The sequence below is a fragment of the Brachionichthys hirsutus genome, chromosome 1 (genome assembly GCF_040956055.1).
Source record: "Brachionichthys hirsutus isolate HB-005 chromosome 1, CSIRO-AGI_Bhir_v1, whole genome shotgun sequence".
NCBI lineage: Eukaryota > Metazoa > Chordata > Actinopteri > Lophiiformes > Brachionichthyidae > Brachionichthys > Brachionichthys hirsutus.
The window spans coordinates 6,753,431-6,883,932 of NC_090897.1; the positions used below are offsets into that span (position 1 = coordinate 6,753,431).

At 42.7% G+C, this 130,502-nt stretch overlaps 7 protein-coding genes and 1 long non-coding RNA gene across 9 annotated transcripts; 4 read left to right on the top strand and 4 right to left on the bottom strand.

Annotated features, from left to right (window-relative positions):
* The first annotated feature begins 14,127 nt into the window (after positions 1 to 14,127).
* styx (serine/threonine/tyrosine interacting protein) lies at positions 14,128 to 18,529 on the top strand. The gene is made up of 11 exons (XM_068760417.1): positions 14,128 to 14,315; positions 14,952 to 14,984; positions 15,154 to 15,207; positions 15,307 to 15,404; positions 15,480 to 15,540; positions 15,640 to 15,676; positions 15,750 to 15,789; positions 15,972 to 16,022; positions 16,325 to 16,397; positions 16,998 to 17,091; positions 17,971 to 18,529. Exons 1-11 carry the CDS (start codon positions 14,256 to 14,258, stop codon positions 18,042 to 18,044), a joined length of 675 nt encoding a protein of 224 aa, XP_068616518.1. The 5' UTR covers positions 14,128 to 14,255; the 3' UTR covers positions 18,045 to 18,529.
* A 325-nt stretch (positions 18,530 to 18,854) lies between these two features.
* Positions 18,855 to 22,759, bottom strand: gnpnat1 (glucosamine-phosphate N-acetyltransferase 1). 2 transcript variants are annotated; one of them, XM_068741045.1, is made up of 6 exons: positions 22,660 to 22,759; positions 21,723 to 21,886; positions 21,505 to 21,567; positions 20,490 to 20,617; positions 20,281 to 20,342; positions 18,855 to 20,101 (listed from the first exon to the last, which is right to left on the bottom strand). In XM_068741045.1, the coding sequence occupies exons 2-6, from the start codon at positions 21,874 to 21,876 to the stop codon at positions 19,954 to 19,956; spliced, it is 555 nt and encodes a 184-aa protein (XP_068597146.1). In that variant the 5' UTR covers positions 21,877 to 21,886; positions 22,660 to 22,759; the 3' UTR covers positions 18,855 to 19,953. The 2 variants fall into 2 exon arrangements, with proteins under 2 accessions (XP_068597146.1, XP_068597154.1); XM_068741053.1 differs by lacking the exon at positions 22,660 to 22,759 and having other exon boundaries at positions 21,723 to 21,888.
* A 670-nt stretch (positions 22,760 to 23,429) lies between these two features.
* Positions 23,430 to 31,033, bottom strand: LOC137893579 (E3 ubiquitin-protein ligase AMFR-like). Its single transcript, XM_068738994.1, has 13 exons — positions 30,794 to 31,033; positions 30,612 to 30,704; positions 30,311 to 30,475; positions 28,942 to 29,094; positions 28,176 to 28,216; positions 27,769 to 27,901; positions 27,524 to 27,657; positions 27,026 to 27,136; positions 26,583 to 26,779; positions 26,379 to 26,482; positions 25,690 to 25,824; positions 25,356 to 25,546; positions 23,430 to 24,860 (listed from the first exon to the last, which is right to left on the bottom strand). Exons 1-13 carry the CDS (start codon positions 31,031 to 31,033, stop codon positions 24,686 to 24,688), a joined length of 1,872 nt encoding a protein of 623 aa, XP_068595095.1. The 3' UTR covers positions 23,430 to 24,685.
* Positions 31,034 to 33,638: 2,605 nt separating this feature from the next.
* si:dkey-148a17.6 (uncharacterized protein LOC108190685 homolog) lies at positions 33,639 to 34,940 on the top strand. The gene has a single exon (XM_068741893.1). The coding sequence runs from the start codon at positions 33,639 to 33,641 to the stop codon at positions 34,716 to 34,718; it is 1,080 nt and encodes a 359-aa protein (XP_068597994.1). The 3' UTR covers positions 34,719 to 34,940.
* A 2,968-nt stretch (positions 34,941 to 37,908) lies between these two features.
* Positions 37,909 to 54,243, top strand: esrp2 (epithelial splicing regulatory protein 2). Its single transcript, XM_068746189.1, has 15 exons — positions 37,909 to 38,276; positions 38,680 to 38,808; positions 43,412 to 43,525; positions 44,005 to 44,128; positions 44,401 to 44,481; positions 45,147 to 45,201; positions 45,611 to 45,721; positions 45,930 to 46,062; positions 46,422 to 46,464; positions 47,522 to 47,823; positions 48,550 to 48,783; positions 49,089 to 49,287; positions 50,302 to 50,506; positions 50,631 to 50,811; positions 52,813 to 54,243. The coding sequence occupies exons 1-15, from the start codon at positions 38,145 to 38,147 to the stop codon at positions 52,972 to 52,974; spliced, it is 2,205 nt and encodes a 734-aa protein (XP_068602290.1). The 5' UTR covers positions 37,909 to 38,144; the 3' UTR covers positions 52,975 to 54,243.
* Positions 54,244 to 54,809: 566 nt separating this feature from the next.
* nfatc3a (nuclear factor of activated T cells 3a) lies at positions 54,810 to 97,264 on the bottom strand. The gene is made up of 10 exons (XM_068742551.1): positions 96,749 to 97,264; positions 83,368 to 84,541; positions 79,807 to 79,969; positions 71,784 to 71,983; positions 71,162 to 71,334; positions 70,654 to 70,794; positions 67,607 to 67,662; positions 67,134 to 67,260; positions 64,435 to 65,493; positions 54,810 to 57,514 (listed from the first exon to the last, which is right to left on the bottom strand). Exons 1-10 carry the CDS (start codon positions 96,837 to 96,839, stop codon positions 57,438 to 57,440), a joined length of 3,261 nt encoding a protein of 1,086 aa, XP_068598652.1. The 5' UTR covers positions 96,840 to 97,264; the 3' UTR covers positions 54,810 to 57,437.
* A 5,469-nt stretch (positions 97,265 to 102,733) lies between these two features.
* ddx28 (DEAD (Asp-Glu-Ala-Asp) box polypeptide 28) lies at positions 102,734 to 104,404 on the top strand. Its single transcript, XM_068742360.1, has one exon. The coding sequence runs from the start codon at positions 102,734 to 102,736 to the stop codon at positions 104,402 to 104,404; it is 1,671 nt and encodes a 556-aa protein (XP_068598461.1).
* Positions 104,405 to 115,139: 10,735 nt separating this feature from the next.
* On the bottom strand, positions 115,140 to 116,596 carry LOC137912056 (uncharacterized). The gene is made up of 3 exons (XR_011106305.1): positions 116,477 to 116,596; positions 115,521 to 115,635; positions 115,140 to 115,208 (listed from the first exon to the last, which is right to left on the bottom strand). It is a non-coding gene; the product is annotated as an uncharacterized lncRNA (long non-coding RNA).
* Between the last annotated feature and the right edge of the window lie 13,906 nt (positions 116,597 to 130,502).

Consider the following 130,502-nt stretch of genomic DNA (forward strand, 5'->3'; position numbering starts at 1 on the left):
AGGCGGCAAACATCCTTTGTGTGAACCGCTACATCAGAGCCCTGCTGGAAGTGTCAAGAGTCCGGCCAGAATTATTTCTTCTCACGAGTGTAACGAAGATGAAAAAGTTGGTTTCCTCTCTTTGGGAAACACAGAAGAGCCGCTCGAAGGAGAAGCCTTCGATTGTTCAGCAGACCTTTTCAGTGACTCACTCATGATCGGCATCACAGAGACAATCGACACTCATGGTTTAACACTCAGGAGTGAAAAGACTGGTCTGCCACGTTCACCAACAGGAACACAGAAACTGAAAATTCAGAAATGTATTGAAAGACACAGTTTGATCCCACCAGACACTCAAGACGTTGACTTTGTCCCTCCGTCTCAGTCCACCCCCATCGTTAAACTTGCTGCTGCGCCAGGATGCCCTGCCTCCTCACAGAAAACATCCTGCAGACACGGCCAGCGACTTGCACCAAAAAGGAGGTTCTGGAAACCAAACGAGCATAAAAGCCACCCGATGACTCCGCAGCGCCTGAGGGTGCAGGCAGAGGCTCTAAACAGAGACTCAACGGGGGGCATTGAAAGCGACTCAAGGGAGGGTGATTATGAGAGCAGTGATGAAATTATTGTTCCTCCCACTCCAGCTGCTATCGCATGTCAGAGTGTGAGATTCAGAAGAAGAAATCAGACTGATTATTCAGGTCATTATTGTAAAGGACTGGGGGGCGATGGGGTTCCTTGTAAAAGAGCTCTGATGGATCAGATCCTCATGTCATCGCGGAGGCTGGCTCAGACAGGAAGACGTGATAGCGAGGCCGTTGATGAGCAGAGTCTCGATGGATCTAATCGTTGCCTCCTTGATGAGAACGAGGCAGGGGATTGGTCCAGAGATCTGTTCTCTGATTCTGTCTGAGAGGTAATGTTGCAGGAGGACTTAACAAATGTTCCAGAGGATTTATTTTTTTTGTATGTAAATCAGGCTGGAAGCTCAAACTAGGATAAGACGTAATTTAGCATTAAATAAGAAGTACTATTGCTTCTTCTGTTAACTCGGAGCTGAGCACAGAGAACTTGCCATGCTGGATATTAAACCCTCTAGATGGAAGAGAATCCGTGGAAAGCTTTGCCTCCCCAATGCTGTTATTTGTCTATTTAAGAATTAAAGTCCTGCTTTCCGATCAGCCATACAGTCTTCACTGACAATTGGCAGTAGCATGAGTTACAGAAGAAATGCATTAATGCAGAAAATCCAGCCAAAATCCAGTATAGAATCATATTGAGTTTGTGGGAAAACGCTTTACGTAGACTACAATGTCAAGATCAGCATGTTTAGCTCTGTGACAACTTTGGGGTTTGATTTTTACGTTTGCATGTCAGTTCATTCTGTCTCTCAACTGTGTGTTTATAGTTTAATACTTGTTATCTGTAAAATATATATTTTTTGAAATATTAACTGAGTGTGGTGCTTCCCCCCCCGAATCGCCTCAAGTCTGCATCTCATCCACATATTCTTGTTCAAGTTTATTAATATTAATTGGGCAAATGTAGACCGAAAGGAATAACACATGCAGTTTCTTAAACGTAGGAGTACTGAGCATAAATTACTGCAGTTTCATACTACAGAATTATACTTTGGTCAAGAAGCCAAGAAATGCAGATAGTGCGAAGATGGATATGTTTTACTACGGGGATGAAAGGCTGGTAAGAACAGAATATCTGATGGAAAGAGAAGCTCATTCAACATTCAGCATCTCTTGCGTGTTGTTTTCTTTCATTCTTCAAACATGATATATGTTTATTTTTATTCCTTCATTACAGATGTATACAATCAAATAAGGTTTTTATTGATTCTCAAATGTTCAATGACATCTTTTCATTTAATCTGTTTCCACATCTTTGAATTTAAATTGAACTTCCTGCACAGCTGATAATTGATATGGCATGATCACAACACCTCTGTAGGCCACTCGTGAGCCTCATCGGGTGCTCTGATGGGCAAAATAATGCTTGCTAGGCTAGAGGAGAGTTTTAAAAACTAACTATTCAACTCAGAAGCAGAAGAACTGCTTGAGCCTTGTGGACAATCTACTGAGGAGTGACTACTGGGGACAACGAAAGTGCTGCAGTCTCTTTGCCAATGGAGATTTCTTTATTCCTACACAGGGATTATCATCCTATCTGGCCAGCATTTGGATTCTCATACTGCCTTTCTTACGAGAGCAATTGATTAAGCTGACTGTATATATAAACTACAGGTTCCAGAAGGGATGTCAAACTCCCATAACCAGAAAAAGAATGTTTTACATTTACTGTGAAATTTCCAATGACATCTGTAACATTTATATTTATATAGTTAGTGTCCGAATGAAATAGTTATCTATCGGACAAACCAAGAAGGTGACAAACATCCATTGGTTATATTGCGTCAGCATGTTTGGTGAATGTTTAGTAGCATTTGGGTTTCACTCTCATCTCTCTCAGGACTCAACCCAGGCAGCGTTTGGCTTTTGTTTCGCATTAGAGCGATTCATTCTGCTTGCTGGCTTCTCAACAGTCTGCCTTTGACTCACAGGTTCGATTGTTCTGAGCATTACCACTTGTGTCTGCAGCGTTAAGGGGTATAAAGTAAGAGAGAAAAGCATGTAATCATCTTTATATCCCTTCAATCCCTGTCAGGCTTGTTTTTTATGGCTCCATCATGGATTTCCGCTCTCCAGCCACTCGTCTAGACGGCGATATTGAATCTCTTTGCCTGTAGCTTTATTAAGCAAAGATTCCACTACTTCGGAATATTGGTGGTAAAGAGAAAAATATATAAGAACAGGATGGTGCCGTTGGCCTGCTGGAGGCGGGGTAGTTCACTGGATAAGTCGCCAGGGCGGTAAATGCTAACCATTCTAATCAAGTGCTGATTGTGTAAAATGCTGTATTCCCGTGTTATGTCACCAGAGAAATGCTTTTGGTTCTGCTTTTGTTGCTGATTAATTTCAGATAACCCTTTAAAGTCATTTCTAATCAGCACAAGCGACCCAAGCAGATGTGCTAATAAACACAGCGGTGCATCTTAAAATGCCTCCAGTGTCAAAGTCTTTGAGATTGGAATCTTCGCACTCTCCACTAATTATACCCAAAATGTAAGAGGCTTCTTGCTGCATTGTTTAGTAGCATTTTTACACCATTAAGACAAATTGTCCTTTCACAGCAAACTGTCACTGGGAATGACTGTTTCCAAGTGCTTCTATTATTCTGTCAATGTGTGGGTTCAGATGATAACAGTAGGGGAGATAAGTCGGTGTGAGGTAGCGTTAGAAATGTGGCCAGTGAGTGGGCTGTTGGCACAATGTGAAAACACAAACACGAACTCCGCAACTCAGTCTCCATGTCACGAGTCTTGCAGTGCAATTATATCTGATGAGAACCACGAGATCACGCTGATGAGAGACCTGCGGAACAATGATCTGCAATCCCCGACTCACTGTGACGATGCCTTCACGAAGCCAGACACACACATGCATCATCAAGAAATGTAAGAATACACTAGAGGTATTTAAATGTGCACACCCTGTGCTGTTGATGCATTCTAAATAACCTGTATTTTTTTCCTTAATAGCTTTTAATATTTTTTTCCCCCACTTAGTCAGGAAAACCAAGACAATGAAAACGTAAGTTTTATACATGTCTGGGGTGAAGTGCATCGGTGATTCGCGTGCAGGTCTGTTGTGGTGGGTGCCAGTGGTCTCTGCTGCTGGAGCCGGGCCGAGTCCAGACCTGCTCCTGAAGTCCAGCTGTTGGGTATGCTGAACCTCCTTCTGGGTCGTTGCACACTGTGGAAAAGAGTGCAGGACATCGGAAGATCTTCCTCCCAGCAAGCCAGTGGCATGGCCCCGGTCATGTTGCCCCAGCTGTGGTATTCTTGTAGACGGTGTTTTCTCTCCTATCTTCATGCGCTTAAGAGAGGAGGGATGGCTGGAAAAGGGAGTGGCCATTTCAGATGAATTAAATAAAGGCATTGTTAATATTAAAAAGGATCATTTGAACAAGTCTCATAACACTTGGTATGTGTTTTTTCTTTTCCTTTGTGGGATCAACACTGTAAAGAAATTGAATAAATGGCCAGTTTTAAAGCGTACGTGTTTACGTGTAGCTGGTTGGGAAAGACCGGCCTCTTCCTTATTGTGTGGGACTTAACATTCCGAGGGCCTTGGAGGAATGTAGAGGCGACTAAGATGCTTATAACACAACGCCGGCCTAATAAAAGCCAGGAAGTAATTGCAGAACTAAATACCCTCCTCAATTTCTCATTCTCCTCTCCAATCTAGCTGTAATCACGCAAATCTCAGGTGGCAGTGGCCGAGTGGGCGTATGTAAATACGACACCCTCTTCTAATTAAGTCTTCAGGTTGCCTGACTTTATTGTGCAGCTCGGACTGTGCACTGCCAGCAGTAATAATTATAGCCAAGCTCTTCTCTAAAGATGTGTTTTATTCCCTCATTTAATTACCTTTATTAATCAAACAAGAAATTTAGAGAAAAAAGTAGTAGCCTGTCGTGCAGGCTACTTATTTGTTTTTAGCTTACAACTCCAGTGATTATTGCATTGTGCTTTTGGTAGCACATAACTGGATGTGATAATGATGAATTATGAGATAACATCCAACTGGTAAAACGCTGTGCATGCACTTATTCAGAGCAGGGGGATAAACCGTTTGTTAAAGCCGCTGGTGTTGGGAGCGGACTGCTGGAGTTTCTTGCGAGGGACTTCTCAGAGGCCCCTCGCCATCAATTATTTTTATTCCCCTTGTGAAAAGCACACAACAATGACAAGCAGCAAATCAACAATACCTGCAGAAGAAGAGATAACATAACAGTGGACTGTGTTTGAACCTGCAGCACAAAATAAGCAGAGAGGGTTACTGGGACATTAAGGGAGGGTGTGTTTGTGTTTGAAGCAGGCCTTCGGCTTTGTTTTTGTTTTTTTGTCGCTGTCCTTGTGAGACACACAATCACACGGCTCACATTCAACGAGTATCAAATCCTTTTGACCTTTTACAGGTTATTTTGTGCTGATCCAAAACATTCAGAGAATAACAACAGACTAAGACAGGAAAGAGAAGAAGCATGGCTGACCGTCACGCTCCTGTCAGTCGAGCACAATCAGCCTGTTGAATCCCATTAATTCTTTCTGACTTTGCAACTTCAGCATTATATTGATGATAGGAATTCTTATAAACAAGGACACATTAGGTCCTCCCTTTAATCATATGCAAATCAGCGAGTGCAACCACTATATGTTTAGATGTATTTCCAAAGCTAGTCACATGATCACTCACCAACCGCCACTCTCTTGATCCAGGTAGGCGGGGCTAAATCACAAATGACTGAAGCCGGACCTGAGTGAAAATAATGTGTGTGTTGAATGTGCTCCAAAGTTTAATTGGTCCTTGCTTGATCAATGCCACACCCTTTCACCAAGCTGCATTTGGACGGTAGCGTTAGCGCCATAATAATGCTAACAAAGGGTCAAACAAAAAAACAGATCATGTGAGCTAATCTGTACTTCAGCAATTACACATTCCCTCTGTTCATTGTTTCACAGTTAGCTTGTTTTCTCAAAAAGAGTGGAAAGGAGGAACAACCTCATTATTTCAGACTCCCAGCAGAGTCATCAGCCACCACCGCCGCCGGTGTCTTGATGCTAAGAGGGGGTTGTCTTGTTGCTGCTTGATGGTGCTGCATTCGTAAAACTATCCTCTGAACAATAAGGTTGAGGAGATAGCTGACAGCTCTGCAGGCAAGTGTCTGATAATAAGATAGGATTAACAAGCAGGCATGATGCACTACCCAATAGGTTTGGTCTTTAAAATGCCTCTGTGATAAACTTTCACTGTAATATGTGTTTCTCTCCCGAAATTCAGTCTGTTGTTTGGAATGGCATCCACCCGAAATTGTTCCTGCCCAAAGAATGCTGATTCACCAACCACTAACTCTTAGCTTTCGCCACACCAACTACAGCATAACTGCACATTTACCTATTTTCTACATGGCAGATTTTATTTATGCACTTGGATGGTGGATGCGTTCTTTTTCCAATGCATGCTTTTATTTATTAGGACTGTGAGTGACTCATATAAACCTTTAACTGTGACGTATCTTTCTCCCAATATTCAATCTCTTTCTGGAACACCATCCGCCTGAACCTTGGCCTGCCTAAAAGCAAGTTGAGTCAATATGATGCCTGCTAAACATTATGTAGGGTCATATGGAAGCGTGGTGCAGCGTAAAAGCACAGAAAATGTATGCAGGTTTTCACTGAGAGAGTGTCATGTCATGTGACTGGCAGGGAACTGGAAAACAGAACAGAAAAATGCAGGTATGCACTGAAACCAAGGGAAATTAGATGATGAAGGACGCCATTCAGAGTAGGGTACGATACTCCAAAACAACTCAATGATGGATATGATTTTTGATGTTAGTATCGGAAGAGCAAAGAACATTTATAATAGTGCCCTGTTAGGCTGGATCTAGTCATCTCACATTGCATCCAAAAGGAAGTTATGTGGTGCACAATACAAACTGGCATAGAGATTATAATATATCAAAGATTTATGTCATTTTAAGTAGCCATCCATGTTAAGTTGACCTGTATCAAAGAACATAATGGGTTCAGATCACCTTTGTTTAAAGTGAACAATACTTGGACTTGTTTTTTTCTTGAATGACCTACAAATACATAAAATCAAAACCAGCAGGGACAAAAAAAAGAGAGGCAAGAAGAAGGGGAAGGCGACAGCAGCCAAATGTAGCTGTCATTACAGCGTCCAGCGGGACTAGAAGGATGTTTGACAGAGACAGAGAGAGAATGGTTTCCCTGAAGAGGTGAAATACAGATTCAACATGAAGTACATGACGTGTGCAAACATGTAAGCCAGTGTGTGTGTTTATGTCTGTTTGTGTACACACACCCAGTGCATATTCTTGTGCATTTTCATATATTCAAATGTTCATATGTAGGTGCATACCTGTAATCATGTGTTTAGTATATGTCGTAGTTACGTTCGTGAACAATTTACAAGCAGAAGTCCCCATATTTCCCTGTTAAATCTTGAGACAGACCAGAATCAGGCCAAACCCAGGATGATCTGATGGCTTATTAATGCATGGGGACCTGGTATGTACCCGACACATTCAGATGGTGCATTTAGCTCTTTGCCCTATCTTGGGTAATATTAAGCCGAAGGGTTCAGGGCCCATTTCCAAAGAGCCTGCCTGTAATGAGAGATCAGAGGCGAGGTTTTATCACAGGCAATAAAACATGAGAAGTGTGTGTCTGTTAATAAGACCCCGAGAGGATTGGAGAGGGGGGAGAGAAAGGAGTGTAATCTAAGGATCAAAGAAATGTCTGCCAGGAGGAGAGGAGAGGAGAGGAGAGGAGAGGAGAGGAGAGGAGAGGATCTCTAGAACAATCACATGAAACTGACTGTGAAAAGAATCTCCTTCCCACATTAATGTATAATGTGTTTTATGAATGTTCTTAGTTCTGCTCAGTAAGTGTGATACGTCTGTCTCCATTATTGTCTGCTACTCTCGTATTGTTCAGGGATTTAAAGTTAGTCTTGATGTGACGCCTCCCCAGAACCCGGCTGTCTTTGTCAGATGATGGCAACATGCTGGCTCTGAGCAGTATGAACTGCACATACATGAAGATGTATAATTGACAATAAGAGCAGTGGTTTCTTATGAAACCCATATCACATTTAGGTTTCCACAATCAATTATCAAATGTTAGGCATAGATTACGTATTAGATTTCCACCTGATGGCGAGCGGTATGTTTTCATTCACTGCGGTAATGTTGTATTATAAGGGGATTTGGGGCGCTGGCAGTGCAGTGTGTAGTCCTTTATGAGCGCTTTATGTTTATAGCTGCTGTCATAATATGATTTACTTTTTTGGGATCTCCCATCCCAGTGTTTTTTGTTTGTTTGTTTGCTTTTGTTTTGTTTTGTTTTTTTTGCCACCAAACACTTTCCTGGTGTGGCTGTCCTGACAGTAAACCCTTTACTGCAGTCTGCATGTCCCCCCAGTATTTATTGATTGATTTTTTTTCATTCATTGTGTTTAGGGCCACTGCAGCCAATGCATGAATGAAAGCGGGGCTGCTGGCTTGGATTGTGAAGACTTCGATTGGTCGATCAGTTGAGAGTTCTGACCTGAACTTGCCTACAGGTCAACGGTTAGCTGTTGTAATTAAAACTGCAAATCTCTTTTTCTGTTTATCAAAAGTCAAACATGCTTCTACTCATGTTGGGAGATATCACAAATAGTTTCATCCTCCATCCAAAAGTAGAATAGTTCCCAAAAAAAGATCATTCTAGATCCTTCAGAATTTGTCCAATTAAGTCCAGTGAATATTGTTAGTACGAAGAGAAGTTCTGTAAGTATAGTTATTACAACTACATAGTACTCATCTCTTATCTCTGCCAAGGAGCCTATGCTTTCATCGACACTTGGAGAAGGATGGGGTGTTTATTGCAGAATTTCTTTTTTTTATTTATGCTGTGAGACATTTTCAACATGTCCCCAAGTTATGCAAAACTGCTGACCTGATTTCCACTAGATGTGGAGCATTGGCCTGAAAAGACAAGACATTTGGGCATTTTGTTTTGTGGCCTTGTTGGAGGCATGTGTTCTACTAAGTAGTTCATGACGGCATACAAGGTAAACAAGGTAGTAAGGTTAAATATTTGTCATTTGCATTCAGTCATTGTCTTCCTTTGTGCGTAAAAATACAAAAGATCCATCACTTGCAAAGTTCTGTTTTGTTTGTTTTTCATGATTGCTTCCCGGGATGCATCCCCTGTCAATTTGAAATGTATTAACAGGCCTGACACCTCTGCCCACGTCAAGCTGGAGGAAAGACTCTGTTCTTCTTCTGTCCTGTGTGTACTTAATGAAGCAGGATTGATAGCACGCCAGCGGAAACACAGCTCACATCATCAGCGCCCAGCGGGGGGGATGAACACGCTGCAATAAATAGTGCAGTAAGCACACAATTACGGGCCCACATATCACCGCGCCGTTATTACATCCTACCAATTAACCATCAAGGGGCAACCTCCTCATTTGTATCACTTTACGCCTGTAATCAGTGATTTAGTAATGATGTACTGAGTCTCACTGACCTGGGTGTATGTGTGTGTGTGGGGGGGGGGCAGTAAATGAAGGCAGTATTCTGCTGCCTTCACTTCTATTTTTTTTTTTTTCACACCATTTTCAGAACCATAAAAATATGCTCTTGCTCTGACTGTTTCTGAGGGTCCGTTCTAATCTGTGACAGATTTCACATTTATCATGGCTGTTAATAAAACTCTTGATTAAACAAAGTTAGCAGCAGAAGGCAAAAAGACATGATCAAATTAGCGGGACAGGTTAATTTGACCAGATTACAAAAACCTAGAATAATTTGGGAGATTAGCATCATTATCTTCTTTCTCAATTTAGAAGGTGCCTTTTAAATCTGTGAGGTTTTTCTGTTTGACGTCTCTCTTTGCATCATATATCACCGGAACGCATATCCTATGTCATTAAGCTTTGATGTTTTCCCATTTGTCATCATTAATTGCCACATTTAAAAGCCAACTTGAATAAAAACTTAAACATTTCAGTATTTCATTCTACTACCTCTGCATTCTGAACAGCCATGATCTAACAATACCTTTAACCGATGGTCTGCTATGTAGGCCAACCGGAGCCAACATGCTCATCTGTTCTGACACTCACTTTAATATTGATAATGTTTTGAGTTCAAGACTTTTTTTTTTTTCAAGACATTGAGGGCAGCCTAAAAGTGAAAGGAAGAAGAGGAGAGCGATCATTGATTCCATCTCCATCTGAAGTTTCCATGCGATGGATGCGGAGCACCCGCCGCAGTCAGCGGACCGTAATGACAAAGTCTGACTGCCATCTAGTGTGAGATATTTGCAAGTGGTTTAGAGATGCATGGGTTTATAAGATAAAAGTTTTCCTTTTTGAGAGGAACTTGCACTTTTGTAAGTAGAGTTCTAAATTTGAAATGACCTCACCCTTGTTCATAACAATTACATAAGGGATGGTCGGCGGAAATGCTCGATCTTATTTATTCAAAACTTTACAAACCTATAATTGAATGTATCTCAATCCTGGTTTACCAGACATGTTTTATTCCTCCATCACACCTCGTTCAAATGATTGTGTTTGTGAGTTTGTGTTTAAATGTTCGTAATAATTTGAAGGATCTTATATTTTGAGAAGATTTTCTTACTTCCTAAAATAAGTTTTCTATTTATCTTCAAGATTATCTACAAAATTCCCCATCACAATACTAACAATTGGCAGTTTCTCTATTTTAAATTGGACTTTATAGATATACTGTTTTTTTGGAGAGTTAGGCAATTCATGTTGGAATTTGTTTCTGTTTACCTGTTTGCTTATTCTCTCCTGAGATCTGGCAACATTGAGATATTTCAGTGCAGCTTGTCATTGTATTAAAATCCTGCAGATAAAACCTAAAAGCTAATAATCGAGCTACTCTACAGATATCAGTCCTGCTGAACACCTTTGTAACTAACTCTGCTGCAGCGTCCAAAGTAATACTAACGCAAACACCGGAAGCAGTTGCACTCATAAATGCATAATTCATTTTAGCACTGGGACCCTTACTTTCCTGCTCTAATTTCCAAGTATGTTGAGTTTTCTTTCTCCAGAGCTGATGGCGTTTAATCGTGGAAGATGTAGCAGTTTCTTTGAGCAGGGAGGAGACTTTTATTACTTTCTGGGGAGTTGAACTTTTCTCCCAGAGCGATATCATGGGCCATGAACATGACTTATGAAAAACAATGCCGTTCTGTACCAGCCCCCTTGGGCACAGTCTGGAAAGGGATCTGCAGATAATGAGGTTGTCCTCTACCTTACTCTCACCAAATTACTGTAATGCCTTCTTTGCCTCTGCTGGCTCTATTCATCATCCACAGAAGCTGCTGTATCACTGTCACCATTTTATTGACTGTAAAAGCATGATTCAGTAGATCTACCTTCATGTTTGCAAATTAGAGCAGTGGAATTACAGTTTTTACATGCATTAAAGGGAACATATTGTCAGAAAATGATTTGTTGTTTTTATAATATTTTATGCATTAATGAATATTCTCATTGAGTGTCAATATTAGTCTTAACATAGAGACTAATATGGATTATTTCCAATATGTTTCTTCTCAGAGGAAAAACAGTAAAATGTTTATGTAGCCTTCTGCTGTTTGATTAACATCTTATCCAAACTTGTTTGTTGTTTCAGAGAATCTGATCATATGGAAGCCTTAATTTCTACCAAAAGAAAACTGTGATTGGTTTATTTTCAAAATCGTGTAGTGTAAAATTCACTAATGTGCTACTGTGGCCATTTTTTTAAAACCTTTATTACATCTCAATTAGAATTAAATCCTGTGGACATAGTATCATAGTTTGATACTGAAAAACAACATTATTTATTCTCATTATCTCCCATTCAAGTTGTTGTATGTGAGACACATGAGGATAGAAGCAAGCATAGCAAATGTCTGTCATCCGGTACAAGAATGAACAATCTGACAAGAATTGAAACGTCTGTAAAGAACCTGAATGAGAGACGATCAACTAAACAGGTGAAACCCACATGAGACGTGCAGAAATAATACATCAGGGCGGCACGGTGGCGCAGTGGGTGGCGCTGTTGCCTCAAAGCAAGACGTGTGAGGACTTTGCTTGTTCATCCCATCTCTCCGGGGGAGTACTTTGACATTATCATGAATCTCTCAGTAAATAAGTTGTAAGTGTTATCAAGAACGAAACATTTAGTGCATGTGTTTGATTTATTGTAAGAGTTGATGGTGCCTGATGTGCTGTGACATCTTTTATGGCTTTGGATTAAAGAGTCTGAATTAATCAAGCTTATCTGCAGAGATGTCTCTGCCATTATTTAATTAGAATCATAAATCAAGAGGTAACTATGCTATTTGAAGAATTACTTACCAATATCATACAGCCAGAGTAAAGGTTGGGGGTTAAGGAGTCTCACGGCAACAATTTTCATCCATTCATTTTCATAACTGCTTAGCCAGTGTAGGATCATGGGGAGCCCGAGCATATCCCAGCTGACACCGGGTTGGAGGCGGGGCAAACCCCGGAGAAGCTGCCAGTTTATTGCAGGGTTATATGAAAGACAGCCAGTGGCACTCACATTCATGCCTGTGGGCACTTTTCTGTCAACAGTTGGCCTATATTTGCATGTTTTTGATGGTGGAAGTAGGACAGGAAGCTGGAGAACAGAGAGAGGGCCCATGCAGGACCCATGGGGAGAAGATGGAAACTTCACACAGAAAAGTGGATTTGAACCCAGGACCTTCTGGTGATAAGGCTACCAACAGTTCCACAGGGCTTTCAAGAACACATTTTCAATTTCCATGTTTTAAATGTATTTGTTATTTTATCTTGAGTGTGTAGATGTTGTGCTGCGGCGCCCAGAAAAAGCCCAGCTGGGGTCAAATCTGTTATTCTTCGGATCCCAACAGTGATTAATGTTACCATGCAACTGCAAAAATAAAATGTTATGCATATAAGAAGCCATGAAGATGTTCTCGCTGTATGTCCCTCAATTATTGATCGTCTTAATAATAATAGTAATTTAATGATTTGAAAAGGTATTTGATTAATAAATTAGTAATAGATAAATTTTTATATTTTACAAATGGATGTTATACCTTCTAAAGCTTTTCTGACATTGATAAGCAGAACACTGCTTATCAGTGTTTGAACAGGAGCAGTAGTGAAATTATTTGTGGCCACCCTAAAACGTTTAAGCTTTATTTACAACATTTTCACCACTTTTTCTCGCCGAGGTTGTGCTAACCAAAGGTAAACTGAAGTCATATAACAAGTTCAGCAAAAACAGATTGATCTGGGTTGAAACCGTTTTTAAAGTACACAAACATACAAGCCTTTGGTGAGCGTTTCTGCTGTAAGGTTGCATCTCCCTCTGATCCGTAGAATAAAGTGCCTGCTGCTTGTGAACTCAGATCACAAATGCTACACGATCACGAGAAAACATGCAGAGGAGACGTGTAAAATGTATTCCTGCTCACTGATTTAGTCGATGGAATTTTATTCTCTTATTATCCGTCATTGCTGAAGTGATGATAAATCAAAGACGGCTGATACAGAAGGATGGGGACTAAGAAAATGAAGTGGACTGGACAGAGATTCGAGGAATGAGAGACATGATGAGGAGGAGAAGATAAAAGCTGAAAGTATTCAGTATGTGAGCGTGCTGATTAAGAAGCTAATCAGCATTTAGATTATCAGACTTCATGCATATTTCAGGTCGAGCTGTGCTTTGTGCACAGCTGAGCACTGGAACGTACCAGAGCAGCACAACACACATTGTCTTCAAAGTGGGAAGTCTTTTAGCACATAGTTATACTGCACAAGTTAAACTCCTTGTGATATTTTGCCAAGTACAATCTAAAAGTATTGCTCAAACCATGCTTATTATATACTTTCAGCCAGTGATACAGTTTCACTAATGTACAATTCACAAAAAAATGACAATATCTGGAAAATTAGCATTTTATTTTATGTATGACAATACATAAAATTGCCTGATCACCTGATCTAGTTTTAGTTTATTTATTGATTTCTTTTTAAACAAGTTGTGTGAATGTAAAACCTCACTCTCAGGACTCTGCTTTGAATGCAATTGGTGCTGATAAACTCATAAACTCAATCATGTTTAGATATGATACCTTAGAGCATCCGCTACAAAATTGGCATTGTATAAATAAAAAAATATTAACCATAATAAGAAACCAACTAAATGACATCATATCAGCTAGATCAATAGTTAAAATTCCCCGAGCCAGCCTGGCTGTATCAATATTTTCATAGCAAGTAGTTTCCTCATTGTTCAAGTTGTATCGACGATAGCGGAGGTCTGTGCTCTGGGAGGCCACGTCATCGCCTCTTTCTACCGTGCACTGCACAACCCGACCGACAGAGGTCGCTGCCGCGGCAACCGTTTCCTTTATTTCACGAGTTCTGTTCGCCAGCTGTTGTGAAGTCACGTGACATATCTGTCAGGAGGCAGCATGGCGGACATGCATGCGGAGCCTCGAAACAAATCTCATCGGTTGTCCAGGTAACCCCAGTGCGTGAAACATCGACACCGCGCCCAGAGCAGCGGCCGGCGGTGCGCGAACCGACGGCAGCATGGACGAGGACAACAAACTTCAGTTCCCGTCACTGCCTGGGACTAAGGAGGACCTTCTGGTGAGTTAGCCGACGTGGCTAATCTGCGCTAGCCTCCACTCCTGTCTCGGTGTCTGGGAGCTCAAATGTGCTGCGCTCGTCCAGGGAGTGTGTTTTAATACTTCAGTGTCAGGAATCAGGATGTCTTTGTTTGCTTTTGCTAGCACTGACGAGCCAAATGCTCGCGTCTTTAGCCAGACATCATGTACAAAATTCAGACGCGGCTCTGTCTTTCCCATCAATAGCACGGGTTGTGTGTGTGTATGTGCACATAAAGCTAGGGTAGTTCTTGCCCTGTGAACGCTGCGATCCGTATTCTTGTTGCTTATTTATTTATTTATTTTACTTTATTAACAGAAAAAAAACAAATATAAGTAAAAAGGCAATTGTTGCTTATTAACGTCTATTTCATCACTTAACAGAAACAACCCCCCGAAACCGTCATCGTTATAAATTCCTCAGACAACACTGCAGGTTTTTGCACAATCGGTAATTAGTCGCCATCAACACTGATCAGAGGAGTAATCCTCCTCCTTATGGACTGGTGCATTCTAGAGGCGTCGTGCTGCAGGTTTTCAGCCCCTCTCCAGTGATGTTGGGAGGATCCCACCACGGTCCGAGCCCAGCACGACATAACATATTTTGTCTTTTTTACAGGACTGGGCTTATCCAATGAGACGAGATATGCAGGTGAGTAAAAATAAGTGAAAATAATTGTGTTAAATTAAAGGTTATAACTTATAATGCAGAATACATGCTGAATGGCAACAATGTGTTCACAAAGGCGCTTCGTATCCCGTCCCTCTTTACCTTAGTTTAATTCTACTGTTCTTATTTGTGATCTGCTCTTTATTTCCAGGAGATATTACCAGGACTGTTTTTAGGTCCCTACTCGGCGGCGATGAAGAGCAAGGTGACTTCTTTTTTTTTTTTTACAAAAATGTTAACTGTTGGCACTTGGAGACAGTTTCTCATGTAGATCATATCGCTTGCTGCATTTCTCGTCGTCTAGATGCCAGTGCTCGAGAGACAGGGCATTACGCACGTTGTGTGTGTCCGCCAAGACATTGAAGCTAATTTTATCAAACCGAATTTCCCTCATACGTTTAGGTAAGTAAGAACTCTTCTTTCTTCTCATTCGGTGTCTCGTTAAACCATGAACTAATCAGCGTTGTACCCTTGCAGATACCTTGTGTTGGATATTGCTGACAATCCAGTGGAAAACATAATCCGATTTTTCCCTACTGTGAGTTACAAATCACTCTGTAATCATTCCATTGATTGAATGATGATGGTGCATTTGCATTATGCCTGTTTGCCACTTAATACATTTTCTTCCCAACAGACTAAAGAATTTATCGATGGCTCCTTAGCCACAGGAGGTATGTTGTTTTTCATATTTAAAATTAGAAGAGCTAAAATTCCCGTTAAGCAGATCTTGTCTTGCTCTTTTAGGGAAGGTGCTGGTTCATGGTAACGCAGGAATATCAAGAAGGTAAATGTCGTCTCGTTTGATTATATCTGTTCTGAATTTCCATTTCATACAGGTTAAGGCTAAGTTTAATTTAGTATCTTTGGATATTGGATCTAATAATTTACTCGAATAGATTTTATTACAGAGCTGCAAAGTCTTCATTGCCGCTGAATGTAAAAGCTGGGCTTCCTTCATTGTTTCAGTGCTGCCTTAGTAATCGCATACCTAATGGAAACATTTGGGATGAAGTACAGGTGAGCTTTATTCATTTGCTCTGGAGGTTTTTTTTTCTGCATTCATATCAAATCACGGGTTGTATTTTACCCCGATAGAGTACAAGGTTGGGCAGATTTAATTAGCGTCGGTGTGAGTCGACCTTTATGTGCTGCCTTAAATCTATTTCACACGCTGTCTTTTTGAATCATGGAGAGAAGCTAAATGAACCCGCTGTGTGTGACGGTGTGCAGGCATGCTAAAGTTTCATCGCTCACTGTAGCCACTGAAGTACTGTGTAAAGCACATATTTTTTTGCAGCTGAATATTATTCATTCTGTAGGGAGGCCTTCAGCTACGTTCAAGAGAGGAGGTTCTGCATCAACCCCAATGTGGGCTTCGTGCATCAACTCCAGGTAAGTCTTCGTTAAAGACGCAGGATTCTCACCGGTCCACATGAGAACCCGACCAGCGAGTGCACGTTCCAAAATCATTCCACAAAGCTATTAATACATGCACTGCCTCTAGCGCTAGGCTAGCATATGTCTGCTCAGTGCTGCAAATGATTGAGCATCTAAACTTTCCATTGACTCTAAAAGGATAATCATGAAATACGGGATATGAGCGGTATTGTGTGCAAGCTCGCATTGTATTTGATTATGAAATGGGCTGAATCAGATGTTGTCTTGTACAAATAGTCATTATTCCTACTCTGGTTGTATCTGATTGGCTGCAGAGCTCACTTCAGGATGGCGTGTATTATTTATCCACTGACTGCAGTGTAATTAGGAATGTCCGTTCATGTCATATAAATTATTGCCAGCATGCGTTTGTGTACATAAGCGACACAAGTGTACACAAACAAAGAAGAATGAAATGTGACTAATGGTGTAAGGCGTGTTGGGTGTTCATGTACCGTAGTTTAGATTTGTCTGCTGTTCCAACAGCGGACTGAACGTCCTGTTGTTGCACATTACCTACAAAAAGAAGCCGTAATAACGAGTCTGCTTTGCTAGGAATACGAAGCGATCTACCTAGCCAGGCTGACCATTAAAATGATGACGCCGATGCAGTTGGGCCGGTCCTTCGCCTTACAAGCTGGGATGCCAGGTTGGTATATGAAGTCCCCCAGTCCTGCTTTGTCACACCACTTTTAGAACTTCTTGGTGACATGAAGAGGAGACTGTTTGTGCTTGGTGTTAAAACTAAGAAAACACCAAGTTGGGAAATGGAAGGTGAGACCTTTTTAGTGTCTAAAGCCAGAATTCAGTCCGGTGCTTTCGAGACTGGGTTGACTGCCATCAATTTGGTTGGAGCCGGATTAGCATTGGTTTTCAGTGTAGGCGAGCTGCACATTTGCACAACGCAGCTCCTCCCTTATTTATCATTGAGTCGGTGTCTAGCTTTACAGCAAATACCATTTATTGATCTTGGCTTTTCAAACATTTGATTACCTTTATAAACTTCATTTTGATCTTGCAGTGATGTACAAATTAGAGAATGCATCACAGGCAGTTTCTAAGCGGCATAAAAACATCACTAACATTTTACCATGTGAAAATGAAGATTTTCAGTTTTTTTAATGAACCTCTAAATGCGGTGTATGAATTCAGTCCATTTTTTTTATACGTTTGTGCAAATACAAGTGTGTTTACACTTTTTTCAAACATTTATTAACAGTTAAATTTTGACCGGAGGCCAGCAGGAATTGGAAGTATGGGTGTGATTCATTTGTAAAACTAAATGACACTACAGCAACCAATGCAAACCATCATCTCAACAAGCACTAAGACAAAATAGCCTTGTTATTTTGAGGACATTTTTGGTGGTGGCCAGAAAAACAGTTGGTTATATTTTCAATAAAGTTATCTTTCAAAGTAATGAATCTCTCAACATACTTTGAAAATAACCTATCCAACATTGGCCACAAAGGGGAACTCACATTTTCTTCTGTGCAACATGTCCAGTTATTCTGCGTTTCTTCATCAGGAAGCCGTAAACGCAGCCTGGAGGAGGAAGAGGACTTCGGAGCAATGCAAGTCACAGCAGCACAGAATAGATGAGCTTTGCCTTTATTTAGCTGTGTGGTGCATTTTTGCTTTTTTTTTTTTTACATTTCTAATGGGATTAAAAATGTAAATATTTGAACATTTTCTAAGGTAAGGGGTTCGAGTAGGTGGGGTCGCCCATGTCTGAGACATGGAGGACTAATTGGGATTGGGCAAATTTGATAACTTTTTTTTCCCTTGAACTGTATGCACTGATGGAAGATTTTTTGCAGTTTTATAGTATTTAAAGCATTTTGCATTTGCAGCGGGACAGTATTGCAATAATGCACTTTCGATACTTGAATTTGTGTAGAAGGCCAGACTAGGGCAGTCGGCAAAAGGGAAAATAGCCAGGCGGTCGCCTAGCGGAGGACGTGAGAAGAATAGCTAATGCCTTTAATTTGGCAGCATAGAATTAAGAACTAATATCAGGCTTAATGTGGAGTATTAAGGAATGGAAAAATGACTCGCTGCTTAATAAAAGAGGTCTGACTGTTGAAGCTGTGGTTTTTATCGTGATGCAATACTGTGCATCCCAACTTTACTTCTGGTATTGGGTTTATAAATATTAATATTCAGAGTTCAGTTCTCGACTCAAATTAGTTTAAATGTTTTTGTATTCATTAAACCCTTATTGCTGTGTCATTTAAATCACCTCCTGCAGGGCTGCAGATTCTTAGGCTTCATTACTCTACAAAGTACTTTTGAGTTCTTCAGGTACACGGAATACAAGCTGAAGTGATGCATTTGAATTGTGTGTAGAATTCGTTTTTGCAATACCTCAAAGAATGAAAACATGTTACACCATAGAATATTTAACGTAATTATATATCAGAATTATTCCATCAGACACCGCATATTTATGAAATGTAAATAAGATTTAATGTACAAGTCATTGCCATCCATTTTCTATCGCAATGTTTTCATTCCTTTCACAACTGTTGATCAAATTTCATCCATCACCCAAATACAAAAAACATTTAACATTAATGTTCCACCACAAAACATCTTGCCTGGCCCAAAAAAAAAAAAAGTTGCGTACTGCATTTGCTTGGCAACGTTTCGATAAGCTTCTGCAATGCCACAGTATTTATTGCTTTCATTTTTCACCAAGATCTTGTATTAATGGTATTCTGACCGCCGCACAAAGCCGCCTCCAGCACATCCGAAAGTTCCTCAACGAGGTTAAGACGTCTCCGCCCTGAACCTGAGTCTGATGAAACCCGGCATTGTCATCTTGGAATACGCCCGTACCACCAGGGAAGAAGAAAAGAATCCATCGATGGAATAAGATAGACATTCACTTTATTCAGGAAGTCAAATAAATTGTTCCCAGTTGAACGATAGGATCACCCATCTAGTAAATTATCTAATACGTTAAATTCACAAATCTTTAATAGAAATATTGATCATTCAAACAGTCTTGGCTTATTTATTGCATCATGTCAACTGATAATTATAGTTGTACACATTCACCAGCTATTTGGCAGGGATATCATACAAATGCAGACAAATTGGAAATAATCTATTTCAATAAACAACTGATGTTCTGAGGACTCGTTAATGCGTGAATCTTTGATCATGATAGAAAATGCATCCCTCTTTCATGTTTAATAGTGAGGGGATTATTGCCTGGAATAAATAGTAGAAATACTTTACTTTGGATTATTAACTTCCTTTGGTCCATCTTGATTTTCCCACATACCCATTTTAATAAGTCATTCGATTTACAGTAACATCCTTCCGGGGAGGAGGAGGATGATGATGATGGAGCTTAATCCCTGAAGGTATCCAGGGTTAGCCAAGGTGCACAGCATTTATGTTTACTGAAGTCAGAGCTCCCATTGCTGACGGTGTCCCCCTTTGATGTCAGTGGCTCTGTGGTCCGCGGCACCAGAAGGAAGGTCGGACGCTGCCGTCGTCCTCAATCGAAGAACCGACACTGCATGTAAGTTTCACTTGAGGGGTCGTAGCCACATTTTTGGTAGAAAGCCACGTTTTGCGGCGCACATTCCAGCGTGATTTTATAGCAGTTCAGTTTCTTACTAAGAAGAGTGAGAGTTGAAACTAACCTAGGAGGGGAAACAAAGGAAGACTGAAATGAGCACAAATCTCAAGAATAATGTTCATGTCTGTGGGAACGAGCCAAAACGAAGGCTGGCCGTCTTTACACGTGGGTCACACGACACGAGTCCGGGCATCAAGACCTGCCGTGTAAAGACAGCGAAAGGCTTGCAGAGGGTCCACTCACAGTTTGCCGAGCTGCTTCCCTCTGCACATGTCACTGACGACCACGTCCTCCACTCGACCTCTCTACGAGGAAGACGCCACGTCATTTCCGTGTCGATGCCAAATCAATCGGGTTTTTTTTAATCATTAACTAGAAACGCTAAGTGTATTTTTGGATTCAGAAAACACAGATTTTGCAGATTGCACATTGCATGCTGGGATGTCACTGACCTTGGCACAGGAGTGGATGAACTTGTGTTCCGTCATCAACGTGGCCGTGGCAACAATCTGTGCCAGATTTGTGTCCTCCACCACAACGACATAATAGTCCCCCGTCTTCTTCATGTGTTCAAACTTCTCTGCAATCAAACAGACGTTTATTTTTTGACTCCCAGGAGATATTTTATTACACGCTTTTGCACAATAAAGTAATTTTAAAAAGTAATTTAAATGTATTTGTCACACGTGACTAAAAACAGTTTCAGAACAGAAACGGGGGGAAGGGGGGGGGGGGGTGTATATGAGAGAATTCCACGGCTGGGGCAACATGACCGGGATCATGCCATTGGCATGCTGGAGGCGGTGGAGTCCGTCAGACAAATCGCCAAGGCAGTAAATGCTGTGTTGCCACAGAAACAGTGACAGACTGCCCACGCTCCACGCTCTTAGTAACCACCCAGAGTCCAAACCCAGACACTAAATGAACGACGCTCTACGAGTCAGGATGGACTTTACACCACAATCCGGTGAGCCCCACCTTAAACCTATAGAGACATGATATCTGATCCATTTTGGCGAGTGCAACAACAGGAACATCCTCCACGGTTCAACAACTCCCGAGGCCTGTTTCACAAATCTATCGGGGCTTGAGCAGCTCCATAAACCTGAATCCGAGCGCCAGACAGACTATTTCTATCCGGGTGCAGCATGCCATCTTTAAGCAGGCAGAGACCGGTCCTGGAAGCAAAGAGAATACTCGAGGTGTTGAGCTGATGAAGTGATATTTGAACTTAAACATATGGTAACTTGGATACGGAGAGGAAGTCTGACAGTAAAAGAACCACCAAATGATGCCTGAAACACAGCAGCTTCATGTGTCCCTCTTGTGATCTATATTTGTGTTTTGTTTTTTAATCCAATCCATGTCCAATTTTAAAAACTGAGTGTCATTTTCCTATAAAATGGTGTTAAAGATAAATCGATAGATAGATAGAAAACCAATAACTTTATTTTAAACCATGCTTACTAGTGAACTGTTCCGGTGTGACGTCGCCTGCCTTCGTGAGTTGAGATAAAACCTTGAAATATCCTGGAAAATAAAACAAACGAAAAAAGTGACATTGAAAAATCTGGGCTATTCCTAATCCAGGAACAAACGTTTGGCATAATCTACCAACCGCATCTGAATATTTGTCTTCGGAGACTACGAATGAGGAGCGGGTCTGTAACTGTAAACAGACTCACCCCTGTTGAAGTCTGCCATACAGAGCGGCCTGAGCACCAGGTCGTCCCCGGGGCTGGACGCAGAGATGGGGGGAGAGAAAGAGGCCGCGCTGCTGCTCCAGTCCAGCTCCTCCAGGAGGGAGGCCTCAAAAAGCGGCGTCTCGTCCAGCAGCATTCCGAAAGCTCTGTTTAAAAACACAAGCACAGAATCCGATATGTGCACGCCCACAATGTTTGTTTGCCAAAGACTAAAATCACAACAGTTAATAGAAAGGTGTACTCTAATGTATATCATATGCAGTACTTACTGGAAATACACTGTTTCTTATAAACACTTCATTTTGACAAATAGTATTTCACCTGGTAACACACCCAAACGACAGTTGGACCCTCCTACGCCGGCCGCACTTTGGGTCAATGCCGGATTTGAGCAATCACTAGGACCTCCTTTCTAGGATGCAGTCCAGGACGTGTAACGTGAGACGCGTACATCCCCATAGGAAGAGCGACGTGTAACCTGTGGTTCCCATGGCAACGAAACACGGAACACACCTATGGTTCCCAGGGCAGCAAAGCACGGAACACTTGTTATCTGTGTTTTTTTTTAATTGGACCATTGTGTCTGCAATAAAGATTTGATTGATTGACTTTTCCAATGTTCGCTTCCCGATCACCGAGCAGACAGGACGAACACAGTCTGGGTACATCAGGTATCGGGCTCACCTCCCGCAGCAGCGCGTTAGAGTCGAGTTCAGTTAAATCCGTTTCGCTCGGTTGGCTGGTGAAACTTTCGTAGAAATGATTGTTCCGGCGTAGCGAACTGGTGACACCGCCACGTCGGACACGTTTTCCTATCACAGTGAAACAGCCCAGCTAGCGTGCGAGCCGGGCTGCGCTAATGCTTTCAGGTAGCCCGCCATGCTACGCAGCTACTTAGCTACTTAGCTCATGTACTTACCGCTATTAAAACACACATTCAGGAGGTCGCCCGGCTAATGTCCGGCTAATGTTCACCGACCAGCTCGAATCTGGGTAGCCGGCAATGGTTGGCCCCTCCCACTGAACGCTGGCGCTTCCTCGCTCGAGTCTTGCTGTTCAGGCACAACTAGCACTGCTCTTTAGCGCCACCCACTGCTCTGGCTGTTCAACTCATCACGGCAATAGTTCATTTCTGTCTCTTCTCTTTGTTTCAGGGTGTTTTATGTTAAAGATGATAGATCTATGATCTTACCACCGAATTTCATCCAGATCAGATTCTGATTTCGGATAATGTTGCGATACAAATAAAGAAAAATCCCGATTTCCCCCTTTTACTTATAATGGAGACTTAAAAAAATAAAAAACATCTTGTAAATATGCATTAAATTCACTCACAAAAGAAATCAGTCACAAAGGGGTCCGATATGCATTATCGTTCAAAATGTCTTCTGGATCCGACCTAGAAAGGTTAGGAAAAAAAATAATGTGAACATTGAAAACCCCATTTACAGATTCAAAAATCAGTTTAAAATACACATCAACTCCAATCCACTTACTTTTCATGGTTGGCATCATGAAGTCAAGAAGTTCTGGTTACGTAGGGTAAGGCTTCATCATTGAAATGATTAACGTGGGCGGGGCTTGTCGTATGATTGGGACACACACACGGTTACCGTATTTTTAGTTATCTCTTTTTTCTTATTGACCAATGAACAGGTCTGTTTGACAAAGATTAAATGACTGTTTTGTTAAAAAGCTGTAGAAGCTGTTTTATTATTTTGTATTAACATACTTTACAAAAACTACATTTACAGAAATTACCCATAACTGAACCGTTCTTGATTTAGGCACAAAAATTACAGGAAAGCTCAGTTTAAAAATAGTTCAACTTTGATTAAATTAAGATTCATGAAAGATAACCAATGAATAGGAAGTATAACATGGACATCAAAGTGTGACCAGGGGAAAAAAAAAAACTAAAAACACACCAGTCTAATACATTTTGCATCCTGACTAAACTTAAAACACCCAGAGTTCAATGAAATAAAAACTCAGAAAGAAAACACTTCAGCATTTAGTGGAAGTTTGTGGTCTGCTCTTCGGGATATGGTAAATGACAAAAGCACTTGTTTAGACTCGTGCATATCTAATTGTAAACTGCCCCTATTTAAAACGATCGACAAATCACCAAATCCCAATCACAGTAATTAATGGAAAACATTTTCTTAGTAAACAGGAAAACTGCTCATGAATTAAAGTGAACCTAAGAAAGGAGACGCCCATTCCACACACACACAAAAAAACAATACACCCCTTTGTAGCCCGTCTGGCAAGGGAATGGAAAACAGTACAGGTGTATTTTGTTAAATAACAAAACACAAACTGTATGCAGTGGGTGACAGTACCCGTGTGGGTCAAAAACACTTCGTTTGCAGCATTTTTCTTTTTTCAGAAACATTCATATCTGACAGACAATACTAAAGTGACATTCTCTTACTGCAAGGTAAGAAATAAAAACTCTTTGCCAACACTAACTTCACAGTTGAAACTCAGAAAATAACATCAGGTGAGTTTCTTCATCCAGAATATCAGCTTCGAACACAACCGCAATAAAAAGTCGAATAAAAAGAAAGCAAGGCTATAAAGAGCTTTTTGCACGCTCTTGACCGACAGCCAGTCCCGATCATGGCAAGACACGGACTCCCTGCCCAAGCTGGTGGTACTGATGTGTGGCACGAATAGAGGATGATGCAAATGTGGATTTCTTGACTTGTACCCGTGAAGTTATAATATTTAGCAAATACTTTTCAATCAGTGAGGCGGAAGCCATTCATAATAGTCCCAAACTTACTCAGGCAGCCCAAAGGCCATGTATGCAATGCATTTTAATTACAATTTGAACAGGTGGTGACCACTGACGACAGCAACAGGAAGGGCGCTTTAAATAGCCGAGTCAGTGCCTTATAGGAGGATGATGATGATGATGATGAATAAAGCAATCTGTTTCAGGGTGCAGCGTCTTGTTGATTTTGCATGCGTCTCTCTGCAGCTGCTGCCATGGTTCTACGTCTCAGGGCAGCCAAGTTCACTTCTAGAACAGTGTCCTCCTCCAGTCCAAGCAAATCCTCATCCTCATCCTCATCCTCATCCTGATCCTCTGGGCTCTTAGTCAGATATTTCCTAATGGAACATAAAGGAGAAAAGGAGGCAATCACAAATGCTGTGCAACTGAATCTCAGCTCACAGACCGAGGCAAACTTGTCTCAAGGAGAAAAGACAAAATATTCTACACTCCCAAGTTGATACCAGAGATGCGAGCCTATTAAACGGCTTATAATTTGGATATGTTATTTATATTTTCATATGTAAAACAGCACTCAGGCACAATTGTTTTTGCCAGACACTGCTATGGAGTGTTATGGTGAGTGTAGGCTGAACCACTAAAGGACACGTTTAAACTTCAGACCAAAACAGTTTGCACTAAATGCTGTGTTTCTAGCCAAATGGTGCTGTAGAAACGTGCATAACCATTACTGGATATTTAATGAAAGGTGGGATTCTAAATATCTGGACATGTTTATCCATATACATTAAAAAAAAAAATATGTTGGAAAAACAAGTCAAGCATAACTTCCTATATGATTTAAAATAAATAAAGTTAGCTAGTGTACAAACCTGCGTGCCTGCTGGAGCATCTCTTCTTTCCTCTGCCTCAACATCTTCTGCCTTTCCTCAGATGACTTAGAGAAGCGACCTCCCCTCACCTCCATGCTTTCTGACTCACTGATGCCTTGCTCAGCTGCTCCGGTAGACCCTTCTTGTTCTTCTGGAGCTGGGTTGATTTGTGTAGGCCCACGCTCTATGGCCTGAAGAATAAAGACAGACAAAATAATTGCGGGCGAAACACTGACAGATTTGCTGGAGAAATCAGGAGTGTTCCGTTTTCTTAATGAATAAAAGTGAAATTATTGTTTTATCCATAATATAATTTAACTCCTATCTGGCTGACCTGCGTTGGGAAAGGCACCTGGATGCGTCCCTCCAAGATGTTGTCAGTGGTGACCTCCACAGAACGGGTCAAATGCAGGTCCTGCATCACCAGGTAAGAGGGCACCTGAGGAAACATCTCCTGGATCTGATGGGCCTAAGAACCAGAAAGGACATCAGAAGCAAGAGGAAAAGTGAGAAGAAGAGAAAGAAAGAACAGCAGTGAATGATCAATGGAAGAGTAAACTAGATATATCCTTAAATAGTTTATACTATTATAAATTAGAAATCAATTCATATTACAAAGAGTATTTTGCATAACATTCTTGGCATCTTTTAACAGATTGTCAACAAGCATTTACCAGGAAGTCAAAAGCACAACCTTGAAGATATTTTGAAAGAACGACTGCCTACTAATAAACAGCAAATTATTAAATAAAGCCAGCAGCAGCTTTACAAAGTATTAAACACTCAGAACGGCAAACAGGTCAGCTTCCTTTCATTAGTACCGAAACTAAAAAGTCACTACTTTCTGAGTAGACAAATATGAAAAACAAATACTCCTTGCCAATGGGGTTTAAATAAAATTAAAAAAACTTTCTGCAAATAGAGAAAAAATTAAGCATCAACTGCCGCCGTAAAATTGCTTTTCGTGTATAATTTGCTCATCAAACAATCAAGATTCTAATCCGGCTGTAAACACGAACTCACCATGGCCGTGAGCTGGGAGTTGTTGGCCTGAGTGATGCCCAAGATATTAGTGGTGTGCATGACCTCCACTGAGAAACTGGGCAGCCAGCTGGCAATCCGAGATCCTGCAAGAGAGTATAAGAGTTTCTGGTAAGAACAACTCAGATCTGATGGAAGGAAACTTCACAAGCAGATTCATCTCCGTTTCATTTCTGACAGACTCACCATCAAAGTGGAAGAAGTGATTGTGTTGGTTGATATGCGGTCTCGCATCGGCAGTTGGTCCTGCTGGTCCAACGTTGTCTTCCGAAGGCCCGCCCTGTGGCTGGCTCCTCGCTTGCTCACCTTCCCCACTGACATTTAAAGATGTCCGGCATGTTGGACAAGAAGTGTCCTGCTCAAGCCACGACCGTAAACAAGAGCTGGAGACACAAACAACTCACAAATGTTATGATGGTTTTGTCTAGAAAAGCGGTTCAGCATATTTTTGGGTTACTTAAAAAAACTATAAAGGTCTGTATGTCTTGCTGACTGCATTTTATTTATTTGATAAGCATAATAAATGTTTTCCAGGCAATGGAGCCAAATGTCAGTGTCACCATTAAACACTAAGATGGATCCCATCACACATAAACGCAAAATATACTGACTGGAAAAATCCAACATACTTGTGGAAGAGATGGCCGCACGGCAGTTTGCGCGCTGATAACATAGCATCCCAGCAGATGGCACAATCGTCATCATTAGCTGCCAGCTCCTCTGCAGTAGCAATTGCGAATCTACATAAAGTTCAGAATGCATACAAATAATGGTCAAATACGGAAAATACAAAACTTTGACAAGATATTATACCTTAATGGCAAATCTGTTGCATATTTGTCATCTTAAAAAGGGAAGTATTTTTGTTCACAAAAGCAATATCCAGAGCAAAAACTTTCCATTGGCCTTGTCCTGAAACAGTAATCAATTTGTCTGAATCCAGATATCTATCAAAACGTAATGGATTGTTTCTTGAACCACAAACTCTCAAAAAAAAAAAGAACAAAAAGAAGAAATCAGATAGCTGCTTTACTCAGAGAATTATTACCCAACAGGCAGACAAACCAAGCAAAATAATGAGTCAAAAATCAATAAGATTGAAAGGCTCAATCTTAATACACAATCACCTGGCCTCCATGTTGTTGATGACGCGAAGGTAGTTCTTGTGTCTGCGGACACGCCGCTGGACCTCGTGGAAGAGATACCGAAGCTGCATGAAGATAACCAGGCTTGCCATGGACAGCCAGATGTTCCCAAACAGCTGATGAGGAACAGATGGAAGCAAAAGATGAAAGATTAGAAAGATAACAGCACACTAAATTCTCGTTAGACCATAATGCCAACACCCCCCCCCCCCCACCTCCCGTCTTACGAGCATATGTATATGATGCAGAAGGTCCAGAAAGAGCATAGCCAGCTCCATGATAAAATCTGTGTAGTAAACATATGTTCCTTTGCTCTCCCAGGTTCCCGGATGCTTCAGGTCCCACAGGTGAATGGAATATCTGAGAAGAAGTTGTTTTTTCAGCATTGACAATTTTGAATTGTTACACATTGATTATGAAAGGAGAACTAGTTAACACAAACTACCTATAAATACAGGATTCATGAACACTGTGACTAGACTTTGTTTTTTCTATCCTAACCAACCTCCCTGGAACAAAGAGGCCTTTGACACGAGAGTAATGGAGCCGCGAGACAACAAATGGTGTCGCTACTATAACCCCTGGTTCTATATCAGCATGTACATGTGTAAAGAGACTTTAAAAACAGGCGTACCTTGTGATGACATGCCCTGTGCGCACAGTCACAAGCAGACACTGGGGAAAAAAAGGGATGCAGATAAACGACATGCAATAATTGTGTTCAATTTTCCATTAGGAAGTGTCCGATCGATGATTTTACAGTTCAGACCATCGCTACTTCCGAGAAGCGAGTTTGTGCATTCTGTGTTTACATGTTGGATAATAGCTACAACTGTACGTCTCCTGTGTTTAAAAAAAAAGCATTGCAGTGTCAAAAATATGCCAGAATAGGGAATTATCCTTGTTCTGGAATACTGTGGCTAAACTTCATAAAAGATTAAAGCTAATCAACAAATCGTGATCAGTATCTTCATGCACAGAGATCACATAACTTCATGCTACGGAAGCAGTTCTTCTCACATGAGCTGGTATTTCCTGTTTGTTATAATAAAGTATTATGCGTTGCAATCTGCATTCCCCCTTTAATCAGCTTGGGTATTTTGTTTAGTTGCTTCAAAAATACCAAGAATTTTGGTTTTTAATATCAAATAGAATCAACCAGACAGGACTCAAAGAGCCGGAACCCCACCAAGGCACCCCCAGTATCTCCAGTAGTACCTGTGTACCTACTGGAGAATAATACAATAATAGTCCCATGATCAATGGTGTCATTAGTTTGATAGTTATCCACGGAAGACAATATTTGACTACCAGCGCGTATAGTCAGGATCTTTTGAAAATAAGAAATATAAAACAAAGCCACGTTCACCTTAGTTAATTCTGGCCGAAGCGATTCTCACCTCTGCTGCCATAAATGACAGGGTGTGCATGCCGTAGGAAGCCCCCAGCAGGCCACAGACCACAGCCAGCCCACAGCACTCCAGCAGCAGGGAGAGCAGCAAGCACAGCACGCGCACATGGCTGTTCATGGGAGTGGAGGGTGAGAAAGACAGCTGTGGGGAAAGAAAATGGGTTTCAAGTGGATTGATTTGTAAAAAAAAAATGATCAGTCTGTGTTGTAAGATCAAAGGCTCACATTTATATTTATGTGATACCGTGATCAGTAAATCAAGCCGACTCGTCATTACTGTGATTTTTTTTTTTCCAGTTCTCACAAACTTATGATGCCGATTATTCTGGGATTTAAAGAATGCAATAATGTCAAAGATCACAAACTAATTTAGAAGTTCATGAAACGCAATGCTGCTAAACAAAAGCAGCATTCGTAACTTTATTGGAACGGTGACGTCTTCAGGAACGTCAGAAAGACGACGACTCTGATGAACTACATTATCAAAAGGTCTTTTAGACTGAAAACCCCCATAGTGACCAAGATGAGACGCATACCTATTCTATATACCATCTACATGGGAAACTGACAAGATCTACCTCTCGTAATTTAGAATATAACTTGGCTATTTGAACCTCATCTCAAGCTTCGTAAAGCAGGAAGGATGGCAGCCTAACTCAAAAAAACAACAAAATGCTGATTATAGTAAAAGCTGTGTCAAAGAGTCTCCATTTCAAACACAAAACACACCTGTTTACTTCAGGACACTAAGGGACACTTTAACTGCACCGAAAGGTGGAAATAATTTTCTAAAACACGAGACATTTGGAATCACATTACGTGTAAATAACATAACCCTGTTATATCTTATAATGTAGAGGAGATTATATCTGATATTTGCTTTCCCCAACACGCAGCTCACAACCTGATACAGGGACATGTCAATGTTGTGACTGAAGCTGCACCAGTAGCCTAGCATACCAGTGCTAGGAACTATTAATAGATGCAGATTTAAAGAGAGCACAGTTTCTCTCAGACTTTCTAGGTGCTTGAATCAGGTGTTGTCAAACGTTCGGCTTGCATTTACTTTCAGTCTTCGTGAGTAACTATACAGCTACACACAATGCGGAATCATGTTTACTGTATGGCAGTAATAAGAACTGATTTCAGACCATTTCCAATGAATGCATTCATGTAAGGCAGTGTCTCGGTCGGATTAAAAGAGCATTACTCTTCCGATATGTTTTCTTTATATCCTTAGATACTCCATATTTACAGGTCTTAACCATCAGCTGCTAAACAAAAATAATGACAAACGTTCAAAGCAGAAAGAAAACGCCACTATATATGAAAAATGTTGAGTAGTTTGGAAAACTCACATATTCAAACCGGTCTTTGCAAAGCTGCACCATGAGATGGAGAAAGACGAGGGCAGAGAACCACAAACACCACATGACCACCTCCTCGACCGTCTGCACGTTCAGAACTCCAAAGATGAAAATGAACTTGTAGAAGATGAAGTTCCAGAACTTATCTTTCAGGTGCTGGGGGATTTACACATATCAAACCAGATATATTCATTCGATTGGTCAAAATGTAAGTTGTGCTGTTAATTTACACAAATATGTAGAATTTAGTAAGCCCAGACATGAAATCAGCTCTAATTATTATTTAACTTACCTGCTTCTCGCTGACTCTGAGAGGGCCGAACACCACATACTGAATCATTTTAGCAAACAACATCAAAGAGCAGCAAAATGTGTTGACCAATGCCTAGAAAAGCACAGAGAATGGAGTTAGAATTCTTTTTTGGAACATCATCTTATCAAGCAATTCAAATTCTAAAACGGAACGACACTCACCCACACAAAGAGGCTGTCAGTGACCAGATACCACAAGATACCAGTCACCAGTTCTGTGTTACTAATGTCATTGTTAAGATACATGTAAGAGGGAGCTCCTGCTTCATCCAAGGCTCCATAACCCGGGTCAGTCACTGTGGTGTAGGCGCTGAAGACGCTGATAGCAAGCAAAGCCACGCTCAGTGCCGAGTAGGTCTGTAAGCTGGGCCAAGGAAACCTCTCCAAAAACAGCAGAGGCATTGCGGTTAACCGTCCCCGGCCGGATCCAGAAACTCAAGAAGCCTGAGGGCAGAAGAAGGTTATTTAGCAATGGCTAGAATTTGCTAAACTGAGATATGAGCCTTTTAATTGTTCTCTGGAAGTTGCACGGATAAGAATTGGTAAATAATCGTGGCCAATTCGCGTTTATGTAATTGAAGTGCCAGCTAGAACACGAGTGGAAGACTTTCACGCTAACTTTCCTTGCTTAGCAGGTTGTTAGCTCACCTTTTTTTTTTTATATAAGTTCAAAGCCAACGTCACGTCAACTCTAGCAGCTGCCGAGGGTTTATGTTGGCACCGAGTTAAACGACTCTGTTGAAGCAAGAACAATCAGATGAAAAGTAATAAACATACATATAGACAAACCGAGCTAACGCCAATACAATACAACAGCAGTGCTAATGCGAGCAAGAGTCTACGCCCCTGTTAGCCTTACCTAAGACTAGCTTACTTGACAGCTAAACAGCTAGCCATAATTCGTGCGCACAGGAGATTAAACTCACGGTAGCTAAGTAGCTAAGCACAGTTTGCGAGCACAGAAGATTGAGCTCATATTAAATTATCACTCACTGCTCGCCACAACTTTCTTTAAACTCAGTGTCCACGGGCCCGTCTTACGTTCAATGGCGTGAGTTCAGCTCAGCTGCACTGAGCGAACACCGTACTCGTCAACGTCGCTGTTTATTCCCCGGAATCGCCTCCTTCTCCTTCTTCTTCTGCTTCTCAAAGGGCAGTTCAGAGGTGCTATACCGCCACCGTCTGGAATCAGTGAACTCCTGCACTGTCTGGCGCAGGAGTTCCTTCAGACCTACTCATCATTCTTTCTGCCGGACATGAAGTATATTTCCTGTTACTAGCATAATATCTTGTGTAATACCATTAGCCCATCTATTATATTCTATCTATATACTAATTAATTGCGGATTATATCTACTCCATTTTAATTTCAATTAAATTACTTTTATTGCTTTGAAAAATTGATTTTAAAATAAGCATCACACATATCCATCTTCTGTGTTTCAACTGCTGCTGTATAAAAAAAATAAAATGATGAAAAACATCCCTAGACTACACACTTGCTTTTGCTCTTGCTTACAGGGATTGTAACCCCCGATTCTTTTAGATAACCTTAATCCTTTCTAATTGATGCACTGATTTAGACAGAGGAGATAGCAAGGAGTCAGGAATGCAACTACTCTAGTTCTGTGCTGTACAGTCATGGGCGCAGACCACGGCAACGCTTTAGAGTAGTTATCACAAACCACTTCCCTTTGTCTTTAACTGCCTTTGTCTTGCCGCATTCCTACTTTCCCAGTCTTCTGTATTCCTACTTGCACCAGTACACAGCTATTGTTTCTGTAACGTGTTCTGCAAATGCATCGTTACCAACACGACACAAGTTCATATATTTGGGGCATTCTTTTGAATTTAAAAAAAGAATAGTTGCTGTTTTTTTATTTAATGACTGAAAATTGTATTTGTTTTGTAAAGTGTTTTCATGTATTATGTAGAAACGTAAAGCCAGTTATTCACATTTCCTGAGAAATGACTTTACAATGGCGTGGCTGACATTTTATGTGATAAAGCGATATAATCACGGTGCCATCGCCATAGTGTGTGCTATTCCCTGAGTCTGCTGAGACAAGTGATAATTAATTTTATGGTCACTGTTCTAATTCTTACAGGAGTTTGTTTTTGACATAGTCTGGAAGCGGTTTTCCAGTGACTGTTTAGTGACACCAGCCTTGGTGGGGAGGTTTGCACTTCTTGCGTGCCCTATCAGTGATAAGGTGATGGTAATAATTAACAGAAGTTGCAATGCTTGCTTTGGGGGGGAATAATGAAACTAGTTTCTGGAAGCTGCCCAACTCAGGCAAGGAGAAATCCATTGTTCTTGTTCACACTGTGCTGATCAATTTCACAGTGTGCTGGTTGCCTTTTGGAAATTATCAACATCATCAATCAGATTTGCATCCCTGATTAAGTCTAATAAATTCTGTGTTAAATGCCCCCCCGTGATGAACTACTATAGGAGGCTGAGGGAGTCTGGGCTGGTTTTTCAACACACGTCTACAAACTCAGAGACCTGGTGGTGCAGCAGGAGTCCAGCAGAGGGCAGCAAATAGTCATGCAAGTGTGATGTTGTGAAAATGGGACACTTTTCTGACGTTGAATAGTGTTTGTTAAAAGCACAAATGTCAAAGTCTCATCCTGACAGTAAAGGTTTTGTTACTTTCTTTCTTTCCCATCTGATGGAAATGTTTCTGTGTATCACTGTTTTTCAAGCATATTAAAATATTATTATTGATTTTGAGCTACTACCCCATTTAAAATCAGCATTAAGGAGCTTTTGTATTTTCACTCACACATTTCACATTTTTAAAGTCTCATTGAATACACTTTTCTTTTTATACTTCGATCCATAACTTGAGGCCATGCCTGATTTCCCTCACTGTATCTGAAATACTCCTTGAGGAAACCCCTTTCCTGTGCAGCCTACTTATAGGGAAGTGAAGACTTGCTTGTGCAGCACTTCATTGCTCTTTTTCACACAGACACCACTGTCAGCACAGACCATTGCACCATGAACCGCTCAACTGAGCTGCGTCCTTTAGGGGAAATGGCACCTGAGGAGTTTGTTGGTGGGACTGTTGCAGCTTGTGTGATCCTGGGCTTATCCTTCTTGATAGGCGTTCCAGGGAACTTGATGGTCATCTGGACTATTCTGAGACATGTCAAGCAGCGCTCCCACACTGTGGGGCTCATTCTCCACCTGGCTGCTGCCGACCTGCTGGTCCTCATCACGCTGCCACTTTGGATCTACTCCCTGGCCCACTCCTGGGTGTTTGGCGAGGCCTCCTGCAAAGCCATGGTTTACACGATCAACGCCTGTATGTATAGCAGTGTTTTCCTCATTACCCTCATGAGTGTCGAACGCTTTGTGGCGGTGCGCTATCCCTTCACTTCAGCTGGCTGGAAGAGGAAAAAGGCTTTGAACAAAGTGCTGTTGGCCCTGTGGACTTCAGCATTCTTGTTCAGCATACCCGTCATCCCAACTCAGGTTGTAGGGACGGACTTCGAAAAGGAGTACTGTCTTTATCGCGAATACACTTCCAGCACCCAGGAACTGGTGTGTATACTGCTGGAGACATTTGTGGGCTACATATTACCCTTCTCCGTCCTCGTGGTCTGCTACGGCTGCCTGTGCAGCAGGATTACTCAGATGGACTTCAAGTCCAAGCGCAAGTCCACAGTCCTGATTGCCAGTGTGGTCGTTGTGTTTGCTATTTGTTGGACACCTCATCACATAGGAAATATCCTTTCACTCATCATCCTGGCCATTGAACACTCATTCCCCGACACAGCGGAAAATATGGAGAGCGCTCGGAGCACCATGGCCTTCATTGCCGGAGCCATGGTCTTTATCAGCAGCACCGTTAATCCCGTCCTGTACATGTTTGCTGCTCGCTCCTTCAGGACTTCTCTGAATGACACAGGCATCCAGAAGCTCTTCCGCCACATCTCCAGCACCTCCCCAGGTGAGGTCAACAGGGAAATGTCCTTCGTGTCGAAGCGACACAGCAATCAAACCAGCAGCTCTCAGTGCGTGTCCAAAGACCAAATGGATATATTAGTAAAGATTTGTGAAAGGAGTACATCCTGATATTGAAAATGGTGAAAGTGCCTCATGTTCAAATCCTCTTGTATGTATTTTATAATGGACTGAATGTTTTTCTGAAACAATATCACAGATAAACAGGAAGTGACTTTTTCTGTAAGACTCTCAAGATCCACACATTTTTCTGAAGGTTCATCATGTATTGTTAAATATTGAATATACTGTATATTTATGAATATGTTGTATATTATTGACTCATGTCATAGAGAGATCAAGGATAAAAATAAATAAAAATGATTCTACATACATTAGATATGACTCACTGTAAAGTTGTGTAAAAAATATATAAATAAATTTGAATACTTGATTTGAATTGATTATGTTGCTGATTTAAAAAATACGTTTTCTTTGTAAGTGTGGCAACGTGATCGGCACAAAATGTCTTCACGTGATAGTTATGTCTTCTATTCTATGTAGAAATGTTTCACACACAATTTGGGCCGTCCTGATGGAGTTGAGACTGGAGTTAAGACTTGAAAATGTTTTCATCTGTCGGCAAATGCCAACAGCTTCGATACTGTGTGGTTGGATCAGAGGCCTTTCTCTTTTATAGAATCAAGAGATCTGTAACTCCTGTAAAATCACATTTCACTTGTGATGAATGAGTGAACAGCCATCCTGGTATTCCTCCACAGACAGCGGTCATGCTTTCAACTTCCTCTTGATGAAAAGATTGCAAAATGGAAAAACTACATGTTCCCTTTGTGGATCCGTAAAAAGAGGAATCATGTCTTAGCACTTGTCATGAAACACTCAAACTCACAATTTTGAGGGGAAGAGTTCAATGTCAGCTTATTTACTTGTATTTAAGTGTCATTTGGTCCTCTGCAGTAATGATATGATCTTGTTAGCACATGGAGTTCGTCATTAACTTCATCAGTAGATGGCAGTGGAGCTTTATTTAGAAATGTAAAAAAAAAAAAGAAAGAAAAGTTTAAACATTTTGAAGAACTAATTATTTTTTCCATGGCAACACGCCTGTGTGTTGTGTTACAAACTACGACGTAGCTCACTGGTATAAAGTTTGATTGATTGATTGATTGATAATATCTTGAAATGAGTGTTTAAAGGACCTCTTGCAACAGCATTCATTGCCTCTTTTGAAACATGAAATATGAGTAATTCAATATAATTATAGTTGTAGCAGTGGAGGAAAAAATACAAAAGACAAAAGGGAGTGACCAAAAAAAAAAGTACCAGTGTGAGATCAGTGCAGACAAGAAGTAATGGTTGTGTTTTCCTCAGAGAATTAGGAAGCAAAGTGTTCAGTGCGTGCCTTAACAGATTGAACATTTTGTCCTTTCTGAATATCTTTCAGGGTTTGTTCAGAAATGTTGACATATAATTAGCTACAAAGGTGGTAAAAGAAAACCCTAACCCTAACCCTTCTAGTATCCATGTAACAGGTAGCAATTCCAGTTTCTCATTTCGTTACCGGCTTTTTGAAAACAATTACCGTACACATGTTGTAATAAGACGCAGCATGTCATTTTGGTGCCATTGACTATTCATGTATGAGCATGTTTATTTGATGGTATGAACATATGCTCTTTGCTCTTGCCGATGAGTAAATATCATTTTGTATTTCAGTTTTCTGGTGTGTCCCTAAAACTAATCAGACCGGTTTTGCTGGAAAAAAATGATTCCACATTCACAAGAGGCAACGTCTGCACTAGTTTGAGGGAATTAAATAAGCAGAGGAAGGTGAAGATAAAAAAAGACTTGAATTCACATACAGTCTGCTGGCCCATAGCCAACAGGGATGGGAGTGTCAGGAGTAACAAAACATGGAATTCTGGGAACAAGGCCAAAGACTGGTGAAAACTCCAGCAGGGCAGTGAGCACCAGGTCACTGAAAAGTTGTATGAAGTGGCATTTTATTTTAAATGTGAATGTTTTCCATGGTAAAAGTACACTGTAAAATGTAAAGCTATATGAAAATGTATTATTCTAATGATACTACTTTTTTCTAGCTCCATGTGGCCTTCCTAGATTTCCTTCTACTTTCCACTGAGCATTGTCTTAATTAAGGAATTAAGGACAAATCTCCTCATGATGACATTGTAGCAGTATTCAGATACACATACTTTGTGAATAACAGCCTCATAATTTGCTTTCCACAAGTGTTTTAGGCACTGACCAAGTAAGTGGCAGTGTATTTTGTATATTTTTTATTAGCAGAACATTGACATGACCTTCGAGGGGGCGTGACAACAAATGACTCAAAAAAAAGTCCTGCTAATACCTTTTACACGTAATCTTGATTGACGACTTTATGTAAGATTTAGCGCTAATGAATCAACCGAATAAATCGATTCTTTGCTCAAATAAGTCACAACATATGCAAGTATAAGAAAGAAAAGCAGACAGACGGAAAAACACCACTCTGGTTTTAATCACAAACAAATAGAAAGAGACAACAAAAACAACGTCAGAAACATTAGCACCACAAGCTGAGGCGATGACGCACACATTTTACACAGCAGTTTAATATCGTGTCCCAATCATATGCACTAATTTATCAATAATCCTCCTCATCCTCATGGACTAATGCAACCGCCACGTCTCCACATGCCTGTACTATTATTATTAATAACAAATAATATTCATCTATGTGAAGAAACTAATCTTCATGGTTTTTCTAAAATAATTATCAACAATTTAATTAACAATAAAATCAGTTTCAAATCCACCTAGCGTAACGAACAAGGCTGCACAGTCTGGGCAAATGAAGTTCTGTACAAAAAAAACTCGCACAAAGACTCAAACAATCCAAAACGTGCTCTGCCGTCCGCAGGTGGACTCTGCAGGTTGTTCTGTGTTCGGTTCCAGGCCGCTCACTCTCCGCTATCAGCGTGAACGCAGGCTGCGCGCACGCCTCGTGGACGCAGCCCTATTTTAGACTTTTGCCTTGGCTTCTTCCTGATTCAAGGATTCGACCAATGAGATTAAAGCACTCACCCATATGTCCCGCCCTCACCTTTCCAGACCAGCCAATAAGCGACGGCGTCTGCGGGGCTCTCCTCGCGCAGAGGCAGAGCCCCGCAGGTAACACAGAGGGAGAGGGAGAGAGAGAGAGAAAACAAAAGTCCGGAGCTTGTTATGGAGCCGCTTTGAAGGAAACGCGGATTCCCATTTCCCACCCTTCTTTACCAGTTAAACCAGTATCTCTGGATAGAGCGCGCTCAACTCCTCCGACAGGTAGAGTCTCTGACCGCGAACTCTTCCGTGGCGCCTCTGAAAATAATCTGCCACTTTTCTTTCTGTTTGCCTCCGTTCAGTTTCTTTGTTTTTTTTTTGTTCGCTCCTTCTTATCACTTGGAAGAAAAAAAAAAAAAAAGGTGACCTCTCGTGTTGTTTTTATTTTAATCTTTGCTTTAATTGTAGTTTTTTTTACCCTTGTGGTCCCTGATGGCTTCGCACAGTGATACTCTGGTGGTGTTCTTTGGGGCAACAGCTGGTGCAAATGGGGGTAAACTGGGTTCGGATGAGAGGGAAATAATTCTCTTGGTGTGGCAAATTGTGGATCTCCATGAGAAAAAGGTACGGACTTTCCTGACCCGTTTGTTCGTTGTGCGGATTCTTTTGTACCGACCGGTGTTCGCGGCATTTTAAATCAACACGGTGTGCTTTCTGAAACCGACCGTAAAGCTAAACGCGACGTCGATTCGCCGCGTCCGCCTGAACGCCTTCGCGCAGGTGTTGCGAGCCAAATGTCGCAAACAGGTGAGGAGAAAACGCACCTTTTTGGTTTAGCCTGTCAGCTTCTTATGCTTATGGACAATTAGGTGCTTTTGCATCTACATTGTCAAAGTAATATATATATATTAAGAGTTAATTTCCTGGTTATGCGTTAAGTTTGCACCAATTAGCGTGTTTTTTCTTGGTCTCCTGCACCCCCCCCCCCCCCCCCCCTCCCATCATGAACCGCTGAATCCGTTCACAGGCCGGGGCGCTTCAGAGATGTCTCGTCAAGCCAGACTCTTTGGAGCTGACGGACGAGTGTAAAGAGGAGACTGGGCTGACCCTGGAAGACCTGGCCAAGGCGCCGGCCCTGGACAAAGTCCTGCAGCAGGTGAGGGCCCCCCCCCACCCCCTCAATGAAACTAACCTTACTCTGTCAGGTGGCCCAAAGCGAGATGAGACATGACGAGTCTGAGTCAATGTGAGGAATATCTCCGATGACCTTTTTTTTTTTTTTTTTGGACGTGATGCGTCATTGGTTCTGGGCTCGGCTCTGACAGTTCAGCGCTGCTGACAGTTCGGAGAAGCTCGTAGGCAGAAACCCCCGCAGGCATCTGGAGATTGCGGAGCCGCAGGTCGAGTCTTGTCTCGACATCTGGAAGGCGGAATGTCTACCTGGGGCCGCACCTCGGTTTGAGGCTGGAGGACAGACAGACTTCAGTGGGGGGGGGGGGGGCGCGTCTTTCAGATCCTGGGCTTCAGCCTCCTGGTTGGTTACGGCCATCACAGCGAAGATCTTGCTTTCTGGTTTCCACCCTGTCAAGAGGCTTGTTTTGACAGAAGTACAAATGTTGCCAAACATGTTTTTCAACCTTGCAAGACAATTTGTTTGCAGCACCCCCCCCCCCCCCCCTCCGGTATTTGGCTTTAACTCGATTATTAGTGCTGCTTTGCGTTTAATGGCAAGTTTGCACAAGCAGGTCATTTTCATCCGTTTTTATTTCTTAATAGTGTTGCTGCTGGGTCTATTCCACTCAACACGGCAGGTGAGGTTTCTTTGGGATTTAATCTAAAATGCTGATGTCATAGTTCCGCATGGAGACCTGGAAAAGACTTCAGCTCAGTTGTGGGTCTGTTCTGTGTGCTGAACCTTCAAATATTAACCCGAGCTATCAGTTTGTTCTTGCCATACCTTGGTCCCGCTCGTTACTTTCCCTCACTATTAGTCATTCTGGGATTAGTTTTATCCTTTCAGTTACAGGGCAGAGAATGACCTGGATTTGTTTTCTGGGGAGTTGAGTATCTTATTGGTCTTTCTTGAGTCTTTCTCCGTTTATTTAACAGAAGGGAAACATGCGGCAGCCTCTCATGTTTGGGGTCGCACTTTTGACGCATTTGGCCTGTTTTAACAAAACTGGATTTAAATATTTAATTTATTGAGCTTCTTTCATGCAAAACCTACAATTCTGCAATGTTGTTGCCGAAGGTTGTTTCACATAATTCTTTCCTTGGCATGCTAACTGATCCACAGTATCATGCATATTCATGAAATGGATACAATCAAATGTTTTATCCCTTGTTTTATTTAGTTATTTTTTTTGGTGGGGGGGGGGGGGGGTGTAAAGGTTTGTTTTGCAGGAATGACTTGTGAGAAAACGTTTCATGCAAATATTTTCAGACAGGAAGTTGTAAAGAAATGCATAAATAAGAGTGAATACTGAATTCCGTGTATGAGGGGTCATGGATGGTGTCTGTAGATGACGTGTGTGTGTGTGTGTGTGTGTGTATGCGTGCGTGTGAGAGACGGTTTCAGCTCAGTGTGGATCTGGGAACCGTCTGACGCCACAGACTTGACTTTAGTCCTCGGCATCATGTCAGAACCTGCAGATTGTGATGTCAAACCCAACACAACCTGTTGTTGTTGTGAAACTGCGTTTTATCAATGGGTTACGTTGCTGTTTAGAAGATTCCTGCCAAGCTGAAGCCTTTTTAAAGGAAAAATCATGGATGAATTGAGTGTTCATTTGTGTGTGTTTGAGTTTTTCATGCTTTTTTTTGCTTTTATATTTGAAATGCTTTTGCTGCAAGCCATCCAGAGACGTGCCAGTGCGCGGGGCTTTTAGATTCGTGCCCTTTTGAGCAGTTACCTCAACACTCATATCTGCTCTTATCAGAGTTCGCTTCAACCACCACCCTACCTCACCTCAACATACAAACAGTCCGCTTACACCGGAGAGCAAACGCTGATAGGACCACGTTCAAAGGCCACTTCCTCCCGTCATCTGTGGAGTTACCTCTGAGGGCGGCGGCAAAGCGAGAGCTGCTATAATGAATTTCTGCATCGCATGGGAGAATATTTTCTTCAGATAGTATCACATAACTGGTGATCAGTCATTTTTGAGCACAAACCAGACTGAAGTGTGCCGCATGATAACGTTGTTGATGGTATCATTGGAACAAAATGTGTTTAATTACCTCTGCAGAGGAGGTTGTTTTAACCAGCAATGGCCGGTTTCGTGTCTGTTTGCACGATTTTCTAAATGGCACAAATTAATTTAACATTTTTTAGAGCGCTAGACTGTTCATCTGTATCATTATCTGGACCCAGAAGCATTCTTCACCATTGGATAATTCGGGAAATTGAAAGACGTGCACTTCTAATTTAATTTGGACAACAGTTACGTGATTACATCCCCGTAGAATCGACCACATTGTAAAGAACGACCTGGATCCAAGCAATAATATGGGTCCAGTTAGCCTTTCTTTTCATGAGCTGGTTCCGTAAAAACCGAAATGTAATAAGAATCAAAGTGGCCTCAACTTGATCCGTTAGCTCAGGCTTTCTGATTCAGGCTCTCTGTTTCAGGCTCTCTGTTTCAGGCTCTCTGATTCAGGCTCTCTGATTCAGGCTCTCTGATTCAGGCTCTCTGTTTCAGGCTCTCTGTTTCAGGCTCTCTGTTTCAGGCTTTCTGATTCAGGCTCTCTGATTCAGGCTCTCTGTTTCAGGCTCTCTGATTCAGGCTCTCTGTTTCAGGCTCTCTGTTTCAGGCTCTCTGTTTCAGGCTCTCTGATTCAGGCTCTGTGCGCAGTCCCACTTCGTCTTTCTCGTTCAAGACGCACTTGTGTTGTTGTTGCTTTGTTGGTGACAGATGAGTCTTCAGCTTGTTCGCTCTGGTTTTTGACTGAGAGGAGAAAGGGAGAGGTTGATCCGTCACGTCTTTGAAAACATTTGCTTTTCTCCCAGTAATCCGGCTTTGGTAATTGGCTAAGGTGGAGCTGCACATATGGCTATGAACAAACATTAGTTCTGTTATCACAGCAAACATGAAACTTTGCAGTGTGGCTGTTCTTGCAGGAGAGTGAATAAATTTGTCGCCAAAACGTTTCATATTTTTGGATTTTCTTCATTTGCTGGTAAAACAATAAAAAAAACTTCAAGTATCAAATGACTAAATTATTATTTATCTTTTTAATTTGTTATGTGATCTTTTAAAGACTCATTGTTCTATGAGAATAAAACCACAATGACTGTACAGGTGACCTGGGCAACACAAGAACCAACTGGACAGACTTGTTATGAGTGGCATGGAGACATGGGAGCCAATCCGAAGCCTTTGTTGCAGGACAGACCCGATTAGCGTGCAGCAGCAGACCCACTGTGGTGATCTATCCTCTGGGTGCAGGTCATGCTTCTGAGGGGAGCAAAAATTAAGCTTTGCATCGCTTGTCCTACACAGTTTGGCTGCTGAACAAGCTCTGATTAAACATTATTCATATATATTTTCTTGGTTAAATAAAAATATATAAATTTCCCCGAATTGTTATTTTATATTATGAGTTAGGCTTGAGGATCGTGCCTCAGCGTGCACCACTATTACTGGCTGCAGATCTGTCCTTTATAGCCAGTGGCCAGCGCTGGCTTTTAGGTGGTCTGACATCCAGATGGTCTAATTGTGCATTTAAGTGATTTGGATGGTTCAAAGAAGAAAAAAGCAAAAGTTTTCAGCATATTTTGTGAGAGGAAAATGAATGTTTACGGTTAAATCACAGTTTTCACAGGAAGGTTTCTGAGATCCTAAACTTTAACATGTTAATCAACACTAGTTTTTCGTCAAAATTTGTTGGGTTATGTAGCCGAAGTAAATTAGAAGCTGGTGAAATATTTTGCATCAACATATTTTTGTCCGGGCAGAGCAGTGCTGATGCCTCCCGGTTGCTGTTCTCCGGTTTCCTCCCACCACCAAAAACATGCAAATGAGGTGGATTGGTTACACAAAATTGCCCGTAGGTGTGTGTGTGAATGATTGTCTATGTGTGGCCCTGTGATGAACTGGCGGCTTGTCCAGGGTGTACCCCGCCTCTTGCCCGTTGACTGCTGGGATAGGCTCCAGCACGATCCGCGACACGGTAATGGATGAAGCGGTTTGGAAAATTAATTAATATTTTTGTCAGTTTTGTTGACAATACCTGAAGGCGCTCTTAGTTGATTTTAAAAGCTTTTTAATAAATGACAAAACCATATTGAAGCTTCACAATAGCCCTTGGAGGCCAAAACCTTTGAGAGAAATGTGTCTTATGCTCAGAATCTGACTGTCCTTTGAGTCTGTGTTGATATTTAAGTGGTGGCGTCTGTGGATGGGGGGGGGGGGGGGGGGTTGATGCCACCGCCAACAACAGGTTGACACAACACAAGGAGCGTAATAGTTATAAATAAATGGAAGTTGCTGGGTGTTAACATGGAGGCAGGCAGGTCAGACTCCAATAAGATGTTTTCCCCTCTTGTTTGTCTTGCCTGTGACAGTTGGTTGAGAAAATGTTGATTGTGATGATTCGTGATGTGATCTTGTTTGTGTTCTCTTTGGCGTGCGAGACAAACACGGACAACTTGTAGAATAATGTGAAGATAAAGATTTTAGTTTATTTTTTTCCATCTACTTCCTTGTTAAAATCTGACGTGTACATTTGACTTTTCTCCTTCCCTGTTTGTCGTACAGTTCCAGCAGTCGGTGACTTCAGAGCTGAAATCCCTTGGTAGAAGCTCCTTCACTCTTTGTGTCCACAGTCCCCTTGTCATCCGGCAGGCCCTCCACCCAGAAGCCTCCAAAAAGGTTGGTCCCGCTGCTGTTTGTCAAGCCTTCAGACATTGTATGCCATATTAGAAGGCATAATTGTTGAGCACTAACATATCATGCTCTGCCCTGTTATGTTCCTTCTTCTGGCTGCAGAAGTGTCTTTTAAACCATCATGAAATTCTTGTTCAGTGCTGGATTTAAATTCATTAATTTACCTGTATTGATATATTAAAGTTTTTAGCCTGTTTTATTTTTAAGAGAAACCTGATGAAAATTCCAATCTGTTTTTGTTTTTTTTGTTATTGGACTGTTTTAACCATTTATAACCTAATCTTATATTTCTCCCAGAAAAGGGGAGCATTGTCTGACACATTGAGAATAAAAGACAAAAAGGACCAGGCAGATGTTATAATAGTAGGAGTCAAAGGGTTTTAATGCTTCCTGGTACATCCAGTATCTGTCAGACTGGTATACTTTCATACTAAGTCCTTCTTTTATGTGTCTTCCTTTTATAGAATCTTGTTCTTCCAGAATGTTTCTTCTCATTTGTGGATGTGAGGAAGGAGTTTCACAAATGCTGCCCCAACGCCAGCCCAGAACAGAAGCTCAAACTCGACTCGATGTTGGAATGCATCCTTTGTTAGCTGGTGCACAAAATCTGTGCTACGCCTTAATGATCCTCTGTTACAAATACTGTATAAGGGGATATTGGACACAAGGGACACTATATACCCACTTGATAAGCAGAACTTTAGAGTATACGGACTTTTCTGTATCAGTTCAAGTTAGAGTTACTGATGCTTTTGGGAGTTGCAGCATAATGCATGAATAAATCATGTAGTGTCAAGATAACGACCATCTAAAACATGCTGGTGTCCTTAACGGTCCATGTGCAGATGTTGGTTTTTCAGCTGTGTCAGACCAGTCGACTGGGGTGAAGGAGGTGGAGGACATGGTCCAGTTGGTACTTTGCCTCCAGGCTGAGCCCTACAGTAAGTGATTTTGTACCGTAGAGCAGGGGTCCCTAATTACCAGTCCGTGGGGCGTTTGTTACCGGGTCACACAGAAAGGATCATTTCTATGAATGATCTTGTATTTATGAAATCGGTCCGTGGCAGGGAAAAGGTTGGGGGATCACTGTCCAAGAGGATGTTAAACTGAAAGAGACATTGAATGTCCTCAAATTCCCACAACACGGTTAAGATCCTGGCCCTTGTTTCCCTGACCCTTCCTGAGCAGAATAATACCAGGTCCTTCAGGCTAGTGACGGTTCAAACAGACCTAACCTGCTTTGGGAATTGATTATGTATATAAAAAGCTCAGAAAGAATAATCAGCCAACATTGTGTTTGTTTTATTTTTCCATAAACCCAGAACTCAACAGGGTTTTTTTGGGTTTTTTTTTTTTTTTTTTACTCCAGTCTGGCTGCATGTAAGATGACTCCAGATATGTCACCGTGCTGAATCTGACGCTTCTTGCCTTTCACAGTGGCAGTTCACCACATTCTAATGGGCCCTTTCTATATCTGGGCGTGATAGGTAGCAGGAATGCATTGTGTTTAAAACATGCACTGCTCGTCAGGGTGAACCTGTTCACTACAACAAACGAAACATTCCGGATCAAACAACTTATTCCGTCTCACTGCTGTCTTCTTTAGATCACAACTTCTCCTGTGTTGAAACGGTGAAGTACAAGTTTGATTCTGGCGCATGGTACGTATAACCCTTGCGTAGTTTCCCCATTAACACTGTGCTGTGTTTGCGTGTCTCACACACTCACAGCAAGGGAGCGTGAGTGTGTTATTAAAGCTGTGTGACTTTGCCATCAAGCGCTTACCTGGCTATCTAGTAGCCGATAGCTCTCACATTCAAAAGCCTCTCGCCCGTAAAGCCCGACATTTAATCACGGGTGTTCATTACTGTGTGAAGTACTTGCTGTGAGCAGCTGCTGTCTCTGCAGTCTCTGAAAACTTAAGGAGAGTCGTGATGTTGATGTGTTTTCCCTTTGGTAAATCTAAAGTCATTGGCAGGGATGTTTTTTGTTAATCTCTTCTTGTTATTTTTCTGAATAAGGTCAGGACGCCCCTGATATTTCATTCCCCCCCCCCCCCTCCTCCTTCAGCAGTAAGACAGAGATGGTGGACAGTGAGACGGTGATCAGAGCACGGGGGCTTCCATGGCAGTCCTCAGACCAGGACATCGCACGATTCTTTAAAGGCCTCAGTATCGCCAAGTATGTTGGGCTTGAGCAGTGTATTATGAAATACAGATCGTTTGAAATGTTTAAGACGTTTAAGAACAAATAGGTGGTCTCACCTACTTGGCAATAAAATGAATAAACATTTCCCAAAGCATGTGACGTGATGGTGGTGCAATAACTGAATCTCCTTCGTTGCTCACCCTATGTGCGTCTCCGTACTCCTTTTGTGTACGTGTTTCAGGGGTGGCGTGGCCTTGTGTCTCAATGCTCAGGGCAGGAGGAACGGCGAGGCCTTGGTTCGTTTCATCGACTCCGAACACAGAGATTTGGCCCTGGAGCGCCACAAGCACCACATGGGCAGCCGCTACATCGAGGTTACTCGCACTTTATTTCTTGTGTAATAAAGATGTTGATTAATTTTACAACTTGTCGCCGTCGATCTGAATGCCGTGCTGCAAATGCATCGGTGGCTTCCATCTGTCCCTGCGTGCATGTCTCATACTTCATATTGAACGAAGTGTCAAAATGAGCTAAATTCTGGGGGCTTGTGGCCTTTTGATTTCTGTTTTAATACATGGTGTCTCCGCTTCTTAAATGTTAAAGCGTTAACACTAAGTTAAGTTTAGCAGCTTCCATTCTGAACTTAAATTTATTATGGCACTTTAATATAATGTTATTTTTAAATCACGGTTCAATTTCATTGATAAATCCAATTTTCCTTTTGACTTCTCAGGTCTATAAGGCTACAGGAGAGGAATTCCTCAAAATTGCTGGAGGTCAGATTTCACTTTTTTTCCTCTTCTCTCCATGTTTTTATGAAGACTTGTGGTGAAAGGCTTTATTTTTATTTTAAACCTCTTTTTCAAGGATTTCTCGCACCTCTGAGGATAAATAAGATCCTTCAAAATCTGTAAAGGAGCAGCTCTTAGGTGGTTGGGAAAGAGAGGCTCTAATTTGTGCTCTGGCGCTCCCTCCTGTTACCCGTGTCTTTGCCTCATCCCAGTGACTCACCAACAGCTTATCTCGGAGCAAATGAAAGAAGCTTTGTGAGGTGCCTCCCCCACCGCCCCCTATCCCTTCCTCACCTCCTCACCCCCCAGTCTAACCCTTCAGAGGCCAATTGGAGAGAGGTTTCACTCTCGGCTAACAGCGGCTCACCTGTTCACTTTAGCCTCAAGCTCCACTCCCCTGAGGTAGACGAGGCTGACGGTCTGTGAAAGGATCGGCTCTGTGCTCATACAAAAGGGGTGTGAAGAGACAAAGACGGGGCCCGGTGGGCCCTGGGCCACAGAGCCACAGAGCAGCAGCACAGCGGTAGCAGCACAGTGGTAGCAGACAAAGAAACGCACTCGGAGCAGAGGAGCTGTAGACTTTCTACAAGTGCCAAAAGAGATCCAAGAAAACAGAATAATTGAAATTAAAATGAAATGAATGAAGCCGTGTCGGCATGCGAGCCAATAGATTTTGTGAATGGGGTCGGTTGGTGCAACTGCATTATTGGCAAACTGGGGAATGTCAGTGTGGCAGGCAGACACATTTTGTTCTTGCAGTCCTTGCTTGCATTGTTTAAGTTGGCTTGTCCTCTCGTGTCCACCTGATATAAAGAAAGGAACTGTAAGTGAGTGTGTGACGTGGTTCAGCAGGCTGTGGCTTTACACCCATCTGTGGACAAAGACGGCCTCCAGATACTTTCTGGTTGCAAGCCAGTCAGTTTGGTTCAGACGTTCTAATCTTTTTTTTTTTTTTTAATGCAACTTAGCTGCTTAACCTTTATCTAGCCATTTATTCACGGTAGTATTAATGGGGCATGAATTAATGGTGTCTTCTGACCAGGTACGTCAAACGAGGTGTCTCAGTTCCTATCCAAGGAGAACCAGGTGATCATTCGTATGCGAGGGCTGCCGTTCATCGCCACCTCTCAGGAAGTGCTATCCTTCCTTGGTCCGGAGAGCCCGGTTACAGATGGCACTGAAGGCTTGCTTTTTGTCAAGTATCCCGACGGACGGCCTACTGGCGATGCCTTCGTGCTTTTCTCTTGTGAAGAGTATGCCCAGAACGCCCTGAAGAAGCACAAACAGATCCTGGGGAAGCGGTACATTGAACTGTTTCGGAGCACTGCAGCTGAGGTGCAGCAGGTGAGTGAATGCGTCTGTTTGGGCTGGAGAAATCTAGGATTGTCAAGTATGTGTAAAATGCTTAAAATATATTTGTGGTATCCCAGAAATGTCTTCCTTTATATATGTGTATATTTGGTCTTTTATTTCAGACTGAAATATGCCAATTCATTTCTGAATTGTTGTTTAGTAATTATTAAAATAATAACGACAAACATGTGAACACATCTGCTTATTCATTTGTTTTGTCATCAGGGAATAACCAAAACAAAATCCCCACACTGTGTTGAAATTCACAACCGTTGCTTCCCCTACAGGAAAGTCTTTCAGAGACGTCATGACGAGGGAGAAGTGAGCAAATACAGTATCGGAAGAACGTAACAAAATGGTCGCGGCATCCAATAAACCAGACAGATGTTGAGTCACCATTTAGAAGAATTGCAGGGTGCATGTTATTTTCACTCTGCAGAAATACCTTCCCGCTGGTCGTTGGAGGTTGTGGCACATAGTTTACTTACTCACAAAAAGCAAAAAAGGTGCACAGTCTGTCTCCCATGGCAGATCTCCCCAAACCGAGCCTAATCGGCTAGACTCCGCCTTCGTTTGCGTGTCTTCGCTTTGCCTCGGTTCCACTCGTGTGGAAATTTTGAAAATCTGTTAGACATTTCAAACTCCGTTTTTCTGTTTTATTCGAGAACCGACGTTCCACCGTACTCATCGCTACTCCTTTTTTGTGTTTTTTTCCAGGTTCTAAACCGATATATGTCAACGCCTCTGATTTCCACACTGCCCTCTTCACCCATTGTGCCCGTCCCCGTCCTCGCCACAACTCCCTTCCTTCCAGCGGCCAGCAACACCCGTGACTGTGTGCGCCTCCGTGGCCTGCCCTACACGGCCGGTATCGAAGATATCCTGGAGTTCATGGGCGAACACACTGTTGATATCAAGCCCCATGGAGTCCACATGGTCCTCAACCAGCAGGTCAGCCCCACGGGCTCAGGCATAAAATCACATATCATGAAAAGTAAATCACAGCGCTACACAACAATCAAGCACATTTATACTCTGAAAATGTATTGAGGGTTCTAGATCAATACATTTGATTAATGTGTATTTATTGTCATGCCATACATTGTAATGATTAATAATCAAGCTATCATTGATTTTGGTTGAATTTAAATTCACATACATTTGAACCCAAATCCATTAACTGTTTTTGTTGGTAGATTTTCTTGTTCTCACCGCCTTCTATTTATGGTCTGTTTCTTCCTCCGTCCTTTCTGCAGGGTCGGCCCTCAGGTGATGCTTTCATCCAAATGAAGTCCTCTGATAAGGCCTTTATGGTGTCCCAGAAGTGCCATAAGAAGACCATGAAGGACCGTTACGTGGAGGTGTTCCAGTGCTCGACGGAGGAGATGAGCATCGTGCTGATGGGAGGAACCCTGAACCGCAGCGGCCTCTCTCCGCCACCCTGCAAGCTTCCCTGCAAGTGAACTCCACCTCCAAAGAACTTCATTTTTTTAATGAATATTGATACATCAGTAAACTTGTCTGCATGAATACACAGATATATTTGGTGCTTGAAACGTGTCACTGAATTCCAGTGAATTTGAGTTCAAGCAAACCTCACAAAAAATGTTATTTTTGTAAATAGTTTTGTCTTTAAGGCCTGGGATGATTGTCGTTGGCAGTCACTCCAGATATGGTTGTTTCTTTTTAATTGATTAACATACTTTAGCAAAGCTTTCCATCGATAATCCCTCTTAGGTTTTTACTCTGACTGACCTGGAAAAGGTTCAACCTCCAAAACGTCAGCATAACAGCCTTACACAGATAACTGTTTGTATATAAATACAGCCACCATTACATCATTTGAGTGTTTGCTGCTTTTGTATAACTAAATATGACAGTCTGAAGGACGTGATAAGTGTACTCTACTTATTTAGCCTGACTGGCTGCTCAACAAACAATTTCCAACCTGCCGTTCAAGGCCCCACCTGCTCATCAGGAGTGACCAACATCACAGAACCACCAGCCTGCCTATAATCGATCAGTCGCTCTGTCTGCAGAGTCAAAGCCAAGCTTTTGTTGTTGAACTTGTTTGAGGTCAGTTCTTGCAGCGTCGAGTCGACTTCATTTCTGCGACGCACTGGGTGTCGGACCAGTTTGGCAGCTTAATCGGGCTGTGTAAATAACCGCTTGGAAAGCAAAGATGGAAGTCGATATATATACGTCCATTTAAGTCTTTTCTAACCACATTTTTAGTGGCATTTTTAGTGCTTGACTTATAGAACTTCTTATTTTTTTCAAGTCTGACGGTTAAAAATCTCAAAGGTGTCACAGTAATCGGGGAAAACACAATCGTCATTTCTTAATTCCTAATTAATTAATGTGTGGGGTCTGGGTATACCGCACTTTACTACTGGCAGGACAGGACACAACATGTAATTGACACCCCCCCCCCCCCCCCCCCCCTTAATGTACATCTCCTGTCTGTAGGTCTGTCTCCCCCGACAGCCTTTGCTGCTTTCTCCACCCCACCTGGCCTCCTCTCTGAAGCTGCTCTCTACCAGCCCCCTCTGCTGGCTGCTCCCAGACTTCCTCAGACCACTGCCCACAGCCCAGCTCACGCTCTGGCCTACTACCCTCCCCACCCACATCTGTACATGAATATGAACATGAACTACACAGCTTACTACCCCAGGTTAGTGCATCACGTTGGGTAAAAGGTTGACACTTTATAATTTTATTAGATTCTTGTACACCTTTTTTCTCGCGTTCTTTCTAAATTTCCCCTTTTTTAACCGGACTCTTGTCTCTTTTCTCAGCCCCCCAGTTTCTCCTTCTACAGTTGGTTACTTTGCGGCGCCGCCGGGAGCGATGGCAGTGGCAGCCCAGCCCCACCCTGCAGCCGCTGTGCTTCCTCAACCTGGTGCTCTGGTCAGGATGCAGGGTCTGCCCTACAACACCGGAGTCAAGGACATTCTCAGCTTCTTCCAGGGGTACCAGGTCAGTTCACCACTGAGAGAAAGACGGCTTTGTGTTTGAAGGTTGCGTAACATTTGTTCACCTGCGAGTTATTTTAAGTTACTGACTCAAGCCACACTATAAGCTTGACAATTTTTTTTTTGTTAATTGCTGATCTTTTTTCTCAATCTGCAAATTCATATGATAAAAATTAGAGCTTCCAGACTACATAGCTCTCGTCCATCCAACGATGTTATCAACAGTGGTTCTAATTCCAAAATTAAACTGTAAGTGTTCAACTGAGGGGCATGTTTGTACTAGTTTTTACCCACAATTCTGTTTCTTCCCATTTTTCGCTCCCAGTCCAAATCATGTGAAATCCACTGAAGCAGGTATGAACGCTGACAGGTGTGATTCCAGAAGGTTCCTCCAGGGAGGGGTGGGCTTTGAGGTGGGAGGCGTCATGCTGTTGTTGTGGCAAAGAGCTTGGGTCTGCTTTGGTCTATATGACATGTCATTTAGTGCTTGGGGGGGGGGGGGGGGGATCATGTCCATGACTAGAGGATGGGTGTGAGAGTTCAAAGCTGACTCCAATCTTCCCTGTTGGCTGAACGACTAATTTAATCCCAAATTGAATGAGTGTTTTTCTGGCTGCTGACGTATCTCACACTGGCTGTGGGTGAGAAAACTGTTCCCGCCTTGATGTCCTCCAACACTGAGATTCAAATGGAGTCTATTCAGCCTCCTGTGTGTGTGTGTGTGTTTTCCTCTTCGAGTATTACTGAGAGGACATACTTGTGCATCTTATGTGTATTTAAATCTGTATTTTCATTGATGAAGCACTGTGGAGGTCTCCTACCCTGACTGTCCGTTCATTATTATGCTGTCTGTAGTACGCCCCTGACGAGTACAGCGGCATGGTTCAGATGAGCGAACAGGCCAGGAGTCTGATTCAGCCCAAAGAATGGCTCTGTCTGTAGGGACTCACCCCAAGGTAAGAAGGGTCTCCAGACCAGTGTGGACCAGAGAGGGCATTTCCTAAATGTGCATAGTATCTGTGTTCAGGTTAAAATACGACTTCAGGAGCGGACTGACATTAAACAGTCTCGTAGACACTAAACTAATTTAGGTTCAGATTGGGATAAGACTGGTTGGTAATGAAGTTGTGCCATGAAACATGCTAGTCACATGTCAACCGTTATTTCACCTTGTTTTGCACATAAGACTAATTGAAATGCCCAATCTAGCTGTCACTGATCTGAGCCGATAGCCCAGCATGCCAGCCTGGAACAAACAAATGTGCATCAAAGTAAAACTCCTGTTGGCCAATGAGGGCTCCTTAGTCCTGGCATTAAACAAGTGGGCATCGTCTCAAATGCTCAATCCTCTAAAGAGACCACAGACCACAAATGTCAAAACTCCACCCAGAGACATTTGGGCTTTTTTGAGTCTGACAATTGGTTCAGTTTTCACCATTGATGCTTCCTGCAGCTCTGTGCAGGAAGTTGGGCGTTTCATTGGTGTATTTTGTGTATTGAGTGTGTGAAAGAAGAGATTATGGATTTTGAAAATTATAATTCTGTCTTTAAATTGAAGTACCGTTTCTGGATAATGGATAATTATTAACTGTGATATTGTTTAGTTGTGACAGTTTCCATTGAATGCTAACCGGAATGCTTCATCCCACTAACTCCTCTTCCTCTTCCTCTCCTCTGCTCTGACATGTAAACTTTGCGATCAGTGAAATGTATCTGCATGTCTTTTTTTTTTTGCGTACAAGATGTTGATGACAGGATTGCATGCAAACCAAGAACTGATTACGTAATTCAGGTGCCCCGGGAGTAGCATGTCCCGTTTGTGCTCCCAACCAGACTGAACTGGTTTGATGAAACAAGCTTTCCCAGAGTCTTGCTCTTCCTCAGCTTTGTGGCTTTCCCCCCCCCCGGTGTTTCATTTTGTGTGGTCCCCCCTGGTGTCTCCGTGGTGTAGCTACATGAAAAATCTGCTATATCTTTTTGACTCCTGTTTTTCCTTCCTCTGCAGCTCCAGCCAGATGCCATTCTCATCCTGTATAACTTCAGTGGCCAATGCAGCGGCGAGGCCTTGATCACCTTCCCTAGTGAGGAGATTGCCAGGCAGGCCGTAACGGAGCGCTCCAACCACCCCTTCTATGGCCAACAGGTCCACTTGGCTTTCTGTAATTAACCGCCAGCCCTTCTCCCTCGGAGTAGCATCCACCGGGCCTCTTCCCATATGCAGCTTTTCAAATAAAACGAGTCCCAGTCGATCCCAGTGCAACTTGAAACAGCTACTGTACCGCTCCCTTTTTTCCATGATCAGACTTTTATTAATCGGCAACTGAGCCGGCTGGCCTTGACACTCCTGAAACCACTGCTAGCGTTTGGACATTCACTGGTGAAGCAGCTGAAGTTATTAAAGCTCCTTCTAGGGCTAATGACTGTGGATGTTGCACACCGCCTTTCTGTGCATGTGAGCCTACTGTAATAAGGTGTGGAGCCTGGACACACCCAGTGGCTACGCAAGGCAAAATGTGCATGTATATTTAAGTGCTCTACGTATGTCGCTGGTAAGTGTACAGATGTTAATCCTGAAATGCTTGAGGCTGTACAAACCACTTCTGCAAACCATCTTTTCTGTATTTTCCAGGCATGTTCACTCAACCACTACAAAATGTAGAGTTTTCAGTGTCTGTCATCCTTCTGTGTTCCACTGCTTTAATGCGAGCAAAGAGACGTGTGTGCGTGCACGATATGTATAGATACGATGGCCTCCAGTAGTGCGCCTCTGCCACGAGAGAGAGGAAAACGGCCTCAGAGATGGACTTGGAGTGAGACAGCCAATGACGTAGCGAGCTGTGCTTGGCTCAACTCCACTCCTGAATTAATTTGGACTAATTCTGAGCTACAGGAGCGTCACCTATGATTAATTGTAATTTAATTTCTTCTGTAAAACCTTTTATGCAAATAATATAATTCCATTTAGATTTGTTTTTCAAGCATTACAGATTCATTTGCTCCAATTAAAGAGTTAAGAGACACTTCATCAGAGGAGACTAAGTGATTCAGTTTTTAGTAACCCCATTTCTTTATGAAAAGTGATTGTGTTATTAAATGAAGCATGTCAGAGGCCCTGAAGCCTTTCAGAAATCGACCTCAGCTACCCTCTCTTCTGTTTCGTTGTCCACGCTATGAATAATATTCAGTGTGTAGCATGCCTAAGTGACCGAAGTACTGTGTAAAATCTGCACAAGTTTTTCCTGACAGGCCTGCTGACTGCCATCTTTGGTTTTTCCTTTACGGTGCCTACATTACCCAGAGTACAACACTGGCCGACATGGCTCAGTCAACCTGCGGTGACAGAAGAGGCATTTGTTTCTTTTTGTGGCAAGTTCGAGACTTGTATGAATTTAGAGCTATGTATAAGACTGTAAACAATAAAAATGCTGATGATTCATATTTTGTCATTTTGATTTCAATATAAATATGGTTAGACACTTTTCCCAGGTATGCTAAGCAACATGCACTTCCTCTTCATTAAGCCAATACATATGCTTTATAAGATGCAATGCAGGCAAGCTTCCACCCCACAGTTTCTTAGTTATTACTGTTAGTATAACAGTCTCTGTAACGAACTATTCAGGAAGTGGCTGCTGATCGAGCTTTCGAATTGGTGATCTTTCAGAAATACCCAAAAATCGTATTTTAATTTTCTTGAAACTTTGTGCTAGAACGGAGCATGTAGTGATGAAATTATTACATTTTTGAGTACCGGTAGTTTATGAACAAATCCAGGGTTCCTCCCAGGTGGTACGAATAAATAGGAAAGTGATTTGCATGTAGGATGGACAATACTACTAGAAGGCACAAAATAAGACACTAAATGCCACGCAATGGCTCAGCAGTTCAGTGTAATATCCATCAGAGGAAATGCCTCTGAAATTGATCCAAATTCAATTTCTGCAAACTGACACCAAACCAGCTCCCTCGGAAGAAGAAAAAGAGAAGAACCAAATCCCTAAATGAGTTTTCTTTTTTATTGCTATACACTGCTTTATAGCCTACAGTCTGCAATTGTAAGGTATTCCCCTTGGAGTAATTTCAAAAAGCACTGCAGTCTTAAAAATTACAAAAACATTTACATACAAAATATACAGGAAATGACAATACAAGGCTCGGTAAACATCAGCTAAACCTGTATTTCCCTTTTATTTTACAAAACTAATGTGTGTGTGTGTGTGTGTATTCAGCATTCATACATGTCCCCAACATTTCAGGAATGAAATCCAAAGTATCAAAAATAGAGTAGCACAGTTTCTGCTGCTTCGCCCCAATGGGAACGCATCGTTCGCTCTTTGGTTGTGGAAGGACGGCAGCAAGGTTTTACTGTCAATACTGGTTTGTTTCACTTTTTGTTGACTCACGTCTTTCAGGCGGCAGAACTAGCTTTATATACAAAACGCCATTTCCCTTGTCCCGCCAAACAAACCATCCTATAACCCCCCCCCCAAAAAACAAACAAACAAACAAACAAAACAGCATCCATTATTGTTATTGAATTATGTCTTGGGAAAGAAAATCAACCTGAACAGCATACAGACACACCGACAAACTGGATTTCACACAAGACTTAAGGCATCCCAATTTACATGGTGACGTGGTACTCTCACTATCTGAATGGGTTTTCTACTTTTACACTCGGTGAAATTCAGAAGCAATTATTACAAATAATATATACTCTCATTTTTCATCTTTCAGGTCTAGCTTACATTTGCTGCTGTTATAGTTTGCATAGGCTAAACACATGTATGTGCTTCAGTTGTTGAAAATAGGACACTTTAAATTCGATCTCCTCTGTACATCATATTTGGTACAATCATAAACCATCCACACACACACACCCACACCCACACACAACTGAACCTATTATGGTGCTTGCACAGCATCCTCAACAAGGCAGATCGGTTGATGGACAGCAAGCCTACTTCTATAGGCATCAAGGACCTTTTTTTTTGTCTTTTTCCTCTCATATTTAAAGGCATTAGGCAGTCATTTAATGCATAGTAGAATCATTTTCACCTGGAAACTGACTTCAAACCATTATATGCAACACTCCTCATGTCTAACATGCAGGAGCATCATTGTCGAGCTCAAAAGGCAAATGAAGCCAAGGGAATCTTTACAGCAGAATCAGTCTCTGTCTGATCCGGACTAGAAAGCTACCTGAAAGCACTCGCTCCTCCAGACTGGTCTCGCTGCCATGTCTGTCAGAATTAGAAATGTTAATGAATACATTATAGTGAATTGACACCGTTCTGGTGAAACATACGGGGTAATCAGGGGATGTGTGAGGCGTGTTCCATCCAGATGTTCTGTGGTTGGGATTTTAAATTGTTCATCGGAGAAGGGGGCATACACAAATAGAATATAAAGACCTCTCTAAATATAAAATACTTAAAAATCATTTGTCATTTTATTTCCCATTAAATGTCACCTCGGCTCTCGTACCCATGCCGGGTACGTTGGCTAATAGGAAGCAAGGCACACGACAGCCTGTCGGATGACAATAGATGACAGCGACAGAGGGGTCTGTTTCTCTGTAAGATAGCACATCCTCAATCACCGCTGATTATATCAGGAGGGATAACCGACACCAATGCTTGATCAAAATTTATGAAACCATTTCCACAAGTCACAAAGAAGTCAGCTGTGCAAAAAGACAAAAAAAGAAAAATAAGCTTTTACTAGGTGTTAAATAAGGCATTTGTTCAACTTGAGAAAGAAAAGGACACGGGAGAGGGAGGACTTAAGATGAAACGGAGGAGAAAGAACACAGATATCTACACGACTGCGAGGTTACTAAACATTGTGGAATGTTGCAGGTTGCAGATCCCAGACCAGCACCAGAAGCTCATCCACCCTGCTGGATCCTGCAGCGCAGACCTCAATGGTTTCAACATTTAAAGGAGACAACAACAGAAAGGCGTGGACAGTGTCGTCACTTCTAAGCCTCTACTGAAAATGAGGGGTTGCGCAAAAAGGTTCAGCCAGATGCTTGTTTGTTTTTTTTTACTGTTGAACTGAAATTAGGGTTTAAAATAGGCGTAATGACATTTATGCTGACAAAAAAAAATCTTTAGACCAGTTTGGAATCCCACCCGTGTCTTCCTGTGAGAGCAATCCTGAGTCTTTCTTATACTATATCGTTGTCGATTGCGGTCAGTGCTGGTGAGACGGGGATGAGAACCGCCGCGCTCGTCTCCTCCACAGAAAGCTATTTCACAAAGTAAGTGCTCAGAACTCGGGGAGCGCTGATCAGGTCAGGAAGACGTCTTTGAAAGGTCAGACCTAATCAAGAGGGTTTGCTCACATACTGACAATTTCATTTATCCTCATCATCTCCGTACCATTTCACCCTCGGTGCGGCGCCACATGGTCGCATTCTCCCGCCGACTTTTCTGCATCATTTGTGCCAAACTGCGAGTTCTGCATTTGTATCTCTGACTGAGAGACAGATTTAAAATACAATCAGAGGACACATGTTGGACAGTTTCTGGGAAGTCGGTGGGACTCTCTCTCCTCACATGCCCACAGAACCACCAGCAGGAGCAGAGTCCCTGTCAGGTCGATGGAGCTAAGAGAAGGAGGGAGCTATGAGTGGTTGTGAGCCGATGGAGGACCGTGAGCCCTGGGGGACTGGGACATGTCTCGGCCGATGATCTCATTCACTGTGAAGACAAAAACAAAGAGAGACTCTCTTACTGCATACGTTGATGATGATGAAGATGATGATTAATATATTTATTAGCTAGAATGTTAGAGTACAGGTACAGTCACACAGTAGCATGTATTACAGTACAAATAAAGTCAAACATCCTGTCTAAGAGGAACATTTCAAAAAAGCCCTTGCGGTCTTGTTTCCGTTGAAAGTCCTTAGTACATAAATCATCGACATTTAACAATACAAATAAAAATAAAGAAAACCAATATTAAACTACTCAATTGATGCAAGGTAACATTAGAAAAATAAAAATGATTTTACACCACCGATGCAAACTAACAATAAATTTAAAATAAATTACACCACCGATGCAAAATGACAGTGAATGACAATAAATTACATAAATTACAATAAATTACAACAAGACGTTGCATCAATGTGCCTTTCGTATCTTATTTTATGTCATGATGTTCATAACAAAACATATGATCAGGTCTCACTTAATATTAAGACATCAAAGCCAATCATTTAATAAATATTTGTATACAGTCTTCTTGATCACTCTGCATTCTAGATATGATGTGGAAAAGTACACTTTTCTGGCCAGCAGAGAGCGATGTTGTTCTCTAAGAACCAAAAACCTAAATCCAATAACCCAAAGTTATCAGAGTATAAAATCCCGTCTGACGTAACAGAAGAGACAAACTCTTCGACCACAGCACAAAGCTCTGATGTCCATCTGTTACTTCATTAGATTTACATCTTTATTTATTTTATTCCAGCCCCCCCCCCCAGGCCTGCTGATGAGGCAGCGCAAAACAAAATCCACCTATTATCAACAACATGTCACGGCACCCGGGGGTGTCACACGGGCACGGTGAGGTTAATTACTGCCCTGAGTCATCCAGAGATAGTAAATAAATAGATTACTTCTCTCTACTGTGCTGCTGCCTGTTTCTGCAGCCGCAGCGCGTGATCGCTTTACATCTGCCGCCTCCATTCAGTATTCACACGGGGCCCACAAGAGACCAAGCAGGCGGCGGGGGGGGGGGGGGGGGGGGGGGGGGGCAGTAAAAAGAGCAGCCGTGAAGTAAATCAACTTCACATACTTCTCAGGAACACATGGTGACAGCGAAGCGGGCCTTTGCTTGTTTGGACTTGATGGGAAACGTGATGTCACATTATTATTTTGAATGTCATTTCTTGACGAGATGTAAAGATGATGTTGACAAGTCAGCACAAAAAAACAAAATAAAATACAATCAAATACAATCTCTCAATCCAACTCTTCCACCTCCACCGGGCTCTCAGGCAGACTTTCTTCTGCACAAGCTGCACATCTTTCTGTTCGACACCTCTCGGTTTGTTTTTGCAGGACCAGCAGTTTGCAGTCGGTCTACATTCGGCTGCTTGGCTTGTGTTTTCTGCTGCTTGCTTTTGTGTCTGGGCACCATCACTCACATCATCCTGTTAGCGTGGGAGGCTCTTCCTTTCCCATGTCAGACATGTTCTCACACACACACACACACAGACGACACTGGGACTACTAAAGCAAGCGTTTAAGCCTCTTATGATAAACACTGACGTATAATAACAGCCAGTCGGCCCGCCGATTGATTGTGTCACCTGAGAAATAAAACTGTGATGGAGGACTCCAGATCTCCTTTAAAGGCTGCGACCTTTCAAAAATACTGGCGCTGCAACTGTGCTTGAAATAAACAGTGTCTTGCAGCTGGTAAAGGCCCATCAGCTGTACTGGTAGTCAACTGGGATTCTGTTCTCCAAGCTCTACGTAGGTCCTACTGAACAAATACGTCAGAGACCACGACCAGGTCTAGCGATGTAGCCACTCAGGAGGGAGTCTGTTATAACGCCACAGGAATATGAGCAACAAAGTGCAAAAGACCGACATCAAGTGGGCGTCTGCAAAAGCCATTCCACTTCCCACTGAACTGATTAGAATGCTGCAGAGGCCCGAGATCTCAGTCGTCACACGGAGAGCAATCAGCAAAAAATGATCCGAAAAGCCGAGTCTCCATCAAATGCTAATTTAGGATGATTCATTTAAAGTTGACTCACGTGGTTTTCTCAGAAAAAGGGGGAAAGACGTGCCCTGATTCAATCGGTCAGACACTTTTTACTTTTACTAAACTTAAAGCTAAACATCTCAACTGAGCTCCACGTGTAGATTTGAACACTTGACTGGAAAAAATGACATTTTGGGCGTATATTTCAAAGTAGGAATCGGGCCCTATTCTTTTTTTTCCTCTCACTAAATGTCAATTACTTAATAAACGTGAATGAACAAAGACATTTCTGCACAGGTTTCTCTCTACGACAAGCCATGGCCAATCCGTTGTAGCGTAAGGCATGTTTTTTATGAAGCAGAAGATCACTGAAATGATGAGGAATGATCTGTTTCGGTTTTATCACTTCGAGCTGGGGTTCCACACATCAACAATCCCGAAGTGGAAGAGAACTTTGAGCCGCGCTGCTCCTTGGTGAGTTTCATACGCTGCGAGTGTTTTCTCACATTTACTGGTAGAGCTCAGACAGTTTCATTCAGAGCTGCCAGCAATAGTAAAGCCAACTTGAAATTGCTCATCTTGAGGGAGTCCCTCTGTATATGACTGGTATGGGGGGGCTCCCTAGTCAAAATATAGATCTGAGTCCTCTCATGTTCGACATCCACCATCTCACCAACCTCTGCTCTAGGCTGGCCTCATGAGTGGATTGATGAATTATTGGATTGCTCATCGGAAGGCTCAGGAACAAGCCACATTGTTGCAATACAAAATGTTCCCCGATGAATTATTCTAGGAAGAAACTCAATCTCGCAGCAGACCACTGAGCTCAGGTATTCACGGGTCTCAGAGAACGCACATAGAAAAGATTTGCATGATGCAAAACTGGCAGATGGACGTTCACTCTGATTAACATATCTACTGTCAAAATGGAAAATGTGTAATCGGCGCTCTGTGATCATACATCCAGGCTTAGAAAACATTAGTCTGGCAGGGCAGCTTAAGCAAATGAGTCTGAGACTGATCCTTGAGTCCAGCGAACGGACGACATGCCACGATGGAAAGCATTTGTGCAAAGGGAACAGATTTGGGTTTGACTTTAGGAGGGTATGTCAAAGCACACAGTTTCCACTTTGGTGCAGCCGCGTAGCGACACGCACACACATCTTCAGCAAAGCCGAAGTATGAGAAGAAGAAGAAGAAGAAGAAAAAATCACTCACACGCACTGGAAATAGATGATCAGTTGATGGTTGTTCTTCATTCTACCGGATCTGTCTGTTAAAGCTCTCTCTGCTCTACGAGCCTCGTCTGTTTCATTGTAACGACATGCATGAGCGAGTGGGTGCACGCAGAAACCCGGAGAACCTCGTTCATAGGTCAACATTTCTCAGAACCATTGGTGGATTTCCCGTTTGATCTGACCGTAAGTGATTCATAAGCCAGTTTGAGAGTGTGAAGCTGATTTTAAAGGCCAAATCAAGATATTTAAAAAAGGATCTATAACTTACAGAGAAAATAGCAAACCCTTCCACGAAGGACGACATCAGATAATACTTTATATTTTTGCTTAAAAGTAGTTTTTGCTGTCCTTTAAAGAAATGCTTAAAAACCTCGGGCATGCCATCTTAAGAACATGAACATAACATGACTCAACAAACCCAAAAGAAATATGTCGTGTTTATACACACTCGATTACACACATTTCACCAGTTCTGTATTCTCAGATGGGAGGGAAACTCTAGTTTACCACATTTTGTCAGGCGTTCCCTTGAGAAACGTGGTGACTAGCATTCTTTTTCCAGCCCAAGACTGGCGTTCAAGTGCGGACATGCACAAATCAACACCCAGGACAAGCTGCAAGAGCGGCAACAACGCAACACACAACACAACACACAACACACAACACACAACACAAAGTCAAACATAATCATAATTAATAATGCAATTTCAGCTACAGGAGACGAGTTCATAAGTTGCTCTTATCCACACTGAGGGATGTGTATTCCTCTCCTTGTCCAGTCTTCTGGAAAAAGGCAGCATTGCACCCCCCCCCCCCCCCCCCACAGCCTCTGCATTACATTCTTAGACCTTAATTGTATGGAAAGATGACACACAAAGTCCGTTTCCACTTGTTTCAGGGGAAAAGACCAGTAAATGCTCAACACGGTACGAGAAGCAGCTAGATTTGATGGAAACTTGTTTTCCTTTTTTCCTTACCCAGTTGTTTTTCTTGCCACTGAATCAAGAGTCCAGTGTTATTACAGTGTTATTACTGTGTCATAGTCAGTGACCGCTAGCATGAAGCCTCTGACTAATACAATCCCTTACACACATAGGCATGAGCACACAAGCATAAAACATGTTGGGTCTTTTCCCCATACGGCTACTAACAGTTACAGGAAGTTAATACAGATACAGATTTTAATGGGGGGGGGAGGGGGTAACTACAGGATGTGGCCACGCCTTAAACGTTCATACAGAACGGGTGTTGAACCTCTCACATAAAAAAATGGGGAATACAGTAAATAAGTAAAATTTTCACAATGTTGCTTTTAGAGAATATTGTTGCCGTGCAACCAACAGTAAGCTTGCTGTCTGTATAACTAGGTATTACAAAAGCCTATGCATATTAAATATTGCGTTTCACACCATTTTAATATTCCTGTTTTTTAAATATTTGACCAAGATGAATATCACAGTAACTACTACAACTTTTTGCCAATATTGACACACTAAAATATACAATGCATTCTGTAATGATCATCCATACTTTGTGAAACCAATGACATTTCAGACTGAATATCTCGACTCAGTGACCCTGCAGTGGGTTTGAATCCTGAGCTTGTCCGTCCATCTGTCTTTCAGTCCTGCTTTGCACACGTGCACACACACACACACAACGACAGAGCACTTGCACCTCCACTACATCAAACACACAAACACACATTCAAGCAAGCTCTGGTGCGTGTCACAAGGGCCATCTGCCTTCTAACCGGGGCAGTGTTCAACACAGTCACATTCACATCTCCCCTCGTGCCCCAGTCCTGTGTCTGTGATGTCCCATGAATGACAGCCGTAATAAAGGTTCGGTCTCAGCATTCTACAGGTCAGAAATATGTTTCAAGGTATGTTCTGAAAGTATTACTAAATTGTATATTCTTATCATGAAAAACAGAACAGTAGGAAATATGTAAGGTGTAGATGGAATGAAAAATCAGAAGGTAAAGGTGATAAATTCATTCACATAATTCTATTTCCTCTCCCAATGAAGAATACATTTGTGCCATGATTATTAGGTAACTTTCATTATTTGCAAATGCTGGTTGAAACCCATGTAGTGGACCTGAGTAAACAAACAAAACCAGTCCTCTTTTCAATGTGAATATATTTGTAAGTAATATTATAGTAATATTTAATACTTCTGATAAAAAGTGGCAATGCTTGTTTACTTGTTGAGCTCGTCATCTCTGTCCTCTAAGGCAAGCCATCGGTAACGACAGATGAAGACACATTGGACGGTCTTGTGCATGAATAATATAGGATTAACATAGAGTACGTAGAAACGAGTATACATAGGAACCATTTAATAATCAAGTTCTCATATCGGTGTATTTAAATATCTGTACATAGAATATGAATGTCTGTTCAGGCTGTCTGGCTGCGAATGGAGTGTAAAACATAATTCAGAGCCGAGTGTCAGCGCTTTCACATTATTGCTTCACAACATGTCCTCCAGAACGGGGCCGGCACCGGGGCTATTTTTAACCGCAGACTCAATGGGAGAGCTTTTGTTACCTTCTAAAACGTGTCACTCACTAACTCCTCTCACGTTGTTCCGTCAGCCGGGTTCTTTGTAAGGCAGACTGTCTGCACACACGTCGTAGTTACTTTGAAGCATGGCAGCGTAAACCGCTTTCATGTGTTTACATGTATTCGCGTGTGAAACCGTAGCAGACAGTTACCTGCCGTTTAAGTGCGTGTTAGCATGCATGTGTCTGTGCATAACTCTTATGCACTAATGAACTTCAGCGCTGGTTGGCCTTATCGACAGGGGCCCCCGTGTTAATTAGGCTGACCCTTGCTAGCACACAACATCACAGCTCCCTGGCACGGCTTCACCAGGCTGTTTATTAACAGACGCCGCTAAGACTCTCGTTTGAATACGCCGCTGAGGTTAACCAAAACAGAATCGGCTCCAAATAGCAGGTAAAGAGGTCAACATTTCGGAAGAGTGTTGACACATATTTTAAGCAGAGAAATTTGAGGAAGAGAGAAACGAGCTACTAACTTTATAGTCAGCAAGTCGGCAAGTTCTCCTGAGCATGCTAGATGGGCTTTCAGAATCAGATCATAGGGGGGGGGGGGGCAGCAATACTTTTTTTTTAATAGCTCATGTTTAAAACAAAATTTGATCATATCAAACAAACCAAAGCTAAAAAAACCTGCTTTTCAATTCACCTCCTGTGGCTGCACACACATGAATATCATTCCAAATGTGTTTGAATGTGTTCAGTGACCTTTTTATTAGCCAGCAAGCTCTAAAAAAATAAATACAAAATGAAAACAATGATCTCAGTTATTTGCATTTGGAATATTGTTTTTCTCTTTTTTATATGGTTTAGTTAGAAAGGACAGGGTGAATAAGGAAAATGAGACAATGACAGCAGAACTCTGGTAAAGATGGGAAATGGTATAAACAGAAAAAACAAAAGATGCTGGATGTAGTTCACACAGCAAAGTGAAGGTAGAGGAGTATGGGTGGATAAACTTCTCTTTTTAATTGTTTTAGAATCAAATCTGAAGTGCTTCTCTATTTTTCATCAATGTCAAGTAGAGATTGATCCCTGGAAGAGAAACACAAATCATTTGTAATTACAGTGATATAAATGATGCATCTCTTACCATCATCCAGCGTGATGTCCTGCAGGCCTATGGAGCGGAACGTTGGCTCGCTCTCTTCTGGCTCCTGTTTAATGTTCAGCCTCTCCCCATCTGAGGGGAAGGGCCCCTGTGGGCTTAGAGGCCGACCCAGAGGCCCTGCTGCCACTGGAGACAGACTGGCCATGACTGGGCTTGGAGCCTGGGGAGAAGGTTGCCCGGAATTCTGCTGTTGGACAGGGCCAAGGGGGCTCCCACCAGAGGTAGGGGAGGATGAGGTGGGAGAGTGGTAGGGCATTGAGTGGAGCTGAGGTGATGAAGGCCCGGAGTGTGGAGAGGGGATCATCCGGGGAGGAGGCGCGCTGGATGGTGTAGGGCAGGAAGATGACCTTTGACTTACTGGGTGATAGCCCATAGCCCTATGGAGCTGAGAGGAATGCTGTCCCACAAGTGTGTGGCCACTGGGAGAGGTCACCTGGGTGTGATTTGGGGAGCAGTGGTAGGCTCCAAGTGTGTGGAGGTGTTTCTGGGGAGACCCAGCTATGGGATTGGTTGTTGAAGAGGAGGGCGTTGATGGTGAAGAGCAGGGAGAGGAAGAGTACATCATCCCCATACCAATTTGGTGTGAAGATGCACTGGAGTTGTGCTGAAAGGCCATTCTCTCATAACCCTGAGGAGGAATGCCGGACTGGCCATTGAAGGACAGGCTATGACTGTGACTGTGCTGCATCGGCTGATAGGAGGGCCGGGGAGGAGCAGGAAGAGGCGTAGGAACAGAACTCGAATGGAACGTCATGTGGCAGTCTGCAGGGGGGCGTTGCAAGCTGTGCCCCTGCAGGTGAGGCAGGTGCTGAAAAGATGGGGAGCCCAGGGTGGGGCAGGGGGCCTGCAAGGGTAGCAGGCCAGGTCCAGAGCCAATGGACAGGCCACGAGGGGAGGAGGACAGAAGGTTGTCCGATTGGTGGCCCTGCTCAGGAGAAGGCAGCTGGGTGCGCGCCAGACTGGCTGCATGTGCCAGGGGCATGGACATAGGGGGTACTGCAGGACGGTCCAGCTCATCTCTGTGCTCCTGTTTCACCAGGACTAGAGAGAGAGAGGTAGACACAGCAAGAGGAAGAGGGAAGTGATGAAAGGGGAAATACAGGCAACAATCTCAAGCCGATACCTCAAGACTTCAAACATCCCACCAAAAGCAGATGTTTAGACATTATTGTTCTTTATTATCAGTCCTCACTAACCGCCGCGCTTCATGGCTTTCAAGATGAACTATGTCAGCAAAACTGTTGGCCAGAACTTCAAAGCAGTGAACATATTCTCAGATATTAAAAGATTGTGAAATGGGCATACGTCCAGCTGAAAGAAGCATTTGCAAAACCGAATGACATTTTTGAAAGTAAATGGGGTCATTCCCTTTGACTGGGAAAGCTCACAGCACTGCTAGGCAAAGCTGTAGCCTACTTTCCAATCTGCTGCCTTATGACAGTGAGTTTTATTTTTATCCAGCTCTGAATCGGAGGGAGAGCATATGTCGTCAGTCCGGGTGCCATCATGTGAAATGTAGTGTGGGAAGAGAAGCTTAGTGCCCAGGGGCCCAGATCAGACCAGTAAAATAAACGAATCGTGCCCTCTTCTCACCCCATCATGCCTCTGGGATAGAGACACAAGGGTCATTCTGGCAAACCATGAAGCTGCAGAGATATCACAGGCCAGGAAAGGGTAGCAAACTCTAGATTGAAACAGCACATAATTAAGCTTGAAAAGCCCCGCTGTCTGACAATAAACAACTTCAAAATGCAAAAGCAGGAATAAATACTTTTAATTCCCATCAATGTTCTCAGAAGTCAGCCATGAGCTGGATCAGGGGATCTGCAGCACAGCGCACGGTTCACTATTTACAGGGTAACTCTGTGGTGTCCTGATTGGCTGCCTTAATCTGCCAAATGGTGAAAACAGGAACTGTTGGTGCAGAGTGGCTGTGCTTTCAAACAGAAAGAATGGGTGGGTGGAGGGACAAGGCTGCTTCGATGCATACACACACAAACACACACAATGCTGTGGTGAAACTCATAGGTTGTAGTCATGTGCTGTTATATTCTGCCCACAGTCTTTTTTTTAAATTGGCTTCAAGAGGCAAAACTACACTAAGAATATCAAACAGGTAGAAATGAACAAGGAATTAAAATATAAAGGAAACGTTCGGATCAAAAACATGAACACAGAGTTTCGTTGATGTTACAATAATGACATCGAACCATGTACCAAGGTCTACGTGCAGAAAGGTTCCCCTGACTGTAAACAACGCAGCACACGAAATGAGGTTGCCTTGGTGGTCAGACTAGACTTCATATAGAACATTTGACAGGAGTTAATATTTTAGTTTGTGGAAGAACTCATTCTAAAAAAACATTTATTTGGATAAGGAAAGAGGAATCGGGTTACTAACGCCCATACGAAGACTACCGGTATTTTACAACTGTCCCCGCTGTCAGTCAAACTTTTTCTTGTCGCCTAGAGAGGCAGGAAGCAATGTATCAAAAAGGAATGCACAGTAAATCTTGAATTCTTCACTTTCAATAAATAAATACAAGTTAAATATTCAACAACCTAAACACTGTATAAGAACAGCAAGCTTGAGTTCCCTTATCTGTTCCGCCTGTTTAGATCTAAGTTCCGTGGAAAAAAAGACAAAAACCCCAAAACGTCATGAAAAGAATTTCTCTCACCTGAAAGGTAAGTGAAGCGTTGGGACTGGCTCCTTTTCCGCTTGCCATTACAGACATAAAATTGCACCTGCACAGCCGAGCCCACAGTCTTACTGTGGTAGGGGGGGACGTCCACAACAATGCAAGACTACAAAATAAAATGTTTATGTGTGTTATTTACAGGTTTACTTTATGTCAACAAAACATAATGGCAAAAATAGATGAACAGGGACGCTGGCACCAATTCACCTAAGCTGCATGTTTACGGAGAACCTGGAGAGAACCCATGCAGACATGGGGAGAACATCCACATTTTGCACAGAAAGGAATTAAACCCGGAACCTTCTGGCTGTGGGGCAACAGCGCTAACCACTGCGCCACCGTGCAGACACTTTTTTTTTTTAGAGCGTATTTTAAATAAAAGAAAGAAAAAAGAAAGGATAGAGGGTCGGATAAAAACATATATTACAATCAATAAATGAACGTGTACTTACTACTTGAGACTTATCGCGGAGTATTTTTGCCTCAACTTCCCACTGTGGTCGCCCATCTAGAAGGAATGATTTAGAAATAAATATTATGCAACTAAATGTTTCTGAAAAGCCTCATCCTAAATAGTGAGCTAATACTTTCATTATTTCAGCCACTCCTTGTTTTTACATTAAATATGATTGAGACCACCAAATTTGAAGTTCTATTTTAAATGCAAACAGGAGTGTGTAGGTATTTGAAAGGCAAAATAATGGCTTTTACTAAAGACTGCGTGTGCTCTGCACCTGCGTGGCCTCTTCCCCAAAACCCAAAAGATCCCCACAAATACCACTGTCAGACATCTGCAACATGTCTGCAGAGAGGCCTGGCCTAAATATAGATTTTAAAAAGTAAACACTCAACTGGAAGACTTGTAATATTTGAGATATTTAGCTTCCTCTCAAAATCCAGCTGACACTGTACCTTATAAATGGACGACTCAACTATTGTGATTTCACGCTAGCATTATTTCTCAGAATCCATTCATGCATTAGCCAATCATAAACCTAAAGAGGTGCTCACTATTGTGAAAGAAGAGCTTAAATATTCTGCGTGGAGTGCGTTCTCTCAATGTGCAAATGACCTTCAGCGTCTTTGCAGCTGACAGACGTGCGTTATATTACAGCACAGCTTGTTGACATTCAACAGGCCGGATCCAGGGCCCCACATGCTCCGTCAAACGACACGCACCAGCAGGAACCTCACACCACACTAACTCAGTGACATGGAGCATCTAAATAGCAAGACATACTTCTGTCGACCTGAAATGTTTGAAGTCTTTTATTGTTTTCTCCCCTCAACTATTTGTTGACTAAATAAAGCTTAAAATAACTTAAAATAAAGAAATAACAAGTTCATTTACAGAGAGACTTTCTTTCTTTCCACTCTTCTTTGTGCAATTGTTTTAATTCGGCCAGATTGTGGCGTCTTCGAGCATGAACCGCTTCTTTAAGGTTATTCCACAGTATCTAATTCAGACTTGAGTCTGGAGATTGGGATCATTGTCCTGCTGGACAACCCAAGTGCTCTTGAGCTTCGGGTCATGAACTGATGGACAGATACTGTCTGTCCCTCAGGATTTTCTGGACTGTCACACTTCCATCATCGTGTTTAACGGCAGGGTCAATCACAGCTAATTCATGATTTCATGTTTTGTTTGTTTTTATTTATTTGTTTGATGATCTGAAACATACAAGTGCTAAGAATTAAGAATATATCAGGAAGGGGGGGGAAACATGAATCAACTTGTTAGAGGCATTTGTCTGCTTTGAATATAAATCCATTCATAGTATGTGCATAGTATTCCTTAATCTTTGCATGTTAGCACCAATAGGCTGGCCGCTCCTTTTCCTCATGAATCTTCCGTCGTCCTTCAATTAAGAGAGATGGAAAAATATCGGCCACCGTTTCTCTTTGTTTTCTTCCATTCCTATACTTATTTCAATCAGTGCCTTTCTGCTCTAAAGCAGGTGGATTAGTCAGGATGAGAGGGATCATTTGCAAAGGCTAAATCACCCCCCCTCCCACCGGCATGAAAAAATATGTGCGTGCGCACACACACACACATACACACACTTCCATCTGCTCCCTTCATGCACCCTGGGGCCTCAATTTTCCTCCCTAACAAAATACAATTCCCTCTGGCTTCTACTACTTGACCATCGCTGACTTGTTTCAACCGCGCTGCTTTTTGCTGCCATGCTTCACCTGACATTCCTTAAAGATCGAAGGACATTCCAAAATCTCAGAGAATGTCTCTCACTAATGCAACCGCACTCAACCCTGCCATGTGTCAACTTGCTGCTGCACATCACAATGGCAGCCTGGGCAGGCAGAAACCGGCTCAATGAATGTTATTCACTTAAACTTTCCATCTGAGGGAACGCCTACACGTGCTTCATAATGGAACGGTGTACAAAAGAGAAAACGGATGAGACACAACAAACTGAGGGATTAAAAAAAGGTATAGTGGAAAAACCTCGGGAGCTTATCCAAGTCATCTCTTCAGCCATGGCATCAGTTAAACAGATGTAAACAACCTTTAAAGTAATAAATACTTCTTTGCTACTCTACAATAATCACCTCTATAACCTGCTCTCTTCACATATCTGGTAAAAGCAAAAGCACTCAATAGAAGTCCATCCAGCAGTGACCGTGGTTCTACACCGGCTTTCCAACTAAAAGCAATAATTGCTCATTCAGAATGTGCCATTTTGACTTTATGTGCTAATAAGTGTGGGGGAACGAAATCATAAATATTCAAGATTATTATTCAATATTCAAGGCTACGCATAAAATGATGCGTAGTACAGGCTATAGATGTAGCTGCAAATATACATCTACATGTAAACCGGTAGATGTATTATGAGGTCAGTAGTTGTAACCAGTAGTTTTTCCACCTTTCAGTAAAGAGACTGGTCTTTTGGTCATCATTCATTATTTAGTCATTCATTCCTGGACATGCACTTTCCTCACAAATGTTTAAACGTTCCAGGTCATGTGTCATATATATGCATTTCTTGTGACTTAACGGACTTCTTTTTTTTATTTTTAAGCAAAAAAGGAAGAAATCATGCAGAGGAAGCACCGCCTCTGTTTAAGGCTCTCTTTAGGAGTTTGCGTCATTCTGCTTGATATGTGCCTTCTTTCTGAGTGAACATGGACAAATGGACCTGACTTTGCATTTTTCTGAGGACAATTCATGCTTACATTACATTAACGATGAATTACATTAAATAAGATGAAGTTGATGGTTCAAATATATGTTGATTTCAATACTTTTGGTAAACTGATACAATACAAGACTCATCAGTACATTTACAAAAGCTTGTTTGCTTTTTACAAGCAAATAGCAAAACCGGCAAACAGACCACATACAGTCAATGACGTGAACATTTTATTCAAATGCCCCCTCCGGTCTCAGACAAGCACGAAACAACTTTTTTCTTGCAAGCCGTTCCGGCAGCAGTGGTTCGGATCTAAGACGCTGTGCGGGGGGCGTAACACATACCAGCGCCTTTTTCCAGGAAGATGACCTTGGACTCTGGGAAGAAGTTGGAGCCAGTGATGGCCATTTCTTCTCCCCCGCTGACCAGGCAGCTGGTTGGGCTGGCTTTCTCAACCTGGGGCAGCTCTTGGGCTGAACGCTGGGCTGGAAGAGAAGCAAGTTGGTTGAGGACAAAAGAGGATGCTTATTTGCTGCGCTGTCACACTGCAGTCAATTTTCTGTTAAGTTTGTGGTACTTCAATGTACACAGATGAATTACCAGTAACATCTAATCACGCAGTTCAAAACACAAAACTCTGACAAAGAAGGATGGCTTTAAAGAAGACTACAGATTTCTATCAGTACCTTAAAACAGTATAATCAAAAGACGTAATTTAAAAATAAATAAATATAGATATAGATATATATATAGAGAGAGAGTTTGCATTTTTAACAATTTGAATACTCTGCATGGGTTTTTCTTCTGAATGAGTATGTTTGGGTGAGACACTCAAGGCTAAGGGACACTCACAGCATTCCACGGGAATAGAGGCAGCTTGTAGTGAAAGCACCTTCCCATTGGGTTGTGGGATGTGCACTCTGAACACCACACGGACCCGCGTGTTCTTTCTTCCTATGTCCGTTTCCCCCTTCCGGAGCTCAATGTCTGAGTTTCGCAGCTTAAGGATGCCAGCGCAGTCGATGCTGGAAAGTAGAGGGAAAAATTGTTCACCCCGTGCCGCACCGACGGGCTAGCAATCATGCGTGACATATATAAGTAGTGGAGGCCTGGGAATACTAAAAACAACTATAAGCACATCGGGGGGGGTGGCAATAAAAGGTGAATTAAGTGGCTCTGATTTATTACAGCTGTACATAAGGACATGCCTGCAATGTAAATAAAACCAGACAACACATACATATGATCATTCAAGTACGGTAATGCAGGATCACATAAACGTCTCTGCTGCATAGGAAACCGTCAAATGTTGCTTCCCCACACAATTCTCCTGTTTAAATGAAGAAAATCCATCAACTCCGTTAAAACCCCCGTACGATCAAAAATGTTGTTATTCTGTTATTGGACAAGGCTTCCGTCACGGAGCTAAGCTCATTACTGAGTAATGGAACCCTGCGGTGCTTCTGACACCTACCTGGCTGACATGTTGTTTTCAGGCAAGAGAGGAATTTCTAGAACTTTGGTGCTGGAAAGTACAATTTCTTGGCTGGTTGTTGCTACGGTTTTCCCGGTGATCCTGTGCACCTGGTAGAAGGCATGCGGCCTCAAGTAACGGTCGTCTGCCGTTCCAATGAACATCTGTAGGTTGACAGGCTTCTCGTTGTAGCCAAAGAGCTAAGACATGACAGACGGAGACAGAGAGAGAGAGAGAGAGAGAGAGACAGGGAGGATAAAACATGAAATTTCTTGGAGTCCAGATGAGAGGTGTGAACCAAGGAATACTCCAGTCATTCCCTTGGCCTTCAGAGGGCCACCTTTTTAGGAGGGAATCTAAATGTCAGGTCGAGGGTGTTGCATTATTTCTGGCAGGGCCGCTGGAGATTCATCTGTCACTTTGGACTACAACCAATTTGACACATGTTGTCTACTAGTAGTCTCACGCAAGCCTACCCTTTTACAGGATTCTGTGCAGGACAATGCAAGGACATGTCACCTCCAACGTCCCTAGCAATCTGTACAGACCAGTCTTTTCAACCGAAAGAAAATGGAATAGTACTTGAGATCTGATGTGAAAACAAAACCAACCCCTGGATTGAGCCTAAATCCAAATTATAATCACCAAAGCAGCACAGCAATATATTCGTGCACTTTTATTAATTTGTCCATTTAACTTTAGATGTCATATTTCATGCTATTACACGACCAAATTATTTTGCCTTAAAATTACCTTCCGTGTAAAAGATCAAAGGAATGCCCGGTAAACAAAAAAGGACTCTTTATTCAAAATTACACAATTGATCAAATTTGAGGTAAACATGCCAGAAGGCAGTGCAACGAGATGGAGCGGCCGCACCAGTTTATGATACTGGTGCGTATTTAAATGCTTGTTGTTAGCGTACTACAACCGCTGGAGTCCAAACCCAAACCTTTTCCCCGTGATGTGACTGCATGAAAATTTCCCAGACAGTCATCCAAAAATGGTCGATGGTTAACATCATTCTGTGTAGCTTGGAGCCCCCCCGTGACGACTCAGAGAGGTTGCATAATCATCTTGGAGGTCTCCTATACTATGGCTAATAGTGTAAAAAAGAACCAGTGGTTTGTGTGTGCCAACCTGGCTGTTCAACACCGAGACTCCACAAACCCCGCCTCAGCAGTGGAGCCCCGGCACATTGGTCGAGATGCTCAGTGAAAGAAAAGTGTTGCATGTCAGGCAGAAAGTGGGGAGCAGGACATAGTGTCCTCAGAGGGACAGAACAAACAAAGGTCACACAGTCACACGACTGTTGTAATGTTGTACTTGGCAGACTGCATGGCGGCGAGATGGCACACACCCGCTGCAATCCCCCACCCCACACACACACACACACACTCCCAAAGTTCTGTCCCACACCTCCAGCTCAGAGGGACGGCAGCCCATTGAGAAGAACTAGGCCATTCATTGCCGTTTCACCCCAGGATCTGCCAATTTCAACCCCACCACAGCTTGGCTACTGGCCATTTCCTGCCTAGCGGGTTTGCCGCGCACCGTTGTGCCAATGTTTCTCCAAAATTGTAGTGGGTGGAAGCAAAGAGGTGACTTGGGTTGAGATATTTCCACTGCTTTCGTTAAAACCAGCTTAAACTAGAATTGCCACGGCGTGGTTTGTATTGTAGCAGCAGTTTGTATGTCTTTGCACATGTAAACCATCACAATGGACGTACACGGCTGTCCAGACAAAAGTAACAAAACTAGGTTAGTGATGAAGAGCTTGCATGCCAACTACCTCGACTTCATGCTGGAATCACTGAATGCGACGCGCAAAATGTATTTGGAAGGAAGTTACACCAAGAACCCCGCTGAGGCCCAATTGCCAGTAAAAAGGTTTATCTTGGAAAACCACATTAGATCTTAAGAGCCACATGAAAGTCCAAGTCTTGCTAGTAATAGGGCGAACAGATAATTATGCACCCCAGTCTGCATGGATCCAATGATTATAAATGACACCATTATTCTGGATTTAACGGGACATTTAGTCAAAGGAATCAACAGCCTTGTGGCTTGAGTCGCTTGTTTTATTATCATGTCTGCACACTGTGGAAGTGAGTTCAGACACACAGCACATTTACACGTGTGTCCATGTCTATAAATCAGTGGCTGTTTATTTGTCACACCATGTGTGTTCCAGACAGCATAAAATGTGTGAACAGTGTCTGGAGAAATGTATCTGTGAGAGTACAGCGTAGAAGATGAAGAGAAAAAGTAGAAAAGCAGCAGTTCGCCAAGATTTATTTGATCTGTTTAACGCAACACTGCAAAAAGTTACTGAGAAACAAAATAGTGCCTTGTTTTTTTTGTTTATTTCTCCTCCCTTTTATGCCATTTAAATACCGTACCTTTGCTCCCTGCCTCTGGCTCTTCTTCTCTATTTTCTGTCTCTGCACATGGGGAATTTGTTGTAAAGCCAGTGTTGGCAAACACACACACACACAGACCAGGAGCTCTTTCCAATCAACGAATCAACAAGAGAAAGCTTATTAGGGAGTCAGAAAGAAAGCGTTTACTTCAGTCAGTTGACACCGAGTCGAACTCTGAATCAAGCTGTATCCTTTGTTTCGCTGAGAGACACTCGGCAGCCGAAATAACACAGTGTGCCATGCGATCAGCATTCTAACACTATGTTGTACATCTAGCAATGATCCCACAAACTCCTCAAACAGTGGTCCAAGCGCACTGCCGGAACCCCATTGGCACCTTCAGTCAAAGCACCGGCTGCAAACAGGCGCATGTAAACAAACGCACATGGATAAATATGGGTCGGAGGTGGCGTCTCAACAGTGAAATGCAGACAACACACACTATTGGTGTGTCCCACATTCCACAAATCTGTGCTTGAGTGAGAAATACCACAGGAGGGTGTTCTTTGCACCTTTAGCTGCCCACGTTGTTGCCTGTCCAGAGTCCAGCCGGACAGAAAACGGCCCAATGGAGAAACCTTCATGAACCACACTGACATTAAAACCAGTCACATGTCGTCCCTGGGCCTGTGCTTGTGAAGCCTAACTTAGAACTGCTGCTCCCGACTGTGGCTCGAGTCTAGGATGAACTCTCTCCCTTAAAATAAAACGGCTGGATATGGTTACGTATCCAGCCCCCACTAAATAAAGTCTGAACTTATTTTTGGCCTTCATCTGTTCCCCTGATCCGGTAATAAGGCTAGCAAGCTGAGGGGAAAACCAGCTCGTATCGGTGCGTGCATAAATACGCTGCCGGTCACCCAGGCTCCAAAGCGGGTAAAATATAGGATAAATGACAGCGTCAAAGAAGGACAGGTTTTAGAGCTAATGCAGCCTCTTGGAGCTTTGATATGATGAGGAATTATATGTAGCAAACGTCATTTCATTAATTAATTAGTTTATATATACACACACAGGTATATATATATATTCCTCTCGCTCATTTTATTATCCCACCTTCTTCTTTTTTATCTCTTTCCTCATATTTTCTCTCTGTCACTCCTTCCCGGCGCTGTCCTCGCCTCTCACCTACATCAGCTGCAGCGCCCTGCCGTAACGCGACACTTTCTCACAGCGAGCGAGCGCCCTGACTCTGCCAAGTTGTTTCCCTGTGTTGCTCCACTGTTGCCATAGTGAGGCTGTGTGTGTGTGTGTGTGTGCACATGTGTAAGCGAGCAGCTACATAAACTATTGGTGTAAACTACAGCCCTTCAGTTTGTGCTGGAAAGGCTAGAGGTAGAGTTAGCGTTAGTCAAGGCCACTTTATATGACGGTGACTTTGCCGCCGTGGCACCGCGACCTGGGATCTATGGACACACGTACACACAGAGCGCTCACGCAGCTTTCCTGTTTGCCCAGCACACGAGGGAGAGCACAGAGAGCCAGGGGGCTGGTTGACTGTTTGTTTAAACAAGGTCGATACATGCACGCACACACTGTGACACACACAAGCGCGTTTACTGTATACTGCATGAGGGCTGTATATGGCCTTGCTAGACTGGTACAAACTCATCCCAATTGTATCCTCCCCCACCCTCTCTCTCTCTCTCCCCCACTCTGAGCTCACATGAACACACACACACACACACACACACACACACACTTTTGCTTCACTCACCCATCTCTCGGGGACTGTTTCCTTGCTGTGAGCTTTGCCTGATTACAAAATATGAACGGCAAGCTTTCGGAAGGTTTACAACGAATGCAGTCGTAGGGCAAAGCAGAACAAACCCATCGGGTCCGCACAGAGCCACCGCATTGTTGTCTGTTTACTGACCCATTACGACGGCCAGTCTATAGTAAAATCACTAGACTCACATGGACAGTACCGCCCAGAGGAAATCAAAAGCAAGACGGCAAGAAACAGAAGAGAAAGCAAATATGAGGAAGAGAGAGAGGGCAGAACGAGAGAAGGCGTTCAAGTCTGAAAATACAAAATATTGCGACAGAAAGATCAGAGCCGTGCATTCAAGCATTAGAGCTTAAATTAGTATTATTATTTTAACGCTGGTGTAAATATAAAATAAGGCTGGTTTGGACAGTTTCTGTCATATTGTTTTTCAAATTTATGACACCATGTCTTCATTTACATTTATTAATTGTCAAAACAAGTTTAAAAGTGGACTGTGCTATTTTGTCCAACTGTTTTTTGTTGTTGTCAAAGTTGTAATAAAGCACAGTCCTACGCAGTATTTATGTGACTATATCATTTTGTGCTGTGTGGGCTTGCCTTTATCCAAAACATCAGGTAATACCAGAGGGGCTCCTTAAAGCGGTGTGGGTGCAGCAGCACTCAATTAAGCTGGTTAAATGCACAGAAGGATACCTAAGGCAGCCGGAGAGGCTTTGGGCTTAAATGTCTCCTAGCAACAGGTGCACCAAATATGGTCTGCAGCGAGGCCCAGAGGAATGGCTTAAACAGCCAATCAGCCAAGCATGGACAAAGTCATGCTGCTACAGTGATTTATTTTTTAAACCACCAAGTGGTCACGGCTATTGTAAATAACTAAGACCCGTATGGATCTTAGTTATTTTCAAATAATCAAAAAGGAAGATTTTAATATTTGAATTGTTATACGTGCTGTCAGTGAATAAAACATTCACTAATTTCAACTTGCCATGCAGACGAGGCGAAGATGTAGTCTGTTCTGTTAAAAATGTCCAAATGTATGCGTTCAGATTCAGTGGCAGACAAAGTTCATTCGCATATTCTAACAGCAGAGCCTTTCTCCCTTGAGAAAATAAGTGTTATTCACACTTGTTTCACAGTGCGCAAAAAACACACCATGCGCACGTCTGTGTGCGTGTGTGTTTCTGTCAAAACAATAATGACATCACAGGGTGAATAAACACCCTTTCGATATGGTACTATTTTGCAGTGTCTGTTGAAAAAAGACAAAAAGGCTCAACAGTAAAGGGCTGGTGTTTGGTACACAAACACTGGCTGTTAGACCTGCTGGGCAAGTGCTGAGGCACCATTGTATTTTTATAGACCACACTCAAAAATATTTGTGTAAATTAATCCTAGAATCATTGAGAAGTATTCCTAAAATAAGAGTAACCAGTTACTCTTGCTTGTTTTTAAGCAGATATCAGTGCATGGAGCCTTTGCTTAATTACATTAAAAAAGGGGCGTAACATGTTTCAAAGAACATGTGACAAAATACACAAACTGTAATCAATAGCTTCAACAAGGAAAGTGCAATAACCAAATGATTCCCTCTGGGAAAGGGGAACGAGGACGGGCACGGCAAACACTTGCTTGAAAACATTTGACAGATAAATTATGCATTGTCACATATGGTACGATAGAATCTTGCTCTAACCGAGACTGAAATGGTTAATTATTGGCCTGGAAGGAGCCTGCATGACTGAAAGTACGAGGACAGGGGCTGTTTCTAAAGCAACAAACAGTAGTAATTTGGGCTTCGCTGTAGGAAATGCTGTATCCACAGCTGTTTGATTGAATTTATTTAAATTTTTTGGCTGCATATTGTGCATAATTATCTAATGGACAACTAGTGTCCCACCTGTCGTCCCAGGGAATGACAACATCTGTTATTCATAATAACAAAAGTATTAATAACTGCAATTACAATTAAGGATCTTGTATGTTTTCTTTTTTGGGCTTTTGCTATGAACCTCCTTGTAAGCCTGAAGTTAAGGCTGACTGTATTAAATAACATTTTCAAGAACCTTTAGTCTGACTTATTTTCCATGAGGAGTGTCACGATAGTGCGCTTCAGATATTGCTGTAGATAACACCAAAATTACGACAAGCTCAATGTCAAGAAGTCAGAATTTGCATTTAACCTCTTATTATTTATGCAAAATGCCTTGATATAAAATTTGGAAAACAAATAGGACTGCATTTCTAAAAAGACGCCAGTGTGCAAAATAAAAGATTGAAAGGTCAACAGAGCAGTTGGCGAGGCGTTGCAATCCTATTTGGGCTGATTGGACCAAACTGCTGACTGAAATCTGCCATTGTTGGGTTCCACAACGATGGTCCTGGTTCAGCTCCAAGGCGCTACCTTCGTCATACACACAAAGGAAGCTTGTCACTGTTTCTTGAAATATTCATGGCGCTGAAACCTTCCGCTCTTGCGCTCTCTGTCTCACTACCCTCCCAGAGAAACGCAGGCATAGCTCTATGATACCTCATCTCCCACAGGTGCTATCAAATGACAGACCAGCTGACTGGTCTACGGTGACAGCGTTCCTGCCTGTCTGCTTATCCTCCTGCCTTGTTGTGAGATGAGATCCAAACATCAGCCCTCGTGAAAGCTTGTTAAAACAGTGGCTGCATTGGGAGAGATCCAAATGGCAATACACAAATCCATCTGTGTAAAATAAAACCTTAACCCTTAAAACACATGGCGACCATTAGTCAGGAACAAACCGATCCATAACTGTCAAGTTGACTCAAATTGCAAGAAAAGGTCATAGGTTCATACGGGCTGGATCAATCGGTACAAAAGCCCATTCCTCGTAGAAACCCACAAAACGAAAACCCATTAGTCTGTCCTCCACCCTGACTTTCACGCTCTCTGGCAGCCGAACACGTGAGTGTTTGGGAGACAGGATGAGAAACAGGAAGGGACAGGATGCATGCTTTGATGAAGTTACTTGTTTGCTGTTGTTCAACAATAAAGAGCATCTGTTTATTTAGCCCAGATCTATAGTGGCCCAGGCAGGGTAGAGAGAGAAAGGACAAAGAACCGCTCCGCTGCTGCCAACAGGATCAGCACCTTGGAAAGCACCGTAGGGCTGAGAATTGTCCCCATCATTGTCTTTGTCACCAGCACTCACAAACTATGCCAGTATGGATTAGGTTGATGGTCGCAGTGGGACCAGTATCATGCATACTTTTACTTACTTACATACTTTTTTTTTTTAGTTTGTCCTGATTCCATTTACCTCCCTGTAGTAGAACTCTACAGAACACTCAACAAGTCATGATTGAGAGATGATTTTGCAATGGACCGAACTGCTGCACACTTCCGAGCGAAGTGATTCCTAGCAGTGCACCCCTGCACACCTTCTTATTCATACTGCTGTAATAGCTTTTTGTGTTTAAAAAAGCAACTCTCCAGGTATACAAAGTTTTATATTTCAACCACAGGTAAAATACCCGCCCTGAATATTAGAGAACAGCCTATATCTCGTGAACCCGCTGCTAAAATGTGTGTTGCTGACTAACATTTTCAAGCTCTGAGATCTGGGCTTTGCGGTTAGCTAGTGTGTGTCCATCGTCACAACACTGGCCGTACATGAGTTAAATCCTCAGGATGGTAGAAACATTACTGGATGCTTTTGCTTTGAGAATAAATCTTATCTCAAGAAGAACCGACTAATCCTTGAGCTTAGACATATTTTAAGCATAAAATCACTAAACCTTCACCTACAACCTTCTCAGCACAACTGAATGGTGCGATTTTAGGACACTACTAACAAATAAACCGCATAAAATGTCCCAGGAAACAGTAAAATAATATTACCTTGACAATTGGGTGGCCCCCAGATGATGCTTTGACAGCTCCTCGACTGCCCTCCGTCTCATAGTGTGCTCGGTGGTGGGCTTTGGGTTGAACTTCTATCTTCAAGTCATACTGGCCAAACTGGCTTGGCAGTGGCCAATCCAGAGGAGGCAGCGAAGAAGTCCTGAAGAGAGGAGAGTGAAATCATGAAACATACCGTAGTATATTGTAGAAAACATGCTTAATTAATTGTAGTTATTGCTAAATACAGTGGCACCTCGGTTCTCGAACAACTCGGTTTTCGACCAAGAAAAGACTGTGCTAATTTTTAGCTTTGTTCTCATCAGCTCTTAGACATGGATCCAAAGAAAGGCGGCAGTAATACTACTGGAAGAGAAAAGAGGAAAGTAGTGAGAACAACTGTTGAATTGAAGAAGGAAATAATCGCCAAATATGAAAATAGCGTCCCTGTCTGGGACCTTGCTGCAGTACGATATGGAGAAATCCCCCTTCCTTCTGTCCCTCCACCTCCCACCTGACACCGCAGCCAAGCCGCTATGTAAAGGATACCGAATTGGGTTAAATTCACTTTTATTGTGCTTTTGTTTTTCGTACTTTTTACACTTTTATGTTATCCGTTCTTTAGATACACGTAGTTACATATTAATAAAACTGTAGCCATATAAACGGGCATTTATCTGGTGCATAGGAACAGATTAATCTTGTTTCCATTACTTATATAGTTTCGGTATTCGGTTTACTGTTCAAAATCGGTTTTTGAACAGTATCACGGAACAAATTATGTTCGACAACCGAGGTTCCACTGTATAAATTGTATTGGCCTGACGCTTCAGGCTGAGAAAGCAGATAATCATGTCTGTGATGAGAAAAAACAACTACACAGCAGCTGAATTGTGATATTATCATAAAACTATGACATCATAAAAAGGTATTAAGGTTACTGTTGTATGACATAAGTACACAGAAAAGAAGGGTTGTGGTAAGTCCTTTGGTTCTTCAGAGTCTTCTGTGTGGATAAATGAATGCATGGTAGAATGAGAGCACATGTCAGATGGTGAGTAAGCTGCTGTCTGTGCATATGTCATAAATACTGTATATATTTGACATGTGCTGCAGGAGACTGGAATTGTGTGTTTTTCCTGTCTGCTCCTATTTTATCTATGCAGACCAAAGTCATATTTGAACAGCTGCGCTCAAAAACAAAACACTCCTCTCCAGAGAAATGAGGTCTCTCAATCCGAATGTACGCCCCGAATGTAGCCCAAAAACATTGGCATCAATCAACCATAAATATCCATAATGTTGTTGGATTTATTGTCATTAAACTTTGATTTATTCAAGAATGAAGCCCCGGTGACCCCAGTGACACAACAGTGTCGCTGGAGTTCAACAAATGAATGGTTCAAAATGTGCTTTGTTGAACTGTACACATACTAAAAAATATCATTATCGTTATTATGTGTGTGATAGCTTAGGCGTTATTAAAAAACGACAACTAAGAAATCCAGATGCTTGTTGGATTATCACAAGCTGCTTGTATCACCCAGTTATTTTTGGCGGCAGATGTAAAGCTTGTATGTTTTTAGTACAGCAATATACACAATCATAAATTAAATTGCGTCTATAAGGCATGCACAAATTCTATCAGATTGGTAAATTATTGGCCCGATAAGAACCAAGTTTATTGGCCCTTATTATTATTGGGTCTGGGCTGATCATTAAATTCTAGTCAATAAACTTGTTGACTTGTAAATGCAGTATCTCCACTCAAATGCATTAGGTGGTGGCAAGAACCTTTGAAATGTTTATGTGAACCTTTAATGAAGAGAAGAGTCGAGAATAAACCATGTTGTCACTGCATTAGAGAATGAGAAGCCAAGCGTCTCATATTTTATACGTTCGGCATTGCAGGGTACGTCTATTATAATCCCCAAAAGTTCAACAAAGGACCATTGCTAAAATTAGGTTTGGAATTTTTCACCCAATAATAGCTCAAAGACTAAAACATTGCAGCAGAGGAGTGGTGACCCTTGTGTTTTTTTTTCTTTTCCAGCAGCATGACATAACCATGGAAGTGTGGGGTTTGCATGGCTGCTATGGTAACATGAGTAGAGGAGGACAGAGGAAATATGAGCTTTTGGAGGAGTGGAGATCTGTCCTGACGTAGAATAACCCATCTCAAATGTCTCAGCCGTGGTATAGGGGCCCTTTGGCAAGTCTTTCCCATAAACCCCTCGGTGTTATTTTGTAGTTTATAGAAAGCCATTACCATTACTTCCTGGTTACTTCCTGGTTACTCCATCTTTTTCTGGTTCCCGGATTACCTTTGACCAGAGATGCAACCAGTAGGTACATCCACTTCCAGGTCCAAAAAGAATCAATACTTCATATTTAGACCCATAATAGGGTCATTGTGATGCTACAACAGTTATTTGATTGGCATTATGTTCACCAATTCCTAAACTACAAACTTACTCCATACAATATTTCCCATAGAGTAGTTTGTAAAGGTAGTAGTTGTAGTAGTACATAACTTTACAGCCTGTGCACACTTATTGTACATGTACACACAATACAGTGAAAGGCCTAGCTGTGGCTTTGGGATATTTCACTTTAGAGAGGATCACAAAAAGATCAAATGTTTACTCATCCCAGAGCTGGCAACGTCACCCAGTTTGAAGTGTCTGTCGGGAGAGTCTTAGGTTTGTGTGAAAGTCTGAGCAATGTGTGTGTGTGTGTGTGTGTGTGTGTGTGTGTGTGTGTGTGTGTGTATGTGTGTGCGTGTGTGTGTGTGTGTGTGTTATCCCTTGCCAAATGTGGCCTGTGCCGATTTAAAGTGCTAGGGACCAGTGCACACAAACAAGGCTATGTCTTCATCTGCTGCACACATTGAAGAGCAGACAGCGTACAATAACTCCATTGGGGCGTTTTGATTGTATCCCCTAGTCATGTGACAGAAATGGTGACGTGTGCGTGCCCCTGTCGTTCCGTAAACACACTAATAAAATGATCATATTCTCCGGTGTGAATAAGTTTACACCACTGATACAAAGCCTGATACAAAGCTCAAAGATACCCCCATTACTGAACATTGATCTGCAGAGACTTACCAATCATTTAGATATACTGCATTGCACTGTTTACACTTTTCAACAAAGATCAAAAAATGATTATAAACCTTTATGATGGCATTTACTGCTGAGATATAGTTTCACCTTGACCTAATAACTGTTTTTGTCATTGCTGACATGCGCCACCTGGCCAAGTGGTGAGTTCCCCAATGGTTTACAAAAATACAGATAAACACTTCTCCACTCTCCATTGTGGCTCGAAAGTAAAAACACCAAGTCTCAGGAGGCAATCCATCAAGAATCTGTGTCACATAAAAAATAAACATGAACATTTTCTGTACATATCCTCTCCCACCAAGTGTTCTACATTTACACGAATCTAATGCTTTATCTGGATAAGATGAAATGATTTGTGAGATATACCTGAATGTCGATTAGTTATTGAAATTCAGTTTGTTCAGCTTACTCTCCTTTACAGCAGGATATTTACCTGAATACAGGCGTATGTCCAGGCTTGGGTTTATTCCATGAGAAGTGAGAGGGGACCGAGAGGAACTGTTCCCCGGACCCATCCTTTTTTAGGCCGTGCAGAGTCTCATCAGGAGAGTCTAGATTAGGAGAAATATTTCCTTGGTCATCTAGACCCAGCTCAGTCTGCATAGTTGTTCTGTCTTGTGAGGTCTTCCTTGTCTTGGACGGGATGTCTGCCTCAGATGGACAGCATTGGAAGGGTGACATGCCTACAGTGGGACTGCCAACCCAGGTGTCCTCTGTCACGCTGGCCCTAGGTGAAGGACCTGGCGTGGGTGAGGGTGAATGATGAGGAGACAGCGAGCCAGGGTAGCAGATGTCAGCGCTAGAGTGTCGCCTCTTCCCACAGGGTGAGGTGGGACGTGAGGAGGGCCTGGAAGGTGGCCTTGGGCTGAGCCAATTTTCATCAGTGACACTGTTTCGTGGTGAGTGGCAGGGTGACTGCTGGGGTGAAGGGCTGATGGCGTGGGAGTGGTGCACAAAAGCAGGGTGGTGGTGCTGCCAGTGAGGATGGTCCTCCAAAACCGCACCACTGGTTTGAGGGGAAACGCAGCCTGGAGAAGTAAGTGGGGAGCCCAGGGTGAACCGGGCTGCCGCTTCATTTAACTCGGATTCAACGTCGTCATAAACATGTGAGAATGATTCACAAGAGGAGGCGTCAGAGAACCAGCTTCTGGAGGAGAGGCTGCTGCATGGGCTCGGGCTGAGCGAAGAGTCCCGGTATGAGTGGTCAAGGGGCAAATACAGGTGGTCTCTCGACAGCGGCCTGTCTCCATGATAGTCCCCATCAGGGCCATTTGCCCTGAGGTCAGCTACATTAGCACACATCTCCTGCTGGCAGCTAGGGGAGATAGAGGTTATCTGGATGCTGGGGCACTCAAAGGCCTTTGGTGCCTCCAGAGGAACAGAGTGCAGCAGAGGGGATGTGCCGAACTTGGAGGCTTGGGCCTCATAAGTTGGAGGTCCAGATCCTGGTTTGTGTGACTGAAAGCGTGGAGAAGTGCTGATGAGCTGGGAGTGGGACTGCATGCCATGACGAGGCAGGCCAATCGGCTGGTGGTTGGTCACCACAGACTGAGCTTGGCCCACATTTAGGATGTAGAATGATGTGTTGTTGTCATCAGGCTCCAGATCTAAAAGAGGAAAAGAACATTAACATACACAAATACTGCAGAACATTTTCAGTTCTTAATGCAGTTATTAAAGTAGAATAATATATACTCTTAATACTACCTCATCCACTTTCATCAAGATATCTAGAGAATTTAGAGACTGCAACTTGAGTTACAATTCCCTAAGACACTTTTTTAAAAAGATCCCTAAAGCCCCTTAAGTCCTAGACTCATTTCCAAAATAGGAGCTGCTTCAAAACTCTGCTGAAAAGCACATCTTTCTTTCCTGCACTAGAAATCTTTAGCGTAACAATGACATTCATGCCAAACTGTCAACCTAATATCATTCAAGATATTAGAAGCCTATTTAAGGCGTTGCATATTACAGTTTTGGTAGCTGTATATTTAGAAATTGGGAAACCAGAAGAGTGGACTAGACTCTCCTCCTGGCCTTTTCAACTATCTGGTGCTGTAAGAGGGTACGAGAGCAGAACATCTAATGGGTCATTATTCTGGGTTCCCCTGCTGACACCGCATTCCTCCAACCAATAATGGATCCATCCTGTTGCAGCCTAGTTTTCACACAACACTGCGCTACGCCACAGATCCATGAGTGGATGTGAGTTTACACTTGAAATTGAGCCGAGGTCAGGAAATTAGAGGCCGGAGTGTTGCTGGGTAGCAGACAGTCATATGGGCACGGTTCCAGAAAGGAGCGCTGATGAGCAGCACTACTCAGGAAACAAATTCACACAATGGTGCACGCTGTCGGTTGTCATCACAGCGAGGGGCGGCAGGCTATTTATACAAAAGGTCATCCGGCCCAGTGAACACACACACACACACACACACACACACACACCTACAAACAACCAAACAGAGCCCATTGTCCACACTGGCACTACTCTGAAAGTTGTTATTGATGAACAATGGATAGGCTCTGCGATCTGTGGCCCCAATCCCAGTGATCGACAACAAAGAAGTTAATTTCCTCTGCAAAAAATGTTTAATTGATAATTTTATGAATTATTTTATTCATGCTTTTTTTCTTCTAATGCTGATTTTCACGTGTGCCATGTTTTATGCATTATGGATAAAATATCGTAGAAATGTTATCACTAATTGCTCACTTATTTTGTATGGTTCCCCTGACATGATCTAAGAGACATTATAAAAACACAAACATAAAGTAACTCATTGACAGCAACTGACATTAAATAAATAATCTAAACACAACAATCATAGTATAACATCAGTATTCTCGTTTGCCCTAATTTAGCTTAAATTATTATAATTTTTTACTATAATTTTAACTTTCCGAAATAGCTACAGGCCCATAAGATCTTCCAAGACTCGTACTTTGGTAAATGTAGCCTGAAATGGTTGTAATGTCAAGACTAAGGCAAGTCTGCAAGCGATGGTACTATGTATATATGTATATATAACTGAATATGCATCTAACTAAACTATTTCAATACTAAAAAGCTTGCATAAGTTCTCATATTAATGTTCTCTGAAATAATGTTTACCATAAACCAAAAATGAAGCTTTGTAATTATTGTTTAAAAAAAGACAATTTGGGTAGTTTCAAAGAAACATAACAAAATGTTTAGTTTTATGTTCTTAGTTTCTGCGTTTTTCTCTTTATACATCAGTGGAAGTAGGAGCAAGTTCTTTATTTATAGCTGCTCAGCTTCACACTGGCTCTGCCTGCATGTCACAAGACCCAGCAGTCGATTCTGTGACAACAGCATCTGACTGACAGGAAGCAAGAGAAAGACAAGAGGCCAGGAAAGAAACTCAGTGTCAAATATATATATATATTATCTTTGGTAATGATAATCAAGTAAAATCATTATTCATTATTCCTCTATGAGGTAAAAACAAATCGATCAAACAACCCAAGAATCAAATGCTTGTCAAATAATTTTCTTAACAATTTCCAATTAAAAAAAGAAAAATGTAACCATCAAAAATGCTTTTTTTATGTGTTAAGGTTGGTAACGTGAGAATGTACTGTTTGCCAGATATGTTCTAGATGACTACCCTTCAGTCACGGAACAGGAAAATATCGGTTGAAAAAGTTCACAAACAATGTCAGATTTACTGGATAAAACGTTACGTATTACGGAAAGATGAATGTACCCTCATCGTTTCAGTAGTTTGGAAAAAGCTTGAGTCAACATTAGCATGTGACAGAAACCACAGAGGCTCTAAATACAGCATGGAACAGGTAAGGTCTTCAGAGATTAAAGAGGAGCGCTCAGGTCATATAGCTGTGTAAGCGGCGTTTACATGGTCGATATGCAGTACAGTTACCGCCTGGTGTACGACATACTGGAAAAGTGCTACATTTTTTGCATCTATTCCCGTTATTAGTCTGCCAGATTCTCATATTTGGCAGAATCAGCTAACAAACAAACTGACAAGCTTATTTTAGCTCTGCTGAGCCACACCCAAAAAACATGAGAGCACAGGGGAGGCACAGCATCAACACTACATTTTAAAAATATGTGTGTACTGCCCAGGGAATTTTGATTACGTATATGATGTGTAAATACATTAAATTGTGAGTCTTGGACTTAAGATTCTGTGTTCTGTATTAATGAGAGAAGCAGCTTGTCTCTAAATAGTCTCCTTTTTAGTCTCTTCACAAAACATGAAAGCATAACCCTACTAATTAGTGGTCTAACTATTTGAAAATATTACATTCAAATTAGTCCTTTTTGTCAGCCAGCCCACCCATAGTCACTCTTTTCGGGTAACTGTAAAAAATTCTAATTTTTTATCCATCAAAAAACATGGTGGATAGTCTGCTACCTAAAGCCACCCAGTGCTATGAAAGGGGGGGTGGGGTCAAAAACAAGGGGTCCAGTTGGAGCAAAGGGAGAGGAGAGGAGAGGAGAGGAGAGGTAATGTTACCAGTGGCCTTTCTTCCTGAAAGCCCGGTGTCACACAAGTGTCCGTATATCAGACAGCCAATCCGGTTAAATAAAGACCTCTAAGAGGCTTTGCTGTACCTAAGCTAATAATAGGTCCACCTCACTAGGAGATATTTCAGTGAAGCACTGATTGCTGGATGTTTGTAACACATCACAAAGAAAGTTCTCACACTAACCACCTGTCCAACTGCTGATGGTGGTATCCGCTTTGGCTCCTTGACACGGAGCTCAACAGTCCTCCGGCTGACCATCGCACTGTCTGGGGATTCTCGCTTGGAGGATAATCCATTAAGACTTTGTCGCTCCCTCCTACTCTCACTGCAAACAAAGTACGTCAGGGTCCTGTGGCCGGCGGCGACACACAGGCCCACATTCTGAGAATGCCCAGTTTACTACTGCGGGAAGGGAGGATTAGACCAAAATAAGATGGCAAGCTGATTGCTGCAGACGATTCCTACTGGTTCTCCCAGTCTTTCTACCTCTGTGTTGTACGGATGTATGTTCCTGTGTACCTATGGTCATGTCTCTGTGTCTTCCTGTATGATTCTGCGTGAGTGTGCATGCGTAAAGCCCAACACATATTACGGTCTTAGGTTACTCGCCAGCCTCATCGCCATGAGGTGCTTGCACTACAAGGTAACCTTAGCCAGGGTTCCCTTTGTGGTGGGCGAGCAGTTTGATTGGAACAAGCTCCGCTTACGTCCCCTGTGCTGAAGGCTTTGTGATAAGGCCGGTCTCTTCTTTCAGCTCTCTTCTAGAACTGCTGACCAGCCAACAAGATTATGTCAACATGCCATGAACTGTAATCCTAATGGGATAGATGGCTTTTACCTCAGATAAACAAAGAAATAAGTAAAGAGAGAGTAAACATAGTTTCTAAAAGCATGGTCTGTACAACAAGGGTAAGACCCTAAATGTTCGATGATTAAGAGATGCTTCTGTCCCAATATTGAATATTGAAAGATAAACTTGTTTTTGAAAATCACCAACATCGAAATGTAATAAGCTAGGTCGCCTAATATTTATAATGCTCTGAGAAAAGAAAGCAGCTGCAAACATGGTTGCAAAATAGCAGTTCTGCTCAGGGTGGACAGTTTTTGAAGATGGACAGAAGTGTATTTGTAAAATTGACAACACAACACACAATTATTGAGAAGTGCACAGAACAACGTTTTCCAGCTCAGCAGAAAAAATAAAACATTGTTTTGTGGTCCACCAATAAACACAAATATGAGGAACAATGTGGAGTAAAACTAGAAAAAGATGGAGAACAAGAAGGAAGGAATATTACAGAAATCCTGTCATATTTAAACACAATAAATGTATTAGTGTCTTAAAACATTATTACTATTAAAAACTTGTATCATTGTTCCCTATGGCTTGGTCTTTTAATGTCAGAAGTGCATGAACCACAGACGATGAGCTCAGGTTAGAAAACAGTTCAGTGAAATAGGAGAATAAATCCTGGGGCCCATGTTTAAAGAGTTGGTGTGTAAAGAATTCATATTTACCGGATTTGTTTTTTTTTATTGGACCAATGGAAGAAACACAGTAATAAATGTAAAGCAATCCTTTTAGACCAATCCAACCATCAAAATCTCAGGTAGGCCCACACTGTGTCTCAAAGCTCTATCTTCACTACAGTTTATTCTTATAAACTGTGATAATCTGGTGATAAATTGACACTCTTTCCTGTGTCCAGCCACCTCACGACATTATCCTCTCCGCCTACAACTAACCATGGGAAAGCATTGAAGGGAAAGCACAGCAGACAGACATCTCAGGACAAGGGACGGGGAGGCAGGTGGTTGGCCTATCTCCACTGATTATGTCTGGGCAGCCATATTAACACCTGTGGACAGGTAAAGCCAGCAGCAGCCTTTCTCTCATAATAAACAGCCCCTTTCTGGTTCTAGTGGTTGCGTGCAAGAAGCGTGAGTTGACACAGAATGAGCTCGCACGGTTGCACACACACAGACATGCATGGGAAATGTGCAAGGTGTAATCCCTGCTGCCGGCTGCAAATATAAAATATCTAAAGAAATATGTTTGTAGGCTAACATTTGATGAAAGACATGCATGGAAAGCCAAAACCAAAAATGGATACAGTTTAATTAAAATTTCAGGCACACCGCTGTCAATAAAGTGTTAAATCCCAAACAAATGATTTGAATTCAATGTAAAGTGCGTCTCACGGTGTTTAATGCATTTGCAGTCATTTCTATGTGAATCAGCATCAGGGCAGGGACTGGCAGTCATCACTGAGTCAAAACATGTTTTATCATGCAGTGTGTGCGCATGAGTGACGCTATAAACAATTGAAGTCAGCAAGTTTAAGTTTGGGGGGAAATAATATTTTTTCAAGCATAGGAGGTTTTGAGAAAATAAAATCTTTGAATTAACATTTGGATTGAAATAGATGGCAATGATTGCCAAAAGAGTTCGCACAAAAGCCAAAACAGAATCCTTTCTCCTGGGTTTTCCAGGAGCTCTGTGGCTGGCTGGGTGCGCACACTTCTGACACAGAGCTGATGACGCACACGCACACAAAGATTGTAACGGTTGTCGTCTGACACCTGTGGCTCTAGACCTTGTTAAACTGGGTTTGCTCCATTCCTACTGGAGATCAATGGATGTGTCCGTAGTTTGTCCTGTGTGTAAATATACTTCAGGGAGTGAGCAAGTGGGAATTACAACTGTAATTAAAAAAATATGGTGGAGTGCATATAAAGGCATGAGGAACGTATGCAATTGAATTCTGCAGTATGAGTATCATCTTAAGTTCGTATCTGCAATGTCATGTTATTATCTTGTTATGTCGGGGTTATAGCAAAAAGGTTTCGTCAGGCGTCACAGCAGACTTTAGTGGCCAGCAGAAGCTTAACAATGGCAGCCTAAGCCAATGTTAACATATGCTGGGAGCTAAATTAAGCTCTCAATTAACAATCCCATGCTGAGATAACATTATGGGATAAACATAGAGCGCCAAGTAGCCACCTGAACGAAATACCCACCAAAGCATGAAAGTCTCTTTCAAAAACATCTCTCATTGCCGATACGATACATTAATAAGAAACTTTGAGAGCTTAGAATAACATTTTAATCATATTTTTAATAATAATAATACAAGAAATATTATTTATAGAGGTCATTTACAAATTATAATATTTAATAATAAATATTAAATAAAAACAGATCTTACAAAATCCACAACAAATCCCACAGCACAGCCACAGTCAGTCTTATAATTGGTTGCACTGAATGTGATATGAAAACAACAGAAGTGATAAACAGCAGCTTCACTTTGATCATTTTTGTGTCTCATCAAGGTGCATTCAAGCTCTATAGAGTACGTTGTACATTTAAGTTTAGAGTTACACACACACACAGCAGCAACTCTGCACCAATTTTCAATTCCTGAGTGGATCTGAGTGTAACTCGGAGTACAGAGAGAAATAGATTGAGACTATTTCACACCTGTTAAGGGTTTCAATGCTAAAAAAAATAACAAAAGGTCCTGCTCCCAGGCCTTTGAAATGCTACTTGTTTAAAATATTCAGACGTATTTCATAAAAATAATGTTTTTGTTTCTGTAGCAATAATAAATGTCATTAAATAAGGTATGTTAGGCATTAGTGCTGAACGGCAGGTACCATAGTGGTAATGGCTTTTTGGAAAAACCTTTTTTGTATTAAATAAAATATGTGTCATCTTATGACCCATAATCAGAACAAAAGAATACAGAAAACCAAGCAAAATGAACTAGAATGAAATCAAACAGCATGGACGCCAGAAGAGAATGAGACCGGATGTCAGCTGGGACTTTATATAGTCTATCTCGATGTAAGGTCAGGTAAGGACATCAGCCTCCTGGAAGGAGAGTCATCAGGTTTCTACAATTTTCATATTCCTATGTGAATAGTTAATGTCCCTAAATGTTTTTACTTTTAAATGTATTCAAATTATTATAAAAAATACAGTACAATAAAAACTGAACAATTTAGACAAGACTGATCCTCTCGGTCACAGCGACATCTCATAAATACATTTTAAGAATGCCAGCATTAGTTCAAATACAGCTGCATGTAAACAAAGGTCTTACAGTAACAGTACTCCCCGCCAAACATGGCTAGTAACCAACCAATAAGTATTGTTTTTTTGTACATGTAAACACAAAACTCTCAGCTGGATCGTGTGTACAAGGTTTTTAAATTAAGAGAGCGCTACAGCACACTAGCAGACTGGCCTCTGATGGCCTGCAATAACCCAGACCAGATAACATCAGAGGCTACTGCTAGCAGGGGTGACATTTAAACAATCCCTACTGTCAACCACCAATCTGTGTTGCTTTCACACGAGTGGGATGGAAGCTGGGAAGTCGCTCGTTCTCCACATTTCTTTTCGCATGTCTTCAGTTATCCTGTCTTTTAAAGCCTCCAAACAATTAATAAAAGAATGATCCTCTTTTAAAAGGGATGCCTGCACTGCTTCTGAAGAGCCTCGTAACAATTCTGTTATTTTCCCATGCTTGTAGTCAGGACATGACCAGAGTCAAAAACCAAGCAGAGCAACATTTCCCATATTAATGGTGCCTGAAGAATAATAACAGACTATTTTCTGTCATCTTCACTTCAATATTTCTATACATATTAAAAAGATGGCTAAAATATATTTAACCGAGTCGCAATTCATGATCCACTCTTACGCATAATGAGCACAAAGTGGTCACTAATTCATGTCATTAAACCCTCTATCTATAAAGCCCAGCTGTCAAAATGCACGTGGTCCACATTCCAACGGTGACCCGTGAAGTAGGGTCCACTTCAACACGTGGGCCCCGACTGGAATGAGTGCCATCACTGGGAAATTTCATTTACTGACATCAAAGGCAATACAAGAACCACCGCTTCTGAATAAAGCTTCATGATCATTGGACAGATAACAGGAGTGGGTCAAGAAAAACTACCTGAGGAAGAGGTGCCAATACGAAACATTAGCCTAGCTGAAATGCAGCTTTGTGGGAATGGCGTGAAGGAAAGCAGGATTCAAAAGGCTCCAATCCCGTGTAGCGAGCTGCGCCTCGGTGAAAGCAGAAGCGAAGGCCGACGCAGGAGTTTTCGTTGAACGGCGTTCTCTCTGGTGCAAAGCAGTGTCTGACATGTTGATACAGCACACAGCCAGCAGTAGCTTCAGTTACACTAAATTTAAACTAGACAGATGCCACACATAGTTACTGATGCCTCGCCCCGGGAAACAAACATCTCATTCATCACACTGGGTGCAGGGACCACGTCAGGTCAGTAAGGTTAAGGGGCACCCACATGTGCACCTCATGCATGCCTGCGCGACCTTTAACCTATCTGTCTTTCGCTTATTTTATAGAAATAATGGACGCTGTCGGACTAAAAACTCTCTCAAACTGGTATTTACAAAGCCAACAGAGAATGTTTAGTTAAACTGTAATTAAATCAATTCATAATTGTTCCTATTTTTCATTAAAACTGGTCTTGGCTTTGTTTGTATGTTTTCATCTGTTTATTTTTGCCAGCTTTTTGTATCAATTGTGACTTTTGTATAGTAACTACTGTCAATAAGTGTCACTATGTCAACATATCAAGATATAATATTTTAGATAGGCGTTCAATAAAAAGGTTTAACGCCATTGGTTTTTAATATTACCGGTACTTCAGACAGTCTATACTCTAATGACGGCTGCTTGTCTGAGTGGACTCTTTCACCCGCTCATATGTAAGTCTAACGACATGGCTAGAGCTGGGAGTGCTGACACTCACCTGGGCATGTAGCACACAGCATTCTTCCCCTCCTCTTCCAGGTAAGAAAGATCACAAAGTGCTTGAGCAGTGAAATGTTGAAAGCTGCAGACGTGCTGGGACGAGAACGGGTTCTCCTGCACCAAGTACAAACGAGTCACTAGAACCTGCCGCCTGCTCTCTGCCACTCTCTTTGGGAGCTCAAAATAGTCCACCATGAGAGCGATGTAATTTCAGTCTCTCCCACGACAAGGACTGAGAGGATCATGCTCTTGGTTCACAGACTTAGAGTAGTGACAACAGGTTAAACAAAGGCAGAATTGCTTTCAGCTTAAACGTCTTTTATTTTGAAGGTGCCATTGAGATAATGGATTGACGTGACCAACGCCCAAGCAAGAGACAAAGATGATTCTATGTATGGAAGAAATGTCACAGCACGTCAGCAGAGAGAAACCTAGCCTGACAGTCAACTAAGTGGCTGTGGTGACTGTTGGCATCTGGAGGTTTCATTAGCTCAGAATTGGGCTCTCTGATGTCAGCGGTGGTCTCCTCCACTTCCTGAGTGAGCGGTGAGCAGGGAACGATGTCTCAGATCTAAAATGCTCTGGTGCCAACTGACAAATCACAATGTTTTATTTTTATTTTTTTAATTTGTGAGATAGAGGGAAAAAAATGAAATAACCGATGTATCTTAAATAGTGACAGAGTATGTAGACAAAATAGTCTGTTCCTGTTAGTGGCAGCTAGAGAGCAGTGTGCCCCCCCCCATTCATTCCACCATGCCATCTGAACCCCACATGGCATGTCTGGGGCAAAGAGCCAAATACCTTTGCTATGGTTGTATACATCTGTCCCCACAAAGGGCAGGATGCACCCCCCCCCCCCCCCCCCAGTGTCTCATACCATCTCTAATAACCAATCTAAAGCCACTAATTATGACCTCCATTATGACATCCATCTGAACGGGCACGCCGTAACATAACGTTAGATAGATTTTACTTTAACCATATACAGATAAATAAACGACCTCCACGCAGTACAGCTACCACAGCCACAACCTAAATGGAGCACTTTGCACTCAATTTCTAAATTACCCATTCAAACCAGAATTACTTTGACAACAGTCAGGTGTTGAACATTTAAAATCATTTCCTGGGTCTAGACGATGTGGCAAAAGAGTAATTATTGTTGATTAATGCGTTATATAATTTGTTTTTACACAGAAATAAGTATTTATTAGAGATGTCACAATCATTTTTTCTGGATTTTACAGATGTAAATGAATTAGGTTGTAGCTTGGCATTGATTCTAAAGCTTCTCTCGGTTCTTCCAGAAATGTATTGTATAAATATTTTAGAGGGGCTTGTTTTTCTACTCTGATATTGTGCATAATCAGGGGAAACCCCTTAAAGTAAGCCAACCCGATGATTCAAAATAGAGCAGTGGAATATTTCACCACAAGGCACTGACTAGTTCTCTCTAAAACAAAAGTAACACTCTAAGAGTGCAAGAAATAGACACTAAAGAATTCAGACAAAGTCGCACAGAACAAATGAAGCAATGTGGCATTCCACAGTGTCAAACTGTTAATGATGAATTAATCACACGAGGATAACCAATGGCTGCGTGTACAACAAGCCAACATTCACTCATCAGGTCCCTTAAAAATGAGACTGTCGAGGATATATTGGAAACGTACAGAAAGCTTTTAGAACGAGACGTACCACTGTTGTGTCACTCTAGCTTTTGGAGAGATCAATTCCTCCTCCTCACAATAAAGCTACAAAACTGGCTTCATTGTTTTCCACAGTTGCAGCCCAGTTCAATCAACATTCAAACGCGCCAGATGCTCCCAGTGCAGTTTCTCCAGGTAAAACAAGTTCTGACATGACGTTCACCTTCACAGAAGGAGACCAAGTCAGAAGTGTGCAACTGCATGTTACTCTGACTGTATGATCCTGTATTACATTCCGGTTATTAATGTGGACAGGCAGCCTCCAGTTTGGGCCAAATGGTGCAGTCCGGACCAAATTGAAACTATTTGCACAGTGGTGCTTTTATTCCTACGGTTATTCCAACTACAGCTTTTCCCTTGTCCGGTCTCCAAATCAAACTTCTTTTTAATCTAAGGAAAAAATTATTCTTAAAATCGCACAAGCCAAAACCTCATTAAGGTACTTTGCCAACATCTTTGCAATGGTTCAACCCCAAAGTCGGAAAGTAATGAAGGCTCTGAATTTAGGATGGATGAGAGAACAATAGAAATACTAATAATTAATAATAATACTAATAACTAATGAACTAGTTAACTATGCGACTAGTTCGGTCCTGGGAGGAAAAGTAAGGACTGCGTCACACGACACAGATTGTCATGATAAATGAAAGCGATCATTGAACCACCAGGATTAAGACGCTTTGCAACTTTTGTATTGTCACACTTTCTGATGCAGTTGGAATCAAACATATCAAATCACACACATGACGGTTTTATTTATGTGGATTAAACATGAATTTCTAACTCTGGCGAATAAAACACTCGCTGCTGTTAAACTGGAACCCGAAGTTGACGAGACTAAACAAGTCCGCTGTAACGAGCTGCGGTTTATTTCCATACATCGCATTCAGATAGCAGGCCAATTGTGAAATCAAATGTTGTGTGCAACAAGAAACTTGTCATTGTAAATTCGTTAACTCCACGCATATCTTCTCTTATATTATGACAGCGGTGTCACACATATTAAAAACTACAATTTTAAACTATACATTTTATTTTCCTATTATTAATACAAATAGCTTTTCTCCTTTTTTTATTTTATTTGGGGAATTAGATCAAGCTCTAAACATTTCATTACCTGTGCATTAAGGCAGTGTAGCCTCATTTGTTGTTTCCGGACCTATAAAACCCTAAATCAGCTTCTCGCTCATGTGCTTTGCTGCCAGAACACTAATAACTTGCCCTTTTTATCTGAAGGCGCGCTTTGACAACATTAGCAATGTGCTACTTTGCAGAAATATGCCTCAAGAGAGATTCAAACTGGTCCTCCGTCCTAAATGTTCACCATATAAACCAAACCAAAGTGCCGCAGCCTGCGCAAAGTGACGCGGCATGCACGCTGACAGGAAACAAACAAACGCGTTTCAGCGCAATTTAGACCTTTCAGCTGGACTCGCATGTGAACGCGCATTATGGACCTGGCAAGCGGTGCGCGCTAATCTGCTAGCATGCCAAGCTAACGGACAGCTGCTGCTGGTAGACGTGAGGAAATGCGACCGCGACAGAAAAGGAGGACGCGCGAAATTTCTACAAAAATAAAAAATAAAACGTTACTCGTTAGAGTCGGTTCCTCTTCAGGGGCGGAAACGGCTTCCAAAATCCAAACTTCCCGGGCGGAATTAATTACAAGCAGCGTTTTAGTGAGAATTATAAGATGACGTTGCCGCATGACGCTAAGTTTTCAGCATAAACACACACACACACACACACACACACACACACACAGGGAGAACTCACGAACCTGCCGGGCCCAAGGGTTGCGGCAGCACGTCTTCCCCGAAGATCAGCCTGAAGTCCAGCTCTTCGCTCCCGGAGCAGTTCGCAGTCGTCATCGGGTTTGACAGTTCGGCCGCTGGAGCAGGTTCTGCCCTCCTCAAAATGTCACAACATTGACCGAGCTTCAACTTTTGTTCATTTAACTTGAGCTTCTTTCTCCAGATATGAACTCCAGTTCTTGCCCCTCTTTTTTTTATAACTACAAAAGTCAAGTCGCTGATTTTCTCGTCCTCTGGCGAAATTCTGGCTTGAACTACAGAGAGAGAGAGCGAGAGAGAGAGAGAGCGAGAGAGAGAGAGAGAGAGAGAGAGAGAGAGAGAGAGAGTCCGTCTGCCCCTTCAAACTCTCCCCCACTCGCTGTTTCTCTGTCGCGCGACCGAGTCAACACCAAAGAAGGGCTTCCTTCGCCAGTGTTTAATGTTCGCTACAAAGCCGATGAAGATGAAACGTCCGTTTAATGACCCAGTTCCCTCTCTCTCTCTTCCTGTCTTTCTCTCTCGCGCGCGCTCTCTCTCTCGCTCTCTCTCGCGCGCTCTCTCTCCTGTCCCAACTTTTACTAACCCCGCGTGACAAGGCAGTTCTGGCGGTGACGTCAGTAGACACAACACAACACAGGGCACGCGCGCATCTGAGCGCACAGCTGCTCCTGTGGACTTGATTAATAAACTGTTCATTAAACCCTTGTTTCGTTTATGACACTAGAGTCCATCTTTTTGGAAGCTGTTGTGTTTTGAGTCCAGAGAGGCTATTTTCGTGCCTAAAAACAATGTATGAGTTAAAAATAAACTTGGTAATAAAATAGGCCTGCAATTTCATGGAAATTGCTGAATATTTAGAGGTCATGCACACTTATTTTTACATTTTAAACTTAACGTTGCATTTAATTTAAAACTGTTAAAAGCCTTCTCAAGCCCAAGAGGCCTCATGTCAATATCATGTATTGACACTTTGTCATGCAGTGCCTGCTGCTGAATACTATGTGGTCGTGTCCTGTTTGTATTTAGCAATGCTGCTCTTCCTTGCTTTTAAATTTACCCCTGGGGACAAATAAAGTGCTTTTTAATTGAATCGAATTGACCTTATTTTCCAAAAAATAAGAGTTTTCTGACGATTACTTCATGGTCCAGGCTTAAAGGTCTACCGTCTAAATAAAATGTAAGTCTCAAATGTCAGTGTTCAGACAAGATGGCAGAAACCATCCATTAGATAGTCCAAACATATCAGGGCCATTCATTGTCTGTAAGACGAGGAATGATTTAGGTGAAAAAGGCCTCGCAGAAGAAGTTCTTCATTTAGTTTAGAGTTGGTTCTGATGCCACTGAATGAACCCAGAGTTCATGACTGATTTCATTCTGACTATTCAATAAGCCTTGTGATTTTCTGAAATCTGTCATTTTGATCTTGTTCCGGTTCTGGAATAATAAACATTATTACCCGGGAAGGGAGGACAGGTGATCAACACCTGTCCGGAGACAGCGGCGAAAGTGCTGCCACGGTTAAACGGGGAGGAGCCGGGACGCGTCACGCCCACGCAGCCCACGCGCTGCGTCAGCAGAGAGAGACGCTCCGTGTGACGTGGAGAACGTGCTCCGCCCCTTCACTCGGGCCGTTGAGCGCCTGATTACAGACTTTTTATGTCTCTAATTATATCAAAGTGGACATGAACTGGAGGAAAGGCCTCTTCGTGTTTGCTTTTTTGTTTACTTTGTATGAATTCGCTCATAATTACTGTAATTTGAGTTCAATCATGTTGCTTATTATTTTTCTTTTGTATTTGTTTGATCTTTGTTGCTTTTGCATGATTCACTTATAAATGAGCAACTTTTGAGCAACTGCTTTTGCTGCTGTGCTGCCATGAGAGACTTCCACTGGTCCAGTGGATCCGGTCCACCCTCTTGTTATTCATTAAGAGCCAACTGGAACTACCTGAACACGTGGGAGCTGGAGGACATACACGTCTCTCTGCAAGAACTGAACGCCGTTTCAACCGGACGTTCTTCTTTTACCGTCGACATTAAATTGCTTTTTGTCGTCATGTTATTTAGAAATAGATATTGAATTTTTTTGAAACCTTTTTTGTGGTTTATAGTTTGTAAGAAATGTATTGGTTTTCTGAAGCTTTGCTAACACACATTGTTGGGTTCAAGGCATTTTCAATTACTGTAAAAATAAATAATAATAATAAAAATAAAATTCACAATTAAGTAAGTACTTCTCTCCGGTGCTAAAGTAGAATAAAGCAATCGCAAATCCTTCTGTACATGGGTTGTTGCACTCACCGTAGCCTCTCAATCTCCGCAGGTTAATCTTTATTGGGTAACAAGAACACAGAGGCTGATTCACATTAAGGCTCTATCATGTTGCTGCTTTGATGATCTTGCTTGAAAACATTTATTTTGGTTATCCATTAATAATTTATCTGCTGGAGATATCTGTCTAAACTTTGAATCTTCATATACAGTGACATACTGCATGCAGTAATATACTAAAATTTCATTCTCACTGTAATTACCCACACCTGTAATATAGACACATCATGCCCATTCACAGCTGATTAAAAATATTGAAGTAAATCAGTACATCCTCAACTTGAAATTTGCAGAAGCAGCAGAATGCAGCCTGGTGTTTTTGTGACACGGCCACACTACGTATACTGGTACCTATGTTAGATGTGTGTGGGCGTAGAAACAAGCAGCAACCTCACAAATGCACCTGAAAGCACCAATATCACATTTCCTGTAGCCTGTCTTTACAAGAAAATATTAGAAAATTAACCCTTTCGATTCATATACCATTGTCTGAAACTCTCCATTCTGACTTTTGCTTCTGTGTTACATGATTGGAGTGATTATTGTTTGGTTTTGTGTTTCCTAACACTAACATAATGTGATGATACGGAGTGTTCAATCAAATGTTTTGGTTAAATCTTTGATCAGAGAAAAAAAAAAGAGAGCTCAAATTGTTAAGTAATTTGACCAAAAACAGCAAATTTTAAGGATTACTATGTGCAATAGGTTTTCTCACATACATGTTTATTGCATAAAATATATAATAACCAATCCCAGCTTGTTTGATGAGGTGAGTATATTAACCGTCATAACAAAGTGTTCAGTGAGGCTGATGTACAATTGCAAAACAAAACAAAAAATAGTGTCTTTATCAATTATAATTAAGCCACAGAACTTGATGCACTTCCGTGAACAAGGATTTGCAAAGAGAACAAGAACATAATGTTTTTGGTGTAACTGAACCAGAATTTTTTTCCCCCTTACTATATATTCACAATTGTCATAAATATAGTTGTAGGAAATTATTAAATCATGATATTTATGTCACATGACTGAACGTTTTCTTGCGCAGCAGCCCTTAGATACCAAAGTATAGTTCAGGTTACCTGCGTCTCTTATCTTCAAAGATGACCTTTCAAGGGAGACGATAAAGAGCACAAATTGTGTGGGAGGCAGTGGATGTGGCTGGTGATATTATGCTCATGTAGAGAAACTTTCTAAAGAAAAAAAGCAGTATCTGCCCCCACACTGATCCTGTGTGAGAGGTGTCATTCTTTCAAGGATTGGGGATTGCACACACTGCAGAAATGTAACACAACATGTTCTCTAAATGTCAACAAAAATCTAACTTGCTGAGGCATTAGAGTTTCACTTAAGTACTGGTATGTACACTGTCATAATGTTTTTTTTAATATATACATATATATGTCATTCAACACTTGAAAAGTAGAATTAAAAAACTTCTGATTTCTGATATTTGTTGTTTTGTGATTGATTGCAGCAGATAAAATGCAGCAGAGTTGAAAAGTGAAAAACATAGTTTTTACATCATTTTTTCAAAATATTTTTCCATCCAAACAATTTATTTTATTTATTTTGAGAGCACATCATGGCTACACTGTATAATCTGAGCACATTACACTCGGGCACAGGACGATACTGAGACAGCTCCAGTTGGTGACTTGAAACGTACCTTGTTGATTGATACTGCCCTCTTTTGTTCTGTCTGTGAAACTACCCAGTGACGTAGTTTAAAGTTGCGTGTACTGTACAGTAGTTGGACAATCAGAAGGTGGCGTTATGGGCTTGAAATGCTGTGTGCTGAGGGAACTAAACTCATCGCAGTCTCTACTTTCACCTTGAGACAGTTATCTTTTACCCCGGTTGATGGGGAGTTGCGACTGGCTGCCGCAGTATTGGTCTGTCCAACATGTGAACACTGAAGGTTTTTATAATGAGTGAACTGATCTATTCCGCACATGGGATGGGATCAATGTTTCAGCAGCACTGAGAATAGGGGAATTAAGGTGTGAACCAAAATAATTGAATGAAAACATTCCTGGAGGCCCACTGGAGAATGATGGGACCAAACAGCATCGGTATGCGGCCACCTTTGAACCCACTAGGGATGCATGCCTGCTTAGATTAGTTATTAGTTTACCCTTCCAATGCCAAAGCAGCAACACTGGATTATCCCTCTAAAAAACCCTGAGACAGGCAAAAATCAAGCCTACCTTATGAGTTTAAGTTGTAATTTATATGTGTAGTCTACACAGTATGGTAACATTCTTTGAAAATATGAATAAATCCTATAACAATATTTATATTTATATTGTTACTTGAAATAATTAAATGTGTTTGCATTGCCTTTGATGTATGCTGCAGAAAATCATCCAGACCTCAGAATAATCTGGATAGTTATTGATAGTCACGGTTGTGTCAATGAGAGTGCTCTTTGTCACGCTGCTCTAATCTATTAGAAACACTGGTATTACTGTCCCGCAGGCAGTGCAGATTCGGTGGAGCAGTGATCAGCAGGACGCTGGTAAACAGACTAATTGGATTTACTGTTAGAACAGGCATACAATCTGAGAACAACAGAGTAATCAATTTAACTTGTCTGGGGGAGGTAAATTGGCTATACAGCATGTTAAGATGCCTGAAGGACAGTACAGAGGCTCTGGTCATGGCAGCAAAAGAACACCTCCTGAGCACCAGATCCATGGAAGAAAGAGGTATTTTACAGGGCCCAAGGTTGTGCAAAGATGTCCCTAAGACGGTCACGCACATAGTAGCAGGGTGAAAGATGCAAGCTAAAACAGCATACTTTCAGACGTAAGGCAGTTTGTCATTTGGGATAGTATGTCCCTGCAGTAACATGTTGGACAGAAGTCCAGATTGGAAGCACGCCAAAAGCATTTTGAGAAAAATCTAGAGCTAGGGCTCCTGGTCCAGACTGACCAGACATATTGGTTTCTGACAAAAAGCAGAAGAGGGCTTTTTCCAGATGACAGGAAGATCAGGAAGAAGAAGCACAAAAAGATCAAGAAGTACTGAGATGAGAGTGATCAACTATAAGAGATGGAAGATGGAATCCAAAGAGGTCCCAGTGGTAATAGGATAATAACTAATTAATACAATACAATACAATACAATACAATATAATATAACACGATATGATATAATATGATACTATAACATGATATACTATAATATAATATAAAATGACATAACATAACACAACATAACATAACATAACATAACATAACACGATATAACATAATATAATAATATATCCAGTTTCGGTTCACAGGCCGTAATTATCCTAATATAATATATACAGTTATAGAGTACAGTTTCTGTAATTATCATGTTTGAAATCATATTAATTATCATATGTTACCGTTTGATCTTCAAATTAAATATGAATAAATAAAAAAATCTGCCAAGAACGCAACCGCGACGCAGCGTTTCTTGACGTCATCGCTGCGCGCCTAATGACGTCACCGACATACGACAATAAAGCATGGCGCTCCGACTTCCAGCCCAAAACGGGGTTACTCTGGCTGCCCATTGAACTTCTAGGACGACTACTTTAGATTCGCAGTGAACCGAACCGGTTTATAATCATCGTTTAGGTTTAGACGAGCTCGTTATAAACGATGCAGTCCGTGAAGGTCGGCCGTTCGGCTGCGTCGACAGCTCGCCGCTCGTTTCCGATTCCTGTCGGCGTGTCGGCGCACTGTCGTCGTTATAATCCTGCCGGTCAGACTCGTGGAGCTGCAGACGCGTCAGAGGGCGAGGCCGCAGTGATCCGTGTTCCTCGGTACGTGCAGAAGCGCGTCGACAGCGTCAAACAGGTCAGAGACAAAAACAAGATGAACACCCTCCGAGCCGGGAAGCTCCTGGTCCAGGGCAAGAACCCCGGCCGGAACCAGTCCTCCGGATACGCGTTCGGAAAGTTCGAGCAGCCCACGCTTTGCTCCCGAGGATGGAAGCACAGAAAATCCTTCGGCGACTATTTCTCCATCAACAACGTCAAGGCGGTCGCTCCGTTTGTCGTCGACCGTCGGGAGGAGGGCGGCGAGCAGAAAACATCGTTCGACAACCTGCGCGTCTGCGGGACGCTGGTCGAAGCCCTGCGCGGCATGGACGTCGCCCGCCCCACCAGCGTGCAGCTGCAGACCATCCCGAAGGTCATGAGGGGGCACAACGTCCTGGTCGCCGCGGAGACGGGCAGCGGGAAGACGCTGTGCTACCTCCTGCCTGCCGTCAACAAGCTGCAGGCCGAGAAGGCGTCGGAGGTCGGAGGTCAGGCCGAGGGCAACATCCGCACGGTGGTTCTGGTGCCGTCCAGAGAGCTGGCGGACCAGGTGGCGGCGGTGGCCAGGAAGCTTTGCGCGCCGTTTAACTTGATGACGAGGACTGTCGGTGGCGGCCGCGGTGTGGGACACATCAAGAGGGCGTTCAAGGGGCGCCAGCCGGACATCCTGGTGGCGACGCCCGGCGCTCTGGTGAAGGCGCTGCGCCGGCGCTGCCTGGACTTCAGCGAGCTCAGCTTCTTCGTGGTCGATGAAGCCGACACCATGTTCGACCCCAGCTTCTCCCCCATGCTGGAGGACATCTTGCTTCACGCAAAGATCGCCAGGAACCCCAAGGAAACGAGGGGCCCCGGGCACAAGGCCCAGCTGCTGGTGGTGGGGGCCACCTTCCCCGGCGGCGTCGGCGAGGTGCTCGGCCAGGTGACGGACCTCGGCAGCGTGGTGCTCGTCAAGAGCAAGATGCTGCACTTCTTAATGCCGCACGTCAAGCAAACGTTCGTCAAGATCAAAGTCGCCGATAAAATCCTGGAGCTTCACGAAGCGTTGAGAGTGCAGCGGCAGGAGAAGAACGGCGGCGCCGCTCTGGTGTTCTGTAACAAGTCGTCCACAGTCAACTGGCTGGGCTACTCGCTGGACGAGATGGGGGTGCGTCACGCACGCCTGCAAGGGGAGATGCCTGCCGCCGTGCGCTCGGGCGTCTTCCACTCCTTCCAGGAGGGCAAGGTGGACGTGCTCGTGTGCACGGACATCGCGTCGCGCGGCCTGGACACGTCCCGCGCGGGCTTGGTTGTAAACTACGACTGTCCCGAATCTCCCACAGACTATATCCACAGAGCGGGGCGCGTGGGGAGGGCGGGAGGGGTGGAGGACGTGAAAGTGCTCAGCTTCGTCTCCCACCCGTGGGACGTGGAGCTGGTGCAGAAGATCGAGACCGCCGCGCGGAGAAGAACGAGTCTGCCCGGGATGAGAAGTCAAATCCACGAGCCGAAGCCCAAAGTAGCCGAGGAGTAGAAGCCGTTTGGCTTCCTGCTGTTTATGTTGTTCTCATGAAAAATAATACGATGAAATATCAGAAGAGACAAAAAGCACGATGAGTTTCTTAGATTTTTAATGACACAGATAATTATTGTTTACCGACATATGGTTGATGTTATGGAGGGTTGAAAGTCAACTTTAAAGTCATTTGTTACCCCACAATTAATGCTGTTACTGCCGTGAGGCGTTGTACGGAACAATATGGCTTTGAATCCAAAATTAAATTGCTACTGTTTTCTTAATTTGTGTTAAATAATGAAACGAGTTGGAGATGTGCGATCTTTAACAATAATGGAGTCATTTCCATTAGTTTCCTGTAATCAGTTGTTAAATATCTTGTGGTTCTCTTAATGGGACCGAATTAGATTTGGTCTAAAGGTTTACAGGAAGATTTGAATCGAGGTGAGGCTCCACGAATTGGCCTTGCTGGAGGTATGCAAATACCCCTCAAATACTTTGTTCTTGAAAAATGAGTAGTAGAAGTGCCTCTAGGCTGTCTAGATTTCTTATGCATTGATTAACCTTTGGTAAATTAATTTAATCTGACATTTGTTTTCATAAAATCAACAGTTTCGCTTGTTTTCTCCCCTGAAAGTTTAATTCTAATGATAAAATAAAATAATGTAATACATATGTTTAGCCACAAGGTGGGAGCAATCACCTGAATTACATTTGCCCATTTTACGTTTCTGGGACATAGTGGACATAATCCCAATCCCGCTTGCTACTTCCAGAAACATATTTATGGGTTTAATACCGTATTAAATGTAAAAGGCGAAATCCTTTCATCTTTGCTGATGATGTACGTCTGCTGCACTTGAAAGGATTTTAGTCTTGTGGGTACTTGTTTTAAAGAAACCACAAAAATGTCAACATGAAAAGCTGCCAGAGGGACGGTAATCTTTGGGATCTTATTTCAAAGGTAATATTGTTTCTGACCCTGATATTATGGACAAATGAAGTGTTTGAATTAGCTTTGATGAATTGTGAACGCAATACAAATTTTGGAGTAGATTTTGATCTTAAATCTGGCGTGAGAATTGGAAAAGTGAATTCCTCCTCATCACCTGGGCAACAGTCAAATAAACAATCATTTCTGACTTCCTCTCAGATGTTTGAACAGGTGGCGATATTTGGATGTCGTTCTTCTCTTTCTGTTGGTCCTTCCTTCTTGAATCCCAGACAGACTAAAAATTGTCTTCACTTGCGTCGTCTCAGCTAAATATATTTCAGACTCTGTTGGATCCAGATTCCGGTTGTGCCTCGTGGCAGAACAGAACATCGCTCTACCAGGGATATTTATCTCTCTTTCTGTTAAAGAAAGTGACGGAGAGCCAGAACTATATCCTGATTTATCTCAGAATTTAATAAACTCTTCCTTTGCCCGGGATCCACTCTGTCGAGATAACAAAAGACACCTCCAACTCTCAGTGGTGGAGATTAAAAAAAAACAATAAAATAAAAACTCTTAGTGCATCAAACTATCCCACATCACAAAACAAATGAGGAGAAACGTCACATATTACCATATGTAGTTTTTTGCTGACTACGGTGACGCACGGATGGACTACAAAGCGCTCGGGCCATTAATAATGACGCATTTCCTCTGTGCCCCACTGTGGGATGCTCCCCCCGCCGCCTCCTCCTCCCAGTTTACGCACGCAGACACACACACAGCTGCTCCACACGCACTTGATCGTTTCTCCCAACGCGGTGGATCTCTTCCTGCCGAGGAGCGGAACCGGCGTCCAGCGCGCATCTTCTCGGGGCGGACTCGCATGAAGCGCACCGGTAGAGGATCTGGAGGTAGGATTACGACCCCATGTTTGGTTTTAATCTGCTGTCCATCCCCCCCCCCCCCCCCCGAGCAGACGCAGCGATCTGCCTGACCTTCTCTAAGCGTTAGAATAAAATCCTCACGCATTGCGCGTGACAGTGGGAGAGGGAGCCCAGCCTGCGGAGCCGGACGCGCCGCTGCGCAGCCTTTGAATGGATGGATCCAAGTTTCGGAAGCAGCGATGCTGCATCAGAGAAACTTGCGGAGTCTTCTGTTCGGCGGGGGGGTGGGGGTCATTGTGGTGGCAAAGCTGCATGCGATCAATGGAAGGTCGGCGCGGAGCTGTACGCGCAGAGTTCACGGGTCGCACCGGCCAGGCTCTCCGCCATGTTAAATGACCGTCTCAGTCAAGCCGCCACAGGCAATTAACAGTCTCCAACTTCCCCCTGAATAATCTGAGGAAGCCGCGTTATTATTAAGGGGGGGGGGGGCACCTGTGCGTAAAGCGTAAGGCTGTCCCGGGGTCCAAAGGCGCCTCCACCGCCGCGGGCGTTGATTTCACCCTCATGCTGCGTGCGTGTGGTGTCCACGCTGCCCCGGTCGTTTACGGTAAAGAGCAGCGTGGGCCGTGGGGAGAAGGCGTCCAGTGTCACGGATGGGATAACACGCGGCGTCTCTGCAGCAGACGTCCTCCCACCCGAGGTCTGCTCGTTGCGTAGCGAGGGATGGATGGATGGATGCCACATCCCTCCATATAGCCTCTTAACACCAGACACCTACTATGGGATGGTGTCTTCACGCGTCTGCTCTTGGAATGGGAACTCAGTGGAAGGATCACGTGTCTGTGCCCACGGATTTACAACTAGAGTGGGAGCGGATCCGTGGACTCCAGTGGGCTTCAGTGGGGATGAGGGTCGTATGAGAGGAAGGGTCCAAGGTGTTAGTTTACCTGGCTGTTAAATGGGCAAAGATAAACTGGATCTCTCTCTCTCTTTCTCTCTCTCTCTCTCTCTCTCACTGGCTCCTTGCACATCCATTGGCTGTGTCCACCGTGGCGGCGTTCCTCCTGAGGAGTGACCGGTGCTTCTTAAATGTCTGTTCCTCCCCAAGAAATCTATCGTTAATAAAGGTGTGCAAAAGGAACACCAGAACGCCACACCTCGTCTCGTCAAGTAGCCCCGTGTTCAAATCTGTCCTTTCAAAATGGCAGCGCTCATCTAATGAGCCCCCCCCCCCCTCATCTCTGTGAAAATGTCATTTTCTCATGCCTCAGCATTAACCATCGTCATCATCATCATCATCATCATCATGCGGTTTTGCCACCAGCCACGGCACCGATCATTTATTAAACCGACCAAACAACTGCCATTTTAGGGTCATTTGTTTCTGTGATTAGTGGTTTGAAACCAGTCAGCAGTGATCAATAAATCTGCTATTGATCAGCTGTTTTAGTGATTCAGTCCTGAAGCCGGTGGCAGGAGAGGAGATGACCTGTGACCCCTCAGGTAACGATGTCTAAGTTGGCACAGAATGGAAGCTATAGTTGCAACTGATGGAAATCAAAATCAATCTGATTATCTAATCATAACCTGTAGGTCATAGAACTCGGCCTACTGTTTCCATAGTAATGGGCGTCACCTTATCCATTAACGAAGGCTGATAATCTTTAGCACACGGCTAATTATTGAGCTGCTATCGGATCTAGTGTTCTGCATGGAAACAGGCCTTTGCTGTCACCAGTGGGCCACAGAAGGAAAGTATTGATCCACCCGTTGTGACTCACAGGAGGCACCTTGTCGATGCCCGGGGCCCGGGGCTAGCGTGAAGGGAAGGGAAACGCTACGTCTGCCATCCGTATGCATTTCAAACTAAAACGTCTGCGATGGCGAGAGGCCGCTTTCATCCGGATTGCAGGGTGGAGCCGAGTTGAATTTTCTTTATTCTAAATGGATTATTCACATAATTTGCGATTAGCGCCATCCCTTGATGCTCGTTCCACATTTTAGTGACCCACGAGAGTGAGATTAAAAATAGCAGTTAGCCGTAAAGAGGAAAACACAAAGAGGAAGAAACTGAAGAATCTTCGGATTGAGGTCGTGGGGCTACAGTCCTGGGAGCCCCTTACCCCCAGGAGAGATCAGACCACTGATTACACCTCCCATTCAAGGCGGGGCTTGTGTCCATGCAGGTAACTCAAAGAAGAACATGAACTGATGTCCTCCAGCTGGAGAGATGGTTTTGCTCCTTGCCCTCGGAGCAAAGGAGGAGATAGAAAGCTCCGTAACAGAGAATGTAAATCCGTGTATTTGCCACGTTTATCTTCCCACCCCCCCAAAGTGTGACTCAATGCATATTTAAGAAGCTGCTGCACGACAACCGTTTAACCCAGGCACGATAAACATTTTTTTTTTTGCATTTTGGCTCCATTCCATTCTGTGGATTTGATTTTTAAAAGTTACACCTTCAACTACAGCCCTGCCACACACACTACAGCCGAGTGTTGTCAATCATTTCTGCAAACCTGGATGCACAGACAGTATATAGTAGTATATTTTCATTCTATTAATGTATTTCTATACAGTGGATTTGTACCATTTCACAAAGAATAACCCTGATAATATCTCAAATTTCTGATAAAGTATTTTCAAGCACTGTTGTGCATTGGCTGTTTCTACGGTAACCATGATCATTGCCAGATCAGCTCGATCTGAAATCTTTAAAACTGCAACTTCAGAGTTTTTGCATTGTCCTTGAGTGACCTTTTCCCCTCAACTAACTGCAGTTCATAAAGTTTAATACCTTACAACCTAAGAATCCTTCTGTGAATGCCGTGTGGATGTGAATAATGTGTGGAGATCACAGAATTTCACACTTCATTCTGACCAAGCCCCTCATGCATAACCTCAAACATAAGAGTCAAAGCACAGGATTCCAAGGAGGGCTTCCTGCGAGCAGGGGGCCCTCTGTCTGGCCCCTCTAAATGTGCAGTGCTTAACTTCTCAGGTCAGGATCAGGCTGACATGAACACAGTGTCATGGCAACGGGATCAGTCGACACAACATCCCTTCAGGATCAGTGCAGTGTCGAGAATGACACAACTAAAAATCAAATTCTGTGCATCTGGCCAGTCAGCAGAAAGGCATCGAACCAAAGCTTCTGCACTTGTTGTTGGGTAGACGCAACAGAGGCTACGCCATGCTTTACTGTTTCCTCCCACTTCCCACGGAGCTCTCTCTTGCCTTCCTCCCACTCAATCCACCATCCACGGCTTCGCAGCGCAGATTTAAGCCAGTAATGTACAGCGGCTGCCTTGCCCGTTGGCCTGGAGAATTATTTCTGCAGTGGCCGTCGCTCATTAATTGGCTTTGGGTGTTCTGTGTTTCCCAAGGATAAGCTGTTTGCTGTATGTCTTCCAGTCTATAATTAAACACGAAGTCTATTTCAAGCGGAACGGTCTGTCGGAGCAACTGGTGTCCTGAAGCCGTCTGCATATGTGCTTCAGTTCATACCGCGAAAGAAGTCGGAGGAGAAATAATACATTTTGGTCATGCTTAGTAGTCTGAAGCAGCAGTTGCCTGTGAGGTTGTCATGGTGATGGGAATGAAAACCCATGCTGCCTATTACTTGGTAGATATTTTGAACAGAGTTGCTCATTTGGAAAATGGCAAATTTATGCCGATTATCAATGAGCCTAGACTTTTCTGTGCAATGACTGAGAGTTTTTGCATATTTCTATTTCATTGCATCACAATGAAGGGTCACACGCATGCTTAATTATCAGGAGGACATAAGTGATGTTTCTGTATATGAGAGATTATCCAGCTCATTATATTTGAGCATCTTTAAACAGTATATCTGAAAGCCAAAGGGACCATGTGGTGAACTGAGGTGAGGTCTCCCTGGGGCTTTGAAATGAATTTCATCTATTTCTGAATTTAATTGTCTTCATTCATTAAAGCTCATGTTCTTGGATCCAATGCAGCATTCGGGCTAAATATGTAAACACAAGCTAAACGTGTCCAATCGTCTGCCTATGATTTATTGTTACACTTTGACTCAAGTCTCCTTTCTTATTCTTATTCTGGTCATTTATGTTACTGCATTCATAAATGTTGGTCAGTTTCCATGTTATTCTTATTATGCTATTATTAAAGTAATGCTCTAAAAAAGGTTTGGTTTTAACTTGTGTTGATTGTTGGATTCGTACCATTGGTGTCTGTAAAACGACTCGCTGGGCCAAATCCAGGTTGACGTCAAAACCTCGGCTTGTAACATCAGATATTTTGGCCGAAGCGAGCCGTTATCCAAACCCCTGACTGGAATGGGATCTGCTCTGAGATGCTTCAGGTTTCAGCTGAGTTCCTCAGCTATTACTGGACTGCGTCTCTGGCAGAAATCCCTGCTGCCATGGTTGCCACGTTGGGTAGAATTGTAACCCAAGCCGGAGTGTGATGCTCCCGGTTATCAGCAGCACACACTGTGAACAGAGGATAGATCGGTTGCATGTGGCCATGCTTCAACATGACGTGATGTCATTTTCACATTTCATTTGCATTTCTTATTGCTTCCTACAATATATTGCTTTGAGCAGTAAAAACTATTTTCCATCTCCTTCTGCCAAAGAAAGTAATTAAGTTCTTGCTTAAAGGTTACAGAAGCATGTTGATATTTCATGGAGGTTCCTGGTTTGTTTCCATCAAGGAAGTGGACCCTGTAACGCCACATGTAATGCCATCAGAAATATTACTAAATGCTGTACATGTCAGAGTAAAGACAATACAAACATGTTTTCCATGTGGGATGAGCACATGAGAGCTTTTATTGTCCTGTTATAAAAAAAAAAAACTCACCCGTGTATCTGAAAGACAAAATCAAGCGTCACAACATCAAAGTTTCATTTCTCTGATCCCTCCGCAGTTGGATATAAATGTAATTGATTCCCAAATGCTTAAACAAGTTTGGTTCTTGTCTTGCCAAAGCGTTTTTTTAAATGACAAATGTTGACGTTTTAGTCACTCGTCAACGTATTTTCTTCCTTGCGATGCAGTGGTTTGTGATTTGAATCCTATGTTGGAATTCCCCAGGAAGGGACTGCGGAGCGGCACGTGGCTTCGTTGAGCAGGGCTGAGTGATCGTTCAGGGAGTGCTGGAATTGTATCCCACCCCTTCGCTTCTCTTCAGCCCTCCTGTATTCTGAAGAATCTATTCTTGGTTTTCTCGTGAGGATCTATTCTCGCTGCATGTCTGGTAGCTAACTTGCATGGGGAATAACCCGACTTTGTAAAGCTGCCCTGTTGGCAGGGAGCCAGAAATATAAAGTACCGGTACGTAATTAAAACTTAACTGATTAACCAATTATTGACCCGTTGTTCCGCTGCAGTCATTGTCTGCATGATTAGACTGTAATTTGTTTGCCCCCCCCCCCCGCCCCCCTGTACATGAGTGAACTTTTTTTAATTTACATTTTTAGGTATATTTGAACTTATTATCTTATGTCGGTGCTCATAGCCGATCCCTGTGCTTTCATCCAGCACATTTGCACATTCATCATCCTTGAACTTTTTATTTTTTTGCTTTAAATGTTTGACCCACCACAATAAATTTCATCTTGTACGCACGCTTGATACATTTTCCCAGACTTAATTATTTACGTTTTGATCAGGTCTCACTTTACGGCGCTCTGAAACACCCCCACCCTGCTGCGGCAGAATTCTGCCGATACTAGAAATAGCACTAAGTGAAATGTAATGTATGTCACACAAATATCCTGGCAGGGTTCTTTTGCTCTTGGCTGTAACCTCTCTCTGGAACGGACTCACTTGCACTCCCCACCTCCCTACGAGCCTCCGATGTCGCTCGCGGAGGTTGTAGAGTTTTAACCGAGCTATATAAGGGAATCCATTCTTTGTTTATAGAGAAAGTACATGGAAGTGCTGCCAGGTTTCTCAGGCTAGAAAACGGCGACAGACAGAAGTGTAGTAGAAGTAGACGTTGTGGACGTATGAGCGTGGCAGCTGTCTTACATTGCATATGGGAAAGTTAACATTGATCAAGTGGCTAAATATAGTCGTCTTGTTTGTGCAGCGTGCTATGGACGGCGTGCACTAAATTCACTTAGCCATGTGGATACGGTGGTTGCATTAGCATCCTTTCAGCGACCGCTCTAAGTAGAGCAACGGACTGTGGAGTTTGGAAAGGGGCCATAAACCGGCCCAAAGCTGCAGGTCCTTTGCATGCACCACTTTCACACTTAACAAGTAGTTTAGCAATCGTATTAGATTAGTAGCGTGTGTCTCTGTTGTCGCTTCAATACGTTTTACCCAACAAAACCAGCAATCATCTCAAATTGTGGTTTCCCTTTTTTTCTTATGAAGAACAAGTGCGATGCGATATTGCAGCCGCCACATTCCGTTACGATGAGCGACGGTGGCGTCAGGAGAACAACATCTCTCAGCTTTGACAGGAATAAGGAACTGATTGTTAGCTACGGGAGGAAAGTACAGAGGCCGTACCCCCCCCCCCCCGGGCCGTCACCAGCAAAGGGTTCCCTGTAGAGGGGGTCAGCGGTTGTAAGTCCCTCCATGAGAGGGTCTCACCCATTCTCACAGCAGCCATGTAGAGAAATGGTGGAACCACGCCTCAGCGCGAGGATGTGAAAGGGACTGGCATGGGGTCCAAGACCCTGCAAGACTTCAGAGGGACGATAGACAACAGCCTGATAGGGAATATAACTGATCGTACAGATCGATACAGTTCTTCAGAGGGCCTTTCATCCAGGAACCCAGTCTTGCAGACTCAGGAACGGCTTCTTCCACCAGGCAATCAGAATTATTCATGAACAAAAGCCACTAAAGGACTCGCCACACATGATAGCACCAATGCACAGTCGCACGTATTATTATGCTGCGTTGTTTTCTTTCATTGTGCAATCCACGTTTGGAATTTTCTGGCTATTTTTTAATATCCTGCTGCTATTATTACTGCTTCAATGCCAAGAAGCTGAAAGTCAAGATGATGAACTCTCTTATATTTTTATAACATGATGCAACAACAGAGGAACGCTTGAATCTGGAGTGCTGCTGATGGTTCACAAGCACCAGCTGTTGGGCGGCAGTTAAGTTGCTCAAGGAGCTCTTTGTGATTTTTACTTTAGCTTTGTGTTTGTCATCAGTGTTAAATATGAAATGCCTGCTGTTGACACTTTGTATATTGAAACGCATCTGCTGGGGGGGGCAGTTCTGCTTTGACCACAGGGCTAAATAGGTCTGGATGGACGGATGGACGGATGGATGGAGGCAGAGGTTCCACTGCTCTCATTCCTTGGTCAGCCTCTTTAAGCAGCCGGGCTGCACACTGTGCTGCTGAATTAGTGTCCTCCCAAACAAGGCTTCATTTACAGTTCTAGGGGTTTGTCTTTGTGACACATCAAGGAAAACTGAATGCGATGTTTAATCACTGTATAAAACTCTGCCTGCATACAGTTGTATTATCAGCGCTCTCAGTTTTAATGTAATTGAGATAACCCAATATAAATATGTTCTGCCTCACCAATTTAAAGATTATTATGGAAACCTTCTGTCTTCCGTGAGTTTGCAGTGTTTCATATTAAAATGTCTGCTGGGAGCCTGTTCTCCATCTGGCAGGGAGACAACTGCTGCATTGTCAGATTCCTCCCTTTAAATGGAGTTGGGAGTCTTGTCTTTTGGACTCGGGGTAGAATCCCAGCCTTGTCCTCAGTCGGATTACTTTATCTGCGCAGTGCAGCCCCCCCCCCGAGGGAAATGACTCCTCTTAGACAGGATGTTTGACTGTACTTGTACTCTAACATTCTATCTAATAAATATATTCATCATCACTTATAGGAGCATCTCACCAATTCTTTCACTTTATTGACAACATGATTGAAGGACGTGTCCCCATTTGAGATTCCTATCTATACTGTATATATTTTTGTGAAATTGTGAAGAGTCAGGCATCTTCTTACCGAGCTACAAGATTGTATGTGGATGCAAAGCTGGTATAGGAACCACCAGGCGCTAAAATGTTTGCTGGCTGCTCTTCAGGGAATGGCCATGCAGCGACTCGGTGCTGATTTTGAGTTGGCAACATGCGTTGCTAGGGTGGCAATTTGAAAGGAAGTTGCTAGTGGCAGATGGGAAATTGGATTTTTAAAATCTGCTTTCCCTGATTTCCAGTGCTGCTTGTTCCATAATTGGAGTTTTATGAACTGTGCTGCCTGTCCTTTCGCCTTCATGCAGCGGTGTGAGCAGGTGAACGCTTCCTGTGCACTTCTGACTGATACTCATTCAGCAGCTGCCACGAACGCTACATGTCTGAATTACAACAGGTTCGACTTTCCAGACACACACACAAACACACACACTTGTTTTTCTGGGAGTGGATGTAGAGGCGGAACCCGGTTTGATGTCTTTATCATTCTCCACCACAAATTGTCATTATTTGTGGGTTTTAATGTTTCCTGTTTACACACTGAACCTTATTACAGTAAACAGTATCGACACATCTCCCACATTTTATAAATTTATTTTTAAGTTTTTGCTGGTGCATGTCTATTAAGGCCCATTTATCTTTCCTCTACCTGCCTAAATATGATGATGCACCACCACAGACATGGACGTGACATCACATACCAGCCCTTGGGCTGATGCCAGAGAAACACAAACACTGAAGCAGGAATTGATCAGATATGGGTTGAGGGTGAGACCGGAGAAGTACTGAGTCCCTGTGAGTCTGTATCATAATTGTATGGATAATGTAGCTTGAGATGAGTTATTAAAATAAGTATCAAGGAGGGGAAGCGTATACTGGCGTGTCGTTTAACCATAGAACCAAGGCAGAAATAAATGTTTATTTCTACCTTTAAGCCACCATGTTTAATAGAATGTTTTTCATCAGTGCAGCAACACTCTTCTACTGCCTGCTGTAAACCCAGCGCTGGACTCCTTCCCTCCTTTTCTAGCCTGTGGTGCGGCTGTGGCGTGCCTGTTGAAAGATAAGCCATCCTCGAATCATTCCCAGTCTGCTGACCCGGCAGGAAACGGCAGCGGCCACTCTCCAGGCTTCAGCTCTGCTGTCACTCGCTCCCTCTCTCTCTCTATCACTCGCTTTTTCTGTCGCTTCCACCTAAATCCACCCTCTTGGTTTCTCTCACCCATCTCTATTTCACCCCCCCCCCAACCTCGTGGCCACTGAGCGTGTCAACACGCCGGCTGCAAATCAGGCGCAGGGATGAAACAAGTGGATCACACACATCTGGTAAATGGATGGGGGGGGGGGGGGGGGCAGAATACTCACACTGGATGTGTGGCATATCGACATGCACGCCATTCCATTCAAATGAATTGCTGAAACATAGACCTCACAGGCGTGATTTGAATTGATGGGTGACCTTCACCTTCCTTCACTCTCCCTGCAAGCAAACGTCAAGAGATGAATGACCTCTTATGTTCAGTAAAAATGGCTTAGCCACTACGACAGCAGAGGAAAAATAAACTCAAGATTGTCTTGACTCCCACACTGGATCCTTCAAATGGTAAAAGCATGAACGCTGTAATCTGCATTTTCTGCTATCTGTTAACCTTACTTTCATGTACCGGTAGGTGTTTTTCATTAGTTGACTAATCCAGTAAGAACGCTGCCCTTTGCAGTCGTGGAAACTTGTTTAATTATTGCATTCATGTTTGAGAAAAGGAGTTGAGCAGTTTCTGCAGGAATTCAATGGTTTGTTTGACAGATACAAAATGAAAGTGTGTTGTCGCTGCACACATTAGGTGCATGGATCGTCAACACATGTGTCATGACAAGACGCTGCAATAAGGTTTCCACTGCGCTCTCGCGGCTCCCTCACTGAGGACTCCTTTCAGCATGTGACGTTATTTAGCATTTAAATGATCTGCATCAAAGCATATTTGGACTCCCCCCACCCCCCCGAGCGATCGGTCTTTGCAGGCTGGGATGTTAAAGAGATCTGCATGTGCACATTCTCAGGCTTGTGTCCCCGGCTTTGCCATTTGACTCCCCAAACAATGCAGAGTATTTAATCAGTATGAGTAGAATTTGGACCGGCTTTTGCCTGCTGCTAACAATAGAACTGACAACCAAGGGGCAAGGCTTTCACTTTGCAGTTAGAATAAAAACACGGACAAAAAACGGGCTTCTAGTGTCTGAATTGTTCACCCGAAGCAGGCGGTTCACCTCCGTCTTTCAATTCTTTACTTTTTTTTCCCTTTGCTGTCGGCTGGTTGGTTTACCTGTCTCGCATTGTAAGGCTGGGTCTTGTCATCTGCTTGGCCCAGAATTGCAGTGAACTTTTCAAAAGGGCCTTGAGGGATGTACCACATCTAGAAAGTCACTCGTCCATTTAGAAGACCTTAACTGCACCAGCTGCTAATGGAAAAGATAAGAGAAGGCAGAGCTAGTGCTTGGGGGAAGCCGGAGACAGGGAACACAGGGAACATGCAAACTCCTCACAGAAGGACCTTAAGTTGGACTTGAACCCACAACCTTCTTGCTGTGAGGCACCACCGGGCCACCAAATGTGAAACATGAAAAAAACAAATATGGAATACGCCTTTCTATCTCTAAGTCGACTAAATAGCTAAACATTTCCCTGATTAGGGGCAAACGGGTGTATTTCAGGGTGAGTTTGCGAGTTAAGGGCATCAGTGCAGCATGCGGACCAGAATAATTCCATCACACCAGATCCTCCTGGTAGTATTTCTCCAAAGTAACTTATCTGTCTGCTTCATTCTCATAGCTGGGATAGCATTTCATTTGCAGCAATGCGATATAGCTCAACACCAATGACTCAGTTATTACTGCGTATTACAGCCTAGTACCCGACGTTTTACTCACCCTGCTCACACAGATGTAGTTCTTATTGGTTCATTGAAGCCAACTCCTCGTCACAGTGAGGTTCGATTTCACACCCGTGTTGAGAACCGGGCTCCAGGTGGCATTATGCAAAGTGTAACCAGAGCACACCAGCTATCATCGTGATCCGGTTCAAGCTGCTCTGCTGCGCTACGGCATCCCGGCAGCCAGGGTCACCATAGTGAGCACGACCACGATGTTGTACGAGGCTCCACGGGAAATCTGAGTGACTAAAGAGAAAGAGGTTGATAATGCTAAACAAGGAACTCACTCTAGTTGAGAAATGCTTTCCATCACGACGAATAAATTGTCATTTAATTTATTAAGGTGATATGCAGGACTGACTTGCCATCATTTATATGCCATTGTTAATAAAGCCATAACAATCTTCTTTAAATACCAGCAGCTGCAGCTCAGTTTATTCTTTCCATCCATCCGTCCGTCTTCATCCGCTTATCCGGGGCCGGGTCGCGGGGGCAGCAGCCTCAGCAGGGAAGCCCAGACTTCCCTCTCCCCGGCCACTTCCTCTAGCTCTTCCGGGGGGCTCCCGAGGCGGTCCCAGGCCAGCCGAGAGACATAGTCTCTCCAGCGTGTCCTGGGTCTTCCCCGTGGTCTCATCCCGGTGGGACGTGCCCTGAACACCTCACCAGGGAGGCGTTCAGGAGGCATCCTGAATAGATGCCCGAGCCACCTCATCTGGCTCCTCTCAATGCGGAGGAGCAGCGGCTCTACTCCGAGCTCCTCCCGGATGACTGAGCTTCTCACCCTATCTCTAAGGGAGAGCCCAGCCACCCTACGGAGGAAGCTCATTTCAGCCGCTTGTACCCGCGATCTCTTTCTTTCGGTCACTACCCAAAGCTCGTGACCATAGGTGAGGGTAGGAACGAAGATCGACCGGTAAATCGAGAGCTTCGCTTTTCGACTCAGCTCTCTCTTCACCATGACCGATCTGTGCAGAGTCCGCATCACTGCAGATTATTCTTTACATTTCTAATTTTGTTTTAGCTTTTTCTCCATCTCTCACATCCCCAGACTCAGGTGCCTGAATTACCTTTTGCATGGTTAATGCCTTTCCCAAACTTTTAGTATGAGAATAGACTTTCCTGAGAACGATCTGTCGTGCAGAAATCCAGCACTGATGTTCTGATCCAGTGGTACTTGACTTCAAGTGCTTACAGTAAACCATGAAATAGTGTGTATTTCTTTTTTAATACACTTGTCAGAGAGTCTATGAAACCTTAATTCCAAATTTTCTCACTATAGCATTCAGCCAAAGAGCATTGGGACACACGGTCACATGCATGCTCACACCAAGGCCCTCTTTCACCATCTAAATAAAGAGAGCAAGTGTAAACCACGAATGTAAACACAGTGTTGCCTCTCTGCTCATGCTTTCAACGTGACTGGATCGGTTTGATTCCATTCATGGTGGTGGGAGTCGGCCCAAAGAGCGACCAAGGTCTGTTTCATTACGTAGGAAGCAGCAGTGCCCCCTCCGCTCTGGAAGGGAAGGACTTAAAGTGGAGAATCTTTGCCCTCCCATGAGGGGGTCGAATAGTTGCCTTGTATAGAAGAGAGGAGCGGCTCTGTGTGTGTGCGTGTGCGCGCGTGCCTATTTTCGTGTGTAAATGTGGCTGTGTGGTGTTTGATTTCCAGAGATTGTCTATGCCTAGACCAGAATAAATGGTGTGTCTGGACAGAGCCTTTCTGACCCCTTCACCTCTGATGGGAATGCCATGCAACAAACGTGTGTCTGTGTGTGTGAGTGTGCGTGTGCTAGTGTGTATGTGTTCTCATGTGATGCAAAGCAACAGCTGTTCTCCAGATGTCCTCAGCATCCCACCCCCCCCTAAAAAAAAGAAACATGAAAAAATAACTAACTAGGGGAGAATATTTGCTGTTGTTCGTCATTTCTTTGTGAGTCATTCATCCATCAAGGACCGTTTGTTTCACAAAAGCTGTATGTCAGTGTTTATCGTTCATTTCGTGATTCAAATGTTTTGTATTTATTGCTGCTTTTATTCCTAAACCTTCTAAATCTCAAATGGTGGAACGTAAATTGATTAATCTAAATGTCAAAGATGATCCACTGATTAATCAATAAGGAAAATGCATCAGTTTTTTGCAGCCCTTTTTTTCTTTTGGTGTGTTCCTTTCAGTTTTAAGGCTATTTTCTATCAGGCTGTCAATGAATTTGTCCATGATCAATTTTCATGCATTTCTTTCATTGCTTACAATTTGTCTCACTATATATCTCATTCATAAAATCAGTGGGTGTGTAAATGCCTTCGGTCAAACTCATGCAGCAAGTATTTGTGATGCTTTATTGAGGACACAAACATATTTAATGGCTGCCATGTTTTTTGCAGAACCATTTCTTGGGTAGGAAATGGTTCCAGTTAAAGAGATTTTGATCAGATCTATGATAATTCATAGCTTTTGAAAAGACAGTTTGCTAGTCAGCTTTGCAAATATCAAATGTCACATTTTTTTAACCCCTTTTCGGTACATTTCATTGATCTCTTTCTTGCGTGTGGTATCACAGCTGGATATCGCTTGACTCTAAACTATTTTTATGAATAGAGACCAAAATGATTTTCTCACAGCAGCTATTCAATTCAGATTTTTTTGTATTATTTATTAATTCATTTATTTATTGCATAGCAGGAAAATGTGATAACTTCTCTAGTTTTGCAGGTCATTCCAGAATTGTCAAAACTCCTGGTTCTTGATTGGATCTGTCTGCAGGACTCCGTATCCCAGTTTGTCTTCCTGTTGGAAATAAATTGGTCGTTCAAACACACTAAGGTCAGATGTTTTGTTCTTATAAAGAAGGGGTCTTATTGTCGGATAAGCAGCAGGCATCTTGGGGGTGGAGCTCTCATTAAATTTATAAGATTTCATCTGTATTTTACATTACATTACATACATTAGTGAGTGTGTGTAATTGCACTATAAAGGTTCCATCGTCTGCTTTAGGCGGTAGGAAATAGGACTGCTTGCTTATTTATAGTAGAACTCCATTCTCAAGTTTTCTATAGTTCCATGGACACCCTTATTTAATATTTAGTAACGTGTCTCCTATAGAGAGGGTGCCTGGTAATAAGTCCCCTACCAATAAGACGACCCCCCCACCTGCATTTAATAAGCCTAAATCTCATGGACTTATTTAGCTAATTGCATATTGAGGTCTCTTAGTGGCAGAAGACACCACTTAGTCAGTGGGCTTCAGTCAGTCTGCGCTGGAAGGCTGGACTGACGTTTGCCATTATTTTGGGGCATTCAACCCCCCTTGCTAAATAAAACTAGAAAGAAGCAGCAGCATCCATGTTTTCCCTCTTTATTTTCCTCATTACTACTCTTGGAGCTGAATTGTTCAGCTCTATCTCTAATTTAGAAGGGGCATTTAGTTTTGTTGTAGTTTTGTTGCAGAGTTTCAGCGAAGATGGACAGAAGTGATGCTCTTAACTTCTAGAAAGAGCAAAAAAAACTGGAAGTGTTCAAGTTTGATTGAAGATGTTTCACCTCTCATCCAAGAGGCTTCTTCAGTTCTGAGAGCCTGGTGGAGAGTTTAGATGCTTCATACTCCTGTTGGAGCAGGAAACAAAGAAGGGACAGAAACCACCAAGGCAATCAGACTCCCCAGGAGTATATTAGCATTTCTTTATGAATGATAATGCTCCCCGAATCCCCTGGAGTCATTAGCATCCATAATGTGAAGGGTTGTTGCCCCCCCACCCCCACCCTCAGGTGAGTTGTGATGCAAAGATGCATCCAGGTGTGCCTGGGGGGTTGTGGGTTTACTGCAATTTATGTTGCTGATAGATGGTGTCTCAAATCCTCCTCCTCTGTTCAGGGATGCCCCCCCCCCCGCCTAGATAAAGCCTGGACAGACTAGTGAAACTGTAACGTTATAGTTAAAGGAACAACAGCTATTCCATTCCTGCAACATATTTCCTTTTTAAGTAAAACTGCTTTCATTGTATGCATTTGTGGGAAACACACACGTATCCATACACACACGCACATTCGGTAAATAACACAGCGGCCCTTCGACCTGCGCGCTCTCCAGCCGCGTTGGTGTTGGAGTTGTTGAGAAGAAGTCGCAGCAGGCAGCATTATTAAAGGCTCGTTTTTGGGGCTGAAGTTTTCTGTTTCCTCGGCACCGTATTGTCTGAGCCATCCCAGCTGCTGTCCTCCTCTGCAGCCTGTGATTAATGAAGCTGCAGGGTGAGCAGAACAATGAAGTCTCCAGCGGCACATTGTGATTTTTAAGATTGCCAGTGGCGATGTGCCCCTGCGCTCCACCTCTGGGAGCCCCAGGGGACCAGAGGAGCTTCTCCGCAGCTTTATTACCACCACCAATGAGAGATGGAGGTCAAGTCTGACCTTTTTGTTGTCTGCAAGACAGTTTTAGAAGTTGTCAAAGAATTTTGACATTTTGTGAAGGGGGTGGGTCGTGCTACGATCTCGTTGTACTTTCTACTTTAACATCCTTTTTTTCAGTCGGATTTGAGTTAAAAAAACTTTTTTTTTTAAATCATACTGAAGAATTAATGAGATTTTCAAGCATAATGTAACTTCTGATGTCTCGGTGTTTCCTAAAAACTAAGCCTGTCAAGTTTTGCTCACGGCAATTCCCTTTAGGCGCTGCGAACAGAATAAAAGCCATGTAAATGTCTCTAATGCTGGGTAAGATAAAGTCTCCCTCCTCACGGGTCTTTTTAATTTTGGTTTTCACATTTATTTTCCTGGAGGCAAAAGACGAAGCGGTTCTCCGCTATCGCTTTATATCCAGCTCCTTCCAGAGATTCCTTGCCTGTTATGTCATTGTTTTAATCTGTGAGAAAGTTTCTCCTTGTTTCTGGCATGAGTTTAATATAATAAATGTGCATGTTACTAGACCACTTATTATGGCGCACAAACATTTAAGTTAGCAGTTTATTACAAAGCTTTAACATTTTCGCCGAACTTTGATCCACTGAAATGTCGATTCTTGTTGCCCTTCTGATTTAAGGGGGGGGGGGGGGGGGGAAGCATGCGACTCCTTAAAGTCTGTTTGCTGGTCTTAGGGAGAACAATGGCATGTGTGAAAAGTCTCATAAAGCTTTTTGTGGCTCCAGACGGAGTTGCCAAAGTTTTTTTCTTTTAATAAATTGCCCCGAGTTATGTCACTGGTCTCAATTGTTTGGAGACAGAAACTCTGAGTGAAAATGAAAAACATCTGAAAGCATGACGCTGAGAAGAAGAGCCGCTGTAAGACCATCCCTCATCTCATCACCCTGCTGGCGGTTCAATGCTTTATTCCATCTTCTAGCATGAGCAGCGATGGCTCAGGAATGAGTGTTGCTGTGGAAACATTTTCTGTGTCTGTGTCGAGGGGTTTTAACCCGAACCCGGAGATAATATCAGACCTGTTTTTACCCAACATCCATACACTGGCATCTAAATGGAATTTTTCAGATGGACCAATGAGCAATCATGTTAATTCTAGCAATTAAAACACAATTAAACATGATCTTCTTTGTCTTTTTTGTCTGGCATCGATAGAGCAACAGCACCCAGCTTTGTGTTCCCAGTAGATTTGGCTTGGATGCAACCATTCCCATTAGGAGGCTAGTACCATTTCCTGCCACCGGTCCAGCTTCTAATGAGTCATTTTAAAAAGGATCTTTGTCATAACACCCTAATATCTGTCTATGAGAAGTAACATTGCATTGTGGGTAATGGAAACACCAGATGCTGACAAAGAGGAGTTAAGTTAAGTAATTCTAGACAGAGTTTTTTTTTTACGTGTTTGTTCTTTAAAGGTCCCGTATTATGAAAAACTCACTCTTCCCATGTTTCTACATTATTATGGTGGGTTTGGATCATTATCAACCCAAAAACAGCTAAATGAGCCATCCAGTCAATGAACTTAGTTTTGTTTTTGTTTTCAGAGGCTTATATGACAGAGCTGTTTGAGACCGAAAAGAGGGACGCTGTCCTGCAGCATCTGTTTGCTATTTTGGCCAAAGACTGTTACATATATTTTATATAAGTGTCTGGGAACTGCGTTAACTTGTGGAAAAAGAGCATAATATGGGGTCTTTAAAGTTGGAGAGCATTTCCCCAGCGTGCACAGAAATAAAACTCAATACTGAAATGCTAACAATGACAAGTAATTGAAACTGAAATTGACTTGTTTATTCAATATGCATTTCAATTAAAATGACATAATAGGTTAACTAATTAATTCTAGGAGCTAGTTGGGATTGTTCACGTATTGACAGTCTTGAAGCTACTTTCTGATTGTTGCGGTGTTCGTGGCGACGGCGTGTCTCGAGATACGTGTTCTCTGAGTGGCTTCTAGCTTTACCTATGCACAGGTGTTTGGATGTTTGATGCATTCTTGCTTCTAGTATTGGTGTGATGACAGCAAATATACAAAATCACCTGAGGTGGAGAGAACCTGCATGATGGTGTGTGCCTGCAGTGCGTTGCTTCTTCATGATGACCCACCTTGTGCCTCATCAGTCTTCAGCCTGTCAGTGGAACGGATGCAGTCCATGCCATTAACTCTGCCTGTGGGCGTCACAGTGTGCCGCATGGGCGGATGTAATAACCCCAACTGCCCATCATGAAATATCTTAGTTGTCCAGCGACAGCTTATTACCGTGGACAGCATTCCGAAGCCAAACGGACTGCAGGTTGTGCTTTTCGTAACTGTTCATAAGTTATTTGACATTTCACATCACATAATGTTAAACCGATCGAAGGACAGCAGTGATTTTTGCAGCAGCTGCTTTCATGTATCCGACTTCCCTGTAAAAATGTGTTCTGGGCTTGTGAGTAAATTCTTTGGCAGGTGAAGGCCGATAATGCCAAGGAATTTGAGCCACGAGCCAGTTGTGTCTATTTTTCTCTTCTAATAATCAGGCAGCAGCTGCACTTGTGATTCGAGACGCACAATGAACTGACACTGTGGCCACTCCTAAACACCGAAGGCCTCTGCCGTTATCACCTCCTGTCAGTTGAATATCATCTTCCAACGGCGCTAACAGCTGTTTGTTTTTTCACGCTGCTCTGGAGTTGTCGCCTGCTGTGTGTGGAGCAGGTAAACTTATTTAAAAGCACAATGGGTGTGTTTTTGAAAGCTGCCCTTCCTGGAGTGGAGTGCAATGGGTTGCAAAAAAAGGCTCAGAGTTTGATCAAGCTAAATGTTGCCAAGTACAAAAACTGCCCCCGAATGGCCATGAAAACACAGTGCAAATCTCTATCTGCAAAGTCTCTGGCTAAATATTTGCTTTGGAGTTTGGACTCCACTAAGTAGGACACCTGCAACGAGATGGAGCCGAATCCTTGATGTGGACGTTCCCTTTTTTTTTAGCATACGCAGTGATAAATATTGCTTCATTTATTAATAATGCAACCGTGTCATATTGTAATGATGCTTTGTGTTCCAGTCAGAGTAACAACGCTAATAATAACACACAAGAACCTTTTGTAGGGTTGATTTTGGATCTACATTTAACCAGCTGTTTCTGCACATTCTCGACAGCATTGTTCTTATTTTGTATGCGTGGCACAACAAAAAGTGTGTGTGTGTGTGTGTGTGTGTGTGTATCAGATCATTATATGTTCAGTCAGTATTACAACATCTGAATTTACGCTGCTGTGTATTCATACCCCTTTTTCAGTCTTTGTGTATTCAGAGCAAAGGTTGTAGTTTTCTTTGTGTGTGTAGACCCATACATTTTTGTGCATTTGTCTCATTCTTGTCCACCATGTTTCTTTTCAGCGGTGAAGATCAGCACACATTCAAGGCTGTATTTCCTTCAGCATTCAGGTAAGGAGCCGTTAATGGAGCCATGAACACGTAGAGTTCCTTTTTAAATCATCCACAGGGACTTGGAAATTCTGTGGTGATATTGTATTTATCAAATAACTGTTCATACCAGTCTGAGAAACTGTGCAAACAAAACCCAGTCAGGTGAGGATGTTTGGAAAAAGTGCATCTGATGCAGATGTACCTGGTTGCTAGGTGCATTGTCCCTCCCTATCGATGCTGCTCATTGATTTTGACTTTGTAGAAACTCAAAGAGTAATCTGTGTTTGAATTTCGACATTTCAGTATTTTAAAGATGAAGGAGCTGCTCTCGCAGAGGGCAATTATAAGACCAAGCATCATCTGGTGCCCGGCTTTCCACTGCAGCTACGGTCCACTACACAAATACGGTTACGGTTGCTATGCGTTGCAACTTCCCACAGATTAAAGAGCTCTAATGTTGATTTGTCTCATGCCATGCTTCAAGAAACAGTCAGAACTTAATCGCATCTGCATTCAGTCTAAAAATACAGCAGGGTAATAGTGCAGCTTTAATAGTGTTGGTGGCTTTTTGACTCTCTCCTTGCCTTCAGCACCTCTGCAGGCAGTTTGAAAATATAATTGCAGGAAACAGACTGGAATTCTGACAGGACTTGTGTGATGCTTATCCCATTCACAGCCAAGCGGACGGAGCTTCAGTGAAGAGACACGGGAAGCATTGGGCCGTTCCTGGAGCCGGGATGTGCTACAGTCTTATTGAGCATTTAGATTTTTTTGTGCTTGGGTTAATTTGCCTGAGGCGATTGATGGAGGAAACATTTGCACATGGGCGCATTGCAGTAAAGATACTGAAATGAGTTATTCTGCAATCTTTTTAATTTTGTATTTGGACTTAATGTGTCAGTAAATGGGAAAGTAAATAGTGTGATTGAGCAGCATATCTTTCCATAAATGATCAATTTTGGGGACATTTAATTACACACGCTGGAGCAACTCATTTAGTTGTTGTTATTCATACATATTTTTTTACGGAAATCATTTTGGGTTTATTTCTCAGCTTAGATTAATGCCAGATTGTATTGCGAAAGGCACATATTTGTTTGTCTAATTATGGTGACTATTTTTTGCTATGTATGCAGTAAGCATTTAACACTACACTTATTCTACATAGCATAGCATGGGCTTTGAGTGAGCAGACTTGGTGTTGCTGTACCGTCAGACCCTTTTTCTCCGGTCTTAATTAGTAGAATTGATCTTTTAAGTAGCACTTAACAGAGTACTTCTGTGCAGAAGATGGCTGAAAGGTCTAATTCTAGCCTTGCCAATACCACGCATAGATGCTCCTCACAGGGTGCATTCGTCTGATCCTGGTCCCTTTGGGTTCCGCTGGGGATCGACATGAAGTGATTCGTTTGCAGAGGCTCCTACTTGAAGCCTCTGGAAGGAGTGATTCAGGTATAAGATAATGTTGAAGCATTTGTTTGTGGAATGTGGAATGGACTGTGTGCCTTGCAGTCTTCAATGAGATGACTATGAAGTCTTCAGATGTTGTGAAACAACTGAGTCAAGGTTCATTTATCCGGACCGATGGCGTCTGCTACTCAGCTCCTGATTATTTATGGGCCCAGTGGAAGTGGTCTGGCAAAAGTTTGCCACTGTCACATATCACATATCACCCCTTTGTGGATTTTCTTTTTTTTTACAGATCAAGTGTTATTGGTGTTATATATTTATGTTTAGGGCCCCCATAGCACACGGAGAGGGCACAGGGTGAAGGCGCCGCCGTAATTGCCGCACCCTCTACCAGCATATTATCATGCTTCATGCCACCAACTCATTACGGGCTTTTGTCCAGATCACGGAACCTTCACTAAAATGATCCCTCATCTGATCCCACCCCCTATAGCACACAAATAGATGTTTTTTTTTTTTTATAGCAAATATGATTTACCCAGTCATTATTCAAGTCAGATCTCATCACACCACAGTAGGGGTTGGATTGCTATTCAGGAAATGGATCAGGCTAAATCTTTCTCTGGCAGCAGCAATTATCCCTGACCTTTAACTACATCTGAAAAGATCCATAAGACAGAAACACAAACAATCCCTGAATAGCTTCTGAAAGATTGTGTGGCCCTTCAGTACATGCCTGGTGTTGATTCCTAATTTCTGTGTGATTGACATTGCAAATACAGGGTGTGATTGTCTGTCTGACAGGGGGGGGGGGGGGAAGAAAGAAAGACAGCTTTATTTTGTCATTGTTACAACCACACACATGCAGAGAGGGAATAGGCTGAAGGTGCACCCCGGAGCAGTTCAGTGCCTTGCGCAAGGGCACCTCAGCAGTGCTCGCGAGGTACCTTTGGCCCCTTATCAGTCACCAACACACACTCCACATTACGTCTGGGACTCAAACCGGTGAGCCGGTGGACTTCCCAACCCACTGAGCCACAGAGGCAGCCTTACAGAGGGAGGGACAATGGCATATTTAGTATATATTTGCTTAAAATCATTTCTTAGTCATTTTAATCCAGCATAAAAGATGGAAGAAGACTGAATTTCCACGTGGGGATCTTTTTCTATTTTTAAAAAGAACGGCAGCAGCTGTCATAGCAATCTGCATTCAGAAATCCTCAACTGGCGAGGAATGCTCTAAATGGAAGAGGAAGGAACGTGCCTTTTTTACATTAAAATGTGATGGATGTGCAGCTCTTGAGTCGTAGCTAATGTGCAATATCACACAGCTCCCCGGTTTCAAGTACCCATCAAAGTGAATGTCTGATATGTGGTGGAGAACAGCACAACTCAGGCCCGGCCTTTCATTTCAAGTTGATTCTCTCCTCAGAGTGAATTAATCTGAGGTCGTCACCTCTCGTGGCTTACTCTGAACATGGAAACGGGTAGAAATTGGAGAGGGAGTAAGGAGGATACACGCGTCATTCCTACCCCTCAGGAGGTGTGCGGTCGGTCACCGCCACCAAACTGGTGGCTGTTTATGCTTGGAGGCTTTATTACTCACCTGCAGCATCCTCTAAAGTGTAGGGTTCTATATCCTGTCTTTTGGACTGAATTGTACAGTGGTTAACATTTGCAGAATATGTTTTACTCCATTAGTAATATTATAATTTGTTTTGTCTCAAACTTTCTATCACAGCAGAAACGTAAGAAGGAATGTGTTTGCATGGGAGCCAATCGGATGTTTTACGATGGCAGAACGAGGCTCTGTAATGGCTCTGTTGTACCTTAGTGATTATATTTAGGTAGATATTAATGCTCAGCTCAATAGTTCCCCATTTGGGATGTGTGTGTGTGTGTGTGTGTGTGAGAGAGAGAGAGAGAGAAAATGTCGTGGTGATGAATGATTAGTGCTATCAGTTTATTTTTTCACACTGTAAACAATCTTTTTTTTTTCTCAGCCTCTAGTTTTTCTCAGCATTGTACCTTTGGTTATTTTTCTCCCTTCCTCAGCCCCGTGCTATTTATATATATCTATAAAGATATAACATGTGCTTTCTGCCTCCCAGTCATAGCGTCTTTTTTTTCTTGCAGCCTGATAAAGACTTGATTCAGTGGACTTAGTCTTCAGTGATCACTGTGTTTTATTTGCAAGGCATTCAGTCAGCCCGGCTGCATTCATACCAAGAAACCACTTGCATAAAATGAGCAAATTGAACACGGCTGGAAGCTGCTTGAACTGCATACTGTGCTGTGAGAATTGAGCAGGAGAAGGTTTTCGCTGCTTGACTCCGACTCTTTTCATGCAGGGTGATATTTCAGTTTCATTTTCCACTGACCCCAGTGGTTCACGTTGACCCCGGCCACCGCCGCGCCATCCGGCAGGCTGGATGATGCTGACCTCACTCTGACCTGCACCAGCGCTCTCATGTGCGACCAGAGTCGTGTGCTTTAGATTTGAGCGACTGTTTGTCTTGTTTCGTTAAAATGATCAGGGAGTGATTTTGAAAAAAGCTGCTTCATTCCCAAGGGAATTTGTAGAAGATATACGTTTGCTTGTTTGAGATGGATTCTACCTGGAATAGCCTCACGCTGGTTGTTTATTAGAGTATCTGTGGATACGATTTGCAAAGTCATCATAGCAAGAAACAAAAGTATAAGGAATGGATGGAGTGTTAATGACGGAATTCTTCATTTCATGCTTTATGAATCAGAATAATGGAGCTCATCCTCATAAACAACAACACGTGCTTACAAAGATACAAGTTCCAGGGACTTCAAACAAACATGCATTAACATAATGTTTGTTTTTATTAGGCCGTTATTGGTTAGTCCAAATTCTAATTCCTAATTCTTCCTAGAGTGAAAGATGCTGTCTGAAAATTAAGAACGCTCATCATTAAACATAAACATAAAAGCACTGCTAGTCCAACTGTTCATTTCTTTCTATATAAACCGCTTCATGAACGATCTTTTGCAGCCGTGTCCTGTGGCCCAGATTTCCCTTGCGATACGTCAACCAGAACCCCCCCTCAAGAGGCTAACAAGGAGGCCTGATTACACAGCCAAATGATTAGTGCAGACAATGTTAATGGATAATAAGTAGCATGCTTCCGCAGCAAATTAGTCCCCACCACGGACCTGCTAGTCCAAATAAAATACGACTCAAGCTTATGTCCCAGTCGTCTCCACAACATTTTAAATAGGACTCTCAGTGGAGTGGAAGCAGCCCCCCCCCCCCCCCCCCCCTACGTGTGCCGTTAGACTGGACGCCGCGGCCATACGATAGGGTTGTGTTATGCGTTCCATTAGTGGACCGAGCAGTTTGCTACAATGGTTTCTAACTGCAAATCAGAATACACTGTGTTCACTGAGAGTACTTGCTTGTCATCGCGGATGACAAGAAGAGGTATGAGGAAATGCTATTTGCTTGTTTATTTATAGGGACCATTAGCAGACAGCGAAGCGGCGAGTAAGACTGTCTAGGGTCCAGAACTAAAAAGAAAGGTTATGTTGTCAAAAATGTTGTTCATGGTCTCGGGGGGGGGGATATACCAAACATGGTCCTTTTTTATCAGGGCGGGCCCAGGTTGGTTTGATAGGTTTATAATGCAAAACCTGTTTGGATGATAATAGTACTGTAAAGATATGCAGCATTATCAGACAAAAAGCAGTTTGCCTTCAGTTAGAAGCAGAAATGCAGCTTAGAGGTAAGCCACAGGAAGAAGGGGGCGGGGGAAAAGAAAGAGAAAATCAGGCTTGGGTTAGTCCAGTTTGATCCCTGTTGTTGAAAGGAGGCCAACGTTCTAAGTACCTAATGTGTCCTGATCCAGAACTGCTTCATTGGGGGGCTGTTAGAGGCCATGTTGCTGTAATGGGGCCTGGGCCTCCCCAGCAGGCTCACCTCCAACTCATTGATCTATTGAACAATAGTTTCATGTTCCAGCGCTCCGTCTCATTTTCCTTTATCTCACGAGCCTTTTCTCCGACCGTTACGGCGGCTGTTTTACTCCAAATGAAAAACGAAAGGTAACGAACCAGAAAAAGCAAAATGTAACTTCCTGTCCTCTCTGTGTGTGTGTGTGTGTGTGTGTTTTGATTTTTATTTACTGTGCTGCCTCTGTTTTGCTTTGATGTGTAGC

Excerpts from the sequence above, each read along its gene's own strand:
- ddx28 (XM_068742360.1), top strand. The coding sequence starts at position 102,734 with ATGCAGTCCGTGAAGGTCGGCCGTTCGGCTGCGTCGACAGCTCGCCGC.
- LOC137893579 (XM_068738994.1), bottom strand. The coding sequence starts at position 31,033 with ATGCCTCTGCTGTTTTTGGAGAGGTTTCCTTGGCCCAGCTTACAGACC. Across the intron at positions 26,483-26,582 it reads TCACTTCTTCCACTTTGATG|GATCTCGGATTGCCAGCTGG; the intron begins GTGAGTCTGTCA and ends ACTCTCTTGCAG. Across the intron at positions 24,861-25,355 it reads ATGCTCCAGCAGGCACGCAG|GAAATATCTGACTAAGAGCC; the intron begins GTTTGTACACTA and ends ATGTTCCATTAG.
- styx (XM_068760417.1), top strand. The coding sequence starts at position 14,256 with ATGGACGAGGACAACAAACTTCAGTTCCCGTCACTGCCTGGGACTAAG. Across the intron at positions 15,541-15,639 it reads TAATCCGATTTTTCCCTACT|ACTAAAGAATTTATCGATGG; the intron begins GTGAGTTACAAA and ends TCTTCCCAACAG. Across the intron at positions 16,023-16,324 it reads ACATTTGGGATGAAGTACAG|GGAGGCCTTCAGCTACGTTC; the intron begins GTGAGCTTTATT and ends TTCATTCTGTAG.
- gnpnat1 (XM_068741045.1), bottom strand. The coding sequence starts at position 21,876 with ATGCTGCTGGACGAGACGCCGCTTTTTGAGGCCTCCCTCCTGGAGGAG. Across the intron at positions 21,568-21,722 it reads TATGGCAGACTTCAACAGGG|GATATTTCAAGGTTTTATCT; the intron begins GTGAGTCTGTTT and ends TTTATTTTCCAG. Across the intron at positions 20,343-20,489 it reads TCATCCACTCCTGTGCCAAG|AGAGGTCGAGTGGAGGACGT; the intron begins GTCAGTGACATC and ends TCTTCCTCGTAG.
- nfatc3a (XM_068742551.1), bottom strand. The coding sequence starts at position 96,839 with ATGACGACTGCGAACTGCTCCGGGAGCGAAGAGCTGGACTTCAGGCTG. Across the intron at positions 84,542-96,748 it reads GCAACCCTTGGGCCCGGCAG|ATCTGGAGCCTGATGACAAC; the intron begins GTTCGTGAGTTC and ends TTCCTCTTTTAG. Across the intron at positions 71,984-79,806 it reads GGGGCCACCCAATTGTCAAG|CTCTTTGGCTACAACGAGAA; the intron begins GTAATATTATTT and ends GTCATGTCTTAG.
- si:dkey-148a17.6 (XM_068741893.1), top strand. The coding sequence starts at position 33,639 with ATGAACCGCTCAACTGAGCTGCGTCCTTTAGGGGAAATGGCACCTGAG.
- esrp2 (XM_068746189.1), top strand. The coding sequence starts at position 38,145 with ATGGCTTCGCACAGTGATACTCTGGTGGTGTTCTTTGGGGCAACAGCT. Across the intron at positions 44,129-44,400 it reads GATGTTGGAATGCATCCTTT|CTGTGTCAGACCAGTCGACT; the intron begins GTTAGCTGGTGC and ends TTGGTTTTTCAG. Across the intron at positions 48,784-49,088 it reads ACATGGTCCTCAACCAGCAG|GGTCGGCCCTCAGGTGATGC; the intron begins GTCAGCCCCACG and ends TCCTTTCTGCAG.